Source organism: Canis aureus, chromosome 19, assembly GCF_053574225.1.
Source record: "Canis aureus isolate CA01 chromosome 19, VMU_Caureus_v.1.0, whole genome shotgun sequence".
NCBI lineage: Eukaryota > Metazoa > Chordata > Mammalia > Carnivora > Canidae > Canis > Canis aureus.
This window is the reverse complement of record NC_135629.1, coordinates 1,004,313-1,130,212: the sequence shown is the minus strand read 5'-3', so window position 1 is coordinate 1,130,212 and position 125,900 is coordinate 1,004,313. Positions and strand designations below refer to the sequence as shown.

The 125,900-nt window shown below is 41.0% G+C and overlaps 3 protein-coding genes across 17 annotated transcripts; all 3 read left to right on the top strand.

The window, feature by feature from the left end:
* Positions 1-5,010: 5,010 nt before the first annotated feature.
* On the top strand, positions 5,011-15,910 carry ZNF660 (zinc finger protein 660). The gene is made up of 2 exons (XM_077857532.1): positions 5,011-5,139; positions 10,346-15,910. The coding sequence occupies exon 2, from the start codon at positions 10,525-10,527 to the stop codon at positions 11,518-11,520; it is 996 nt and encodes a 331-aa protein (XP_077713658.1). The 5' UTR covers positions 5,011-5,139; positions 10,346-10,524; the 3' UTR covers positions 11,521-15,910.
* Positions 5,020-54,170, top strand: ZNF197 (zinc finger protein 197). 8 transcript variants are annotated; one of them, XM_077857523.1, is made up of 8 exons: positions 10,749-10,873; positions 26,335-26,430; positions 26,984-27,154; positions 33,986-34,463; positions 36,103-36,262; positions 36,621-36,730; positions 37,005-37,131; positions 48,281-54,170. In XM_077857523.1, exons 4-8 carry the CDS (start codon positions 34,065-34,067, stop codon positions 50,611-50,613), a joined length of 3,129 nt encoding a protein of 1,042 aa, XP_077713649.1. In that variant the 5' UTR covers positions 10,749-10,873; positions 26,335-26,430; positions 26,984-27,154; positions 33,986-34,064; the 3' UTR covers positions 50,614-54,170. The 8 variants fall into 8 exon arrangements, with proteins under 8 accessions (XP_077713652.1, XP_077713646.1, XP_077713650.1 ...); XM_077857524.1 differs by lacking the exon at positions 26,335-26,430 and having other exon boundaries at positions 10,744-10,873; XM_077857522.1 differs by lacking the exons at positions 10,749-10,873; positions 26,335-26,430; positions 26,984-27,154 and adding exons at positions 27,911-28,050; positions 29,065-29,146.
* A 262-nt stretch (positions 54,171-54,432) lies between these two features.
* On the top strand, positions 54,433-78,874 carry ZNF35 (zinc finger protein 35). Of its 8 annotated transcripts, none has more exons than XR_013357292.1 (6): positions 54,445-54,723; positions 56,869-57,184; positions 64,849-64,993; positions 69,784-71,033; positions 72,012-72,062; positions 73,919-78,874. XR_013357292.1 is itself a non-coding variant. In XM_077857529.1 (5 exons), the coding sequence occupies exons 2-4, from the start codon at positions 56,993-56,995 to the stop codon at positions 71,028-71,030; spliced, it is 1,584 nt and encodes a 527-aa protein (XP_077713655.1). In that variant the 5' UTR covers positions 54,445-54,723; positions 56,869-56,992; the 3' UTR covers positions 71,031-71,033; positions 72,012-78,874. The 8 variants fall into 8 exon arrangements, 4 of the variants coding, with proteins under 4 accessions (XP_077713656.1, XP_077713657.1, XP_077713655.1 ...); XR_013357291.1 differs by having other exon boundaries at positions 73,654-78,874; XM_077857529.1 differs by having other exon boundaries at positions 72,012-78,874.
* The last annotated feature ends 47,026 nt before the right edge of the window (positions 78,875-125,900 follow it).

Genomic DNA, 125,900 nt, shown 5'->3' with positions numbered 1-125,900 from the left:
CTCAGCAGTTGTAAAGCCAGGCCATGTTCCTTATATCAGTTATTTATGTCTATTATTTGCCTGGGATAATAAAGCAAAAAGTTACAACATAAATGACTACATTAGACAAGGTGAAATGTGTAGAGTGTGGACTCTGGGTATATAGTAGGGATGTTCAGCCTGCCCCAAGTCAGAGAGGATTTTGAGTATCATCAGTTCCAAGAGACAGGGATAAGTCTCCCCATTTATACCTCCCCTGGGACACATTTATATTGAGTTGCATCTTTGGACTCCAAACACACTGTCAGATGCAGGTGTCAGTCCTTCTAGCCATCAAGGTATGCTATTCTCTCTACCCTGTTAGGTGGGCCATAGGAAATTTGAAACAGGCCCAGCCCCCATGTCACCCTTCCTCCAAATCAGTGTTTTTCTGCATTTGGTTTACAGATCACAGGCACATGAGAATTATGCAGAGAAACGGGAACAAACTTTTATGATTAGTTCTGGAGAAGAAATGAGGGTTCTGAGTAGAAAACAGGGAGAGGGGAAGAGTCAAGCTTAGGCGGAAGGAGTCCCACCACATCCAGGTCTGGAGGAGAACGGAAGAGGAATACTTCCATCAACTGCTCTGTGAGGACTGTGACCACAGTGATTGAACTATAACCTCTAACCTATTCATATAGGTTGCAGAAATGCAGAACTGTTTCTCAACTTTAGGAAAAATTGCAGGGCAGGGAGTAGGGATGGAATGCTCTATCTGTGGGCATTCAGTTGGCTCCATGATTCCAGAGGTCAAGACTAGATATCTATTTCCCATCTAACAAGGCCCACACATGAAGAAGGAAGATGGAGCCTAGGAAGAAGATGGAGAACATCGGCTAATTTTCAAGGAAGCTATTCCCTGGGGCCATGCATTTGCCTCCCAAAAAAAACCAATTCAAATCTGAAAGAAAACATAGTCAATGGCCCAGAGGAACAGCCCATGATGAAGATGAGGGGGTCCTCCTGTTGAAGCTGATTCTTTTTATGTTGACTATAGAAGTAGGACTGCTAGGAGTAGACACTTAAGAATGTACCCCACTAAAGGCCTGGGGAGGCAGTGGTCCTGGGCCCTCAGCTGTAAGTCAGGAGTCTTTGACAGGGTGTGGCCCCAGAGGTGTGAACTTTAGGGGCAGTAGTGTCTCCAAACACAGTGGTGTTTATAGGGCTGACCTCAGGGTCAGAGTCTGGCTGGGGAGCCATAATTCGTGTAACATACAAAAGTATGAATTGACTGTGCTGTCTGTAAGGCTTTGTAAGTTTGGGGGGATTTAAAATGGGGATATGTGGATATTTTTTTAATTGTCAGGGTCTGTGTCCCTAACCCCTACATTGCTCAAGGATCAACTGTATATGCAGAACCGTTTCTCATCACCCCCATCATTTCTAAGGTAATTCAAGCAACAATTGTTTCTCATCTGGAATACTACAATAGCCTCAATCTCCCTGATTCTACTCTCACCCTTTAGACTGTTCTGGACAGAGCAGCCAAAACAAAATTTTTAAATGTCATGTCATCGAGTAAAGCTTTCATGTTGAGGTTTCTGTCAGAATGACCGGGGACTCTGAGCAAGAAATTCACAGAATTTGCAGAACAAGTTTCTTGGCTTCTTTTGTATCCAATAGCTAATAAAGTTTGGACATGTGATATGAAAAGAAAAAAGATGAGATCTTGTCAGTCCTCAGTTCCAAACCCGTCCTAAGTTATTCCTGACACATCCGAAGCCCCTGTGGTCTCCGAGGTCCGAAACGTGCCGCATACCCGCCTCCTGACTCAAGGACTTTGCTCCTGATGTTCCCGCTGTTGGGAATACTCTTCCCCCAGATGCCTTTGTTTGTCTTTATATCCCCTGACTTGAAAGAAAGCTTTAGGAGGCAGCGAGTTCAGGTTCTCCGCCACCTCCTGTGCGGCGTCTGAAGCGGCGACAGGTAAGCGCCCAATGCGTAGCCCTCAGGCCGGCGGTAGATGGGGACTGGTTCTGGCTTTGAGGCTGGAAGGGGCGGGAGCTGTGGAAGGAAAGACGACTTTTCCCGAGTAGGGAACCTGATTTCAGGGAGCCTCCCATGGTCGCTGCCGTGACTGGTTCCCCTCCCCACCCAACCCGGCCTCTAAGCAGGCTCCACCGTGTCTAGAGCCCTCTCGACCTCATCGGCCGAGCCCTCCGAGTCCCTCCGTCCTCCCTTCGTCCTCCCCCGTCCTCCCCCCGTCCTCCCCCCGTCCTCCCCCCGTCCTCCCCCCGTCCTCCTCCGTCCTCCCCCGTCCTCCCCCCGTCCTCCTCCGTCCTCCCCCCGTCCTCCCCCGTCCTCCTCCGTCCTCCCCCGTCCTCCCCCGTCCTCCCCCCGTCCTCCCCCGTCCTCCCCCCGTCCTCCTCCGTCCTCCCCCCGTCCTCCCCCGTCCTCCTCCGTCCTCCCCCGTCCTCCCCCCGTCCTCCTCCGTCCTCCCCCCGTCCTCCCCCGTCCTCCCCCGTCCTCCCCCGTCCTCCCCCCGTCCTCCTCCGTCCTCCCCCCGTCCTCCCCCGTCCTCCCCCGTCCTCCCCCGTCCTCCCCCCGTCCTCCTCCGTCCTCCCCCCGTCCTCCCCCGTCCTCCTCCGTCCTCCCCCGTCCTCCCCCCGTCCTCCCCCCGTCCTCCCCCCGTCCTCCCCCGTCCTCCTCCGTCCTCCCCCGTCCTCCCCCCGTCCTCCCCCGTCCTCCCCCCGTCCTCCTCCGTCCTCCCTCGTCCTCCCCCGTCCTCCCCCGTCCTCCCCCGTCCTCCCCCGTCCTCCCCCGTCCTCCCTCCGTCCTCCTCCGTCCTCCCTCGTCCTCCCTCCGTCCTCCCGGCCAGTGCTAGGGCGCGCTGTGCGGGGGGTGGGGCCGGAGCTCCCGCGGAGCTGGCCGACTCCGCCTCCGGGGCACAGAGACGCCGGGACCTCCAGACGCCTAGAAGGGCGGGCGGGGGGAGCAAGGGGGGCTCGCGCGGCGTCGGTGACGTGGTTCCGTGTGCGCCGCGTCCCGAGCTGTGGGCCGGGCGCCGCGGGCGAGCGCTGTGTGCAGCCGGTGCCGCCAGCCCTGTGCGCGGGCTCCGTGCGCGTGGTGGGAGCGGGCGGGGGCCAGCGGCCGGGACTCGGGCCTCGGCCCCCTCGGTCGGCGCTGGCCCTTTGTCTGGGCTCGGTCTCCAACCCGCCTAGCTGCCCTCACGGGGCTCACAGTGGTGGCCCCGGCCCCGGCCCCGGCCCCGGCCCCGGCCCCGGCAGGCCGCCCCAGGAACAGCAGTGCAGACCCCAGCCAGACTGGAGGATTCCGCAGCCCTAGTTCACCCCCGATGTGCACCGGATCGCCAGTGGCGCCCCTTGCGTTCCCGGTGAGGAAACAAGACTCAGAGAGGACAGAGTTGTGCAGGAGGTTACTCATCCGCCCACCAGATACTCGTTGAGCACCTACCACGAAGTGCTAGGTCCTGGGGTTACCGCTGTGTGTTTTCTGGAAGGGAAGAAGCGGAACAAGCTTGGAAAGCCAGAAGCCAAGTCTGGAAGTCTGGAGGGCTTCAAAACACAGACTTGGAGGGCGAGTCATCCTAAGAATTAGGTAATCGTTGAAAACAAACAAGAATACTTTCGTCCCTTTAAAGCCTTAGTTCTTCCTCTCTGGAGATCCTTGACTCAGCAAAGTCTCCTCTTCCTGCTGCAGACTGGCTGGAGAGCAGCGGGAATGCGTTTTGCAGTTAGAGAAGAGTATGGAGACTTTATATAGATCAAACAACAGGTAAAAAGGGGTCACTGTAGATCTTCAGCCACAGAAGCCTTGTTTCTCACCAGCCATACGACCTTTGGCAAGTAATTCAGTGTCTGGTAGCTTCATTTCCTCATCTTCAGAATGGAAATGATCATCCTTACTGCTCACGCTTCTATAGGAAGGGGAGTTACCCATGGATGGGACACTACTCTGAGTGTCCACCTGGAGTTGAGCTCTGGGAGAACTCAATCATTTCTATCTGTTTACAGCGATTCAGCACCCCATTAGGAACTTCCTCAGCAAACCCGAGAAAGAGATCAGGCAAGACTTGTGCTGGGCAGACCCTTTGGAGTGAGGCTTTCTGTGCCGGGCAGGTGAGAGACCTATAGTGTGAAATGAGTTATCTGGGGACAGGAATCCTGCCCATTAGCGGAAAGGACCATGACTGCAAGGGAGCATTTCCGGATGGCTCTTTATTGAGGAGAAGAGAAGCAGAGAACTGGGACCTTGAGGAGTAGAGTTTGGGGGTGGGAGGAACAGTAATATAGTTGAACTCAACTTTGGATGGCAGGAGACTTGGACTTGAGTCATAGCTTTCTTCTAAGTTTCAATGTCCTCATCACTACTTTTGAGAGAGGTCACTTGGAATCCGCATGATTCCTTCCAGCACTGACATTTTGGGAATCTCTGAGTAGTTAGACTAGGTCAGTCTCAGAATTGGGGTCCCTGGATAGTCCTGTTGAGACAACACTGCTGAGACTTTAAATATATACTGTCATGGTGTTCAGGCAAGATGAAGCACGAAAGAGATGAACAAGTGGAGGAGAGATGGCAGTGGTCATGTGTGGAGCGTGGAGTTCTTACCATCCCTACACCCAGATAGAATCTTGAACTTGTTTAACATTTCAAATCATAACATTTACTGAACCCTCTCTATGCTAAGTACTTTGTGGAATCCACATATGAATACTATGGGCCTTGCTCTTGGGAGCTTAGAGCTTAATGTGTACTTGGAAAGAAGAATGACACAGACATACACCCAGTTAACTTTAGTATAAGGCAACTCTAGTTCATATTACAGATTTGTTACGGTGGCTTTTTTTTTTTTTTTGAAGTACAGGAATTTCTGTATGATCAAATCTGTCTGCTTTTGTTATGATGTCAGGCTTGTTTTAGGCTTTTTGCTTCCTGGGATCAAATTATCCCCTGATTTTTTTCTCCCAGTTCTTTTATTTTTTTTTTCTTTTCAATTTTGATATTTCATTCATTAGTCTCTCTGGAATTTTTCAGGTATTCCCTCTTAGTCCTCGATCCGTTGCAGCTAATCAGTAACCAAGGACCATGTGACCACTGCTCACAGAGACTTGATCATGCAGGTGATGATGGTGAATTAGAGGAATACGACCTCCCAAGGTAAAACTACTTTCTCTCTCTTTCTGGGAATATGACCCTGCCCTTTGTGAGTTTCTCATAGCCTGCACTGAACATGGTCCTAAGATCACTCACCCATCAGTCTCAGGGATTTGTAGGTTGGAGATTTGTGGAGCCTCATTGGTTCATTTGCCAGTTGTCTGAGATTATGCTTTTATGCACAGTTGCTTGGATACCCCTGGTGTCCTTCTGGCCCTGTGGTCTCATCTGTCCCTCCTCCTAGTTCTCTAGCCAAGAGTTCGCCTCCCTGCACACATATCAGTGCCTGGGAATTCTTTCTGAGGGAATTTCCCATTCAGTCAGACAGAGGACAAGTAGTTTTTCTTTTGACCAACCTCTCCTTAGACCAGCCCTCCCTGGTCTTCTGATAAGTCTTGTTTCTTTCTCAGGTCCCCAGAACCACATTGGGCTTCCTTTTGGCACATCCTTGTGCATTTCTCTTTCTCCCTTCCTGCTTTTCTAGCCAAAATCTCTATGTCAGTGAGCTTATACATTTGCATGACTTCCTTTGTCCCCTCTGTCTTACTCTCAAATTTGCATTCTTGACATATTCTTCCTCTTCTCATCTAAAGTGTTTTCCTGTTCTTCATCTTCCTTAGTGACATGACCATTGTTGATATTCAGACCTGGATCTGGTAACTTTGAATTCTTTCTTTTAGTCATCCTCTGTATCCAGTCTGATATAAGTATATGCTTTCCTGGAAATAGCTAGATTTCATCCTTCTCTTTCCTATCATTATCCTGGACTAGGGTCTCACTATCACATTCATTTATTCATTCGTTCAACAAACATTTATTGGGCACCTAGAAAGTGGCAGACCCTCAGTAGAGGGGTCATGAATACTGCATTCCTAAAGTCTCCCCACTCATTTCCCTTCCTCCATTCTTTCTTGCAGTTCTATTCCATCTGGGCTAATCTTCCTAAAGCATTCTTTTTTAAAGAAACATGTTTAATTCAAGTATAGTTGACATACAATGTTATACCCTAAAGCGTTCTTTTCCTCATGCCATGTCTAGGAAGGATGATGTGAAATTTATTGTCCAAACTGGGATATTTTTGTGAGTTCAGGAGGCCACTGATTTATAATCATGCTAGAATAGCAGGTATAAGCCAGCTCTGTTCTGGGACATCTGAGATATATGAACGCTCTACTCCTAGGTGGCATCTCTTGATTCTGTTTTCTTCAGTTTGCAACTCGTGGGATAACCAGCTGCCTCTGTCCTGTTTTCTACTCCGTGAAGCTGAGAGAATTATTAATGTGCTGGGGTGTGGAGGGAAGTTTGAGAACTAGGGGATATGAATAGCAATGCTCAAAAAACTGTGTTATTGACAAGTGAGAGTGAGACAGGAGAACAGCAAGGTAGAAAAAAGAATGTAGACTGGGGAAAGAAAACGATGATGACGGGATCCCTGGGTGGCGCAGCGGTTTGGCGCCTGCCTTTGGCCCAGGGCGCAATCCTGGAGACCCGGGATCGAATCCCACATCAGGCTCCCGGTGCATGGAGCCTGCTTCTCCCTCTGCCTGTGTCTCTGCCTCTCTCTCTCTCTCTGATGACTATCATAAATAAATAAAAATTAAAAAAAAAAAGAAAACGATGATGGTAAATACTTATTTCCCATTGACCATTAAATTATATCCATATATGCCCCATAATTTCAGTGTTCTGACTCCTATAACTTCAGGCAACTTCTTTCATTCCTTCATTTGTTCATTCAAACAAAAATTTTTTTGATTCCTACTGAATGCCGGGACTGTGCTAGTTGCTGGGAAGACAAAGGTGAAGAAAATGGACAAAATCCCCACCATCATGAAGCTATGTGATACTGTAATCTCACACTTATTTCTGAGTACACTGGCCCTGTGCAATCTTTTTTTTTTTTTTCTGCCTTTCCACAAGCTTCTTTTGGAGGAAATAATTTCATCTTCTGGGGCTCATCCAAAGGTGTGCGTTCTTAAAGTACCTTTCCCCAAAGGGATTCAATTCAGTAAATGTCCCCTTCCCTCTTACCCTTCACCTGTTGATTGGGTACTTTATAAATCTTAATTTGGCTTCTTCATTTTTCACCATTTACTCCACTGTAAGCTCCTTAAAGGTAGATGCAATACTTCATGCTTGTATTAGTGTGCTCAGGCTGCCATAATAAAATCCCACAGACAGGCAGTGTAAACAACAGACATTTCTTTTCTCACAGTTCTGGAGCCTAGAAGTCCAAGATCAAGGTGACCACCTGATTCAGTTTCTGGTGAGGACTCTCTTCCTGGCTTATAAATGGCCACCTTCTTGTTGTGTGCTCAAATGGCTATCCTCAGTTTATTGGGAGGAGGAGAGGCAGAAATGGAAGCAAAAATGAGCTCTCAAAAAAAAAAAAAAAGGCTCTCCTATGTCTTCTTATAAGGACACACTAATCTTGTCAGGTCAAAGCTCCACCCTCATGATCTCATTTAACCTTAATTTACCTCCTTAAAGGTCACATCTTCAAATATAGTTACATTAGACATTAGAGCTTCAACACGTAAATTAGGGATGAGGGGGACACATTCAGTATATAACAATCCTTTATTTTTAGTATTTTTTAATTGAAGTTTGGTTTGCCAGCATATAGTATTTTTTTTATTTACATTCAATAATGGTATTTATTTCTTTGTGACAGAGCCATGTAAATACCTAGCTATTAATATTTTCCATGAACACCTCTTTCTTGAAAGCCACGAGACTAATCTTTTCCACAGCAGCCTTTGACAGTAGAATAGTTACTACAATAGCTAACTGGGAAGCTTCAGATCAGTCATGCCTAGAAATGAGACAAGCTGGGGCTGGCTTCAAGGCATTATCTCATTCTGAATCCTTATTATGTCTTGTTCTCATAATTATGAAGATCCATTCTCAAGTTGGGAAGTCATTTCCCAACTTTTCATAAAAAATACTATAAAAAGAATTAAAAAATAATGCAAGTTGGCAGAAGACAATTTGCTAGCAAAATGAGAGGCCTCTATAACAGTAAATATATAAACTTACCCGCCTTTTCATCCATCCATTCATTCATCCACAGTTATTTTCTACCTTTCCGCAATAATGCTTTTTAAAATTTTCCCTGTGTTAGATCCAAAACAGAGATGTGTACAGAGTAGAATGCTCAGTAACTACTACTTTAAGACATGTATGAAAAAAAGAGTTTTAGAGAAGATTGCAAATGGAAAAGAAATTCAGAAAGAACCATCAACTTTCCCGGAGAGAACATTGGAAATGGCTTCACTTTCTGTCCCACCCTGCTCTGCAGGCACCTGGCTTCTCACTGAGTTTCCTCCTTATTGATTAGGAAAGGTAACAACAGCTGGATGTGTTCAGTATCCTGGCAAGAATCCACCCTTCAACCACCATTTTCTCTGCGTTTATATCTTGAGCACAGATTTGTATATATGTGTCCCTGTATGGCATCAGTGGCACCTATATTCCTGAAATATGAATTCTAATCTCAATTGGAAGTTCTCTTCCTTTCTTGCTGATCTTGAGCACTGAACCACTGGACATGCTTCTCCTTTAGAGAGTGTGACTCAGCCTATGAAAAAGCTATGAGACCATGGAAACTGGTCAGACTTTTTTGAAAAGCAATAGGCAGCATTGCAAAACAATTTCATTCCTTCTGATCCAATAACTCCTTTGTGGAACTTTTATTCTAGGAACATATTTCAATTGGAAGAAAACTTTATCCAAAGTGACAATTGAAGTGGTTAAACCTCAGGGAGCAACAGAAATGTCTAACACTAGCAAAATTGTAGGTAAATTATAATGAATTCAACTGGTAGTATATTTTATTTTCATAAAATGATCTTATGATGATAAAAAACTAACGTGGAAAGTTACATATGAAATTTAAAGAGATAGAATGCAAAATTATATCTACTGTATATTTGTAATTGTATAACTATACATATGGACAAATTTGAAGAGGAACATGGTAAAAGGAACATTAATTATGTGTTAGTATCATGGGGTCATCTTTCTGTTTCCTTTATGATTCCAGTCCCCTCCAGATTTGAGATATCCTAGGGTTACCAGTGTGTCCAGAGTTTCATGTTAAACCCACTAGGCAGTTCATGCTCGTTCCTGTCATGGGTTTCATGTATTTGCCCCTTTTGATTGCACTGCCTCCTCCTTTCACCCTTTTGCCAATGTTAGATACTTACATTATACCATGCACAGTCTTATCAGAGTTTCCCCTGCCATGCTTTAGCTAGCCCTGTTCCCCAACTCAGACTCTCAAATTTGCAGTGGATTGAATGATAGCTTATCAGAGTGATAGCTTGGTGAGAAACAGACAGACTGAATGAGTGCATGTGGCTGGATCCAGCTACAGAGCAATCCCTACAGAGTAGGCTGTGGTGTGACTAGGCTCCAATAGGTTCTGGTACTGCAAGAATAGTGTTCCCCTTTATTAAGACAGAACTTAAAAACAGGGATGTAGCCAGGGGCCTTGTATCTGGACTTTGAACAAAAGATGAATTCTTGTACCCTAAGACCATCCCAGTTGCTGATCTATGAAATAGTTCTTGAGTATCTATTTTGTGCCAGCCATTATATCATTGGTATTAGGGGAATAGGTCAGCAAGAACTAAAAGCCAAACTGTTTTTGAAGAGCTACTGAGGGATGCCTGGGTGGCTCAGTGGTTGAGTGTTTGCCGGAGTCCCAGGATCGAGTCCTACATCAGGCTGTCTGTATGGAGCCTATTTCTACTCCCTCTTCCTATGTCTCTGCCTCTCTCTGTATGTCTCTCATGAATAAATAAATTAAATCTTTTTTTTTTTTTTTTTTTTTTTTTTTTTTAAGAGGAAGAAGAGCTACTGAACTAAGGATCTTTCAGTTCATTTTTTCTGGGAACCAGGTGGGGAGTTTGATGGCTCCAATTCTGGGAGTAGAATGTGAGACAGGAAGAAATCAGGATGGATTTTATATTATTCATTGCTTATCCTAATGCTGGATCTGTTGGGTTCCTCTCTTATGCCTTTACCTTGGTCTCGGGGTCTACCCTCATTTTTCTCATCTTGCTTTTGATCTGTTCCGCCATCTTTGAACACTTCTTCTTCCATGTGAGACCCTGTGATGTACTACATCTTGTTATCTTTGGATAATTCTCCTTCCTCCAGGAAAAAGAATAGGTAATATTGCAATTTCTGTTTCTTCTGTCAGATGGTGGAACTGGAACTGAGGAGGTATTGATTGCAAAGTATTATTCCTGAAAAATTAGAATCTTGCACTTTTCAAGAGAACTCCACAGAGGTATTTCCCAGGAAGTCAAAATTTAAAAAGCTCCTCTGAAGAGAAAGAGAAGATTCAACAGGCCACTGTGATGTTTCAAGCAAGAGAAAATGAGGAGAAAGACAAGAAATTTCAGACATAAGACAGTTAAAGACAATAAAACACTTACAGAAGTAAGTGAGCAAGAATCTGAAAAAGATGGTAGTCAGTGCTTGGATCCTATAACAAGCAGGAGAATTCAGGCTGAAAAGAAACAGTATGTATGTACTGAGTGTGGGAAAGCTTTTAGTCAGAGTGCAAACCTTACAGTGCATGAGAGAATCCACACAGGAGAGAAACCCTATAAGTGTAAGGAGTGTGGAAAAGCCTTCAGTCATAGCTCCAACCTTGTTGTTCATCGGAGAATCCACACTGGACTGAAGCCCTACACATGCAGTGAATGTGGGAAATCTTTCAGTGGTAAGTCACACCTCATTCGGCACCAGGGAATCCATAGTGGGGAAAAAACGTATGAATGTAAGGAGTGTGGGAAAGCCTTTAGTCGGAGTTCAGGTCTTATTTCACATCATAGAGTTCACACTGGGGAGAAGCCCTACACTTGTATTGAATGTGGGAAAGCCTTTAGCCGTAGTTCAAATCTTACTCAACATCAAAGAATGCACAAAGGAAAAAAAGTTTACAAATGTAAGGAGTGTGGGAAAACATGTGTTTCTAATACAAAGATTATAGACCATCAGAGAATTCACACAGGGGAGAAGCCTTACGAGTGTGATGAGTGTGGAAAAACTTTCATTTTAAGGAAGACCCTTAGTGAACATCAGAGACTTCACCGTAGAGAGAAACCTTACAAATGTAATGAATGTGGGAAAGCTTTTACTTCTAATCGAAACCTTATTGATCATCAGAGAGTTCACACTGGAGAGAAACCCTATAAATGTAACGAATGTGGAAAAACCTTCAGGCAGACTTCTCAAGTTATTCTACATTTGAGAACCCATACTAAGGAGAAACCCTATAAATGTAGTGAGTGTGGGAAAGCCTATCGTTACAGCTCGCAGCTTATTCAACACCAGAGAAAACATAATGAGGAGAAAGAAATCTCATAAATAAAATATATTGTTGGTAGTAGTCCTAATTGCTACTTTTTATAAAAGCAATTTTTCATTATTATCAACTTAATTCAGTTTTTAAGACTCCATGCAGGGAAAGTAACCAGAAACAGACAAAGATTAACAGAGGGATATTCATGCCAGCATCATATATAACAAGGAAGAGAACTAGATTTTCAATAGGACGTGGTTTAAATGAATGATAGTCTATCTACTTGATGGTTTTGCAGCCATTATATAAACATCTTTAAAGAATATTTAATGCCATGGGGGAAAAATTTGTATAAAACAGAAGATAGAGAAAAAACAAGTTCGATCCAAATATTTGAAAAGCATTTACATATAGTAGAGAAATGGTTATGAAATAATACCAAACCAAAACATTGACAGTGATTATCATTGGGTGATAGAATTATAGGCTATTTCTATTTTCTTCTTTATACTTTTCTATGCATTTTAGATTTTCTACAATGAGAACATACTACTTTTATATTCAGGAAAGAAGTATAGTATTTTTTTTATTTTTTATTTTTTATTTATTTTTTTTAGTAATAAATTTATTTTTTATTGGTGTTCAATTTGCCAACATACAGAATAACACCCAGTGCTCATCCCATCAAGTGCCCCCCTTCAGTGCCCGTCACCCATTCACCCCCACCCCCCGCCCTCCTCCCCTTCCACTACCCCTAGTTTGTTCCCAGAGTTAGGAGTCTTCATGTTCTTTCTCCCTTTCTGATATTTCCTACCCATTTCTTCTCCCTTCCCTTCTATTCCCTTTCACTATTATTTATATTCCCCAAATGAATGAGACCATATAATGTTTCTCCTTCTCCGATTGACTTACTTCATTCAGCATAATACCCTCCAGTTCCATGCACATTGAAGCAAATGGCGGTATTTGTCATTTCTAATGGCTGAGTAATATTCCATTGTATACATAAACCACGTCTTCTTTATCCATTCATCTTTCGATGAACACCAAGGCTCCTTCCACAGTTTGGCTATTGTGGACATTGCTGCTAGAAACATCGGGGTGCAGGTGTCCTGGCGTTTCATTGCATCTGTATCTTTGGGGTAAATCCCCAGCAGTGCAATTGCTGGGTCATAGGGCAGGTCTATTTTTAACTCTTTTCCAAGATCTATAAAGAACTTATTAAACTCAACACCAAAGAAACAATCCAATCATGAAATGGGCAAAAGACATGAACAGAAATCTCAGAGAGGAAGACATAGACATGGCCAGCACGCACGTGAGAAAATGCTGTGCATCACTTGCCATCAGGGAAATACAAATCAAAACCACAATGAGATACCACCTCACACCAGTGAGAATGGGGAAAATTAATAAGGCAGGAAACCACAAATGTTGGAGAGGATGCAGAGAAAAGGGAACCCTCTTACACTGTTGGTGGGAATGTGAAATGGTGCAGCCACTCTGGAAAACTGTGGAAGTTCCTCAAAGAGTTAAAAATAGTACAGTATTTTTTAAGTGCAACCAGAACATGTTCATTTTCACTTGACAGTGTTATGAAAGGCATGGAGAATATGGACCCTAAACTCATGGGATTCCACCCTAATACTGGTACTTGGTAGCAGTGGAACCATGAGCAAATCAGTTCCTTTTAGAGCCTGTTTACTGTTTGTTAAATAATAAACACTAGTCATTGGTCTTTGCAGTTTTAAAATAAGCTGGCTGTATAGTTGTCAGCTGTTAGGTTAAAAGAACAGCAAAAATTTACTACATTCTCCTCTCCACAGTTGTAGAAGGATGTACAGATAATAGAGGCTTTATTTTTTAGGTATATGTCTACAAAACCAGAAAAAAATGTCCCCTTATGAAATTGAAACAATTGCAGGTTCAAAACTGTAAAGATGCAATGAGCATAATCTAAAACTAGGGGAAGACTCTGCCTTCTCATGTTATGTATAGTTTAGTAGCTAAAGGTGCAGACTTTGGAATCAGAGATAGGTGTTCTGATCCCAGATCTACCTCTCACCAACTTGTCAAGGTTGGTCAGGAAGTGAGGAAATGCTGAGTCTTTCTCCCTTTTATCATCTATAAAAACCTTTCTTAAGAGAAGGGAGGGATGCTGTGCAGTCAGTACTACAGGTGCTTACTAGCTTTCTCTGCATGTCTTTAAGTCCAGCCCTTTGAGAAGGCCTTAAACCAGTATTTTAAACTTCTAAGTCCTTGGCTCAAAATCCACCTGGGAACACTTAGAAAGAATCTGCCCATTTTTAAATGGAGTTGCCCCTCTTTCTTTGTATATGGTGAATTCCTAAGCCTAATGTCATTTGTTTTATGCATATAAGGATTATTGTTATCCCATTCAATTCTTATAACATTTGTACAAGATAATTGTGTCTTGGGGTTAGGTGACTGGCTACTTAGTGATTGGAGTCAGGATTTGAACTCAGATCTGAGGTTTAAGTCTGTGCTTTCTTCATTATACCACAGTGCCTCTGCCCACCGTGATGGTTCTATATGTGAGCAGGAGACCAGTTGTGATTCTCCTGAGTAGACACCTCTGTGAAAGGACATTGTATCTAAATAATTATTTGATCATGGTTTCATAAGGAAGATGCTATCTGTCTTCCCTAAGTTTGATTTATGGCTTGTCCCTGCACCTTGTAATTTAGTTTTAAGGATTATATATTTCTTCCTTGCTGTTACTGGAGACAAGGAAGCAGAAGGTTGTAAAGGGTATAGTGTGAAAAGAGATTGTTTGGTTTCGTCCTATTTTTATAGGATTGGTACATGGAATTTTGTGATGTAATAGTCCATCTTTGTTTGTGTGGTTATTCAAAAGAAGGTTGCTGGATTCAGGGATAGGACTGTTATATCACTGTTGAATAGGCACTTCCCTAAGAGTCTATGTGGACACAAGGGTAGAATAACCCACATATGGCAGTGGGTTACACTACTATAACACTAAGGGTCCTTCCATCATTTTCCTCTTGTCACATGTCCTTCTAAAATTAAGGGAGGCATTTGTAATTAGCATCCCATGCCTTTTGTTATGCCAGCCATCCTCACCTGCTGATTACCTATGTAGAAACTCCATGACTGATGTCTACTGGTGGCCGAAACTAAGAAAACAGTCAGTTGGCTTCTTTATACCTGTCAGAGGTTGTATTTTGAGCATTTATTATTACTGAGCAGAGTTGTTGATGCTTCCTATATTACTGAGTAGGTATTCTCTAACCAAAACAATTTCCTATCACTGTGTCATAGTGCCTGAGATTCTTCCTTCAAATAGGCTCTCTTTTTCATCTTAAAAGACTTTTGTGATCTTCAAAAGTAAATACCTTCTGGAAGGATGCTGTGCCATTTCAAACCCAGAAATCTGAATACAGATCTTCACTTATCTTACCCCAGGCAAGGTAAGATAATAGACGCTCACCCGTTTTCTAAGCTGATACTTTTCTCAAGCTGCACAGGTAAATGCTGATAAGTGGTCCTCATACCCTTTCAGATAAATATTCCGTAGTATAATGTGAACTGATCATCCACCTTCCTCCAGGGACACTTTCAAGACTACCAGCTGTTTACTTCAGTCAGACTTGAATTATGTAGTTCTTATCATACTTTCAGGCTTTTTCATGACACACTCTGCACTCAGGATGTCTCTGTGTTTTTTCCAGTTACCTGTGCTAATGGAAACCAGTGCCTCCTCTGCGGCCACTCATTTGTTAGTTTTGGTCTCCCTCAACCCATTTACCTGAGTTTATTTCCATTTTCCCCTATTTTCCATCAAAAACCCATTGCTAGACTACTGTGTAGTGCCTATCCCTTTTTATGTTATCTACTGGCTTCTTGTGCACTTACACTTATTCATTTATGTTTTTAGTACCCTGAATATTCTTGAGGAATATGAAGAGGTGATATTTTTTAGCCACAGACATCCTGGTTGTGTAGAATTGCTCTTGTGTGGAATAGGAATATATATGTATCCTTTTAGTTGAGAAAGTGTGAAATAAAATCTCATTTTTTATAGCTTTGATTGAAGAGAAATATGAAAGACAAAGAATCTGCATAGAGAGAAGAGTTTCTCCTTAGGTTTAGAGATATAATATTTTATTGGTGGTGTGTACTGTATTAGGTCTTACTTGGAACTGAGAAGAAAATCAAACCAAAAAGGGGCTTAAATAGCTGAATAATTCTGTTGCATTTAAATCCTATAAGACTAAATTTTATTTTAGTTCGGTATCCTCAGTGACAGATTTCTTTTTTTTAATTTTTCCATTTAATATAAATAAATAAAATAGTATGCTCGTGTTGTTAGATTGTTTTCTGAAACTGATTGTCTTTAATCACCTCTGATGTTATAAAACTGTTTTTGCAGGACATAGTTATAATTCCTCCAATAAATTCTGTTGTCATTCACTTGTTATAAATACCACTGAATTTTTTTATCTTGTTTCCTTTGTTCAGAGTGGGAAGAAAACAGTTCAGTTTGCTTTTCTTTAAGCAGCTGTTTTTGGAATGATGTGATTTTGCTTGTTTCTGATTTAAACGCAACACAAAGCTTGTTCTTTTCATACTCCTACTACATAAATCAGAGCTCCCTAGCCAACAGAAAGTGTCCTATAATTTCCTTAGAGGAATTGTTTAGCCGATTATTATCCGAGTCCCTTTCTCTGGGCCCATCTGTGTTTCAAATCTTTACCATTCCGTAGACCTCAGATGGCTATATAAAACCAGCCATGTTCCCTGAAGTCTGTTTCTGCTCCAGAAAGTATGTTTGTGAGTGGTATAAAGTGGTATAAAGGAGATAGCAAAAAAAAAAAAAAAAAAAAAAAGGAGATAGCAGACTCCTTTCTGGGCATCATAGATAAGGACCTGACTAGTTCCCACTCTTCCCACTGACCATTTAAATGTACATGGTACAGTTTGACCACAGGGATTGTAGACATGCAAAAGCTATAACCAGTCTCTGAAACTAAGGCCAGTGGATTCCAAATTTGGGAACCACAGGAGGTAAAAGCACACACACAGATCAATTTCCAAGGCCCGCCAAATGTGGGCCAAGGTCCAGGAGTCTATATAAAACAACACTTTTGCAGTGGGAATTGAAAATTTTTCATTAGGAGCCTTGACTCTTTACCTCACTACTGTGATGATAGTCCATTTTTCCCTCAGAAGAACCTATAAATTACAAAATTATTAAGACATATATCAAAGTTTGTATAACCATGACAAATTAGCAACCAGTTTATGGAGTATGAAACAAAATGCTGTCACATTTGCAGTCTGTTTTACCACAAAATTGAGCAGAGATTAATGTCCTTAAAAGGCATAAAAGAACAGTAAGGCAAACTAGATAATTATAAAGCCCTTTGGCTGCAAAACAACCTAGAAATTCTGGATTAAATTTAAACATTCTTTTCAAGGGCTTTTGAGAAGGTGAAGTAAACACACAGAGCCTAAAGTAAATAGGAGGTGGAAGTCAGAAAGGTAAGTGGGTGATGATACTTTGGGTGCTGTGAGGCAGTTTGATGATATTGGTCACAAGGGACATAGATTTTACCTGCTGCAAGTGCAGAATTTGAATCTGTGGCCTTGCAAGAGGTGGAGAATTGGAAGTGAGATTTCCATAAGAATCCCAGATGTGTACTATACTCCCAGCGAAAGCATGCATTAGGAAAAGGTCAACCAGGAGCAGAGGAAAACATCAAGGAAGCTTGTGAGTTTTGTCATGGACTTTAAGTAGAAAATAAAAGCCTCTAATAATTAGTAGTCATGAGTCAATCCTCATGGTAATTTAGAGTTCAAATTTAGAAAACTCTAAACCAAGAAAGTAATATAAAAGTATGTATGCACATTTCCAAGTATTCTTGAATGGTTATTTAAAAGTTAGTGAATTTTTAAAAACTGAGTTATCTAATTAAACTGAGTTACCTAATTGTTTTAGGTTGTTTTTCAGGAAGTATGTATAGACAAAAGATAACATACAGCAAATTTATTAGAGAGTATTCTTGGATTAACACCCAAGAACACAGAACTACCAAACTAGTAGTAAGAGAAGTCCTCTGTGTTCCTTCAGACTCAATTAGACGGGTCTGTACTATCAGAAGTGCCTAGACCAGAGGAGAGAGGTCTGGGCTCATATGCCGCTTCAGCCAGTCACTCAGTACAAGCCCTGTCACACCACCGTAAAGGGAACCATGATCTTGGGTAAGGTAGGCTTCTTCAGCTGAGGATATAGTTCCTGGAGAGAAATGACAATTGAAGGCTTTCAGCCTGCCCTCCTGGGTGAAAGGATAGGGGACAATCCAGGGAAATCCAGACAGGGCAACACAATGTCCTCTGCCCTGATCATAATGCAATTATTAACTAATAATTAATTAATTAATTAAACCACATACATTTGGAAAGTAAACACATTTCTAAATAATCCATGATTTGAAGAAAACTTAATGAGAATGAGAAAATACTTAAACATGAATAAAACTGAAGGAGAGACTCCCTCTTCTGGCCATGTTAGAGTTAGAGGGACCAGAATTACATTCCTACCTGAAACTAGAATCCTAGACAAAATATATGAAACAATGATTTTGGTCCTATTGATATCAGTAACAAACATCAAGGATTTTTTATTTCTGATATAGAGAAACAAGTTAAGTGAGCCATATGTGCCCCAGTTTATTGCCTTAAGAAAGTCCCCAGGCGGGCAGCCCCGGTGGCGCAGCGGTTTAGCGCCGCCTGCAGCTTGGGGTGTGATCCTGGTAGACCCGGGATCGAGTCCCACGTCAGGCTCCCTGCATGGAGCCTGCTTCTCCCTTTGCCTGAGTCTCTGCCTCTCTCTCTGTGTCTCTCATGAATAAATAAAATAAAATTAAAAAGAAAAAAAAAGTTCCCAGGCATCCCCAGGCAGTAGCATAAGGAGAGGGAGCTGGTGGAGTCTGGTGAAATTCTTGAGTTGACGAGAGAGCTGAGAATCCAAGAAGACCAAGGCAGGTAGGGTTCACAAGATAGTACTGGAGGAGAGAGAACTATGCAGAGATATCTGGAGATCTGTGAATGGTCAGGATATTCAGCAGAGTACTGATGGGCACATTATATGAGGAAACTTATCTAAGGCCAGGGGGGTGGCGGGGGGAACATTCCAAAGGATTGGAGTGAACAGTTCCAGGCACAGAAACAAGGTAAGAAATACTGTCTTGCCATGAGTCAGACACAATTCCTTTGTGCATTGGGTAAACTACTCAGAAGGGTCTTGCCTCGGTAGTGTAGAGCAATAAACCTAGAATAAATCTGAAGAAAATTACTACAAGGTGCATCACAAATTTCTCAAAAACAGTCAAGAGAAAATTATAAAAACAGTGCAGAGGAAAAAGATAGGGATTACAACAGGTTTCTTTCTCCCTTCCCTTTTCTTTCTTTCTTTCTTTCTTTCTTTCTTTCTTTCTTTCTTTCTTTCTTTCTTTCTTTCTTTCTTTTCTTTCTTTCTTTCTTTCTTTCTTTCTTTCTTTCTTTCTCTCTTCTTTCTTTCTTTCTTTCTTTCTCTCTTCTTTCTTTCTTTCTTTCTTTCTTTCTTTCTTTCTTTCTTTCTTTCTTTCTTTCTTTCTTTCTTTCTTTCTTTCCCTCCCTCCCTTCCTTCCTTCCTTCCTTCCTTCCTTTCTTTCTTTCTTTTCTCTCTTTCTTTTTTTAAGATTTTATTTATTGGGAACCCCCAGTGGCTCAGTGGTTTAGCGCCACCTTCAGCCCAGGGCATGATCCTGGAGACCCGGGATCGAGTCCCACATCCGGCTCCCTGCATGGAGCCTGCTTCTCCCTCGGCCTCGCTCTCTCTCTCTTAAATAAATAAATAAATAAATAAATAAATAAATAAATAAATAAAATCTTTATTCATGAGAGACACAGAGAGAGAGAGAGAAGCAGAGACACCGGCAGAGGGAGAAGCCACTCTCTCAAATTGATAAATAAATAAAATCTTTATTCATGAGAGACACAGAGAGAGAGAGAAGCAGAGACACAGGCAGAGGGAGAAACAGGCTTCCTGCATAGCTTTTTAAAAAAGTTTAAGTTATCTACACCCAATTTGAGCTCAAACTCAAAATCATGAAATAAAGAGCTGGATGCATTTCTCCTTGAGCCAGCCAGGTGCCCCTGTCTTACATTTTGGACTGTTGTGTTGGGCTGTCCTGTGCATTATACGAAACTTAGCAGCACCCGTGGCTTCTACCCACTAGATGCCAGTATCACTATACCTCTGTTGTTTCAAAAATATCTAGATAATAGCCCCCAGGGGAGAACCATTACTAAGTAAGTTGAGTACCACTGCTATCAGAAAATGGTATAATGTCACTTGAAGGTAGACTGATGAAGATCCCAAAGCAATCATTAAAATAACAAAACAGGGGGATCCCTGGGTGGCTCAGCGGTTTAGTGCCTGCCTTTGGCCCAGGGCGTGATCCTGGAGATTCGGGATCGAGTCCCACGTCGGGCTCCCAGTGCATGGAGCCTGCTTTTCCCTCTGCCTCTCTCTCTCTCTCTCTCTCTCTCTCTCTCTCTCTCTGTGTGTGTGTGTGTGTGACTATCATAAATAAATAAAAATTAAAAAAAAAATAACAAAACAGGGACACCCGGGTGGCTCACTGGTTTAGCCTCTGCCTTCCATTCAGGTTGTGATCCTGGGGACCTGGGATTGAGTCCCGCATCGGGCTCCCTGCATGGAGCCTGTTTCTCCCTCTGCCCATGTCTCTGCTTCTCTCTGTAGGTCTCTCATGAGTGAATAAATAGAATCTTTAAAAAAAAGTTTTAGTTATTAATAAAAAGATAAAATTGCATAGAATTATATACCCACCAATTAGCATATCCAAAGTTGGTGAACCTGAATAAGCTCTGTGGATTGTACCATTCAATTTCCTGGTTGAATTGATAGATATTGTGCTCTAGTTATGCAAGATGTGACCATTGGACGAAGCTGGGTGAAAGATACATAGGAATTCACCGTACTTTTTAATTTCCTGTTATTTTCCCCAAAAAAAAGTTTAAAAAAGAAAAATAAATATGACTGATTGCAGCTTAATTCCATCTTATGAAAACAAAATTCCATCTTATGTATGCTATGAACATATGTGTAATTATATATTTTAAAAAGCTATTTGATAATGGAAAGTTTACAGTATCTAAAGTGCTCATACTCCTAACTCTGGGAAACGAACTAGGGGTGGTGGGAGGGGAGGTGGGCGGGGGGTGGGGGTGACTGGATGATGGGCACTGAGGGGGGCACTTGATGGGATGAGCACTGGGTGTTATTCTATATGTTGGCAAATTGAACAGCAATAAAAAATAAATTTATTAAAGAAAAAACTTAAAGGGCTCATAAAGTTATTCCAAGTAAATCCAAAAGAAGTTAATGAAGTTAGTTTTTTCCATGCTATCATACTGAGTTAATAAAATATATGTTTTATACACAAACAGGTCATTTCCTAATGAAAAGGGGTCAATTCATCAAGAGTACCTGATCTTAAACATTCATATATTTAAAAGCAGTTTTAAAATACACAGAGTAAAAACTGATAGAACTGTAAGGAGAAATAGACAAGCCCACGTACATAGCAGATTTCAATACATCTTTCTCAAATGATAGAATATATAGAAAACAAAGATACAGATCTGAGCAATACTACCAACCAACTTGACCAATAGACATTTAACACTAGCCAGCAACAACAGAACATACCACCATGGAATTCAATTAGAATTGGTAACAGAAAGATCCCTATAAATCCTCAACTATTTGAAACTAAATTACACAAATGAAATCTTGACTCCAAAGATGAAATTAAGAAATATATATAGAAAGCATTTTGAATTGACTCAGAAAAAAAAAAAAACATCAAAATTTATGGAACATTGTTAAAGCAGTAGAGGGACATTATAGCACTAAATGTGTATTAGAAAAGAGGAAAGGTTAAGCAACTAGAATAAGAGCAAATTAGAATCAAAGTAAGAAGAAATGAAATAGTAAGGTCAGAGTGGAAAACTTAAAAACAGGAAATCTATAGAGAAAATCAATGAAAGCCAAAATGATTATTTTTTAAAAATCAATAAATTTGATAAACCTCCAGCAAGATTAACTAAAGAGGAGACTCAAAGTACCTGTATCAGGATTGAAAAAGATGATATCAATTAGATGAGATTCTTACACCAATTAAAGGGATAAATTGTGTGATGGTTAACTATTTTGAACTTGTCTGGGCTAAGAGATGCCAGATAGTTAAGATATTGTTTCTGGGTATGTGTGAGGTTATTTCCAGAAGAGATTAGCATTTGAATTGGGAAACTCCTGGAGTTAGGAAGGGTTCCAATAGTTTGGTTGACTGGCTGAAACACAAACCAAAGATAGTCCCCTGTGAATGAAATGGAAATGCCCAATCTCCCTTTAATTTGGAGGAAGGAATTTAAAGGCTTAGAGAGGGATACCTGGGTGGTTCAGTGGTTGAATGTCTGCCAAAATACAAATATTGGCTCAGTTGATGATCCTAGGGTCCTGGGATTCAGTCCTGCACCGAGGTCCCGGAAGGGAGCCTGCTTCTCCCTCTGCCTCTGCCTCTTTGTGTCTCTCATGAAATAAATGAAATCTTAAAAAAAAAAAAAGGCTTAGAGAGATTGCAATGTTCAGAGTGGACTTGTCATTTAAACTGTACTCACCAACCCTGGGTGGGTCCATAAGATGAACTTCTTGTCTTTCTGCTTCTTTAAAAGACATAAAATTACATAAAATAATAATTATGATAATAATAGCACAAAGAGGGGGAAGGAAATAGAGCTATGCAGGCAGCAGTTCTGTATCTCACTGGAAGTTACTATAAATCTGAAGTAGATTCTCATAGCTTAAGATATAAAGAACAGCCACTAAGTAATAATGTAAAAATTGCAATGAAAAAAATCATTAAGGGAATTAACATACTAGAATATTCACTTAATGCAAAAGAAGGAAGATAAGAGAAACAAGACATGAGATGTATGAAAAATAAAAAGTAAAATGGAAAATATAAATCAAACTATACCAATAATAACATTACTTTTTTTAAATTTAAATTCAATTTACTTATAGTGTACTAGTAGTTTCAGGAGTAGAATACAGTGATTCATCAGTTGCATATAACACCCAGTTGCTCATGACATCAAGTGCGCTCCTTAATGCCCATCACCTAGTTACCCCATCCCTCTACCCCACTCCCTTCCAGCAACCCTCAGTTTGTTTACAGTTAAGAGGCTCTTATGGTTTGCCTCCCTCTCTGTTTTTATTTTTCCTTCCCTTCCCCTATATTCATCTGTTTTGTTTCTGATATTCCACATATGAGTGAAATCATATGGTATTTGTTTTCTGACTGACTTGTTTTGCTTAGCATAATACTCTCTAGTTCAATCCACAGTGTTGCAAATGGCAAGATTTCATTCTTTTTGATGTAATGTTCCATTGTATATATACGTAATACACTTCTTATCCATTCATCTATTGATGTACTTTTTCCATATTTTGGCTATTGTGAACGTTGCTGTTATAAACATTGGGGTGCATATGCCCCTTCAAAGCACTATTTTTGTATCCCTTGGATAAATAGAGTACACACCAATAATGACATTGACTATGAATGGGTTAAGCAATCAAATAAAAAAGGAGAGAAATTAGACTGGATAAAGAAACAATATATGTATATATTTCTATAGGAGACCCACTTTAGTTTCAAAGATACAAATAGATTAAATGTGAAAGGATAGAAAAAGATCTATCATGCAAAGAGCAATCATAAGAAAACTGGAATGGCTGTACTAATAACAGACAAAATAGACTTTGCAACAGGAAAAAGGTCATTAAAGATGAAGAGGCACATCTCATAATGATATAAAATGAGATGAGTTAATCCATCAGGAAGATAAAACAATTATATATGCATCTAATAAAAGACTGCCAAAATATATGAAGGAAAAACTGATAGGAACGAAAAAAGAAATAGACACTTTAATTAGTTGGAAACCTTATTTTCAGGAATAGATGGAACTGCAGGTATTATGCTAAGTATAAATAAATTGATCAGAAAAAGAGAATTCTATGGTTTCATTCATATGTGGACTATAAGAAATAGTGTATAATGTACAGGAACATAGGGAGGGAGGGAAAACTGAATGGGGAAAAATCAGAGAAGGAGACAAACCATGTGAGACTCTTAACTCTGGGAAACCAACTGAGGGTTGCTGAAGGGGAGCAGGTTGGGGGATGGGGTAATTGGATGATGGGCATTAAGGAGGGCACGTGATGTGATGAGCACTGGGTATTAGATGCAACTGATGAATTATTAAATACTAATACATTACTAAAACTAATGATATATTATATGTTGGCAAAATGAATTTAAATAAAAAGAAAAATCAGGGAAGATCAACAAGGAAATGGAGGACTTGAACACTTTATGCAAAGAGACTTAACATACAACTTTAGGACACTCCATCTAAGGACAGCATAATATACATTTCTCTCAAGTTCACACACAACATTCTCCAGGATAGACCATATACTAGGCCATAAAACGAATGTCAATACTTTTAAAAGGATTGAAATAATAAAGTATGTTCTCTGATCATAATGCAACTTAACTGCAACACTCTCTAAAAAACAAAACAAAACAAAAAAACCCTCAAGAATATTTATAGGAACAAAATATACCCATCCCTCAACAAAATAAAATTCAAAATATATAGCATACACTTATTACCAGGCATGCAACAAACAGGAAATACAACCTGTATTTACAGACACACAAAAATCAATCCGTCAAAACTGACCCGGAACTGATACAGGTATTAGAATCAACCATCAAGCATATTAAAAACGGTTATAACTATAAATCACATAATCAAAAATCTAGAGGAAAGATAGAACTTTCAGACATAGAGAAATTAAAAAGACCCAAACTGAACTTCTGGACATGAAAATTACAATGTCTGAGATAAAAAATACATTGGATGGAAATTTCTGCCTGATAATTTTACCACACTTATTACATTCATAGTTTCTTTTCATTGTGGATTGTCTAATGCCCACTTAAGGGGTGAGTTCTGCTTAATAGATTTGCCACATTCACCACATAGAGTTCAGAACTCCTTGATGCTCAGAAGGAATATTAGGATGTTCCCAAGGTTCTTTATATTCAGCAAATCCATATTTTTGTGTTCTTAAGATTCTTTGTCCATTACTTCCAAGAATCACTTTCCAGTCTACTTCCTTCTTAATGTGAGAGTTGGCTTCTAGTTTCTCTAGAATATCTTTATGGGCATCTAGCTGCTTCCCCCAGGAACCATCTCACAGAGTCCTCCTGATGTACCATTAGATGATTCTGATCTTTTAAAAATTTCCTTCTTTGGAGCCAACTGTGAACTCTGCATCCAGTTCTCATCTGCTGCCAAAAGGCTACTTTTTGTCCTGTGGTGGAAACAGAATCATCAAGAAACCTATACTTCTAAACAAAAACAAAAACCTTCACATTATTGGTAAGGAATGAAGTGACACATTGAGAACAAGAGGGAAAATTGGAAAGAGCTCATTTTTTTTTCTTCAGGGACAGAAAAAAATAGAAAAGGGAAAGTTGATCAATTCAGGGGAGTAGAAGAGAGATCAGGACAGACAAATGTTGAACCGTCACAGTCAAGTTAGAAGGGCAACTGAAAAGCAAGAGACAAGGTTGTGGTGTGTGATCTTACAGAAGTAAGCTCCTTAGTAAAATGATTAACTCTAAGGTCCTTTCCAACCATGACATCATATAGTACCACGGCTCTCACAGAAGATGTTGGGGAGACAAAGAGGTAGCAAGCACCTCAAGTCAAATATGGGAGATTACAGAGTAATCATGGTAATGGTTGTGAAACATGAAAATGTTGATTCCTTTCATCAAATTTTAACCAGGGCCACATACTGTTTTGCATTTTAGTATGTGAGAAGTTGAAGATATCTGAATCCTTGACTGTTAAGCCCACCTTCTCCGTAGTTGATTACTGTCCTTGTCTAGTCAATCACAGAATCTACCTTGCCTAAAGGCCTCTTCCAGAAGGCTTTCCTGATCCAGTTTTGGCTGAGGGGAAGCTGGGGTAACCATACTTTTTGTCAAGTGACCCTACTTATTCCATAATGAACCACAGGTGATAGGACCAGAGCCAGGCACTAGATCCATGTATAACTTATCTCTAGGCTAATTATCAGCTTCTGCTATGACTTGTGTGTGTGTGGCAGGGGTTGCGGGTGGGGGGGGGGGGGGAACTCTGCCCAAACAGATATTTAATGACTGAGCCAACTGGAATACCTCTCTATGGAAATTCTGAATCAGAAGTAGAACAAAAATAAGAAAGTTAAAAGTAGGAACTGAGGGCAGCCTGGGTGGCTCAGCAGTTTGGCGCCTGCCTTCAGCCCAGGGCGTGATCCTGGAGACCCCGGATCGAGTCCCATATCAAGCTCCCTGTGTGGAGCCTGTGTCTCCTTCTGCCTGTGTCTCTGCCTCTCTCTCTCTCTCTCTCTCCCCCTTTCTCTGTCTCTCATGAATAAATAAATAAAATCTTTAAAAAAAAAAGTAGGAACTGAAGATGAAATGTTGTATGGAAAGAAGCTAAGCCGTTAGGAGCCACAGCAAATAAAGTATGATTTATTTGAACAGAAACTGAAATAAAGAACTTATTTGAGGGACAGAAGATTCTTCACAGTTGAGCAGCAGTGAGAAAAGTAGAGAGAAAACCAACATATATGGAGCAACTAAGTTACATTCACAGTGGAACACTGGCCTAAAGATTCATTTATTTTTGTTGTTGAGGCTCCCAGACTGCTATTCATGGGGGTGCATTCTCCACAAGAACCTGTTTCTCACAGTGTCTTCTGACTGGTTGGGCTTGGATCCCTTCTCATAATGGTAAGAAATTTTAACCATAGACCCCTCTTTGACCAGGGATGCTTCCTTTTCCTCATTACTGTATCATTCAGGAGGATGAGATGTGTTAATAAAGCTTGCTAATATGTGTCGCTGTGTAAAGTCCTAACTTTGAAGTTAAAGAATTGGCTCCTGGATCCTCTGGAACAAAATAATTAGTCTCCAATCAGACTGATACAGGGGCGTTCACAAAATTGGGCATTGTGGAAGGACACACTCTTATTTGAATCTAGGATGTTGATTGTAAGTTTAGGTTTCTCCAAAAGCAGAGCCTAATGCCACAAGGACTTAGGGGTAGATAGGTTATTTGGGAGGTGATCCCAAGAAGCAGAAGGGAGGGAGCAGGAAGACTAAGATGGGCAACAGAGGAAAAGCTGATAAAGTGTGAGTTATTGAGTGGTTCCACTGTGAGCAACTAAGGCTCAATGTCACTTGGGGCCCCCTAAGAATCATGTAGGACAGAGCTGAGAATTTGCTGTCAAAGCACAGGAAGCTTGGGCATTTATGCACTAATTGCTATTTGTCATTCTTTTAGGGTTGCCCTTGAGGCTGTTATTCTCACCCACGTCTTCCAGGCAGTTCCTGAGACAGGGCTGGCAGAGCAAGCCCAGAGGCAAAACAGACTGAGCTGTCACAATGCACACTAGAGATGGAAGGCTGTCAGGATGGATAGAACCATTCCTCAAGAGTTGCACAAAAATCACAGGTAGGCAGAGATGACTGTGGTAGAGAGCACAGATGGCATCTTCTTCTGGTAACAAGCAAAAGCTGCTTTTAATATTTGACTCAAAGAATTTAGTGTTTAGAAATAATCCCTTCATCTGTGTAGTAACGACTTCCATTATTTTCCAGTACCCAAAAGAAAAGTATCTGCACAATGTGTTGGAATATGAAAGGCCTCAGTTACATTTTGCTCTGCTTCCCAGCCACTTTTTTTTTTTTTTTTTTTTTTTAAGATTTTATTTATTTATTCATGAGAGACAGGCAGAGGGAGATGTAGGCTCCATGCAGGGAACCGATGTGGAACTCAATCCCAGGACCCCAGGGCCAAAGGCAGGCGCTAAACCGCTGAGCCACCTAGGGATCCCATTCCCAGCCACTTCTAAGGCTAGGAAATACTAGACTGATTTCAGGACCACCGCCTTTGGGCCTCTTCAAAGCAGTGTCCTCAAGAGCCACGACCCTCTATATAGAAGTCCAGGTGGTACAGGTGAAGATAGTAGGTCCAACTCATTTAGGAGGTAATTCAGCGTCCTGAGGGCCCGGGCCATGTTAGTCACCTTTGCATCCTCCAAGTCTGGAGTGCCACAGCTCCCACCCCTTTGTTGGGAGGAGGAAAACCCCAGGGCTCAGAAGCTCGGCCACTCCCGCCTCCTCAGGCCAAAACAAGGAACCATAGAGACGAGGCTTCGCAGAGAGCAGGGGAGCGGGGCGGGGCTGGTAACCGCCGGAAGTGGCGGCGGCCGCCGGAAGTCGCGGTGCCAGCAGGTCGGCCATTGCTCGGAACCGCGCCTGCCTTCGCGTGGGGATTTTGTGTCCTCTGTCGGCGTCCCAGCGCCCGGGCGGCAGTGCCCAGAGCCAGAGGCACAGTGGGAATTCCCGGTGAGCGCGGTGGGCTCGGGTCGGGTGGGGTGGCGCGGAGGGCGGCCTGAAGCTCCCTCGGGCGGTGCTGACTCCCGGCGCGGTCCCCGCCAGCTTGGTGTTGGGTAGACGCCCTGGCCCTGACCTGGGCAGGTGCTGGCTTGGGGCAGGTAGTGAAGACGGCGCCTCAGAGCCGCGCTGTGTGTGTGTGTGCTGCTGGAGTCAGGCGTGGAGGACAGCTGCCTCAGGAGCCAGGCCTCTGCTTTTCTTCAGTCTTCTCTGAGACTTACAGCTTGAGACATTCCTAGAGCGATGACAACCAGACTCCTGGGGACTTCTTATCGTAGGGATGGAATAATTTCCATCTTTTAATTTTGCATGATATTTAAGAAGCAAACTTACATCACTCATACCACCATTACTTAAGGGAGTATTATTTTTTATTCATTTGAGAGAGACAGCACAAGCAGGGAGGCTGAGGCGGGGGGGGGGGGAGCCGACCCCCCCTGAGTAGGGCGTGGGACTTGGAGCTGGAGCCCAGCGCCTGGAGATCTGGACCTGAGCCTGAGGCCGACACTCAACCATCTGAGCCATGAGCCACCCAGGTGCCCCAAGGGAGCATATTTTAATGCTAAGTCCTGGCACCGTAAACTCAGAATGAAAGCCATTCTTTGCAAGAAAGGTTATTGCAAACCTCTGTCAGTGATTATGTACAATTACTGTATTTTTCATTTTACAATTTGCCAGATTAAATCTTTATAATGAACTAGTGTTTGGAAACTATTACTTTAGAATGGATGTTGTTTGGCCTTAAAAAGTCTTTAGGTTGGTTTGGTTGGCTCTGTATTTTGACAGTTAATGCATAATGCTGCTATAAACATCTGTGTGCAGATTTTGTATGGACATTTGTTCTTGACCTTTTAATAAATACCAAGGAGCACAATTGCTAGATTGTGTGGAAAAGAGTTGTTTGGTTTTGCAAGAAATGCCGACCTATCTTCCAAAGTTCGCTGTACCATTTTGCATTTCCACCAGTAATGAATGAGAGTTCCTGTTGCTTCACATCCTCACCAGCATTTGGAATTGTCAGTCTTCTGGATTTTGGCCATCTTAATAGGTGTGTGGCAATACCTTGTTGTTTTAACTTGCATTTCCCTGATGACGTGATGTGAACCATCTCTTCATGTTCTTGTTTAGAACCTGTACATCTTTTTTGGTAAGGTGTCTGTTTTTTTGTTTTTTAAGATTTGTATTGATTTACTTGTGAAAGACACAGGCAGAAACACAGGCAGAGGGAGAACCCGGTTCCCCACATGAAGCCTGATGCAGGACCCCAGGATCATGACCTGATCCAAAGACAGACACTCAACCACAGAGCCACCCAGGCGTCCACGGTGAGGTGTCTTAAAGTCTTTGGGCTATTTTTAAATTGAGTTGTTTTCTTATTGTTGAGTTTTAAGAGTTCTTTGCATATGAAGTACACAAAGGATAACAGTCCTTTATCAGACATGCATGTCTTTTGCAAATATTTTTCTCAGCTTGTGGCTTGCCTTCTCAAGCTCTGAACAGTGTTTTTCACACAGCAGAATTTTTAAAATTCTATCAAAGTCCATCTTACTGTTTTTTTTTCTTCATGAATTACATCTTTGTGTTGTATCTAAAAAGTTACCACCATACCCAAGATCATTTAGGTTTTCCCTTGTTATCTTTTACGAGTTTTATAGTTTTGCATTTCACATTGAGACCCATTTTGATTTAATTTTTGTGAAGGGTGGAAGGTTTGTGTCTAGTTTTTGTTTTGTTTTTTGTTATTTTGCATGTGGATGTCCAGTTATAGTGTCTTGGCACTATTTGTCAAAAAGACTCTCTTTGTTCCACTGTATTGCCTTTGCTCCTTTATCAGTAACAGTTGCTATATTTACGTGGATTTGTTTCTGGGCTCTCTATTCTGTTTCATTAATTTGTATATTATTTCACCAATACCACACTATCTTAATTACTATAGTTTTATCATAATTCTTTATGTTGTGTGGTATCAGTCCTTTTTAACTTTTTTATTCTCCAATGTCATGTTGACTATTCTGGGTCTTTTGCCTCATATAAACTTAAGAGTGAGTTTGTCGGTATCCACAAAATAACTTGATATTGTAATGGAAATTGCGTTGAACTATAAATAGGAAAGAACTGGCACTTTGGCAATATTGAATCTTTCTGTCTGTGAACATGGGATAGAAATCCTTTTTGAAAGTTCTTTCTGTAGTCCCCAGATCAATTACGAAGAATTCCTCAGGTTTTCTCAATTATTTTATTCCTATTGCTACTTAGTTTAGAACTTAATCATTTGTTTAGACCGCTGTAAAAACTTTCCTGGCCTTCCTGAGATCCAGTCTTCCCTCTCCCATCATCCCTCCCATATAGATTTTTGACCCTGTTAGTTAATACTTAATTCATGCCTAGAGTTAGAAAGGCCTTTCTAACTGTGACACAAAACCTAGAGCCATTAGAAAGAGATTGGTTGCATGGCAAGACAAATACAGATAAGATAAAATCACATGAGATACATGGCAGAGACATGACAAAAGGAAAAAATTTGCCACGTCCCATTGTAACAAAGGACTAATTTTCTTATAATGTAAAGAGTTACACATTAACAAGACCAAACATTCCAATAGAAATATGAGCAAAAGATATGAATAGTTAACAGAAAATAAAATATAAATGACTCATAAAAATACTCTCATTCACTCAAAATCCAAGTTAGATTTGGTGAAGGAGTAAGGAGAAAGGCACTCCCATACTGCTCATTCTTGGAGTGTAAATTGTAAATTCATCCAGGCCCAAAGAAGGAGTAATTAGGCAATATCAAAATTATAAAGTCATGGGGCATCTGGGTGGCTCCGTCAGCTGGGCATCTGATTTCTGCTAAAGTCATGATCTCAGGGTACTATGTTTGAGCCCCATGTCAGGTTTTCTGCTAAGTGGAGAGTCAGCTTCAGCATCTCCTCTCTGCCCCTCCCCCTGCTCATGTACACATGCTGTATCAAATCTAATACGTATATATATACACATACATATATATGTGTGTATGTATATATAAAATATTTATGTGTGTGTATATATATAATCATATAAATTTGATCCAGCAATTCTTTGAGGAACTTTTCATGTATATGCCTGCACACATGCTAATTGATGTATGCTCAAGGTTTTTCATGATAATATTGTTTTTAATAAGAAAAGATGAGATTTACCTGCCCATCTATGATGGAGTAGATAAATAAATTATACTACAGTAAAAAGGGGTTATGTGTGACAGGAAAAATCTCTAAGATACATTTTTTTTTTTTATGATTTGATTTTTAAATAATCTCTACACTCAGTATGGGGCTCAAATTCACAACTGTGACAATCAAGAGTCACATGCTGCACTGACTGACCCAGCCAGACAGCCCTAAGATAGAGTGCTGAGGAAAAAAAGAAGCAATATGGGATTCATGGTGTTCTACCATTTATGGGGGTGGAAAAGATACAAAGCAATACATATTATACTTAATTGTGTAAACATAAATAGTTGGAAAGATAGTAAGAAACTAATGGGGAGAGGGAAACTTTGCACAGTATGCATTTTATAATTTTTCTTTTTTCTTTAAAGATTTTATTTATTAGAGAGCAGGAGTTGGGGGAGGACCAGAGGGAGAGGGAGAAGCAGACTCAAGTTTGACATGGGGCTCCATCCCCGGACCCTGAGATCATGACCTGAGCTGAAGGCAGATGCTTAACCAACCGACTGAGCCACCCCGCATCCCAATTTTTTTTTTTTTGCATCCCAATTTTAAACTTCGAACTAATATTACCTGCTTAAAAACATAACAAGGACAAATATAAAATAAAATCTCTTTACTGGTTGCTTATCACAAACAGTACCTGACCACCCTCTTCCACTGCCTCTTGAGAGCTTTTAGAATTTGACTTCTGTTTATCTCTTGACTCTACTCCTATGGCCTTACCTCCAGAGTTTACTTCCTTTCTCTGGTTTACAGAGCTTTTTTCTTTCTCTTTCTCTCTTTTTTTTTCTTCCTTTTTTTTTTTTTTTAAAGCACATTTCTAATAGAGCTGTGTGTGCTGTCATTCCCATACTTTTGAAAATACAGTTCTTTCGTCCTGAAATGGCTTGCCTAATAGCCCAATGGTCTTTTTATTTTTCTTTAGAGTCTAATCCAAAATAACCTTCTATGAATTCTTACTGTGCTTGTATGACCTATTAATTTTATTTGTATATTATATTGAAATTGTGTTTACATTTCTGCCTCCTCTACTAGCTATAAACATTGCTCCGGAAAAGTCCAAGTGTTAAATTAGTGAAGGTGCTTTCATATGTCATGGACAGTGACATAACTGTTATAATCTCAAAAGGTTAAAACTATTTGTACCTTCCATGGGGCAGCCTGGGTGGCTCAGCGGTTTGGCGCCACTTTCAACCCGGACCCTGATCCCGGAGACCCGGAATCAAGTCCCATGTCGGGCTCCCTGCACAGAACCTGCTTCTCCCTCTGCCAGTGTCTCTGCCTTTCTGTCTCTCTCATGAATAAATAAATAAATAAATCTAAAAAAATAAAATAAAATAAAATAAAATAAAATAAAATAAAATAAAATAAAATAAAATAAAATAACTATTTGTACCTTCCAGCCCAACAATTTTTTTTTTTTCTGGGAATTTTTCCTGAAAAAATAAGCAGAGATGGAGATGTAACCAAAAATTCATTAGCAAAGATAGTCATTGTGGCCTAATTTATATAATAGGAGGAAATTATAAATAATTTAAATATCTAATAACAAGGGACTACCTAAGTAATGAATGGGCTCATATGCTCTTAAAATAGTGATGAAGACTATATAATATTACAGTTAAAAGACAACATGTCAAGGTACAGAGCTGTACTATTGGTTCCAATCTATCTTGTGATCCAAAATGATCAGAACATAGTACAGAACAATAGTAATGATTATTCTCTGGTTTTGTATGTTTTTCCTGATTTTATTAATTTTATGTTTTGTAATTAGAAAAATAAATATTATTCCTAAAAAAGATTTTAGAGAGCCACAAGCCTAAGTTTTATATATTAAAAGTCAAATTTATCTAATTTTTTTTAATTTTTATTTTTTATTCATGAGAGAGAGAAAGAGACAGAGACACAGGCAGAGGGAGAGAAGCAGGCTCCATGCAGAGAGCCCGACATGGGACTCAATCCCAGAACTCCGGGATCACTCCCTGTGCTGAAGCCAGCGCTAAACCACTGAGCCACCCGGGCTGCCCTAAATTTATCTAAATATTTTGATTAACATAAAGAACAATTTTCAGAGAATTCAAAGTATGTATATTCAAGCTAACTTAGTTCAACCTTTCTTTGTCAATTGAGAGGGTGTTAGGGTTTTGTCTCGTGTATCAGGATTAAGACCTTACTTGTTGACCATACAGAACATGGAAAAGAGTTATAGAAAGATAATTAACCTTTGAGTGCATATACTAAGCACTGTTCAAAGCTTGTATATAGATATCCAGTTCTTTCACAAGGCAGTAAGATAGGACTTATTATTACCCCTGTTCTGCAGGTTAAGAAACTGAGACTCAAAAGTGAAGTAACTTGTTCAGGGTTGCACAGGAGAAGCCTGGATGCCTGTTGTTAGAGTGGTAGTTAAAAGATTTATTATAATTATGTGGAGGAGACACTGTGAATAAAGACTAACGGGATTTCATGTCTGGTTACAGCAGTGATCTGGGTAACATGAGCATCTGTGTCCTTAGAGCTTTGGGCAGGGGCTTCTGTCAGAGTAGGCAATACCTAAAACCTAGAACCTTGCATTTAGGGAGGTTCTCTTCATCACTGGAAACTGACTGGGGTCTGGAAATCTTGGTTATTTATTGCTTTGGGTTAACTTTATGAATGATTTCTTGAAGTCTTCTAGATAATGTTCTCCAAGCTTTAAGGAAGAAGTCAAGCAAGGATTGAGAGGGCCTGGAGAGAAGTCTTTCTTAAATGACAGCAATGACAAGAGAAAATTGGGCCCACAGTGCTCTGAGACAAGAGGGTCTTGTTAAAGGGAAGGATGATACCTGGAAATGGGGAACCAGCTTCCAAGGAAGCAGCTCCTCTGTTTGGGAGACCTCCCACCTGCACTTTAGACAGTTACGTTATCATGAGACATCTGGACCCCAGGAAGCACTGAGCCGGCTTCGGGAGCTCTGTCGTCGTTGGCTGAGGCCAGAAGCACGTACCAAGGCCCAGATCCTGGAGCTGCTGGTCCTGGAGCAGTTCCTGAGCATCCTTCCTGGGGAGATTCGGACCTGGGTGCAGATCCATCGCCCTGGGAGCTGTGAGGAGGCCGTGGCTTTGGTAGAGGAGCTACAGAAAGACCTTGATGGACCAGCATTAAAAGTGAGAAAGGGGGAGGGGAGAGATTTGGGATGGAAGGAAGGAGAGAATTAAGGCAGGGTGAGCTGGGCTGGAGGCTGATCCTATAATTTTCATAAATAATTAGTAGCACATTAGCAACCCTAATGCTTATTACAGCAGGTTCACGAGCTATTTCAGATCATAGAATATCTGCAGAGAAATGGATTTATGATTGGTGTCTTGTTCCTAATTCAGAATTAGCAAAAAGGCATTGACTGCACTTTGTTCATCTGGTGATGCTTGCTAATGCTGAGTTTGGTTCAATAACCTAAAGAACAGGGATCCCTGGGTGGCGCAGCGGTTTGGCGCCTGCCTTTGGCCCAGGGCGCGATCCTGGAGACCCGGGATCGAATCCCACATCGGGCTCCCGGTGCATGGAGCCTGCTTCTCCCTCTGCCTGTGTCTCTGCCTCTCTCTCTCTCTCTCTCTCTCTCTGTGACTATCATGAATAAATAATAAAATAAAATCTTTAAAAAAAAAAAAAAACCTGAAGAACATAATGTTTCTAAGTGTTCCCCTAAAAAAAAAAATAAGTGTTCCCCTAAACAGGAGCATATGTATTATTTGTATAAGTCTGTTAGGAGTGACGAGGTAAGCCTTGATTATAAAAGGCAGTGAGAAAACAGGACTAAAGCTCTCTAAATCTGGCAGGACCTCCCCATGTGTGCCCCTGTTAGGGGCACACATGGGCCAAGGAATTGGGTTGAGATACTTAATTTTAGAAAGATTTTATATCCTTGACCATTAAATTGGGATCTTAATATATTTCTCAGTGTGTGTATGAGATCTCTTTCTGTCAGTTTGTAGTCCACTAGAAACGTTATATGTAAGAAGTCTGAAACAAACTTAGGAGAGGCACCAAGGATGAGCTTGTTTATTTTAATCATAAAAATGAATTTTATTTATTTATAAGAGATTTTATTTATTCATGAGATACTCAGAAAGAGAGGCAGAGACACAGGCAGAGGGAGAATCAGGCTTCCTGCAGGAAGCCCGATGTGGAACTCAATCCCAGGACCCCAGGATCATAACCTGAGCTGACAGCAGATGCTCAGCTGCTGAGCCCCCCAGGCATCCTCAAAATGAAGAATTTTAGAGCTATATAGTTCCTCACAAAGCTCTAATCCATCCTTATTTGAGAGATAGATAAATGGAGGCTGGATTGCCTTATGTCCGACATTTAGCTAGTAGCAAACATGTGTCTAGACTCTGGTATTCCTTCTGTTGAAGCAGGAAGGAATAATAAAGAGGTAGATAAGTAGAAGAGTATATTGAACCCAAGTCTGATCTAAAACCAGGTCTGAGGCTAAAATCTATACTCTTAATTATTACTGTAATTTCCCTTTCCCTCCTTAGCCCACACCCAGGTCTGGCTTCTGTTTCCATCATTTTGTTCAGTTTCAGTGGGAAAGGCCACCAGTGCCATGAATGGGCTACAGGGCCAGCTCCATTGTTGTCAAGGCAAAGCTTTATTGCTGTTTTGATGTTCCATACTTGAGGTGGGTCTCTTATCTCACAGTTCTTGATTGTGGGCAGAAAGAGGTCCATAGTTGTCAGGTGAGTCTATTTTCTGTAAGTACAAGAAGAGTCAGCTTATTTATTTTGTTTTGCTTATTCCCAGGTTCCAGTTCTTGTTCAGGACCGGGACATTCTTCAGGAGGGGATGAGCACTTCAGGAACTGCAGTTCTTCATGTACCCACTGGCAGCCACATAACAACTGAAATTTGCCAAAATCCTTTTACTGACTCACTCGTGTTCAGTCTCCAGGATGCTCAACATGGTACTTAGCGATCCTGGCTTTGGACTTTGTCAGGGTCTTTATTATGGCTCATCCTCCTACTCACAGTTAGTTTCTTCCTCTCTTCCTGTCTTGTATATGAAACCCTTATGGTACCAAATTCTTTCTGTTGTTCCCCTGTCTGTCCTTTCCTGGATTCCTGTGACCTTTTATCCATTCTTACTGCTAATCTTCTATTATTCCAGTACTGTACCTGGGGGTCACTCAGAAAAAGGTTTGTAAGTCATTTTATGGCCACCATTGTCTAGTTCTGGAAGTTCTGGGTCTTTCTGAATTCCCTGTTTGTAGAAGAAACAATACTTGGAGTAGTGGTCAGGAACAGCAGTAATTTCACATGCAGCTTTTTCTCCTTCCTCAGATTCTCCTGCCCCTGAAGCTTCTGCCCTTTCCCAGGAAGAGAACCCAAGAAATCAGTTAATGGCCCTCATGCTCCTAACAGCCCAGCCCCAGGTAAGATTTGCATTCTCTTTCATTCCTAAGGCCCTCCCTGTACTACCAGACTGTGGCTTAGGTATCCTCTGTCATCCTAGTGTTTGGGGCCCAGTTAGTTCCTGTCTCTATCACAGTCCATGCAATTGGAAGGTAGACTTTATGTGGGGTCTCCTTGATAGCCCTTGCTCACTTCATGGCCTCATAATGTGTCCTTTTGCCAGGAATGTGAAAGGAACTTTTTGCTAGGGGAGCTCCTGGACATAGATAATCTCACACATACCTATTATTTCAGGAGTTGGTGATGTTTGAGGAGGTGTCTGTATGCTTCACTTCAGAGGAATGGGAGTGTCTGGGCCCGATTCAGAGGGCCTTGTACTGGGATGTGATGTTGGAGAATTATGGAAATGTGACCTCCCTAGGTAAGGACTCTTTCTTCCCATCAATTCTTACCTTTAATTCATCAGCCTTTGTTTTCTGACTATGAAATTAGTATATACTTGTTTTGGAAAACATAGAATATTAGAAGAAAATATAACTTAAACCCACACAAGTTTTTCCTGTATGAGTTTCTTTTTGTTGGCTACATAATTGTGCCGTAATTCAGCCATTTCCTTATTCTGGATAATTTCTGTAATAATCATCTTTCTCTGTACCTAAAGTCTTTATTTCTCATTATTTTTATTAGAAGCAGAGTTACTAGGCCTAAGTGTTTGAATTGTTTTAAGAAGGTTCTTCTGTCATACTGCCAAATTGCTTTCCTTGGTGATCTCTGTCCTCATGGAGAGGTACATAAGAACACTCCTTTTCTTCTGTCTTTATTGGTACTGTGTAGTCCCATTGTTTTAAATTGCTGCTGATATGATTTTTTTAAGTTGTAATATCTTTATTTTCTGGTAGATTTTTATGACTAGTAATAAAGTCAGAACACTTAAAAGTATTTAGTAGCCATTTGTGCTTGCAACAAACATGAAAACATCTCTCATGTGGTGACAGCTGTGGAAATTATGTGAGTCTGCCCCTAAGTAGCTTATCATGGTTTGGTTGATGAGTATAGAAAGAATAAATAAGGCAGAGTAACATAATTAGTATAAGAATGTGATAAACCTTTTGAGATGGAAATGAAGAGGACAAAGCAACCAGTAGCATTCCTGACGTTAGGAAAGGCCATAAAGGAGGTATCTTTGTGTTATTAGACTTTGAAGAAAAAGGTAAGATTTTGTTTGGACAAATATACATTAAAAATTAAGGAATCAACTAATGCACTGATCTGATTTGGACTGAAATACAGATTCATAGCATCAGTTTATGTAGCTATATAGTATTCCATTGTCTATCATGCTTTACGTTGACAGCTTTATGATACTGAATTTCTTTTTGTGTGTGTGTGTGTGTGTGTGTGTGTGTGTTTTAATCTGATACTGAATTTCTATTCAAAAACATTACATGCCTTTCCATTTGTTCTGCGCTATTTTCATATTTCAGGCCTATTTTTAAATTGTCTTCATCTGGATTTTGCATATTTCAGGTTATGTTGAATCTTTGGAATTGGAATATTTTCTTTCTTTTTTTTTTAAAGATTTTATTTATTCACGAGAGACACAGGGTAGGGGGTAGGCAGAGATATGGGCAGAGGGAGAAGCAGGCTTCCTGCAGGGAGCCCGATGTGGGACTCAATCCCCAGAACTCCAGGATCATGCTCTGAGCCGAAGGCAGATGTTTAACTGCTGAGCCACCCAAGTGTCCCATGAATTGGAGTATTTTCTGAAGTTTTCTAATTGACTAGGGTGCACATATATGAAAATATTATTTTTTTGGTATGTTGCAACCTTATTATTTTATCACCTACAGTAATTTATATTGTATATTTTTATACTTAATGAGAAAATATCTCTTACTATCTCAGATGTGCTGATAATGGGCCAAACATTCTGCAGATTTTATATTTTAACACGTTACCAAACTGCTTTCTCCCAGTGATGTACCAACTAACTTACTTTCCCATAAACAGAGCAAAAGGAAGCCCATTTCCCTTATATATGCTTATGATTTGGTTAGTGTTTTAAATCTCTGCTAGGTAGGTGGCAAATACTATTATTTGTTTTTCATTTCATTGATTATTAGTGTGGTCAGAATCTTTTCACGTTTATTGGTCATTTCACTCTTACTCATATCCTTTCTGCATATTAATTTTATTTATGAGAGCTGCCAAGCCTTTGTCAAGTATTGCATATGTTTTTCCCATTTGTTTGCATTTCAATGTTATTTATGAATTGTTATTTTTAAGCCTTAGGAAATTTTTTATGTAGTATTAAACTTAGCAGTATTTTACTTTATGGTCTTTTGTGGTTCTTTTCAGTAAAATTATTTTTAATTATTCATTTATTGTTAAGATTTTATTTAGCAGGAAAGTGTCCAAGCGGCAGGGGGAGGGGCAGAGAGAGAGAATCTCTTTTTATTTTTTATTGTTTTTAAAGATTTTGATTATTTATTCATGAGAGACACAGCGAGAGAGGCAGAGACACAGGCAGAGGGAGAAGCAGGCTCCATGCAGGGAGCCTGATGCGAGACTCGATCCCAGGACCCCAGGATCACGCTCTGCGCCGAAGGCAGGTGCTTGACCACTGAGTCACCCAGGCGTCCCAAGAGAGAGGATCTCAAGCAGACTCCACAGTGAGCACAGAGCCTGGTACAGGGCTTGATCCCATGACCCTGAGATCATTACCAAGCCAAAATCTAGAGTCAGATGCTTAACCGACTGAGCCACTGAGGCACCCTAGTAAAATAATAATTATTATTATTTTAAAGATTTTATTTATTTACTCATGAGAGACAGAGAGAGAGAGAGAGAGAAAAGCAGAGACATAGGCGGAAGGAGAAGCAGGCTCCATGCAGGGAGCCTGACGTGGGACTTGATCCCAGGTCTCCAGGATCATGCCCTGGGCTGAAGGCAACACTAAACCGCTGAGCCACCCAGGCTGCCCAAGATTATTATTTTTTTTAATCACTTGTATTTTTTTCAGATATTTTCATTGTTTCAATTTTACATTGAAGCTTTAGTCCATCTAAAATTTATTTTCGGGGATCCCTGGGTGGCGCAGCGGTTTGGCGCCCGCCTTTGGCCCAGGGCGCGATCCTGGAGACCTGGGATCGAGTCCCACGTCGGGCTCCCAGTGCATGGAGCCTGCTTCTCCCTCTGCCTGTGTCTCTGCCTCTCTCTCTCTCTGTGTGACTATAATAAATAAATAAATAAATAAATAAATTTAAAAAAAATTTTAAAATAAAATAAAATAAAATTTATTTTCATATATAGAATGACATACAAATCCAGTTTGTTTATTTTTTAACCCAAGTGGCTTTTAGTAGTTGTAATGCTATTTACTTAGTAATCCATCTTTTCTAAGAATTTAGAAGTAGGTTTGATGAATAAATTAGTGAATTTTATGATAAACCCTCATCATGTATCCATATAACTCATGCTGTAAACCAGAATAAAGTCTAGATGGGTCTAAGAGTTGAACCAAAAAAAAAAAAAGGAAAAGAAGAAAATGGAATTGCTTATATAGTCTAGCTGTTTAAGGAAAGACAAGTTTGAATCAACTTTAATAAATAAGATATGCTTCAACTGCAGTGTTGTTGGGACTTTAGTAAGTTGGTACCTAGGTGCTTATGCCCTTTGACCTAGTGGTTTTCATTTGAGGAGGACACCTTAAGTAAATGTTTCAGAAAGAGGGAAGTAAATAATATGCCTAGGGATAGTACCAGAAAAACATTTATAACGGTTAAAAGTTGGGGCCGACCAAATTCCCCAAGATAAAGTACTAAGCAATCTATGGTGTTTGACCTGGAGTATACTGTCATATACTATGACACTATCAAATATGACAATTCTCTATTCTCAATTTCCATGCATTGATAAACTATTTGGAGAAAAGCAGAATTCTCAGCTGGCTTGCACACAGTGTTTCAGTGTGTAAAAGATTTATATATGTTTATTTAAGAGATTGGAATAGAATTTGAAGGAAATTCGAGAAATATTGAGTACTTCCCATAAGTTAATCTTAGTTCCTGCCTTCAAACATTCAAGTTGGAGTGGTAGACATTTATACTAATCGTTACAATACAGTGTGACAAATGATATATATAATACATGGTACACAACTGTGGGAACCCATAGGAGCTTGGGATGGTAGAAGGATTGGGAGATTGGGAGATTCGGGGCAGTGGTGGGTGACTAAGGGAAAGATTTACAGAGGGCTGACTTTCTATTTTAATAACAGTTTTATTGAGATTTAATTCATGTACTTTATAAATCACCCATTTAAAGGTTACAGTGTAGTGGTTTGTTAGTGTATACACAGAGCTCTGTGACTATCACCATGATTAATTTTAGAATAGTTCATTTCCCCCAAAAAGAAGCCTTGTACTGTATAGCAATCACATTCATTTCACCCAGCTACACCTCCAACCCAGCCCTAGGCAACCACTAATCTGCTATCTAGATCTGTATATTCTATAGACATTTTACATAAATGAAATCATACAGTATGTGGTCTTTTGTGACTGCTTTTACTTAGCACAATGTTGTCAAGGTTCATCCATGTTGTAGCATGTATTAATACTTTATTCCTTTTAATGCTGAATACTTTCTTGTGTGTATATATCACATTTTATTGATTCATCAATTGATGGACATTTAAAAATGTTTCCACCTTTGAGCTATAGAAATAACGCTGCTGTGAATAATTGTACAGAAGTTTTTGTGTGGTTTTATGGTTTCATTTCTCTTGGATATATACCAAGGAGTGGAGTAGCTGGGTCTTCTGTGAAAAGATTCACGACAGTTATGTTTTGGTTTCTAAAAGGAAATAAAACTTTATTATTATTATTATTATTGAAACAGAAAAGGAAAGGAGAGCAATAATAAGCAGTAAATGAAAACAAGACAGAATTACATCCCATTGGGTACTTAAAACATACAACCTCATTAGCTTGGGAAGCCCCATGGAGACAGCTTGGCTTCCATATTGAGAGGCTTGGGCAGAGCATCCTCCCTTCAGGTCAAACTTCCAACTGACCATCCCCATAAGGGCCATGGTTAAAGGGCAAATGATGGGATTTGATGTTATTATTTTTTTAAATGATTTTATTTATTTATTCATGAGAGACCCACATTGAGAGAGAGAGGCAGAAACACAAGCAGAGGGAGAAGCAGGCTCCTCGCAGGGAGTCCGATGTAGGACTTCATCCCGGACTCCAGGATCACACTCTGAGCCGAAGACAGGTGCTCAACTGCTGAATCACCCAGGCATCCCATGGAGTTTTATGTTAAACATTTTTTTGCTTATGTGCAGTTTGGAGTAAGCTGCATTTCTATGTTACCATCTTTTTATATTTTCAAGGAGCCTGGGCTGTGTGTCTGTCCCCTCCCAGGTTACATTCCTGGGGGCCAGCCTCCCTAGAGCAGGAGGGAATATGAAATAAGATTTATAACTTTTGGAATCCAGAAGGGCCAGTTCTGACCTAGACGCCAGATAATATATATTAAGTAACAAGGCTCCCAAGGTTATTCACACAGCATGAATCTCACAACACTCATTAGCCTGCCTGCCTATACGCAGGTCTAGATGACTGGTTATGTTGGACAAATAACAGGAACATCCATCCGTATAAAACACTGGGTAACTCTTTGTTTAATCATATAAGGAATTGGCAGACTGTTCCAAAGTTGCTGCATTATTTTGCACTCTCACCAGTAGTGTATGTATAAGGGTTCCAATTTCTCCAGCTCTTTCTTTTTTAAATATTTATTTGAGAGAGAGAGAGCACAAGAAAGAAAGAGGAGGATCAGAGGGAGAAGCAGACTTCCCATTCAGCCAGATGTGGTGCTTGAACCTGGGACTCCAGGATCATGACCTGATCCAAAAGCAGATGCTTAACGGACTGAGGCACCCAAGTACTGTCCAGTTTCTCTAGGTCTTTCCCAGCATTTATTAATACTCTTTATAGCCATCCTAGTGGGTCTAAGAAGGTATCATTGTGGTTTTCATTTGCATTTCCCTGATGGCTGAAGATGTTATGCAACTTTTCATGTGCTTATTGACTGTATATCTTTGAAGAAATGTTTTTCCAGATTCTTTGCCTATATTTTAATTGGGTTGTCTTTTTATTGTTGAGTAGTGGGAGTTGATGTATTTTAGATACAAATATGAGACTTTCATGTATTTTCTCCCATTCTGCGTGTGTCTTTTCACTCTCACAGTGAAATGCTTTGAACCACAAAACTTAATAATTTTGATTAATTTCTTTTTTATAGAAAAGTAAGATTTATTTACAAGCTTCTTTTTTAGTTATTAATTACACAATTAACACATGATTACATTCTCTGTAAAATATAAAATATTATTGGAAGATATGTCTCATTTCACTTTCCCTTGACATTTTTAGGCCTTTAAAAATTCATTTTTTGTGTGTGGATGTACATATAATTATGTATATTTTTTACATATATGATGTTATATATATTTTTGTAACTCATTTTAAGAAGAGAAAGTCACTAATATATATCATTTTTTGCCTTATGTATTTTTTGAATTTCAATTCAATCTGTTTCAAAAGTATTAATAATTTATCAGTTGTGTATAATACCTACTGCTCATCACCCAGTAACCCCAGCCCCCGCCTACCTCCCCTTCAGTAATCCTCAGTTTGTTTCCCAAAGTTAAGGGTGTCTCATGATTTCTCTCTCTGATTTCTTCCCATTTAGTTTTCTTTCCCTTCCCTTATGATCCTTTGCACTGTTTTTTATATTCTGCATATGAGTGAAATACTATATAATTGTTTTTCTCTGATTGACTTATTTTAAAAAACTATTGCCTAATTCAAGGTCATGGAGGTTTATGTCTGTTTTCTTCTAAGAGTTTTATAGTTTCAGTTCTCAGGTTAAGTATTTTGATCCATCTTGATTCATTTTTGTATGTGGTGTAAGTAAAGATTCACCTTCATTCTTTCTGTGTCTCAGCACCATTCCACTATCTCAACACAATTTTCCCTCCATTGAATTGTTTTGGTGCCCTTTTGAAAATTAATTAACCATAAATGTGAAGGCTTATTTCTGGACTCTCAATTCTGTTCCTTTGATTATATGTCTATCCTTAATGTCAGTGGCACCCTGTCATTTTTTTTTTTCACCCTGTGTTATTACTGTTGCTTTGAAGTACATTTTAAAATCAGGAAGGGTTAGGCCTGGGTGGCTCAGCAGTTGAGTGTCTGCTTTTGGCTCGAGGCGTGATCCAGGGATCCGGGATCGAGTCCCACATCGGGCTCCCTGCATGGAGCCTGCTTCTCCATCTGCCTGTGTCTCTGCCTCTCCCTTTCCATGTCTTCATGAATAAATAAATTAAAATCTTTTTAAAAAATGAAAGAAAATAAAATCAGGAAAGGTGAGCCCTTCAATTGTGTTCTTCTTTTTCAGTATGTTTTAACTATTCTAGCCTTGTTAAGTTTCCATCTCAATTTTAGGATTAGTTTGTCAATTTCTGTGGAGAAGCCAGTGAACTTATGATAGGGATTGCACTGAATTTGTAGATTAGTGTGGGGATCATTGCCATATTAACAATTTTTAAATCTTCCAGTCCATGAACCTGGGATACATTTTCTTTTATTTAGTCTTTAACTTCATTCAAAATGTTTCATCGTTTTCAGAGTATAAGTTTTGTACTTCTTTTTAACATTTATTCCCAAGTCTTTTACTCTTTTTTTATGCTGTTATTTCTTAATTTCCTTTTAGGATTTTTAGTGCTATTGTGTAGAAATGCCACTATTTTTTGTTCATTGATCTTGTGTCCTGCATCCTTGCTCTACTTACTTAATTCTAGCAGTTTTTTTAAAAATAATAAATTTATTTTTTATTGGTGTTCAATTTACCAACATACAGAATAACACCCAGTGCTCATCCCATCAAGTGCCCCCTCAGTGCCCGTCACCCATTCGCCCCCACCCCCCGCCCTCCTCCCCTCCACCACCCCTAGTTCGTTTCCCAGAGTTAGGAGTCTTTATGTTCTGTCTCCCTTTCTGATATTTCCCACACATTTCTTCTCCCTTCCCTTATATTCCCTTTCACTATTATTTATATTCCCCCAAATGAATGAGAACATACACTGTTTGTCCTTCTCCGATTGACTTACTTAACTCAGCATAATAACCTCCAGTTCCATCCACATGGAAGCAAATGGTGGGTATTTGTCGTTTCTAATGGCTGAGTAATATTCCATTGTATACATAAACCACATCTTCTTTATCCATTCATCTTTCAGTGGACACTGAGACTCCTTCCACAGTTTGGCTATTGTGGACATTGCTGCTAGAAACATCGGGGTGCAGGTATCCCGGCGTTTCATTGCATCTGAATCTTTGGGGTAAATCCCCAACAGTGCAATTGCTGGGTCGTAGGGCAGGTCTATTTTTAACTCTTTGAGGAACCTCCACACAGTTTTCCAGAGTGGCTGCACCAGTTCACATTCCCACCAACAGTGTAAGAGGGTTCCCTTTTCTCCACATCCTCTCCAGCATTTGTGGTTTCCTGCCTTGTTAATTTTCCCCATTCTCACTGGTGTGAGGTGGTATCTCATTGTGGTTTTGACTTGTATTTCCCTGATGGCAAGTGATGCAGAGCATTTTCTCATGTGCGTGTTGGCCATGTCTATGTCTTCCTCTGTGAGATTTCTGTTCATGTCTTTTGCCCATTTCATGATTGGATTGTTTGTTGCTTTGGTTTCTTTTGCCTTCGTGGATGTATCTTGCAAGGGGTTACTGTGGCCAAGTTCAAAAAGGGGCCTGTGTTCTCCTCTAGGATTTTGATGGAAAAGACCCCCTAATAGCCAGGGGAATTTTAAAAAAGAAAACCATAGCTGGGGGCATCACAATGCCAGATTTCAGATTGTACTACAAAGCTGTGGTCATCAAGACAGTTTGGTACTGGCACAAAAACAGACACACAGAACAATGGAACAGAATAGAGAATCCAGAAATGGACCCTGAACTTTATGGTCAACTAATATTCGATAAAGGAGGAAAGACTATCCACTGGAAGAAAGACAGTCTCTTCAATAGATGGTGCTGGGAAAATTGGACATCCACATTCAGAAGAATGAAACTAGACCACTCTCTTTCACCATACACAAAGATGAACTCAAAATGGATGAAAGATCTAAATGTGAGACAAGATTCCATCAAAATCCTAGAGGACAACACAGGCAACACCCTTTTTGAACTTGGCCACAGTAACCCCTTGCAAGATACATCCACGAAGGCAAAAGAAACAAAAGCAAAAATGAACTATTGGGGCTTCATTAAGATAAAAACCCTTTGCACAGCAAAGGATACAGTCAACAAAACTCAAAGACAACCTGCAGAATGGGAGAAGATATTTGCAAATGACGTATCAGATAAAGGGCTAGTTTCCAAGATCTATAAAGAACTTGTTAAACTCAACAGCAAAGAAAGAAACAATCCAATCATGAAATGGGCAAAAGACATGAACAGAAATCTCACAGAGGAAGACATAGACATGGCCAACACGCACATGAGAAAATGCTCTGCATCACTTGCCATCAGGGAAATACAAATCAAAACCACAATGAGATACCACCTCACACCAGTGAGAATGGGGAAAATTAACAAGGCAGGAAACCACAAATGTTGGAGAGGATGTGGAGAAAAGGGAACCCTCTTACACTGTTGGTGGGAATGTGAAATGGTGCAGCCACTCTGGAAAACTGTGTGGAGGTTCCTCAAAGAGTTAAAAATAGACCTGCCCTACGACCCAGCAATTGCACTGTTGGGGATTTACCCCAAGGATTCAGATGCAATGAAACACCAGGACACCTGCACCCCGATGTTTCTAGCAGCAATGTCCACAATAGCCAAACTGTGGAAGGAGCCTCGGTGTCCATCGAAAGATGAATGGATAAAGAAGAGGTGGTTTATGTATACAATGGAATATTCCTCAGCCGTTAGAAACGACAAATACCAACCATTTGCTTCAACGTGGATGGAACTGGAGGTTATTATGCTGAGTGAAGTAAGTCAATCGGAGAAGGACAAACGTTATATGATCTCATTCATTTGGGGAATATAAATAATAGTGAAAGGGAATATAAGGGAAGGGAGAAGAAATGTGTGGGAAATATCAGAAAGGGAGACAGAACATAAAGACTCCTAACTCTGGGAAATGAACTAGGGGTGGTGGAAGGGGAGGAGGGTGGGGAGTGGGGGTGAATGGGTGACGGGCACTGAGGGGGACACTTGACGGGATGAGCACTGGGTGTTATTCTGTATGTTGGTGAATTGAACACCAATAAAAAATAAATAAAAATAAATAAAAATAAAAAAATACTTTAAAAATAGTAATTTCACATTTTACAATATTTGAGAATGTTGGAGTAGAAAGGGACTAGCAATTTACTAGTGCAGCCACATCATTTTATAGATATGTTCATGTTTTTAAGATATCTGAGTTTTTCATTCTGTATTTCTTCTTATATATATTTTTTAAATTTTACTTATTTATTTTAGAGAGAGAGTAAACAGAGGGAGGGAGAGAGACAAGCAGACTCCATGCGAAGTGCAGAGCCCAACATGGGGCTCAGTCTCACAACCCTGAGATCGTGACCTGGGCTGAAATCAAGAATCCAAAAAAAAAGAATCCGATACTTGGGACACCTGGGTAGCTCAGCGCTTGAGCATCTACCTTTGGCTCAGGGCGTGATCCCGGGGTCCTGGGATCGAGTCCCACATCGCGCTCCCTGCAGGGAGCCTGCTTCTCCCTCTGCCTGTGTCTCTGACTCTCTCTCTGTGTCTCTCATGAATAAATAAATGAAATTTTAAGAAAAGAAAAAAGAATGAGATACGTAAACAACTGAGCCACCTAGGCATCCCTCTTCATTTTTATATTTAACTGAATCTAAGTCAGTCTTGATGTTTTCCATTTCTCAACTTTAAAAGGAATAGTCGTAGTTACCGATGAATTCTAAACGTTAAGTTGCTTTTTAATAGATTTTTTCCCCTATAGGTTACTTGCTTTCAAGTAATTAAATGTTTATGCCCTTGACTTTCAAAAATAAAAGATTATTTTAGGGTTCTTAGGTATATTTTCTCTCCATTAGAGTTCCCATCTTCCTAGCATGAAGAAGATAAAGAGTTCTTTATAAGCCCAGTGATTCTCTCTATTCTGTCCAACATCGTGAGCCTCATGTCTGAACCACCTACACATGATCACACGTTCTCTCTCTGGTTCTTCCTTGCATCTGTTTACTCAACATCATTTACCTTTTTACATCTTTCTATTTCTTGGAGACAAAGTGCTTAGAAGTGTCTAAGTGAGTTCTCTGTTAATATATTTACAACCTTGTCAGTGTAGTATTCTGCTTTGTACTTTGATTTAATGAAAAGTGTCTTCTTTTTGTATTCATATAAATGCAATTCATTTGAATATTTTAAAGTCATATGAAGATCTTATTCTCACTGACACAGTTACGTGGTAACATTTGCATTTTTAATTCCTTTTACCAGAATGGGAGGCCATGACTGAGAATGAGGAGGTGACACCAAAGCCAACCATTTCTCAAAGAGCTGATTCTCAGAAAGGAACATTCAAAAGACTTCAAGGAAGTGTCCCCCAGACCCTTGATTTTGAGGAAGCGTGTGAATGGCAAGTTTTGGCAAGTTATTGGGGAACTAAAACAGGGGAAAGAGATACTCTGAAGAATGTTCCTCTCTGTGAACGAGATAAGAAGAAAAGGACTCTACCAGAAAAACGAGGACAGAAGTGGAAGGAATTTGGAGAAAGCTTGACTTTAGGTTCAGCTCTTTCTGAAAGTTTAATAGCTACTGAAGGAAAGAAGTTTTATAAATGTGATATATGTTATAAACATTTCAATAAAATCTCCCATCTTATAAACCATCGGCGAATCCACACTGGTGAGAAACCTCATAAATGTAAGGAATGTGGAAAAGGCTTCATTCAGCGCTCAAGCCTTTTAATGCATTTACGAAACCATTCTGGGGAGAAACCTTATAAATGTAATGAATGTGGGAAAGCCTTCTCTCAAAGTGCTTACCTTCTGAACCATCAGAGAATTCACACTGGGGAGAAGCCTTATAAATGCAAGGAGTGTGGAAAGGGCTTCTATAGGCACTCGGGCCTTATTATACATCTAAGGCGCCATTCTGGGGAGAGACCTTATAAATGTAATGAGTGTGGGAAAGTTTTCTCTCAGAATGCTTACCTCATTGACCATCAGAGGCTCCACAAAGGGGAAGAACCTTATAAATGTAACAAGTGTCAGAAAGCTTTCATTCTGAAGAAGAGCCTCATTCTGCACCAGAGAATCCACTCTGGGGAAAAACCCTATAAATGTGATGAGTGTGGAAAAACCTTTGCTCAGACCACTTACCTTGTTGACCATCAGCGCCTCCACAGTGCAGAGAACCCATACAAATGTAAAGAATGTGGAAAAGTTTTCATTCGAAGCAAAAGCCTCCTCTTACACCAGAGAGTACACACAGAAAAGAAGACTTTTGGTTGTAAAAAATGTGGGAAGATTTTCAATTCAAAGTCAAATCTCATTGACCATAAGAGGATGCATAGCAGAGAGAAGCCGTATAAATGTACTGAATGTGGGAAAGCCTTCACTCAGAGTGCTTACCTTTTTGACCACCAGAGACTCCACAATGGAGAGAAACCTTACGAATGTAATGAATGTGGGAAAGTTTTCATTCTAAAAAAAAGCCTCATTTTACATCAGAGGTTCCATACTGGAGAGAATCTCTATGAATGTAAAGACTGTGGTAAGGTCTTTGGTTCTAACAGAAACCTCATTGACCACGAGAGACTACACAATGGGGAAAAGCCATATGAATGTCGAGAGTGTGGGAAAACTTTCATCATGAGCAAAAGTTTCATGGTTCATCAGAAACTACATACACAGGAGAAATCCTACAAATGTGAGGATTGTGGGAAGGCTTTTAGTTATAATTCAAGCCTGCTTGTACATCGGAGAATCCACACTGGAGAAAAGCCCTTTGAATGCAGTGAGTGTGGAAGAGCTTTCAGTTCTAACAGAAACCTCATTGAACATAAGAGAATCCACAGTGGTGAGAAACCCTATGAGTGTAATGAATGTGGTAAATGCTTCATTTTGAAGAAGAGCCTCATTGGACATCAGAGGATTCACACAAGGGAAAAATCTTATAAATGCAGTGACTGTGGGAAAGTCTTCAGTTACCGCTCAAACCTTATAGCCCATCAAAGAATCCACACTGGTGAAAAGCCCTATGCATGTAATGAGTGTGGGAAAGGCTTTACTTACAACAGAAACCTTATTGAACATCAAAGAATTCACAGTGGGGAAAAAACCTATGAATGTCATATATGTAGAAAAGTTCTTACCTCTAGTAGAAATCTTATGGTACATCAAAGAATCCACACTGGAGAAAAGCCTTATAAATGTAATGAGTGTGGTAAAGACTTCAGTCAGAATAAAAACCTGGTTGTGCATCAGAGAATGCACACTGGGGAAAAACCATATGAGTGTGAGAAGTGTAGAAAATCTTTTACTTCTAAGAGGAATTTAGTTGGCCACCAGAGGATCCATACAGGGGAAAAACCATATGGGTGTAATGATTGTAGTAAAGTTTTTAGGCAGAGAAAAAACCTTACTGTACATCAGAAAATTCATACAGATGGAAAACTCTGTGAATGTGAAGAGTCTGAAAAAGAATTCTCTCAGATTTCAAACCTTCATCTTCAACAGGAAGTCCGTAGTGTGGAGGAATTCTCTTGGCTCCAAAATGCCACGGAGTCCAAGACAGATTCAGAAAATCTAATGTCATTTGTAAAATGAGATAGAATCTCTGCCTATCTAAGTAACTGTTAGACAAACAGTGTATTTGGTCCTTGCAAGGAAAAAATTCATGATTCACCCTTTTGTAGACAAATGACTTGCATGTGAAAGTTAATCTAGACTTTCAAGACTACAAAAACATAAAGCAAATTCTAGGTAAATTATACTATATTCCAGACCATTTATTATGACTCTGGAAAGGGACCTTAGAGCAATTGAAGACTGAAGAAACTTATGAGATGTAATGATGTAGATGTAAATGATAGCAAAATATCTTTGTATTAAAAATGGACATTGTTTCTGAAAATGTGTATATTATACCTTTTAAAAATAGTGTCACTACTATAAAAAGTCTCTATTGACCATATGATTGAGATATGTCAGACAGGAGTTGAGGGGGCAAGAGTCTGCTGTTTGTGGACAACTTAAGACTACTAAATTGGGAGTTAGAAGACCTAGGTTTAGGGCCTAGCTCTTTCTCTTACTAGCCATGTGTTGTTAAGTCAGCTCAAGGCCTCCATTTCTCTGTCAGTCAAATGTAGACATAATGCCTACCTCAAAGGGTTTGAGGATTAAGTGAAAGGACATTTGTGAACATATTTTGTGAAATAATTTAGTTGTCAATAAAGTTGAGTGAAAGATATGGTCAGAATCTAGAACATGATGTAATGTTTGTTCAGTATGTCAATATTAGGGTTCTGGGAACCTCATAAATACTCCTTTTTATAGTAAGAGAAAGAATGGTGGATAGCTAACTTTGGATTTAATAGTCTAAGACTATTAAATATAGCTTTCAGAATTTTTATGGTATTAGTAGATAATAATATACATAGTTTGTTTTGATGGTAAAATACTGGCTTATTATGGAAAAACAATATTATGTCCAGCTGTTAACACTGATGCCAAAGAAAACTATTTTTCAACCTGAATATTTGAAACCTAGCAGATCTAGAATATCAAAATGGAAGGACAGTCCTATGTTGCTTTCCTTGTTCATAGGGAAAAAAAAATCCTTAATCCCATCCCGAGCTGTTGATCTCTGCTACTATTACTGAAAAGTTCTAATCGACATTTCACCATTACATACGAAAGCTTGGTACTCAAGAAATAACATTCTTCTCCAGTACTCAACTTACTACCTAAGTTTCACCCGGAACCAAGGTCTTAAAGCTCTGATTAAATCAATTCGGAATCCACCTCTGTGATCAGGCCCATTCCTCTGAACCAATCATTCATTCAGTCTGTGCTTTTTGTACATTTGATACTTCATTCATCCTATATTATTGAGTTGCTAATTTTATATTGTAATTCTCAAAACTCCCAATTCTGCAGCTGGATCATAAATGCCTTAGTATCAGGATTGTGTTTCTAATAGTAGTGGTGAACTGATGTGTAGATAAATGTTACTAATTCAACCCCAGAGTTCCTTGAGGGCTGGTTCCTCATTAGACTGAAAGGTACACAAGAGTGAAAATTGGAAGGGCCCAAGATTTAAAATCTTAAGACTTGAGTGTAAGTCAGCTTCTGCTACTTTGCTTGGACAGATGCCTTCATTTCTTGGAGCCTTGATTTTCTCATCTGTATAACAGGAGGGAGAATACCTTACAAAGTTGTTATGAGGTAATGAATATGGAGATGCTCTATATCTGTGCTATAGGAGAATCACTACAGATTATGTAATTACAAAGGGAAAGACGTACTTTAACAGTGGAGAGGCTGGCATTCACCTCTTAACCAGTTAAAATATAACATCACTAAGACTGAGACAGCCTACATTATGTGCCTCCTCATATGATGCAATAAGCCAAAAGTGTAACCTGAATTTTTTCAAGCTTTGTAGACCTAATTGCCAGTTTACAGGAGATACAGGAGGCAGAGGAACAAGATAAATTGACACCATGAGAAACAAGTTTAGAACATGGGATATTGTATAAGAAAACTGCACTAGATTCTTAAAAAATATGAAAAAAGGGAAGGGTGGTAATTGTTGATACTGGATGAATATTGGGAGTTCATTGTATTCATCTCTGCTTTTGTATATGTATTAAAATTTCCAGAATGAAAGGTATAAAAAGTGAATGAGGAAGGTTGTTCTTAAAAAATATTAAAGAGCCATAAGACACTAAGATCCAGAAATAGACTCACACAAGTGCTCAATTGGTTTATGGCAAAGATACAAGAGCAATTCAGTAAAAGAGGGATAGCCTTTTCAAAAAATGCTGCTGATGCAATTGGAATATCCATAGGCAAATATACATAAATATATACATATATAGTCAAGAGCTAGGACTAAGCAAGAACTCTTAAACTTATATATCAAAAGCAGCCTCCATAAAAGGAAAGATGATAAATTGAACCTTATCACAATGAAAATAACTTGCTCTGCAAAAACAAAACAAAACCAAAAAAACCTTAAAAGTAATAAGACGTTACAGACTTGGGGAAAATACTTGTAAATCATATTCCAGCAAGATTTGTATCTAGACTATATATCTCAAAACTCAACAATAATAGATTCAAGTAGAAAATGAGCAAAAGACATGTAAAGACTTTTCACTGAAATATAGATAGCAAATAAATGACAAGATGTTTACTGTCACTAACCACTAGGGTTTAAAATCACAGCACATCTATCAGAATAGCTTAAAAGAAAAAAATATTAAATCTTGGCAAGGGTGCAGAGAAACTGGATCTTATATGTTGCTGGAACTGTTAAATGGTACAGCCACTCTGGAGAAAAAGTTTGGCAGTTTCTTACAAAACCAAACACGCACCTATGTTATGACCCAGTATTTGTACTCCTGTATGTGACTGTTTATAGCACTTATAAGCGTCTGTAAGGAACCCAAATAGCCTCAACAGGTGGCCAAAATAGTTTTTTATCTATACCATGAATACTTATTACTGTGCAATAAAACGAATGACCCGTTGCTCCAATGAAAAGAAGAATTTCAAGAAAATTATGCTGATTAAAAATCCAACCTCAAAAGGTATTATGTATGATTCTATCTATATAATACTCTAAAATGACAAAACTATATAGAGATGAAAGGTTAGTGGTTGCCAGAGCTTGGGGGTGGTGGGTGGGGACAGGAGGGAGAGGGAGGGTAGCACTTATCAAGGTCTTTGTGATGTTGAACAGTTGTGTATCTTGATTGTGGTAGTGGTCACACAAATATGTGAGAAAGGTAGAAGTAGGTGTGAGTGGAAGTCTACACAAATATGCCAGTATCAATTTCCTGATTTTTATATTAAGCGATAATTATGTAGGTTGTACCCGTTGAGGGAAACTGGAGGCAGGATTATTACCTTTCCAACTTCCTGTGAATTGTTAAATTCGAAATAAAAGGTAAAATATGACCCTAAAAAAGCCATAACCAAGTGCACTGTGTGAAACTGATTTGGAAGAACAAAATTATGAAATATGTTTTAGGACAGTTGGGGAGATTTGATATTGTCGGATATTAGATGATATTATGGAATTGTTCATTTTCTTACCGATATGTAATGGTGGTATAGCGTTTGGAGAATATTTATTAAAGGATGCATTTGAAGTATTTCGCATGGTGTTTTGATGTTTACAACTTTCAAAAATATTTTAGTATATATAGAAAGATATGGCAAATGTAGCCAAGTGTTGAGTCCAGGTGGAGGAAACCGGTATTAATGGTACCATTCTGTACCGTTTGTATTTTCTTTTCTTTCTTTTTTTTTTTTTTTTAATTTTCAAAATAAAACGTTTGGGGCAAAATGATCAGGGCTTTCTACAGACAAATCCTTTCTGGCTTCAGGTTCCTGCCTACGCGCCTTGCCTAAGTACTGCCGAGCCAGGGGATGTCCCCTTCCCTGAAGCTCGGGGCCACAGTTCACCTGCACCTTCCAAAGCCCTTGGCTCCCGTCGCTGGTCTGCGGCGATTTGGGACATCCATCGAGAAGACCGCACCTCCGAGATTCCTAGAGAGGCCGGCCTGGAGACTGGAGAAGCCGGAAGCCCGGCTCTAGGCACTTCCTGTCCGGTTATTGTTCTCGCGCCGGAGGCGCGGGGCGTCGGATGCTGCTGGCCTTTTGCCGTAGTGCTCGTGGGCTCCTGGCGGGCGTCTTCGAGACACGGTCAGTGAGTCTGGCGGGGGTGGGCACAAATGTCCCGGGCGCGGGAAGGGCCATCCCAAGGGCGGGCCGCCGCGACCTCCTCGGGGGCCCTGGCCTGTTTGTCCCTAAGGCGGCTCCGCGTCCCATCACTTCAGAAGCCCAGCTGGCGCCTGCCGGGGGTCTGGCCGGGGACCTTGAACGCGGACGGGCCTGGGGCCTGGGGCCTGGGGCCTGGGGCAGGCTCGCCCGGAGTGCGGCCGCCTGGGGTCTGCAGGGGGCAGGGGCGCTGGGGGAGCCCTCTCTGGGGAGTCTGTGCTGTCTGGGTGGAGGCGCGCGTGAGGTTCCTTAGCCGCAGGCAGGTCCGGAGGGACGCAGCAGGGGACTGTTCGGGCCTTTGTACCTGGTGGAGTTCACCTCGTGGAAAGAATGGACGATGGAAAGAATAATCGCCCAGAATTGAGGATTGGTGCAGGAGTGACAGTACTGCTGCGTCAAGAAATTCAGTGTGTGCGGTAAATTGCCAATAAGTCTGACGTAGGAGAAAGCACGCGATTACTTCAATAGTAGCAAAAGGGGACTTGACAAAAATTAGCACCTTTTTCCCCCAGTAAAACGTCTGAAGGGGAATAGAAGAAATTTAATTTCCTCATAATAAACTAAACCAGTAAGATCGTTTTACTCACAAATTAAACAACAACACAAACAATCAATTAGGATGAAGGGGTACTGTTAAGTTGTTGGTGTGATCCTTTAAGAAAGCAGTTTGGAATATTTATCAACCATGAAATCCTTGAACCACTAATCAGAGCCTATATTCCGAGGGAGTAATTCAGCAGAAGAAAAAACTATTTGCACAGAAAAAAATTTAGCGTTAATTATTAAGAATATAAACTGAAAACAATCAAAATGCCTTTTACTAAAGCAATGGCTCATAAGTAGGATTAAGTTATAGTATAGGTATAATTCAGAATTCTGTGCCAGAATGAAGTAACTCTGTATATATTTATATGGAAAGATCTAAGACTATGGAATACTATGTGAAATATAGAGATTGAGGTAAGAAAGAAACAATGCAAGTTGCTGAAAAATGCACAGGTGTGATCTAATCTCTGTTTTGGGAAATAAGCGCTCTCTGTAAAGGTGTACATATCTGTATGGAAATGCAGAGAAAACACTGATGACTGGTAACAACTGTGGGGGGAATATATTTAATTCTGTGTGTTTCTGTATCACTTGGTCCTTTTTAAAAAAAAAAAAAAAAAATTTATCTATTCATGAGAGACAAAGAGAACAGAGAGAGAGGCAGAGACACAGGCAGAGAGAAAAGCAGGCTCCATGCAGGGAGCCTGATGTGGGACTTGATCCCAGGACCAGGAATCACACCCTGAGCCAAAGGTGGCGCTAAACCGCTGAGCCACCCAGGCACCCCTACTTGGTTCTTTTTGGTTAAGAATGACTGAATAGGGGAATTAATACTATAGGTTATTGTATAGCTACTAAAAATAATAAGCATGGAGAATGGCAACATAAAACATCTCTTTTTTTAATCTTAAGAGTAATACAAGGCATTTAGAATTAGTGGAAAAAGTAAGCAAACAAAAAGAATCTCAAAACTACATCACCCAAAGATGACCACCCCTAAATGTTGGTATGTAGACCCTCAGTCTTTTTCTTGAGATTCTTTAGTTTATGCTATTGTGTATCTTTGCTAATTTAAAAAAGCGCTGTGTTTTAATATTCCTTCTTAAAAAAAAAACAACCGTGATAATTATGAAATATATATCCCTATAGGTAAAAAGTTTATTAAGTCATGATTGTCACTATGGTTGAAGCTTTTCCCTTAAATTCTGTGCTGCATCTCCTTGGAGATGGAGTAGGACTGATTGTTCTTAGTCTTTTCTGTATTTTTCAAGTTTTACAATAAAAATACGTTATCCCTATAAACAAGAAAAAAACTCAATAAATATTATATAAAGCTATCTGTGATTATTATGGGAACAAATTACATGTTTGCAGTTGAACCCTCTCCATTCTATGAAGGTGCAGTAGAGCAGACTCTTGCCATAGTGGCTGCTGCTTAGGCACTGGTGAAATTGGCCAGTCGGCTTTATGGCATCCAGGCATACCTCTGCTCAATGCTAACAACGTTTTCTGGTTTTTCAGTAGACAGTCTTCATTTTGGCCCTGGGAAGAAACCTAAGAAGAAGCTTTTGAAACTTAAAAATTAGATGGGACTTGATCTCTGCTGGGCAGCCCCCAGCTATAATAATTCCCCTCCTGAGCATAGAAGATGACTGCACAACTGAGAGAGGCCATGGATTTAACTGCCTGGGGCTCAGTGACCGTGAAAAAGGAGGAGGAAGAGGAAGAAAACTTCCTGGGTCAGGCATCCAGTCAGCAAGTGCACTCTGAGAACATCAAAGTCTGGGCTCCTGGGGAAGGTCCTCAGACAGGCCTTGATATATCAGAACAGGAGGAAAAGGTAAATAATTGTCTGGGAGGAAGCGGAGAGAAGAGACCTGAAAACCTCAAGTAGTTTCAGAGGGCACTATGTCCCTCTGCTTCCACACCTGGAGTATTATTTTCTGGCAAGGGCTCTAGCCTTTGGCCTTTGGAATATAATACAAATAGTCTCTTCTGATTGATGGGACATTTAGTGCTTTCTCTAAACCAGTGGTTCTCAAACCTTGCTACCCAGAATTGATTGGGGAGATTTTTGTAAAATTGTGATGCTCATGCCATACTTTATTCCAGTTAAATGAAATCTTGTGGTGGGTCCCAGACATCTGTGTTTTTTAAAAACTTCAGGTGATTCCAGTCAGATTCTGATAGCTCTAACCTGTGCTTCTCAAATTTTAATATAATTTATATCTCACATTTTAATCACCAGGAGATCTTATAAAAATGTAGATTCTGATTCAGGAGGTCTGGGTTAAGATTCTGTACTCACAAGCTCGCAGTTGGTGATGATCTATGGGTTGCACTTCGAGGAGGGAGGATATACCCTATACTCTGGTCCTTAATGCTTTCAAAACATTTGAACCAGATGATACTGTGGTTCCCCAAAGATCATAACCTTGCTTTTGTGATCTTTAGACCTCAGAAAACTGTACCCTGGAAAATCTCCCCACATGCTCTTTTGTCATGCACCCACTGGTAAATTAGGTTTCGGTGCTATAGTGGGTAGTGAAGTGAAATCAAAGTGATAGAGAAAAAACTCGGTGCCTTGATTCTCTGCCTGACCCATGTTGGGGATCAGAGAAGCCTTTGCCTTTATTTTCTTTTTTCTTTTTTGTTTTATTTTTACTTTTTTATGTATAAATTTCTTTTTTATTGGTGTTCAATTTGCCAACATATAGAATAACACCCAGTGCTCATCCCGTCAAGTGCCCAACTCAGTGCCTGACACCCAGTCACCCCCAGCCCCTACCCTCCTCCCCTTCCACAACCCCTAGTTCGTTTCCCAGAGTTAGGAGTCTTTCATGTTCAGTCTCCCATTCTGATATTTCCCAGTTATTTTTTCTCCTTTCCCCTTTATTCCCTTTCACTATTTTTTATATTCCCCAAGTGAATGAGAACATACGCTATTTGTCCTTCTCCGATTGACTTACTTCACTCAGCATAATACCCTCCAGTTCCATCCATGTTGAAGCAAATGGTGGGTAATTGTCGTCTCTAATGGCTGAGGAATATTCCATTGTATACATAAACCACATCTTCTTTATCCATTCATCTTTCGATGGACACCGAGGCTCCTTCCACAGTTTGGCTATTGTGGACATTGCTGCTAGAAACATCGGGGTGCAGGTGTCCCGGCGTTTCATTGCATCTGTATCTTTGGGGTAAATCCCCAGCAGTGCAATTGCTGGGTCGTAGGGCAGGTCTATTTTTAACTCTGAGGAACCTCCACACAGTTTTCCAGAGTGGCTGCACCAGTTCACATTCCCACCAACAGTGTAAGAGGGTTCCCTTTTCTCCGCATCCTCTCCAACATTTGTGTTTCCTGCCTTGTTAATTGTCCCCATTCTTACTGGTGTGAGGTGGTACCTCATTGTGGTTTTGATTTTTCCCTGATGGCAAGTGATGCAGAGCATTTTCTCATGTGCATGTTGGCCATGTCTATGTCTTCCTCCGTGAGATTTCTCTTCATGTCTTTTGCCCATTTCATGATTGGATTGTTTGTTTCTTTGGTGTTGAGTTTAACAAGTTCTTTATAGATCTTGGAAACTAGCCCTTTATCTGATACGTCATTTGCAAATATCCTCTCCCATTCTGTAGTTTGTCTTTTAGATTTGTTGACTGTATCCTTTGCTGTGCAAAGGGTTTTTATCTTAATGAAGCCCCAATAGTTCATTTTTGCTTTTGTTTCTTTAGCCTTCCTGGATGAATCTTCCAAGAAGTTACTGTGGCCGAGTTCAAAAAGGGTGCTGCCTGTGTTCTCCTCTAGGATTTTGATGGAATCTTGTCTCACATTTACGTCTTTCATCCATTTTGAGTTTATCTTTGTGTATGGTGCAAGGGAGTGGTCTAGTTTCATTCTTCTGCATGTGGATGTCCAATTTTCCCAGCACCATTTATTGAAGAGACTGTCTTTCTTCCAGTGGATAGTCTTTCCTCCTTTATCGAATATTAGTTGACCATAAAGTTCAGGGTCCACTTCTGGGTTCTCTATTCTGTTCCATTGTTCTGTGTGTCTGCTTTTGTGCCAGTACCACACTGTCTTGATGACCACAGCTTTGTAGTACAACCTGAAATCTGGCAGTGTGATGCCCCCAGATATGGTTTTCTTTTTTAAAATTCCCCTGGCTATTCGGGGTCTTTTCTGATTCCACACAAATCTTAAAATAATTTGTTCTAACTCTCTGAAGAAAGTCCATGGTATTTTGATAGGGATGGCATTGAACATGTAAATTGCCCTGGGTAACATTGACATTTTCACAATATTAATTCTTCCAATCCATGAGCATGGAATATTTTTCCATCTCTTTGTGCCTTCCTCAATTTCTTTCAGAAGTGTTCTATAGTTTTTAGGGTATAGATCCTTTACCTCTTTGGTTAGGTTTATTCCTAGGTATCTTATGCTTTTGGGTGCCATTGTAAATGGGATTGACTCCTTAATTTCTCTTTCTTCAGTCTCATTGTTGCTCTATAGAAATGCCACTGAATGCTGGGCATTGATTTTGTATCCTGCCACACTGCCAAATTGCTGTATGAGTTCTATCAATATTGGGGTGCAGTCTTTTGGGTTTTCTACGTAGAGTATCATGTCATCGGTGAAGATGGAGAGTTTGACTTCTTCTTTGCCAATTTGAATGCCTTTTATTTCTTTATGTTGTCTGATTGCTGAGGCTAGGACTTCCATTACTATGTTGAATAGCAGTGGTGAGAGTGGACATCCCTGTCTTGTTCCTGATCTTAGGGGAAAGGCTCCCAGTGCTTCCCCATTGAGAATGATATTTGTAAAAAAAAAAAAAAAAAAAAGAGAATGATATTTGCTGTGGGCTTTTCGTAGATGGCTTTTAAGATGTTGAGGAATGTTCCCTCTATCCCTAAGCTCTGAAGAGTTTTGATCAGGAATGGATGCTGTATATTGTCAAATGCTTTCTCTGCGTCTATTGAAAGGATCATATGGTTCTTGTTTTTTCTCTTGCTGATATGATGAATCACACTGATTGTTTTACGAGTGTTGAACCAGCGTTGCATTCCGGGGATAAATCCTACTTGGTCATGGTGAATAATCTTCTTAATGTACTGTTGGATCCTTTTGGCTAGTATCTTGTTGAGAATTTTTGCATCCATGTTCATCAGGGATATTGGTCTAGAATTCTCCTTTTTGGTGGGGTCTTTGTCTGGTTTTGGAGTTAAGGTGATGCTGGCCTCATAGAACGAGTTTGGAAGTACTCCATCTCTTTCTATCTTTCCGAACAGCTTTAGTAGAATAGGTATGGTTTCTTCTTTAAACATTTGATAGAATTCCCCTGGGAAGCCATCTGGCCCTGGTCTTGGGAGGTTTTTGATGACTGCTTCAATTTCCTCCCTGGTTATTGGCCTGTTCAGGTTTTCTGTTTCTTCCAGTTCCAGTTTTGGTAGTTTGAGGTTTTCCAGAAATGTGTCCATTTCTTCTAGATTGCCTAATTTATTGGCGTATAGCTGTTCATAATATGTTTTTATTTATTTTTATTTTATTTTATTTTTTTAAGATTTTATTTATTTATTCATAGACACAGAGAGAGAGAGAGGCAGAGACACAGGCAAAGGGAGAAGCAGGCTCCACACAGGGAGCCTGACGTGGGACTCGATCCCGGGTCTCCAGGATCACACCCCAGGCTGCAGGCGGCGCCAAACCACTGCGCCACCGGGGCTGCCCCATAATATGTTTGTAAAATCGTTTGTATTTCCTTGGTGTTGGTAGTGACCTCTCTTTTCTCATTCATAATTTTATTAATTTGAGTCTTCTCTCTCTTCTTTTTAATAAGGCTGGATAATGGTTTATCTCTCTTATTAATTCTTTCAAAGAACCAACTCCTGGTTTTGTTAATCTGTTCCACAGTTCTTCTGGTCTCGATTTCATTGAGTTCTGCGCGAATCTTTATTAATTCTCTTCTGCTGGGTGTAGGATCTATTTGCTGTTTTTTCTCTAGCTCCTGTAGGTGTAAGGTTAGCTTTTGTATTTGAGTTCTTTCCAGTTTTTGGATGGCTGCTTGTATTGCGATGTATTTCCCCCTCAGGAGTGCTTTTGCTGTATCCCAAAGATTTTGAATGGTTGTATCTTCATTCTCATTAGTTTCCATGAATCTTTTTAATTCTTCCTTAATTTCCTGGTTGACCCTTTCATCTTTTAGCAGGATGGTCCTTAACCTCCACGTGTTTGACATCCTTCCAACCTTATTCTTGCCATTTAGTTCTAATTTCAAGGCATTATGGTCTGAGAATACGCAGGGGAGGATCCCAATCTTTTGGTATCGGTTCAGACCTATTTGTGACCCAGTATGTGGTCTATTCTGGAGAAAGTTCCATGTGCACTTGAGAAGAATGTGTATTCAGTTGCGTTTGGACGTAAATTTCTGTAGATATCTGTGAAATCCATCTAGTCCAGTGTGTCATTTAAAGCTCGTTTCTTTTTTTTTTTTTTTTTTTATGATAGGCACACAGTGAGAGAGAGAGAGGCAGAGACACAGGCAGAGGGAGAAGCAGGCTCCATGCACCGGGAGCCCGATGTGGGATTCGATCCCAGGTCTCCAGGATCGCACCCTGGGCCAAAGGCAGGCGCTAAACCGCTGCGCCACCCAGGGATCCCCAAAGCTCGTTTCTTTGGAGATGTGCTTAGAATATCTATCGAGTATAGAAAGTGCTACATTGAAGTCACCAAATATAAGTGTGTTATTATCTAAGTATGTCTTAACTTTGGTTATTAGTTGATTGATATATTTGGCAGCTCCCACATTCGGAGCATATATATTGAGGATTGTTTAGTCCTCTTCTTGGATAGATCCTTTAAGTATAATACAATGTCCCTCTTTATCTCTCACTACAGTTTTTGGGGTAAATTTTAGTTTATCTGATATAAGGATGGCTACCCCTGCTTTCTTTTGAGGACCATTTGAATGGTAAATGGTTCTCCAACCCTTTATTTTCAGGCTGTAGGTGTCCTTATGTCTAAAGTGAGTCTCTTGTAGACAGCAAATAGATAGGTCTTGTTTTTTTATCCATTCTGAAACCCTGCGCCTTTTGATAGGGTCATTAAGCCCATTCACGTTCAGAGTTACTATTGAAAGATATGAGTATAGTTTCATCATGATACCTATTCAGTCCCTGTTTTTGTGGATTGTTCCGTTGGAATTCTTCTTAAAGAGGAATTTTAAGAGTCCCCCTTAAAGTTTCTTGCAGAGCTGGTTTCATGGTCACATATTCTTTCAGTTCCTGCTTGTCTTGGAAGCTCTTTATCTCTCCTTCTATTCTGAATGAGAGCCTTGCTGGATAAAGTATTCTTGGCTACATGTTTTTCTCATTTAGGACCCTGAATATATCCTGCCAGCCCTTTCTGGCCTGCCAGGTCTCTGTGGAGACGTCTGCTGTTAATCTGATATCTCTCCCCTTATAAGTTAGGGATCTCTTGTCTCTTGCTGCTTTAAGGATCTTCTCTTTATCTTTGAAATTTGCAAGCTTCACTATTAAATGTCAAGGTGTTGAACGGTTTTTATTGATTTTTAGGGGGGGATCTCTCTATTTCCTGGATCTGAATGCCTGTTTCCATTCCCAGATTAGGAAAGTTTTCAGGTATGATTTGTTCAAATACATATTCTGGCCCTCTGTCCCTTTCGGCGCCCTCGGGAACCCCAATTAAATGTAGATTTTTCTTCCTCAGGCTGTCGCTTATTTCCCTTAATCTATTCATGATCTTTTAATTGTTTGTCTCTTTTTTCCTCAGTTTCCTCTTTGCCATCAACTTGTCTTCTATGTCACTCCCTCGTTCTTCCACCTTGTCAACCCTCATCGTTAGGACCTCTAGTTTGGATTGCATCTCATTCAATTGATTTTTAATGTCTGCCTGATTAGATCTAAATTTTGCTGTCATGAAGTCTCTTGAGTCCTTTATGATTTTTTCTAGAGCCACCAGTAGCTGTGTAATAGTGCTTCTGAATTGGCTTTCTGACATTGAATTGTAATCCAGATGTAACTGTGTGGGAGAGAGGACTGTTTCTAATTCTTTTGAGGTGAGGTTTTCCTTCTAGCCATTTTGCACAGTGCAGAGTGGCCAAAAACAAGTTGTATTGGGAAAAGGAGAAAAAGAAGAGAAAGAAGAAAAGAAAACAAAAAAAAGAGAAAAAAAAAAGAGAAGAAAAGAAAGGTCGGGGGGAAGCAAACAAATCAAAAAACAAAAAACAAGGGGGAGTATCCTCTGATTCTGTATACTGTAAATCCCTCGACTTCCCCTGGGACTTTCCAGTGCTGCTTTGTCAATAATTTGTTTTTCCCCTGTCCGTCTAGCTGGTCTTCTGGGGGAGGCACCTGCTGTGCTGATTTTGAGGTGTTAGCACTTGGGGAAGGTGCTCAGCCCCCTGCCTGGTGCAGGGCTCAGTGAAAGATGTTTAAGCTATGTATCTGGTGAGGCCACTGTGAGGCTCAGTGGGGGTTTATCCTGTGAGGCCCCAGGAGGAACAAGAACAGTGGCGGCGGCCAAGTTTGGTGCCCTGGATTCAGCTCTGGCAGTAACACTCAGTCTGCAGGGGCCTGGATCCTCCGGGGGCAGGGCCGCTGATCTGCTCCGCTTGGGGCAGGAGTGTCCCTGCTGTCCTGGGCCCTCCTGGCTTCTGCCTGTCCCGGTGCGAGTGCTGGATCTTGGGCTGTGTCCCTGGCGCCCTGTGCTCCCGGGCCTGTGCTGTTGGATTTGCCCTCCCGGCCGCCAGGCCCCTTCCGCCCCGGAGCCGCGGTCTGAGCCACTCCCAAGCTGCTCCTGGGGTCGTGCAGTCCCCTCTGTGCAGAGCCTCTGCTGGAGCGCCTCTGAGCTGCTCCTGGGTCCAGCCGGGTGTGCCCTGCAGCCCTTTAGGGAGCTGGGCCACGGGGTGTGGCATGCTTTCCCTGGGGCGCAAGTGCCTCTGTTAGTGTCCCAGGGAGCCTGAGGGCATCCTCGCCCCTCCTCAGATCCTGCTCTAACTCCCTGTGAGCACCTTTCAGTCCGGGAAGATGGGGTGAAACTCCTGCTTCTCCAGGCATGGCTTTCCTGTCCTGGGGACACTAGCCCTGGCCTTAGCGTGGCTCCTCGCAGAGCCCCTCCCCCTTGGATGCCTTTTGTTTATTTCTTTCCTCTCCCCCCTTCCCCCTCCTTCCTACCTTGATAGAAGCGTGAACTTTTCTCACTGTAGCATTCCAGCTGTTCTCTCTTTAAATCTCAGACCGAATTGGTAGATTTTCAGGATTATTTGAAGGTTATCTAGGTAATTTGTTGGGGACAGGTGACTTGGGGATCCTACTTTTCCGCCATCTTGCCCCGCCTCTCCTTTTTTTTTGTTTTTAAATGTTAAAAAATTTTTAAAAATCTTTTATGGTCTTCAGGAATAGGTCCTTACATTCTCATCTTCAAAACTAATCATACCACCTCCCCCTGACAATCCACTCATAAACTGACCTGGGCTTTGTTGTCTCTAGGGTCCAAACATGTTCTGGGACATGGCTGTCGTCCTGAAAGCAACACAGGAGGCACCTACTGACTCAACCATTGGCAGCTACTCATTACCGGGGACTTTGGCCAAGAACGAGATACTGGATACTCATGGGATCATGACCTCTCTCGGCAAGTTTCTACCCCCTGATTCAGAATCTGACCTTTGGAGTTTCCCCATATCTATTTAGAGACTGGTGGTCTGATCTCCTAACTTGAGAAACCTAGAGTATTGAGGTATCAAAACTGTCAGGGAGAGCTGGCTAGAAGAATGCCAAAAGATACCTGTGCATTTGTCACAGGAAATGGCTCATTTTATATGTAGTCTTAAGACACCAGATAGACACGGGTGAACTTTAAATTCACGTACTCTTCATATGCTTCGTGTTTATCATTGGTTGGTGAGCCTGCAAGAGAAGCCAGCTAAGGTCAGAAGGGTCAGTTTTTGTTGTGATTTTGAGGAAATGTTGTGGAGATGTTCTTTTTTTTACAGATCTTTGTGCAGATTCCAGGGGGGTTTTGAGCAGTTGTGTCAACTATACTCATGTTCAAAGCTAGGTCTTAATAGAGGGTACTAATGGCTGACTTATCACCTGGTTCTTTCTCTAGGCTGGGACTCAGGATATGTCTGACTAGCAATGGCAGAAACTTACCTATAGAGGAGTGATGTGTCACTGTGGGTCAAGGATGTGGTAGCCATGGGTCCTGTGTTGTAGAAGTAATCCCTGGGTGACTGCCAAGGCCCTTACGGCACTCGAATTCTAGAAATCTGGCTGGTACAGAGCTACACCTGAATATTTTGAATACTCTGCTCTCTAGCCCATTCCTCAGACTGACCAGGTCACTTTCTTAAACCACTATAGGATTATCTTATATATTATTCATCTTCTTGTCTCTTCTTTAATTATTCCTCAGCAGCAGCTTCTGTTGCCTATTTCCTGCTCTCTGTTCCATTCTCTCTGGTGCATTCTGTGTATTATCACTTCTTTTTCTCTTTCCTTGCTTTATCTTTCATTCACATCTTAACTCCAGCAGTAACACGTGTCCACCAGGCATGATCACTGTTTCCCTTCTTTGCTTCTTACCTCAAGACCCTTTCCCCAGCCAAGATTGACCTTTCTGTGTATTGTCAGCTGTTTGCATAGCAGCAGGTAACAGCAGGGTTATAAGTTCTACAAATTAAGAGAAATACCTGAGTGTAGTTGCTGCCCTGCCTTTGATAACTCTTTGACCTTGAACAAGTCCTTTCTCTCTCAACCTCCATTTCCTGTTCTTTCAGCAAGACTGTATTCATTCAGTGCATACAGGATCTTGTGGGGGCCCTGCTTTCTGTGTGCTGGGTAATGTGATAGGTGTTGAGGATACTGAAGAAGATACAGTCTTGCCCTTCTTTTTAGCTCTCACACAAATGAAGGAGAATAGTTTGATCTTGATGATAAAATTGTAAAATATGCATGAACATGCTTTGAAAATTCCTGGTGGTTAACATCTGAGAGAGTTTTATCTACAGCTTCCTATGTATTAATTACTGTTGAATTTATTAAAGTTTAAAACATTTAAAACTGGGATCCCTGGGTGGCGCAGCGCTTTGGCGCCTGCCTTTCGCCCAGGGCGCGATCCTGGAGACCCGGGATCGAGTCCCACGTCGGGCTCCTGGTGCATGGGGCCTGCTTCTCCCTCTGCCTATGTCTCTGCCTCTCTCTCTCTCTCATTCTGTGACTATCATAAATAAATAAAAATTAAAAAAATTTAAAAAAAAAAAAAACATTTAAAACTCAAGTTTTTAAGCATTTAAACATAACTTATTTTTATTTTACTTATACATCTAGGAGATTTTTATAAAAATGAGAATACTTGTCCTTTAATTCATGTTTAGTGAAGCCTCAGGTTTTACAGATTAATATTTTAAACTTTTTAAAACGTTTTGCTCTATCTACATATCAATTTATATAAAAATTTCCTTATTTTTATTCTCAAATATATAAAATGTATTATATTTCAAATTCAGTATATATAATTTTTAAAAATATTTCAAATACCTAAGTAGGCAGACTTAACTAATCTTACATATAAAATCTTACTAATCACACTTTTGTAAACCTAATGAATTTGTAGTGACTTACAAATTTAGTAAATCAAATTACCATTCATATCTTACAATAGAGTCTCCAGCTAAAATGGTAGACCTAGATAGCATTTTAGATCTCTTTTTTAAAAAATGAAAAAAAAGGTATTGATTTCAAAAGTTGTACTTTGCCTGTCCTCTAGTTCATCACAAGTACATTTTTAGTTAATTTCTTTAGTAGGGTTACAATAATGCTTCAAGGTCTAAAAAAGGAAAAATAACTATCTCAAGCCAAAGGTACAGGTTCTACATTATTGGTTAATTAATAATGCAAAGGGATTTGAGCTTGAGTACTCAGAACAGACTTTTCCTTTTTTTTAGATCCTGGGCATTGGCCAAGATCCTAGCTCTTCATCCCTGTAATGGAAATGTTAAATGACCAATATGTGGAGACCTTGTAGGCCACAGTTGTACCTGCTTCTGTAATAATCTTGACAGAAAACATGATGCAAATATAAGTAATTGTTTCTGTTATTGGTTCTAATTGGTTCAGTAGTTCCCACTGGTCTTCATCTTTCATGGCTTTCTAGTGTTCTAAATCTTATGGTAAAAAGGGTAGGAGTGAGGTCAGGGGATGAAAGTGAGGTCATAGATTGAAGTTTTCTTGGAATTTGTTCTTCTTGGAAAGATGCTTGGTGGGGATAGGAGGCCCCCAGTGTCAGTGATACAGAGCTAAAGGAAAGAAGTAGTAGATGGAAAAAAGCAAGGAGGGAGACATTAGAAGGGAAAGAAATTAGGTGAGATGTATGGGATAAAGAAAAGTAGAGAACATAGAAGAAAGTGCGCAAAAGAAAAGCAGAAGAGATATGAAATAATACAAGGAAAAAAATCAGAATATTCCACTCACACTGAGTTGTAATATAAAAACCAAGAGAGGAGAGATGAAGAGGCACTAGGGAAAAGAGATAGAGGGGGAAAAAGTAAAATAAGAAAGAAGATAAGAAGACAGATGGTCACTGCACTTAGGGTGGTGAGCATTGAGTAATGTATGGAATTGTTGAATTAATATGTCATACACTTGAAATTAATATAAGACTGTTAATCATACTTTAGTTAAAAAAATTTTGAAAAGACAAAAATGTTAGGGCAGTTAAGCTACAGGAAGAAAAATAGAATAGATACAAGAAAGACATCAGAAGACCTCAAAAGAGTAGGAATAGAAAGAACTGGAAAAAGACTAGCATTTCATAATTTGTTGTCACATTCAGTTCTCTGCCATATGCAGGCCTTGCATTGCCTTTTTCCAGCACTGCCTATCTTATCTGAATGATTATGATGGGAGTGTCGTGTAACTGTTGTTTTAACCAGGTAACCATACTGGGCTGTTTCCCTGCCCCCCCATCATGTTTTGTATCCTGATATCCCTGTCTCACTCATCTCCTAGGTTGGAGAGTTGCCCTGATCTATGCTGGTGGGATGTCTTACAGATGCTGGATTCTCCCCCTTGCAGTTGCTGTATGACCTGCAGCTCACAGCTTTCCTGCTCACTTCTAAGTTCACCACCAGGAGGAATATCTCCCCTTTGGAGGCTTGCCTTCACTGCTTGCCCTGGTTTCATGTGCCTTATCTGGGTAGTGTTCCTGAACTTGGTATAATTCAAATGCTGATGAAGAGTTTATGAACGCTAGGTTGTACAGGTGCACATCATTGGGTCACGGGTGATAGGAGTGGAGAGGAGACACATAAAGAGTTACTATGTTACTGACTCTAGGACCCCTTTTCTGACACTACAGTTCCAAGGCAGTTTTAAAACTTCAGGGTGTTTTGCTGTTTTCATGATACTGGCATAAGGGAACAGGCTATACAGTGTCTCAAACTTAGAAGGGTCAGCTTTCCTTGACACAAAGCAGAGCTGTTTGCTCAACACAAGTGTTGAGCTGTTTACTCTGTTCACATTCTTCCTTAGTCTCTTCTGGGGTTGCCATCTATCACCATAACAACTCCTATCCTCTAAGGATCTCCATCTTTGCTCCTGGGCCCCAACACGTGGACCCACAGTACTAGATGTGAGGCTCAAAGTCACTGCAGACTCTCCAGAGCCACTTCCTGTGCTCAGACATTACTGTAGAGTAACTTGATTAATCTTCTCCTGGTTTTATGAGATACATACTGTTATTGTCCTTATTTTGGAGATAAGGAAACTGAGGCAAAGAAGTTAAGTTAGTAGCCCAAATTCCTACAGCTATGTGGCAGAGCAGGCGTTTGAAACCAAGCCGTCTGGCTCCACAGTCATGTTGTTAAGCTATGTGCTACATAGCCTCTCAGTGTTTCAGGTGCTCTTAGCTGCTCTGGTCCTTCTGGCATCCAGTGGACCCTTTCTGTCCATGCTTATCTTTACTTGAATATCCAGCTTCCTCATACACAAAAGTCTAAGTTGCATAGATTTTCATTTCTAGGGTCAGAATGTCCTTAAGTGGTGGGTTGTAAGCAGATCTACACTAAGTAGCTAACGTAAGGAGGCAAGCCTGGGAGAGTAGTGCCCTACAACTGGTCTTAATTGTAAGATCAGTCATTACACAACCAGAGCCATCTGAAGATGGCTTTCCTGCATGAAGCAGTGTTGGATGTCCAATGGAGGTAACTGGAAGTGCTGGAAAGACCACGAATCAGTGGAGTCTGCTCTGGGTGTGGCAGAAGAACCTAGAGAAGAGAGGTGACACATGGGGGAATTCTTTTCTTTGATGAAGCCATTTTACACATACACCAAAGTCACATACATCCTGACATTTATCACTTGATCCTGTTCTTTTTCTAGGCCAGAATAAGCTGACACTTATACTTTTGTTTGTTGTTTCAGGTGCTGAAACCAAGAACCCACAGTTACTGGTTCCAAAAACTGAGATATGTGATGAAGCAGAAAAACCCTTCATAATATCAGGAAGAATCCAGAAAGTTAATCCTCAAGGACCTGAGTTAGGAGAAGCCTGTGAAAAAGGGAACATGATAAAGAGGCAAAGAATTAAGAGGGAAAAGAAAGGTTTCAGACATATGGCAGTGAAGGACTGTCATGTACCTGAAAGCTTCAAAGTAGAGGAAGATCAGAAATGTCAGCAGTCTGGGGAAAGATATAGCCTTAGTTCTAGCTCTGTTAAAAATCAGAAAAGCCAGCCTGGACAGAAACCTTTCACATGTAGTGTGTGTGGAAAAGGCTTTAGTCAGAGTGCAAACCTTGTAGTGCATCAGCGAATCCACACTGGGGAGAAACCCTTCGAATGTCATGAGTGTGGAAAGGCCTTCATTCAGAGTGCAAACCTTGTCGTACATCAGCGAATCCACACTGGACAGAAACCATATGTATGTTCAAAATGTGGGAAAGCCTTCACTCAGAGTTCAAATCTGACTGTACATCAAAAAATCCACTCCTTAGAAAAAACCTTTAAGTGCAGTGAATGTGAGAAAGCCTTCAGTTATAGCTCACAACTTGCTCGGCACCAGAAAGTCCACATTACAGAAAAATGCTATGAATGTAATGAGTGTGGGAAAACATTTACTCGGAGCTCAAACCTCATTGTCCACCAGAGGATCCACACTGGGGAGAAGCCCTTTGCCTGTAATGATTGTGGCAAAGCCTTTACCCAGAGTGCAAATCTTATTGTACATCAACGAAGCCATACTGGTGAGAAGCCATATGAGTGTAAAGAGTGTGGAAAAGCCTTTAGTTGTTTTTCACACCTTATTGTGCACCAGAGAATTCACACTGCAGAGAAACCTTATGATTGCAGTGAGTGTGGAAAAGCCTTCAGTCAGCTATCTTGCCTTATTGTGCATCAGAGGATTCACAGTGGAGATCTTCCTTATGTGTGTAATGAGTGTGGGAAGGCCTTCACATGTAGCTCGTACCTGCTTATTCATCAGAGAATTCATAATGGGGAAAAACCTTACACATGCAATGAGTGTGGCAAGGCCTTCCGGCAAAGGTCGAGCCTCACTGTGCACCAGAGAACCCACACTGGGGAGAAGCCCTATGAGTGTGCCAAGTGTGGCGCGGCTTTCATTTCTAACTCACACCTCATGCGACACCACAGAACCCATCTTGTTGAGTAACAGGTACTGGTTACTCCAGGCATTGATCGTAATCCACTAACCCCTAATTGGATATGTCTTTGCTGTTTTGTTCCTCTGTAAAAATGAGGCTGTCATGTTCTTAAAAGTAACAGTTTTCAGGAGTATATCACAGAACATAAGCATTTTGGAGACTGACTTAAAGTGAAAGCTAAGCACTTAAAGGCAGGGACTGTGTTTTTTTGAGGTGTGCCCTCAGTGGTCCTCCTGTTTGAAATGGAATGTGGCTTTTTTAGAAATTGGTTATATAAAGCTAAGTGATAAAGATCCTATTTGAGGAAAGGTGTTTTTGATTTTTTAAACCCAATTTCTTGAGCAACAGGCAGGTTTTTGGTATAGGTCTGCTTGGAATTCGGGAGCTTTGATCCTTGTATTCTAGTATTTTGGGTTAAGAAATGATAACTAGTTAAGGAAGCCACTTGGGGTAGCAAATCAACACTCACCTTTGAACTTTTTTATAAGCTTTCCATTCCTTAGGCAATCTTCTCCTAAAATGGATAGAAGTAGGAAATAGCTGTTTCCCCTGTTGTCTATACCTCATGAACCTTGGTATGGTAAAGCTCTGGGAGGGTCTGACAAACCTCTTCCATTCTGCAGTCTGAGTGGCCAAGCACTTGAGGATTGATGGTGACAAAACACTGGGGCCAGGGTGTATTCATTTGCTGACAACTCTTCATGTGACCCTAACTTCATTGCATTCCATCAGAGTGAGATGCTTCTAACAGCCCCTTCACAGAGGGGTCAAAGAATAAAGCTTGCTGAAAGGCCTGTTCACATTATCTATGCTTATTCTGCTCAGGCCCAGCCAGGGGGGGTTCACTTTGGGTGTCATTCTCACTTTTTGGCTGGTCTTTAGAAGAAATAATGGAGTCCTAATTTTGAGAGGACCAAAGAAGAAAGTAAAGGGAGGAGGGGAGGTAGAGTGGGACTCCTAAAGTCTTAATTTTTTTTTTTTTTGAGAAGTTCAACAGTATTGGAATGTGAAAACTTAGAAGGATGAAGAAACTGGCTAAGGTAAGATAACCTTTGTTACTATTGAGCCTTTATTCCTGGAAAAATAATTTATAAAACTATGCAATAGGTAGAGTTATGTAATATTGCCTTGTATTTATATAGAACTTAATTCCTTGTTTATACACCTTCAAGTATAGAATCAATCCTCAGCACTTCCCTTAAACTTTCACACAGATCCTTACCTTAATCCATAGAACACTGAAAGAGGTGTTTTCCCCATCTAGCTGAGAGTGGTCAGACAACAAAGAGCAGCCTACATTCAAATCCAGGATTTAAACTAGGTTCTCTGTTCTGCAATGCTGTGTCTAACCACCTGCAATCCAGGTCTTCCACAGAGCCTGAGAAAGGGGTGAGGAAGCTGAGATTTTAGGACGTGCCTTAGGTAGTGTGACCCACAGTAAGCATCAAATCAGACTAGGATTGGAGTCTCCTGGTTGTGGGTCTGTCTCTTCATCCCATTCAGCAAGCAAGAACATATTGTAAATGCCCTACCTGCTGACAAGCAATCTGGTACAACTCGTAGAAGTCCCATCATTGGGACTTAACTGGCTCATTTGTTTTGTATTTAACAGAGCACTTTCATGTATAGAAGGCGTAAACAAAGCTTGTTTATTTCCTCTTTCTCTTCCCCTTCAGCTATGGTCTTAAATCCAAGCATATGCACCTTCTTTTCCCAGTTTGCACTCTGAATCATACATAACTATAAGAAATTAATAGGATTCAAAAGTCAGAATCAGAAATGCTCATGTCCTCTGTGACTGTTCCTGTCCCCCAGATGAGAATGGAGAAACCCAAAGATAACACCAAGTGTTTGCTAAGATTGGGAACAAGCCTAGGTATTTACCCCTGCAGGATCAGGAAGCCCAGTAGAAGAGCAGGTTTGAAGATTTGGAGTAAATCTGACCTGGACCTATCAAGAGACCAAAAGTGTACTTTCCTTGAAAGATACAAGCCAGGACTTAGGATCCTTAGGACAGTTAAATTCTTCTGGTTTCACACTATGTTCATCCTAATTTAATGCTTTTCGTGGATGATTGAGATTTCCTGGCTAAAGATTGCTGGTCATAGGCAACTCAGAAAAGGCTGTGCAGGTGATTGTGATGTAAAGCTAGATTTGAAAATCACCCAACCTTGCAGTGAAACAGTGATTTTCACTTGGCTGCATGTTAGAACAACCTAGTGTACTTAAATTTTTTTTCCATTCCCAGGGCCAACTTTTTTGTTTTTTTTTTCCAATTCTGGAGGGAAACCCTTTGGGGTCACATTGTGTGACCAAGGTAATGGCCACTGCAGTCAAGTAAAGTCTGCAGGCCACGAATGCATGTGATCAAAGGTGGAGTAGGAAAGCCCGAGTAAAATCTGGATGTGCAGAGTACTCTGTGTGGTTTCGGCAAAACAGGATACTAACAACATTGGCTGCACTGGATGTCCTATACCTTGGTTGTAAGGATTCTGTGCCCTAATTTATTTGTATTTTAAGTGAATATACCAAACACTTTATATATATGAGCAAACCAAGTTTTACACAGCATACTTTTATATTCCTCATTCAACAAAATGACTTTACACTTCTACTGTATTTCATCTCCAGGTCTTGGTTTCCACAAATCTGCACCCAGGTTCAAGACTTCTCCAATGCTGCATAAATTATGTGAGCCTAGTGGATTACCAAACAGACCAGATCCTTAACTAACAACTCTTATTTCCAGTTAATTTCCAGACTTTAAAATAAGTTACTGCTCTCCTTTTTCTGTATGGTTTCTGATAGATGAGAAGTGACTACTACTTGGCACAGTTGGCTTAAGTTTTCATTTTCCCAAAAGTCAACCCCTTTCTCTCTTGGCTTTTATTTCTAGAAGCGGATCAGAACTCTGAAGCCCTGATTCTTAAGTTGCCAAGAGCTATCAGAGTTCTAGCTATCAAAAATCCAGGCCAACTGATGAGTACTAAGAAGACAGCCAAGAAGTCATGGCAACAGTTGTGTATTAAGGAGAACATAGTGATATGGAAGTGATGATAAAGTCTTGTACTTTGGGGGGCACAGGGGAGGAGAGACTCATTCACACACACACACAACACACACACACACCCCTACACTTACATGCCTCAGACCCATGGATCTCCAAGCTCAGGAAGAGGTGTTTGGACAAAGCTAATCTTTATGTTCTGGGTCCCTCCCTCGCCTAGATAGTTATCCTTTCATATCTGTCACTTTGCTTGCTCTTCCATCCAGTGTGCTCAATCTTTCTGGGGTCATAGTCCCTTTGAGGATCTAATGGAGGTTGTAGATACTCTTCCTGAGACCTGCAGATAGCACATTCAGTTTTTCGCTCATTTGTGGTGGTTTATAGTCTCCCTAAGGCCAGTTCTTGAATCCGCTAGGGCCTAAATGTCTAGTGACATTAAGAAATGAGGTCAGAATCTCTAGATGTTGCCCAAATACAATCTCAATCTTGCTTTTCCTGGATTCCCTCCTTAAGCAAATAGCGTTATTCAGCACCCAAACTGGAAATCCAAGAGGTTATTTCTGGCTTTCTCTGTGTCCTTCTTTCAACAGTTCTTTTCACTCTTTGTGGCAAACATGGTGCTAGTTCCTGGAGTACAAAGGCAAACAAGGCCTACCAAATCCTGGTGTCTCAGGAAAACTGTTTGAACCCCTTAACATGATTTACTAAGCTCTTCATAGTCTCTTTCCAAGCTAATCTCTTCACTTTGCATGTATTTTTACTGCAGCCTAGAGGCATGTGCTGGCTTTTCTCTGTGCCTTTGCTCACACTGTCCCTGATGCTTATTACCACCACTTCCTACTTGGCCTCTGTCTACTTTGCTGAACTTTAGATTTCTTTTAAGATTTGATTCCAGTCTCATCTTTGGGAACCCTCTGACTAATCCTTAGCAAGTATGTGTATACACACACACACACACACACAGATAGATAGATATATACTTAGAAGTATGGAAGAGCATATGGTATGTATCCACTTTATGCTTTAAAGTGAAAAAAAAAACTTGGATTCATAATTGTGTATATAGTACAGTTCTCATATAATGTTTCATATACTATGTACTGTTAAAAAGTAATAGATAAATTACCTGAAGGAAATAAAAAAATGTTATAAGTGGTTAAGTGACATGTTCACAGCCATACAGAATTGCAGAGCTTAGACTCAAACTTGGTCCTGTAGATTATAGAATTATGGGTGATTAAAAGTCATTTTTTTCTTTTTAAGTAATATTTTCTATAAGGAACAAGAACTTTATAATCAAGAAAAAATTATTATATTTACGTATTTAGTTCTATTGTATTAACTCTAAACAGTATTTTAATTCTGTGTTTTAAGATGTGGAATATACCCTGCCATTTCTTTCTCCTTCCCCTTCCACCTCTCTGCCTCTGACAATGTCAAGTCTGATTCTTGAACTCTATTCTGTAACCACAGATAGTCTTTTATGCTTTGTTTATTGATTTGCTCTAAATGTTGAAAATAAACAGCATGAATGTAATGTAAATGTTTACTGCAGATTAAGTAGCTTACTATGATTTATATATATTATTTTACTGGAGTTTTTAGTTGCCTTTCTTTTCCCCTTATACTGGTTGCTTTTAGCACACTCTGAGTGATTTTCAGATTCTTCATCTAATTAGATACTCTATTGAGTCCCCTTTTTTCTCTTTAAGAGACCTCTAGTTTCTAGCTTCCCATGCTAGTCTGCCCTTGATGTTTTCCTGCCCCTTGTTTTGTTGTTAAATGGGGCTTTGGTGTGTATTGAATTGTACATGTTGCTCTTATTTATTAACTCATTTCACTGCAGCACAACTTCCAAGTCACTGCCAAGAAAGAGTATATGGAAAACAAAAATATTGAGTGCTTATATATCAAAAAAACATCTTTCTCTGTCCTCCAGCTTGATTGTTACTCTGGCTCTGAAATTCTACATTGAAAAATTAATCCAGAATTTGTAGATGCCTGGTTCCAGTCTGATTCTTATTTGACAATCAATAAATACTGTTTGCATTACTGAGATCTTTTCCCCCACCCAGCCCCCATCCCTGAAAGCTTTTATAAAGTCTCCTCTTTATTCTTGTGCACTTAATTCTCCAGTGTACTCAGTGGAATTTTTCAATCTAGTGACTCAGGTTACTTCTATTCTTGGAAATGTTCTTGTATTATGTGATAATCTCCCCACCCCTTTTTCTCTTTTTAGTCTTTCTGGAATCTTTATCTGTCATATGTTGGACCTGTGGATTGATCCTCAGCTACTTTCTGTGTTATTACCATGTCCTTGTTTTGTGCTATTTTCTGAGAGACTTTTGTTATTTTTTAACCTGCTTAGCAAATTTCTTATTTTGCCAATATTAATTTCTAAAAAGCTTTTCCTTTTCTGTTTGTTCCCTTTTTGTAGCATACTATTCTCATTTTAGAGACACCTCTCAATTCTGAGTGTTGTAATTAGAAGAGTTTTCTTAAAGGTTTCTCTGTCAGCAGATATCTCACCCCTTCGTGTCCTTCCCCTGGGTCCTTTTTTCTCTTTGTTTACTCTCATTAGAGACTTTCCTCAAATATGTTGTGATTCTTACTGACATAAACAAATCTGTATGTGTGTATCAAAAGTCCATTTGAGACCTCTGTGTGTGGGAGTGGGGTTTGCTCAGTTAAGAGGCTTTCTTCTAGAATACTCGGAAGGAAACAAACTCTTCCCTGGAAATCTTTCAGCTCTAGAATGCTATCTTTTGTCTGGGGCTTATATGCTTTGTTAGCAGGAACACCTCTGATATTTTGTCTGGGGTTTAGATACCATAAGTGCTTCTGTAGGAGTGGGAGAGAGGAAAGTCAAGTGTTATTAAAGGCTTTTGGTTAATGCCCTTATTTTTATCCTCACTTCTCCCTTCTACCCTTAATGTACCTGGGGTTTCCAAGTCCCAAGTTGCTTTGGGATTTGGCAGGGTATGTCAGCTACCTCCTTGCATTGTATTGCCCTCAGCAAGTGTTCCAAGTTCTTACTCCCTCCATGCAGCCTTCTCCATTTTCCATCTTACAGAGATTTGTTCCCCTTATCACATCATTATTTATATATTTTAAGCCATTATAATTCATTATCATCTTACAGGAAGATAAAACATTTTTTAAAAGACTGTTGATATGCTTTTATATTGCACTACCACTTAACTAAAAATGAGTATTTTGGCAGTGATTTATATACTTGTCAGTGTTACAGTTTTACCAAAAAAAAAAAAAAATCCAAGGGAATAATTAAATTATAATATGATGGAATATTATGCAACCACTAAAGAGCATAATTTAAAGGATATTTAGTGATATAAAATGTTCCCGGTATTAAATGGAAAATGCTAAGTACAAAATTAAATGGTAGGTACAGATAGCTCAATTTTCTTAAATATACGTGCATAGAAAAGATGAAAAAAATAAGTACATAGGGTGGTTAATGGTTAAATATCACTGCTTTGTCTATATTTTCTACAATACACCTCAGTTACCTTTATGACCAGGAAGGGAAAAGCTAATAAAAACACAAGATGATGGCTCATATGGAGTGATGAGACAATTTTGGGGGGTGTGGTAGTAGGGAGCAGCAGAGTAAGGGACTGGGGAATAAAGAAACCAGTTACCAAGGACAATGGTGGATGGAATTCGTTCGGGGAATATATGTAACCTTAGTGATTGTGATGTATACCTGGGGCTCGGCTGGTGAGGGGAGAAAGAAATCTTGGAGACCATACAGATAGCTTTTGTCAGACTACAAGGGAGATTCTGACTCAGTGGCCGGGGCAAGAAGAGAATGGACAGATGGAGCGAGCAGGCCTTAGGGGCATGAAAGATTAAGCCTCAAATCCCCAAGCCAGAAATCAGCTCCACAACCTGGTGAAACATGACTTGTGACAAATGGGTCCTGCCCAGGCCTAAGAAGCCCTGGTTTCCTTGTACTGCTCTGGGTCTGACCTGTGTTCACAGTAGTCAGTACTTCTGAGGTGTTGGGTGGGGATTTGGGAGATGCAACTCAAGTCCTAGCACACTAGTAGCAAGGTTGTAACAACCCCATTTGTTAAGGGGTTCCTGTGTGGGAGACTTAATGCCAAATGTTCTTTATTTCATTTAGTCCTCACCTGAGGAAGAAAGTTCCTTTATAATCCCCATTTTCAAGGAATATCTTCACAGGATTAGAATAACTCAGGCCAAAGTTTGTGCCCCTTCCTCCCAAGCTACTTTCTCCATGTCCCTCCAGAGACCTTTCGCCTCAAAAGTTACAGAAGCAAACAATGAAGAATAAGTCTTCCTCCTAGCTCAGGGTACCCTGGTTGGGAGTACCCTGGAAATAAGTGTTGCAAATTTCTTGATCCTTCCAAGGAGAGTGTATGTATTTACAGTCTTCTGTATCCCCCTTTAAAACACACACTCAGAAACAGGACCTTAGGATATGCAATGTCTACACTTTTTTTTTTTTTCCATTTAGTGTGTCTTGGAGATGGTTCTATATTAGCCTATAAGATCTACCTCATTTTTTTTTCTTTGCCATGTGATATTGAATTCTATGGATGTACCATTATTCATGTAGCAGTATCCTGTTGGTGGGCATGTAGTTTCTTTTCTGTCTTTTGTTTTACAAACAGTGCCATGCTAAATCACCTGGTATACCATCATGTTGTGTGCAACTTTGCAGTATAAATTGATAAAGGGTAGGTACATTTGATTTTTGATAGAAATTGCAAATGCAGTTCACAGTATTTGTATGAAAATGCCCATTTCCATGAGTCTTCTATAAAACTATTATTTTCTGGTCTGATAAACGGAAAATGCTCTCATGTTTTTATTTTGTGTTCAATTCTGAGTGAAACTGGGTATCCTGTTGGGTGTTTACAAAGTCATATATTTCTTTTTCCTGTGATTTGCTTGTTCATGTCCTTTAGCAGTTTTTTGTTGGGTTGATCCTTTTAAGAATTGGTTTGGGGACACCTGGGTGGCTCAGTGGCCGAGCGTCTCCCTTTGGTTCAGGTCATGATTCCAGGGTCCTGGGATCAAGTTCCACGTTGGGCTCCCCACAGAGAGACTGCTTCTCTGTCTGCCTGTGTCTCTGCCTCTTTCTGTGTGTCTCATGAATAAATAAATCTTTAAAAAAAAGAATTGGTTTGTACAGACCATAGTAAAGGAATTATCTGCCATATGTGGTGCAAATATTCCCCAGTTTACAGTTACTCCTTTAATTTTTAATGTTCGGAAATTTTCATTTTAAAGTCAAATCCCAGACTTTCCCTCTTCAAATGATATATTCTCTCATGATTTTGCCTAGTCGTGTGATTTAGGTCCATTTGAATTCATTTTGGAGTAAGGATTGAATTGGGTCCTTGTCCTGCTTCCTGCCCCTTTTCCTCTCCCAGCAGGAGGAACCTCAAATATGAAGACACCTCTCTGATTCCTTGAGCTGCTGGGTGAAAGCCTGCAGCCAGATACTTCCTCCCTGTTTGGGGGACTGGGGTACACTCCCAACAACTCGGCCTAAGATCAGCCAAGGTCTGCACTGAGCTCATTGGTGCCACCTCCTTGTGCTCTGGTTAATGGAGGGAAAGGATCACAGGGGAGAGAGCAACAAGGGGAAGAAGTGCTGGAATGGGGAAAGCACATTCATGGGCAAGGGAGAGGGAGGACCCATCAGTACAGTGCAAGGAGGGGCATGTTGGAAGAGGAGGGGAGGTGGGGGTTGCAACCTGAGATCAGTGGGGGGACAGAGTAGTCTGCAGTTGAGGTGGGGGATAGAGTTTTGGAAATGAGACCAGAGCCAGCTGAGGGAGAATCAGCAATGGATGGGAAGAGTAGAGACATGGAGCAGGTGGTGGGTAGGGAAGGGGTCAGATGGGGTGCTGTGGGAGGTAGGAGAGTAGGGGGTTGGAAAATAAGAGGCTCAGTCCAGAGCAAGGGCAGCTTCCTTCAAGACCTGAGCCTTCCCAAACTGATTTCTCTGGCCTTCGGTTGGTGGGGCAGGAACTAGGCTGTCCTATTAGGAACAAGAAGTTTATCCTCCTAATAAGAGGACATTCTAGACTGGCAGTGCCTTTCACTTACCTGCCACCCAGGACAAATCACTAACCACTCCAAACATCAATCATCCCTTCACTATCTCCAAGCTGAGTGTGAGGCAGGAATAAATGAGGGATTTGAAAAGACACTTGACTATTAAAAGGCTCCTGATTGCACAGGTCTGCCATGTTCTGTTGGAGGACAGCATGGGCATGTATAAAAACCAACCCAGAGTAGTTAAGATGGCAGAGGAGTAGGGGCCCTAATTTTGTCTGGTCCCTGGAATTCAGGTAGATAGTTATCAAATCATTCTGAACAAAGGAGAAATCAACCACAGTTCTGAGAAAAGAATTACTGTAATTCTATAAATAGAAAATCAACCAGTTTTTGCAAGGTAGGCACAGAGAAATGAATCTGAGGCAATATGTTGGAAGATAAACTGCGGGGGGGGGGGATCAGCCTTCAGAATCAGCACTAGAAAGTGTTACAAGCAGTGGAGCACAAAATCAGGACTTTTAGAAGTCTGCCTGAAATGTGCTCAGGTGTTGAAGTGGGGAGGAATCCCATGTGGGACAGCATGGTCTCAGAGTTTCTGAGGTCACACAAAGAGTGGGAGTGCCTGAGTGCATTAGAGTCCACAAGCACGGGAACAGGGAAGCCAGCAGAATACAGTGAGTCCAAGGGCCGGCTTTCTACTTGGTATTGCCATAGACCATGAATCGTTGTGGGATCAGGCAACTGCTATCCAGAGGCCCAACAAGAGGCAGAACCACGGCGAGACCACCCTTCCTCCTCTGGGAAGAATGGTGCAGGTGCACACCCAGGAGTCCATAAAGCTTGGAGACTGGAAACGGTCACATGCTTGAGATAAAAATGCTCAGTCAGACGCTGGGTGAGCACAAAGTTCAGACAGAAACCAGGGGGATACGAGTGATTGACTGGTTCTCTGTGAAGGTCACTGAGGAGTGGGAGGCACAAACTTTCAGCTCTGGGGCTAGAGATTGAAGTGCCACCATTTTCATTCCCCTTATGGTGCTAAGAGTCTTCAGACAGCAAAACAACCACATAGTGGACTTCAGAGCCACTTATGCTGAACCCAGTCCCCTGACAACGGCCGTGCAATTCTGCCCAGGCGAAGACACATGAGAACCAGTACAACAAACTCCTCTCCCGAAAAACAGCAAGAACTTCTGACTAATACCACGTTTACCCATCAGAAAAATACAAAACTCCAGCTCTTGGGGAAAGCAGTACATAGAATTTGCGGTTTTTCCTTATGATTCTTTAGTCTTTCAGTTTTATATTTTATTGAATTTTAATTATTTTCTTATTTTATCTATTAATTTTCATCTTTATATTAACATTATATAAAAATACATTATAGGGGGATGCCTGGGTGGCTAAGCGGTTGGGCGGGTGCCTTTGGGTCAGGTCGTGATCCCGAGATCTGAGATCAAGTCCCGCATTGGGATCCTACAAAGAGTCGCCTTCTCCCCCTGCCCCTCTCTCTCTCTCTCTCTCTCTCTCTCTCTCTCTCGAATAAATAAATAAATCAGGGGCAGGGCAAGATGACAGAAGAGTAGGATCCCCAAGTTACCTGTCTCCACCAACTTAGATAACTGTCAAATCATCCTGAAAACCTATGAATTCAGCCTGAGATTTAAAGAGAGAACAGCTGGAATGTTACAGTGAGAAGAGTTCACGCTTCTATCAAGGTAGGAAGACAGAAAAAACTAAATAAAAAAGCATCCAGGGGAAGGGGCCCCAGCGAGGAGCCAGGCTAAGGCCAGGCAGCGAGAGCCTCCAGAACAAGAAAGCCCAATCCCAGAGAAGCAGGGACTTTACAATCTTCCTGGATGGAAAGGCGCTCGCAGGGAACTCGGGCAGGATCCCAGGAGGGGCAGTGGAGCCCCCAGGTTCCCGGGAGCACTAACAGAGGAAGTGCGCCCCAGGGGAAAGTGGTCCACACACCGCAGGCCAAAGGACCTGGAGCCAGCGCCCAGCAGGGCCCAGGGAGCAGCTCAGGTGGCCGCTCCACGCAGAGGGGGTTGCGGTGGCCCTGGGAGCCCAATTCCAGCAGCGCAGGCCCCGGAGCCCAGGGCAACGGGGGACACAGCCCAGGGTCCAGTGCTCCCCTTGGGAAAGGCAGAGGCTGGGAGGACACATGACAGCGAGGATGCTCCTGCTGCCAGCCAACCCCGAGCTATGCAGATCAGAGCATCCAGGCCTCTGCGGACTGAGAGACAGCAGTAGTTACTGCGAGCTGACTCAAGGCTGGAGAGCTGGCTGCCACCACTGTTGTTCCTCCTGGTGTCACCTTGTGCCTGAGACTGAGCAGGGCTGCCAGGGAGCAGGGGCCTCCCAGGATAAACATCTGCCAATGAGCCCTGCACCCAGCAGGGGCGGGGCAGCTCCCCCAAGTGCACACATCTGAGAATCAGCACAGCAGGCCCCTCCCCCAGAAGACCAGCTGAAAGGAGAGGGAAAGAGCAAGTTCTTAACCAAGCAGCACTGGAAAGCTCCAGGGGAAGTAGAGGGACTTATAGAATCAGAGGATACCCCTCCTTGTTTTTTGTTTGTTTTCCCCCTTTTTCCTTACTTTTCCAGTACAACTTGTTTTTAGCCACTCTGCACTGAGCAAAATGACTAGGAGGAAGAACTCACCACAAAAGAATTAGAAATCTTACTCTCTCCCACAGTTACAGAATTTGGATTACAATTCAATGTCAGAAAGCCAATTAAGAAGCACAATTTTAAGGCTACTGGTGGCTCTGGAGAAAGCATAAAGGAATCAAGAGACTTCATGACTGCAGAATATATATCTAATCAGGCCAAAATTAAAGATCATTAAATGAGATGCAATCCAAACTGGAGATCCTAAATGAGGGTTAATGAGGTAGAAGAACGAATGAGTGACATAGAAGACAAGTTGATGGCAAGGAAGGAAGCAGAGGAAAAAGGAGAAAAACAAAAGATCATGAGGAAAGGTAAGGGAAATAAAGGATACCCTCAGAAAGAAAATCTGTGTTTAATTGAGGTTCCAGAGGACACCGAAAGAGACAAAGGACCAGAAAACATACTTGAACAAATAATAGCTGAGAACTTCCCTAACTTGGCGGGGGGTGGTGGGAAAAGGCATTCAGACCGAGGAGATAGATCCCTCCTTAAAATCAATAAAAACCATACAACACCACGATATTTTAGAGTGACACTTGCAAATTCCAAAGATAAAGAAAATATCCTTAAAGCAGCAAGAGGGGGGGAGGAGCAAGATGGCGGAAGAGTAGGGTCTCCAAATCACCTGTCTCCACCAAACTACCTAGAAAACCTTCAAATTATCCTGAAAATCTATGAATTCGGCCTGAGATTTAAAGAGAGACCAGCTGGAATGCTACAGTGAGAAGAGTTCGCGCATCTATCAAGGTAGGAAGACGGGGAAAAAGAAATAAAGGAACAAAGGCCTCCAAGGGGGAGGGGCCCCGCGAGGAGCCGGGCTGAGGCCGGGGCGAGTGTCCCCAGGACAGGAGAGCCCCGTCCCGGAGACGCAGGAGCTGCACCGACCTTCCCGGGGGAAAGGGGCTCGCAGGGAGGTGGAGCAGGACCCAGGAGGGCGGGGATGCCCTCGGGCTCCCGGGGACAGTAACAGCAACTGCGCGCCCAGGAGAGTGCGCCGAGCTCCCTAAGGGCTGCAGCGCGCACGGCGGGACCCGGCGGGACCCGGAGCAGCTGAAGGGGCTCGGGCGGCGGCTCCGCGGAGGGGGCTGCACGGCCCCGGGAGCAGCTCGGAGGGGCTCGGGCAGAGGAAGAGGCTCCGTGCAGAGGGGGCTGCGCGGTTCCAGGAGCAGCTCGGAGGGGCTCGGGCGGCGGCTCCGCGGAGGGGGCTGCGCGGCCCGGGAGCGCGAATCCACCAGCGCAGGCTCCGGAGCACAGGGCGCCGGGACACAGCCCAGGATCCCGCCTCCCCCGGGACAGGCAGAGGCCGGGAGGGCCCAGGACAGCGAGGACGCTCCTGCCCCAGCTGAGCAGATCAGCGGCCCCGCCCCGGAGCCTCCAGGCCCTGCAGACGGAGTTCCTGCCGGAGCTGAATCCAGGTTTCCAGAGCTGCCCCGCCCCTGGGGCTGTTCCTCCTGCGGCCTCACGGGGTAAACAACCCCTACTGAGCCCTGCACCAGGCAGGGGCACAGCAGCTCCCCCAACTGCTAACACCTGAAAATCAGCACAACAGGCCCCTCCCCCAGAACACCAGCTAGACTGACAACTTCCAGGAGAAGCCAAGGGACTTAAAGTACACAGAATCAGAAGATACTCCCCGGTGGTTCTTTTTTTGTTTGTTTGTTTTTGTTTTTGTTTTTGTTTTTGTTTTGCTTTTTGATTTGTTTCCTTCCCCCACCCCCTTTTTTTCTCCTTTCTTTTTCTTTCTCTTTTTCTTCTTTTTTTTTTTCTTCGTTTTTTTTTCTTTTTCTTCCCTTTTTTTTTCTCTTTCTCTTTTCTTTCCTTCTTTCTCTCCTCTCTTTTTCTCTTTTTCCCAATACAACTTGCTTTTGGCCACTCTGCACTGAGCAAAATGACTAGAAGGAAAACCTCACCTCAAAAGAAAGAATCAGAAACAGTCCTCTCTCCCACAGAGTTACAAAATCTGGATTACAATTCAATGTCAGAAAGCCAATTCAGAAGCACTATTATACAGCTACTGGTGGCTCTAGAAAAAAGTATAAAGGACTCAAGAGACTTCATGACTGCAGAATTTAGAGCTAATCAGGCAGAAATTAAAAACCAATTGAATGAGATGCAATCCAAACTAGAAGTCCTAACGACGAGGGTTAACGAGGTGGAAGAATGAGTGAGTGACCTAGAAGACAAGTTGACAGCAAAGAGGGAAACTGAGGAAAAAAGAGACAAACAATTAAAAGACCATGAAGATAGATTAAGGGAAATAAACGACAGCCTGAGGAAGAAAAACCTACGTTTAATTGGGGTTCCCGAGGGCGCCGAAAGGGACAGAGGGCCAGAATATGTATTTGAACAAATTCTAGCTGAAAACTTTCCTAATCTGGGAAGGGAAACAGGCATTCAGATCCAGGAAATAGAGAGATCCCCCCCTAAAATCAATAAAAACCGTTCAACACCTCGACATTTAATTGTGAAGCTTGCAAATTCCAAAGATAAAGAGAAGATCCTTAAAGCAGCAAGAGACAAGAAATCCCTGACTTTTATGGGGAGGAGTATTAGGGTAACAGCAGACCTCTCCACAGAGACCTGGCAGGCCAGAAAGGGCTGGCAGGATATATTCAGGGTCCTAAAGGAGAAGAACATGCAACCAAGAATACTTTATCCAGCAAGGCTCTCATTCAAAATGGAAGGAGAGATAAAGAGCTTCCAAGACAGGCAGCAACTAAAAGAATATGTGACCTCCAAACCAGCTCTGCAAGAAATTTTAAGGGGGACTCTTAAAATTCCCCTTTAAGAAGAAGTTCAGTGGAACAGTCCACAAATACAAAGACTGAATAGATATCATGATGACACTAAACTCATATCTCTCAATAGTAACTCTGAATGTGAACGAGCTTAATGACCCCATCAAAAGGCGCAGGGTTTCAGACTGGATAAAAAAGCAGGACCCATCTATTTGCTGTCTACAAGAGACTCATTTTAGACAGAAGGACACCTACAGCCTGAAAATAAAAGGTTGGAGAACCATTTACCATTCGAATGGTCCTCAAAAGAAAGCAGGGGTAGCCATCCTTATATCAGATAAACTAAAATTTACCCCAAAGACTGTAGTGAGAGATGAAGAGGGACACTATATCATACTTAAAGGATCTATTCAACAAGAGGACTTAACAATCCTCAATATATATGCTCCAAATGTGGGAGCTGCCAAATATATAAATCAATTATCAACCAAAGTGAAGAAATACTTAGATAATAATACACTTATACTTGGTGACTTCAATCTAGCTCTTTCTATACTCGATAGGTCTTCTAAGCAAAACATCTCCAAAGAAACGAGAGCTTTAAATGATACACTGGACCAGATGGATTTCACAGATATCTACAGAACTTTACATCCAAACTCAACTGAATACACATTCTTCTCAAGCGCACATGGAACTTTCTCCAGAATAGACCACATATTGGGTCACAAATCGGGTCTGAACCGATACCAAAAGATTGGGATTGTCCCCTGCATATTCTCGGACCATAATGCCTTGAAATTAGAACTAAATCACAACAAGAAGTTTGGAAGGACCTCAAACACATGGAGGTTAAGGACCATCCTGCTAAAAGATAAAAGGGTCAACCAGGAAATTAAGGAAGAATTAAAAAGATTCATGGAAACTAATGAGAATGAAGATACAACCGTTCAAAATCTTTGGGATGCAGCACATGCAGTCCTAAGGGGGAAATACATCGCAATACAAGCATCCATTCAAAAACTGGAAAGAACTCAAATACAAAAGCTAACCTTACACATAAGGGAGCTAGAGAAAAAACAGCAAATAGATCCTACACCCAAGAGAAGAAGGGAGCTAATAAAGATTCGAGCAGAACTCAACGAAATCGAGACCAGAAGAACTGTGGAACAGATCAACAGAACCAGGAGTTGGTTCTTTGAAAGAATTAATAAGATAGATAAACCATTAGCCAGCCTTATTAAAAAGAAGAGAGAGAAGACTCAAATTAATAAAATCATGAATGAGAAAGGAGAGATCACTACCAACACCAAGGAAATACAAACGATTTTAAAAACCTATTATGAACAGCTATACGCCAATAAATTAGGCAATCTAGAAGAAATGGACGCATTCCTGGAAAGCCACAAACTACCAAAACTGGAACAGGAAGAAATAGAAAACCTGAACAGGCCAATAACTAGGGAGGAAATTGAAGCAGTCATCAAAAACCTCCCAAGACACAAAAGTCCAGGGGCAGATGGCTTCCCAGGAGAATTTTATCAAACGTTTAAAGAAGAAACCATACCTATTCTACTAAAGCTGTTCAGAAAGATAGAAAGAGATGGAGTACTTCCAAACTGGTTCTATGAAGCCAGCATCACCTTAATTCCAAAGCCAGACAAAGACCCCGCCAAAAAGGAGAATTACAGACCAATATCCCTGATGAACATGGATGCAAAAATTCTCAACAAGATACTGGCCAATAGGATCCAACAGTACATTAAGAAAATTATTCACCATGACCAAGTAGGATTTATCCCTGGGACACAAGGCTGGTTCAACACCCGTAAAACAATCAATGTGATTCATCATATCAGCAAGAGAAAAACCAAGAACCATATGATCCTCTCATTGGATGCAGAGAAAGCATTTGACAAAATACAGCATCCATTCCTGATCAAAACTCTTCAGAGTGTAGGGATAGAGGGAACATTCCTCGACATCTTAAAAGCCATCTATGAAAAGCCCACAGCAAATATCATTCTCAATGGGGAAGCACTGGGAGCCTTTCCCCTAAGATCAGGAACAAGAAAGGGATGTCCACTCTCACCACTGCTATTCAACATAGTACTGGAAGTCCTAGCCTCAGCAATCAGACAACAAAAAGACATTAAAGGCATTCAAATTGGCAAAGAAGAAGTTAAACTCTCCCTCTTCGCCGATGACATGATACTCTACATAGAAAACCCAAAAGTCTCCACCCCAAGATTGCTAGAACTCATACAGCAATTCGGTAGCGTGGCAGGATACAAAATCAATGCCCAGAAGTCAGTGGCATTTCTATACACTAACAATGAGACTGAAGAAAGAGAAATTAAGGAATCAGTCCCGTTTACAATTGCACCCAAAAGCATAAGATACCTAGGAATAAACCTAACCAAAGATGTAAAGGATCTATACCCTCAAAACTATAGAACACTTCTGAAAGAAATTGAGGAAGACACAAAGAGATGGAAAAATATTCCATGCTCATGGATTGGAAGAATTAATATTGTGAAAATGTCAATGTTACCCAGGGCAATATACACGTTTAATGCAATCCCTATCAAAATACCATGGACTTTCTTCAGAGAGTTAGAACAAATTATTTTAAGATTTGTGTGGAATCAGAATAGCCAGGGGAATTTTAAAAAAGAAAACCATATCTGGGGGCATCACAATGCCAGATTTCAGGTTGTACTACAAAGCTGTGGTCATCAAGACAGTGTGGTACTGGCACAAAAACAGACACATAGATCAGTGGAACAGAATAGAGAATCCAGAAGTGGACCCTCAACTTTATGGGCAACTAATATTCGATAAAGGAGGAAAGACTAGCCATTGGAAGAAAGACAGTCTCTTCAATAAATGGTGTTGGGAAAATTGGACATCCACATGCAGAAGAATGAAACTAGACCACTCTCTTTCACCATACACAAAGATAAACTCAAAATGGATGAAAGATCTAAATGTGAGACAACATTCCATCAAAATCCTAGAGAAGAACACAGGCAACACCCTTTTTGAACTCGGCCATAGTAACTTCTTGCAAGATACATCCACGAAGGCAAAAGAAACAAAAGCAAAAATGAACTATTGGGACTTCATCAAGATAAGAAGCTTTTGCACAGCAAAGGATACAGTCAACAAAACTCAAAGACAACCTACAGAATGGGAGAAGATATTTGCAAATGACATATCAGATAAAGGGCTAGTTTCCAAGATCTATAAAGAACTTATAAACTTATTAAACTCAACACCAAAGAAACAAACAATCCAATCATGAAATGGGCAAAAGACATGAACAGAAATCTCACAGAAGAAGACATAGACATGGCCAACATGCACATGAGAAAATGCTCTGCATCACTTGCCATCAGGGAAATACAAATCAAAACCACAATGAGATACCACCTCACACCAGTGAGAATGGGGAAAATTAACAAGGCAGGAAACAACAAATGTTGGAGAGGATGCGGAGAAAAGGGAACCCTCTTACACTGTTGGTGGGAATGTGAACTGGTGCAGCCACTCTGGAAAACTGTGTGGAGGTTCCTCAAACAGTTAAAAATATACCTGCCCTACGACCCAGCAATTGCACTGTTGGGGATTTACCCCAAAGATACAAATGCAATGAAACGCCGGGACACCTGCACCCCGATGTCTCTAGCAGCAATGGCCATGATAGCCAAACTGTGGAAGGAGCCTCGGTGTCCAACGAAAGATGAATGGATAAAGAAGATGTGGTTTATGTATACAATGGAATATTACTCAGCTATTAGAAATGACAAATACCCACCATTTGCTTCAACGTGGATGGAACTGGAGGGTATTATGCTGAGTGAAGTAAGTCAGTCGGAGAAGGACAAACATTACATGTTCTCATTCATTTGGGGAATATAAATAATAGTGAAAGGGAAAATAAGGGAAGGGAGAAGAAATGTGTGGGAAATATCAGAAAGAGAGACAGAACATAAAGACTGCTAACTCTGGGAAACGAACTAGGGGTGGTAGAAGGTGAGGAGGGCGGGGGGTGGGAGTGAATGGGTGACGGGCACTGGGTGTTATTCTGTATGTTAGTAAATTGAACACCAATAAAAAAAAAAAAAAAAAAAGCAGCAAGAGACAAGAAATCCCTAATCTTTAAGGGGAGAAGTATTGGGCTAACAACACATCTCTCCAAAGAGACCTGCCAGGCCGAATTTACTGTGGCCGAGTTCAAGGCCTGGCTGGCTATATTCAGGGTCCTAAATGAAAAGAACATGCAGCCAAGAATACTTTATCCAGCAAGACTCTCATTCAAAAGAGAGGAGAGATAAAGAGCTTCCAAGATAGGCAGAAACTGAAAGAATACGTGACTAGGATGCCACCTCAGCAAGAAATTTTAAAGGGGACTCTGTAAAAGAAAGAGGAAGTCCAATAGAACAATCCACAAAAACAGGTACTGAATAGGTATCATGATGACACTAAACTCATATCTTTCAATAGTAACTCTGAACGTGAATGGGCTTAATAACCCCATAAAAAGGTGCAGAGTTTCAGACTGGATATAAAAGCAGGACCAATCTATTTGCTGTCTACAATAGATGCATTTTAGACATAAGGACACCTACAGCCTGAAAATAAAAGATTGGAGAACCATGTACCATTCAAATGATCCTCAAAAGAGAGCAAGTGTAGTCATCCTTATATCAGATGAACTAAAGTTTATCACAAAGACTGTAGTAAGAGATGAAGAGGGACACTATATCATACTTAAAGGATCTATGCAACAAGAGGGATTAACAATCATCAATATATATGCCCCGAATGTGGGAGCTGCCAAGTGTATCAATTAATAACCAAAGTTAAGACATACTTATATAATAATACACTTATACTTGGTGACTTGGTGACATAATACACTTATACTTGTATATAATAATACACTTTCTACACTCAATAGGTCTTCTAGCACAACATCGCAAAAGAAACCAGGGCTTTAAATGATACATTGGACCAGATGCATTTCACAGAAATCTACAGAACTTTACATCCAAATGCAACTGAATACATATTCTTCTCAAGTGCACATGGAACTTTCTCCAGAATAGACCACATACTGGATCACAAATAGGTCTTAACCGATACTAAAAGATTGGGATCGTCCCCTGCATATTTTCAGGCCATAATACTTTGAAATTAGAGCTAAATCACAAGAATAAGTTTGGAAGGACGTCAAACACGTGGAGGTTAAGGAACATCATGCTAAAAGATGAAAGGGTCAACCAGGAAATTAAGGAAGAATTAAAAAGATTCATGGAAACTAATGAGAATGAAGATACAACTGTTAAAAATCTTTGGGATGCAGCAAAAGCAGACCTGAGGGGAAAATACATTGCAATGCAAGCAGCCATCCAAAAACTGGAAAGAACTCAAATACAAAAGCTAATCTTACACCTAAAGGAGCTAGAGAAAAACAGCAAATAGATCCTACACCCAGCAGAAGAGAATTAATAAAGATTCGCGCAGAACTCAATGAAATCGAGACCAGAAGAACTGTGGAACAGATCAACAAAACCAGGAATTGGTTCTTTGAAAGAATTAATAAGATAGAATCTTGTCTCACATTTAGATCTTTCATCCATTTTCAGTTTATCTTTGTGTATGATGAAAGAGAGTGGTCTAGTTTCATTCTTCTGAATGTGGATGTCCAATTTTCCCAGCACCATTTATTGAAGAGGCTGTCTTTTTTACAGTGGATAGTCTTTCCTCCTTTAGTGAATATTAGTTGACCATAAAGTTGAGGTTCCATTTCTGGATTCTCTATTCTGTTCCATTGATCTATGTGTCTGTTTTTGTGCCAGTACCACACTGTCTTGATGACCACAGCTTTGTAGTACAGCCTGAAATCTGGCATTGTGATGGCCCCAGCTATGGTTTTCTTTTTTAAAATTCCCCTGGCTATTCAGGATCTTTTCCATCAAAATCCTAGAGGAGAACACAGGCAACATCCTTTTTGAACTCGGCCACAGTAACTTCTTGCAAGATACATCCATGAAGGCAAAAGAAACCAAAGCAAAAATGAATAAGAAGCTTTTGCACAACAAAGGATACAGTCAACAAAACTAAAAGACAACCTACGGAATGGGAGAAGATATTTGCAAATGACGTATCAGATAAAGGGCTAGTTTCCAAGATCTATAAAGAACTTATTAAACTCAACACCAAAGAACTTATTAAACTCAACACCATGGGCAAAAGACATGAAGAGAAATCTCACCTAGGAAGACATAGACATGGCCAACGTGCACATGAGAAAATGCTCTGCATCACTTGCCATCAGGGAAATACAAATCAAAACCACAATGAGATACCACCTCACACCAGTGAGAATGGGGAACATTAGCAAGGCAGGAAACCACAAATGTAGGAGAGGATGCAGAGAAAAGGGAACCCTCTTACACTGTTGGTGGGAATGCAAACTGGTGCAGCCACTCTGGAAAACCGTGTGGAGGTTCCTCAAAGAGTTAAAAATAGACCTGCCATACGACCCAGCCATTGCACTGTTGGGGATTTACCCCAAAGATACAGATGCAATGAAACGCTGAGACACCTGCACCCGGATGTTTATAGCAGCAATGTCCACAATAGCCAAACTGTGGAAGGAGCCTCGGTGTCCATCGAAAGATGAATGGATAAAGAAGATGTGGTTTATGTATACAATGGAATAATACTCAGCCATTAGAAATGACAAATACCCACCATTTGCTTCAACGTGGATGGAACTGGAGGTTATTATGCTGAGGGAAGTAAGTCAATCGGACAAGGACAAACATGATATGTTCTCATTCATTTGGGGAATATAAGGGAAGGGAGAAGAAATGTGTGGGAAATATCAGAAAGGGAGACAGAACATAAAGACTCGTAACTCTGGGAAACAAATTAAGGGTGGTAGAAGGGGAGGAGGGCAGGGGGTGGGGATGAATGGGTGACAGGCACTGAGGGGGGCACTAGACGGGATGACCACTGGGTGTTATTCTGTATGTTGGCAAATTGAACACCAAGAAAAAAAATTTATTATAAAAAAGAATCCTTGTATTCCATGCTGGCAGAAGTGAGAAAAGCGTTTGGAGGTTGCAGGACTAAATGTCTGTGGTATTCGCTGCAGTATGGCGATTTCCCAGTACCAGGCGCAGTTAGAATGCATCCAGGTCATAACTCGAATAAATGAGAAGGTAGCTGAAATCGGCCTTGAAGGCCTACTTACTTCTGAGAGCTCAGACAAGATGCCGTTGCTCCCAGTTCCACAGTGCCTGTGGATTGACTTTCACGCATCCTCCTTAGATATCTGACAGAAGTGCATGAAAGGTAAATGTAAAACTGCCAGCCAGGAAGGCTTGGATCTGCACGGTCAAGACAGCTTTCAAAAGGCTCAATCCTACCGCACAAAGAAGTTAGCCAAAAACTCCCATAGGAGCGAGTCTAGTTGTAAGCTGGATGCAAGGCCTACTTACTTCTGGGGGTTCTGCTCATGACGTGTACGTCCCCCTTCCTGACTGCCTGGACAGTTAGCTTCTCAAATCCTACATCCGATTTCTGAACCAAGTTGTTTGAGAAGCAAGTGAACGTTGCAGGCATAGCAGTCTGGTATCTCCCTGTTCAATACATTGACTTCCTAGGAACATCGTCATGTAGAATGCAGCTAGATTCGAACAGACACCAATGCGAGGCTAGGGAAAAACTAGCTTCAAGTCATACTTTCTTCTGAGAGCTGAGCACATGTGTTATCCCTCGCAGGTCCACACTGCCTGTGGATTCAGTTTCTAACATCCTCATTGGAAATGCTTGTCAGTAGCTTCGTGTGAGGCAAGAGACAAGCTTCAGGCTTGGAGGGCTAGTGTCTCTGAGTTGAAGACACCATTTGCAATGGAAATTCTGACAGTAGGATGCTGTATGCTTGGAACTCCCATAGGAGCTAGTGTCCTTTGAAGCTGGCTACAAGACATCTGTACTCCAGAGAGTTGAACACAACCGGTGTCCCTGGCACCTGCTCGCTGCCTGAGGCTGTAATTGCTAACATCCCATCTTTGGGGACTGTGGGATGCTGCAAGAGAATGCAGTGGCAAGTCGCAGGCCTGGAAAGCTTGTTTCTCCGGGACGAGTAGGGCACTTCCCTAGAATCTCCGTGCCAAGATAGGGGCTAAGTTCTAACTCCAAGAAGAAAGAAGCTAGTTGAAAGCTGACATCAAGACCTGCTTACCTGTGGGAGGCGAGCTGCTTGCAGGACCCTCCTGCATCTTGACTGCTTATGGCCTTGCTTTCAACATCCTTGTGTTCCATGCCAGCAGAAGATGCGTGAAAAGCGTGTGGAGGTTGCAGGCCTAAACATCTGTGTTATTTCGATGCAGGACGGTGATTTCCCAGTACCAGCCATGATTGGAATGCATCCAGGGGCTAACTCAAATAAATGAGAAGGTAGCTGAAATCTGGCTTGAAGGCCGACTTCCTTCTGAGACTGAGCCTCTGTTGTTGATAACGCTGCTACAAACACTGGGCTGCGTGTCCCTCTTCGAATCTACTAAACTACTTTTGTATCCTCGGGGTAAATACCTAGCTGTGCAATTTTGGAATCGTAGGGTAGCTCTACTTTTAACTTCTTGAGGACCCTCCACACTGTTTTCCACAGTGGCTGCACCTGTTCTCATGCCCACCAGGAGTGTAAGGGGGCTCCCCCTTCTCCATAGCCTCACCAACACCTGTTGTTTCTTGTGTTATTAATTTTGGCCATTCTGACGGCTGTCAGGTGACATCTCATTGTGGTTTTGGTTTGCATTTCCCTGCTGATGGTGACGCTGAGTGTCTTTCCGTGTGTGTCTGGTGGCCATATGGATGTCTTGTCAGAGACAGAGTCCATTCATGTCTTCTGCCCATCTGCAGTTGGATAATTTGTGTTTAGGATGTTGAGATTTATATTTGCTTTATGTATTTTGGATACTAACTCTTTATTGGATGGGTTGTTTACAAATATCTCCTCTCATTTTGTATGTTGCCTTTGAGCTTTGGTTGTTTCCTTCACTTTGCGGAAGCTTTTCAATTTGATGAAGTCCCAATAGTATTTTTCCTTTTGTTTCCCTCGCCTCAGAGGCATATCTAGAAAGAAGATCCAATGGCCAATGTCAAAGACGTTTCTGCCTATCTTTTCTTCTTTTCCTGCTTTCAGGTCTCACATTTAAGTCTTTCGTCCATTTTGAATTTATTTTTTATATATATGGTGTAAGAAAGTGGTCCAGTTTCATTCTTCTGCAGGTGGCTGCCTGGTTTTCCCAACACCATTTGTTCTTATCCTGGGGTCAGGGTCAGGGTTTGTTGAAGAGACTGTCTTTGTGCCATTGGATATTCCTTCCTGCCTTGTTTTCGATTAATGGATCATAGAGTTACAGGTTTGTATCTTCTTTTGGCTTTCCATTCTGTTCTATTGATCTAAGCATCTCCTGTTGGGAGATTTTTGATTGCAGATTCAATTTCTCTGCTGGTTATCTGTCTGTTCAAGTTTCTTATTTCTTCCGTTTTCATTTTTGCTATGTTATATATTTCTAGGAATTGATCTATTTATTCCAGGTTCTAGGTTGCTGGCATATAATTTTTCATAATGTTCTCTTAAGAACGTTTGTATTTCTCTAGTGTTGGTTGTTATTTCTCTTTTCTCATTTGTGATTTTATTTGGGTCCTTTCTCATCTTTTTATCTTTTCTTTTTTAAAGATTTTATTTATGTATTCATGAGAGACACAGAGAGGCAGAGCTATAGGCAGAGGGAAAATGAGGCTCCATGCGGGGAGCCTGATGTGGGACTTGATCCCCCAGGACCCTGGGATCATGACCTGAGCCAAAGCAGATGCTCAACCACTGAGGCACCCAGGTGCCTTGCTGATTCAATTCCTTTGCTAGTTATGGGTCTCTTCACATTTTCTATTTCTTCCTATTTCAGTTTTGCTCGTTTGCACATTTCTAGGGATTTGTCCATTTCTTCCAGGTCTCCCAGTTTGTTAGCATATAATCTTTCATAGTATTCCCTTATAATTGTCTTATTTTTCTGGTGTTGATTGTGATCTCTTCTCTTATTTGTGATTTTATTTATTTACGTCTTTTCTCTTTTCTCGTTGATAAGGCTGGCTAGGGCTTGATCCATTTTATTAATTATTTTGAAGAACCAGCTCTTAGTTTCATTATTCCATTCTACTGTTTTGTTGTTTCTGTATTGTTTATTTCTGCTCTCGTCTTTATTTTTTCCCTTCTTCTGTAGGCTTTAGGCTTTGTTTGGTATTCCTTTTCCAGCTCCTTTAGGTGTAGGGTTAGGTTGTGTATTGGAGACTTCTTGTTTCTTGAGGTAGGCCTGTATTGCTATGTACTTCCCTCTTAGGACTGCCTTTGCTACATCCCAGAGGTTTGGAGAAACATGTTTTCATTTTCATTTGTTTTAAATTTCCTCTTTAATTTCCTGGTTGCTCCATTCATTCTCTAGTAGGATGTTCATAATCTACACGTATTTTTTGTCTGTCCACTTATTTTTGGTATGTCCAAATTTTTTCTTACTGTTGACTTCAAGTTTCATAGCATCGTGGTCCGAAAATGTACAAGGTGGGATGTCAACCTTCTTGTACCTGTTGTACCTGTTGAGGGCTGATTTGTGGCCCATGATATGATCTGTTCTGGAGAATGTCCCATGTGCACTTGAAACGAATGTGTACTCTGCTTTAGGATGAAATGTTCTGACTATATCTGTTGAGTCCGTGTGGTCCAGTGTGTCAAGGCTATTGTTCCCCTGTTGATTTTCTGCATTGATGATCAGTCCATTGGCATAAGTGGGTGTTAAAATCCCCTGTCATTGTATTATTATCAGTGAGTTCCTGTACATTTGTTGTTAATTGGTTTCTATATTTAGGTACTCCCATGTTGGCAGCATAAGTATTTAGTTGTTTTATCTTGATAGAGTCTTTTTAATTATGAAATAATGCTTTTCTTCATCTCTTCTTACAGTATTTGTTCTTTTTTGAAATTTAAATATTTTATTTATTTATTCATGGGAGATACACAGAGAAGCAGAGGCAGAAACATAGGCAGAGGGAGAGGCAGGCTCCCCAAAGGGAGGCCTATGTGGGACTCGATCCTGGGATCCCAGGATCACACCCTGAGCCAAAGGCAGATGTTCAACCACTGAGTCACCAGGTGTTCCCCAGGGTTTGGTTTCAAATCTAGTTTGTCTGATATAAGTATGGGTCCTCCAGCTTTCTTTTGATGTCCATTAGCGTGATAGATGATTTTCCATCCCCTGACTTTCAATCTGCTGGTGTCTATAGGTCTAAGGTGAGCATCTTGTAGGCAGTGTACAGATGGATCTTGTTTTTTTAATAACGATTTTATTTATGAGAGAGAGAGAGAGAGAGGCAGAAAATTAGGCAGAGAGAGAAGCAGGCTCCCCACCAGGAGCCCAATATGGGACTCTATCCCAGACTCCAGGATCACGCCCTGAGTCAAATGCAGAGGCTCAACCCCTGAGCAACCCAGGCATCCCGGATCCTGTTTTTTAAGCCACTCTGATACCCTGTATCTTTTGATTGGAGCATTTAGTCTATCAGCATTCAGAGTGCTTATTGAAAGATATGAACTAAGTGCCTTTGTGTTACCAGAAGAGTTGTTGTTTCTGGTGACGTTCTCTGGTCCTTTCTAGTCTTTGTTGCTTTTGGTCTCTTTTTTTCCCCCACTAGAAGAGTCCCTCTTAAAATTCCTTACTGGACTTGTTTAGTGGTCATGAACGCCTTTATATTTTGCCTGTCTGGGAAACTCATTATCTCTCCTTCTATCCTGAATGACACCGTTGCTGAAGAAAGAATTCATACAAATTGGGCTCCAATAAAAAGAAATTTAAAAACATAAAATAAATGTTTGCTATTATGATTGAGGAAAATGGCATTTAGGATGAAAACCAGAAGCAGAAAGAGAGGAGGACAGATTTCACCATCCGTAGCCTTCACAGGGACCTGGTGTCCTTTCCTAGGAGGGGCCCCCCCTCTGTAGGATGCTTCCTGCCCCTCTGTGCTCCTTCTTGGAACCCAGCAGGCACATCTCAGTGCCTCCAGCACCTCTGCAGTCGTGGTTTATAGAGTCTTCCATGTACCCTATTGGGGACCACAGCGTCGTGTATGTAATCATCTGGCTGCTGTTTGACAACATTGGGGGGATTCCGACTTTTGTTGGTTTTGGGGTGTGTGTGTGTCTATCACATGCAGCTATCACGTGCAGCTATCGGATCCTCTGGCTGGGTCACCCAAATGCCGAAATGGTTGGCACAACATCATTTCTGGTGCTGGCGCTGGGCGGCTCGCTGGGCTCTCCTGGCCATCCCGGTGCTCGCTCGTGCAGTGACTTTCCGCTGGAGGGTCAGCTGAGCTGGAAGGTCTGGCTCGGACACATTCCCATGTCTGGCAGTGGGTACTGCGGAGCGCCGGCTGCTTCTCTTCTCCCCGATGCCTCTCCAGCAGGGAGCCAGACCTCGGGGCCGCCCTGGGAGGAGCTCCTGAGAAGCCGGCTGCCCATGGCGGGGAGCCCTGGGGCTGCCTGTGTGTGGGTGTCAGGGTGGGGACGGGACTGGGGTTCCTCGGTCCCCTGTGCTGCCTGGCCTTCAGGCCGAGCCCCATGGTCACCCAGCCCCTACTCACTAGGGCGAGGAGGGTGCCCTCCGCACACTGGTGTGAGAGATCCAGCACCACAAGGTGTGCAGGCTGAGTCCACCTGGTGAGGGTGGCCCAGGTGCGTGAGCTGCAAGTGTGGGACCCAGGAAATTTAACAAAAATCCCCTACCCCTGGACAAGCAGAGCAGGACTGATTCCATTTTGTGCTACACCCGCCATCTCCCCCACATGACCCCCACATGATCTGCTTATTGCTTAAGGCGCTGCCCCACCCTAGTCAAGCCACTGGGCACACCCTAATCAGAAATCGGCTCATAACAATGTAACCCTGGTTTGTGCCCACCAAAACTGCACGCCCATTTTGACCAAACTAATAGGCCAGCTCAAGTGGATACTATAGGGTAAGGTATAATTCAATCGGCCACCTGCATGTGGACCGACATGACTGTACAGCTTTCTGTGTATCCCATGGGCCACTGGACCCTATAAAGCTGCTACGCCTCTTAGTCTCGGGGTCCAAGTCCCTGCTCTGCTGTGTCAGGTGCACTTGGACCCAAGCCCGAGCTTGTAAATAAACCCTCGTGTGTTAGCATCTGTGTCGGCTCCTCGGTGGTTTCTCGGATTTGCAATCTTGGGCACAACACAAGGGCCTGCTGTCCTGACATCCCTTCCAGGGTCACGCTGACCGCCCCGCAGGCCCTCTGTGCCCCAGGCACACAGGCACGGGGGTTTGGGGAGGGGAGGAAGTGCCCCGGAACCCGGCCAGCCCCGGCCCCGGACAGAGGGAGCAAAGACCTCCCAGGTCGCTGTGCACAGACCCTGGTGACCTGAGGCTCCCCGGCTGTCCCTCTGTCCCAGCCCCTCCTGGCCTGCGGGGCTCAGGCTGAGTCCCAGTAAGGTCTGTGGGGTCCTGACCCTGGCATCTGGCTGCCCCAGGAAGGCACGTGGGGAGTTCAGCTGTGTGTGCCTGGCGGCGCCCCTGCAGGGCCTGGTTCGGGCCTGGGTGGTGCCCCCTCCTCCTCTCTGGGGGTCTCTCCACGCCCCGTGCACAGAGTTCTGGGAGACACAGTAGTGGGCTGGCTGTCATTTTCACACCACAACACTTTATGGACTTTCTACAGCAAACAGGCTCAGAGCCGAGTGTGTGCGCCTTCCCCTGGGGAGTGAGACCTTTCTGTCCTTTAGGGGAGGGCAAGAATCACAAGGGGTGGGGGGGGCGGGTGCTGGAGTCCCATACCTGGGAGCATGTGTGGACTCCAGTGGGGGCGTGTGTCCTGAGGTTTCAGCCTGAGAGACAGTTCTGAGGACAGCAGAGCTGACCTGGACCTGCAGCTCACGGGCTCCTGCGCTGGGTCCCCGCAGGGCAGCTGGACCCCGGCCTTGGGTCCAAGTACACCGGACACAGAGGAGCAGGGACTTGGGCCCCGAGGTGTGTTTTAGCTTAGTTTTAAGGGCTGGTCTCTGGAACCTCTAGAAGGGCTGGAGCAATTCCTCGTGTTCTGTTTACATTTTGATATGGGGCCTTCAAGGGCATTGAGCTCTGTTGTCATTCTAATAGGGGCTTCCTGCCCTTTGCCTGGGCTCAGTTCTTATGCTAATGTGGGGCTTTCTAGGACATTAAGCTGTAAACTTTTGTTATTTTCCTGTAACTGAAGTAATATAAGTTTCAGCTCTTCTTTGCAGGGGCCTGGGATGGCTGGAGATGTGCTAACGCTGAACTTAAAGTGGGAATGGCCTTAATTGAATGGGCCTCGACGCGTCCGGTCCGTCCCATCCTATCTAGCTCCTTCCCCCTTCTCTGGAGTTCCTAAGAGAGCAATTGCAAATGACCTCAGCATGGCAGCGTGTGTTGGGGGACAGGCCCAGGGATTTGGGATCAGGAAGACCTGGATCACGGGCGTCCGGCTGTGCAGCGGGATTCCATGCTGCGGACTCTTACTCCCTAAGGCTATCTTGACAACTGACTTTGTACGTAGAAAAGCTCTCCTTTGTCCTTAAAAGATGAAGAGCGAGTCATAGCGTTTTTTCTCTGCCAATCTGATTGCTCAGATTCCAATGTGAGACGTATTTCCTGTTAATAAGGATAATTTACTATCCGTAGCGCTATGGTTAAAATATTCTGACACAAGTAATTCAGAGGAATGAGGGTTTCTCATCTCTTTCTGCACAGCTCAGTCACTCATCAGGAAATGCATCTTATGGATTTGGAAAGAACTGAGAGACATTATTACCAATGGTCCTATTATTATGTGAAGGATTCTTCCCTGAGATTCTTCCCCTGTTTCAACTGACACTGAAACACTGGGAACTCTTTGGAAGACAAATGTCAAGGAAATAAATGTTATGCATTGCTAATTTTAAATGCACTTGCAATATGGTGTCTATTATAATACAAGTATTTTTATCTGATTTTTGCTATTTATTATCCGTTCCTGCTTTTCAGGTGGAGGAGGCCTTATACGTGTTCATAAGTGTTTTTCTTTCCTTCTGATATAAAATTCTTACTTTGTTCCCATCGAAGGAACTCTTTAAGAATAAGGCAAAAATTAATTAAACTACTCTTAAAATGTCTTCACACTTGGAGCCTGATTCATTTAAGTCAATATTCAAAATAAATCTTATTTATTAGAAAAAAACACAAAGATTTATAGGGAAATTGAGAAGATAGTACAGAGAATTCTCATGCACTTGCATGCAAATTCTCCAATTATTGATATCTTATATTAGTACGGTACAAATATTAGTTAATGAATCAGTATTAAAATATTCACATTAACCAAAGACCATACTTTATTCAGATTTCCTTAGTTTTTGCTAAGTTACCATCCCTCAAATCACATTCCATTTGTCCTCATGTTTTCTTAGGCTCCTCTGGATTGTGACAGTCTTTCAGCCTTTCCTTGTTGTTGTTGAACTGGAACACTTTGAGAAGTAGAGTATTTTGTAAAATTTCCCTCAGTTGGGACATGTCTGTCGTTTATCTCATGATTGAACTGTTTTTGTGGATTATATACAGAGATATACTGCCATTTTATTATATCATATAAAGGATAGATAGTATCAACATGATTTATCAGTCTTGGTATAGATCTGATCATCTTGCTGAGGTAGTGTTGTCAGCTTTCTCCATAGTAAAGTGATTATTATTATTTCGATTCGATTCAATTCTTTTCTATTCCATTCAATTCTTTTCTATTCTATTCGATGAGATTCGATTCGATTCAATTCTTTTCTATTTGATTCAATTTGATTCGATTCTTTTCTATTCGATTTGATTCGATTCATTTCTATTCTATTCAATTCGATTCGATTTTTTCTATTCGATTCTATTCTATTCGATTTGATTCGATCGATTCTATTCTATTCTATTCGATTCGATTCGATTCGATTCGATTCTATTTGATTCAATTCGATTCGACTCGATTTTTTCTATTCTATTCTATACTATTCAATTCGATTTGTTTAGAATCTTTTCTATTCTAATTCTATTCTATTCGATTCATTCGATTTGATTCGATTTGCTTCGATTCTTTTCTATTAGATTCATTTCTTTTCTATTCGATTCGATTCTGTTCGATTCGATTTTCTCTATTCGATTCGATTAGATTTTATTCTATTCTATTCAATTCGATTCGATTCTTTTTTATTCCATTCGATTCAATTCTTTTCTTTTTTTTTGATTCAATTCTTTTTTTTAAAACATTTTTATTTATTTATGATAGTCACAGAGAGAGAGAGAGGCAGAGACACAGGCAGAGGGAGAAGCAGGCTCCACGCACCAAGAGCCCGACGGGGGATTCGATCCCGGGTCTCCAGGATCGCGCCCTGGGCCAAAGGCAGGCGCCAAACCACTGCGCCACCCAGGGATCCCTCAATTCTTTTCTATTCGATTCGATTCTTTTCTATTCGATTCGATTCTATTTGATTCGATTCGAGTCTTTTTTATTTGATTCGATTATTTTCTATTCTATTCTATTCGAGTAGATTTGATTCAATTCTTTTCTATTCTATTCTATTCTTTTCTATTCGAATCTATTTGATTCGATTCGATTCTTTTCTATTCGATTTGATTCAATTCTTTTCTATTTGATTCGATTCGATTCTTTTCTATTCTATTCGATTCGATTTGATTTGATTCGATTCTTTTCTATTCGATTCGATTCTTTTCTGTTTAATTCGATTCAATTCGATTCAATTCTTTTCTATTCTATTGTATTCGATTCGATTCGACTCGATTCTTTTCAATACGATTCGATTCGATTCGAATCTGTTCGATTCGATTCGATTCTTTTCCATTTGATTCGAATCGGTTCGATTCGATTCGATTCTTTTCTATTCGATTCGATTTGATTCGATTTGATTCTTTTTGATTCGATTCGATACCATTCAATTCATTACTTTTCAATTCAATTCGATTTGATTCCATTCTTTTCTATTCAATTCGATTCTTTTCTATTCAATTCGGTTCGATTCGATTCTTTTCTATTCTATTCTATTCTATTTGATGCAATTCGATTTTTTTCTATTCTATTCGATTCGATTCGATTCTTTTTTATTCAATTCGAATCAATTCGATTCTTTTCTATTCTATTTGATTCGATTTGAATCGATTCTATTTGATTATTTTCTATTCGATTCAATTTGATTCTTTTCGATTCGATTCGATTCATTTCTATTCGATTCGATGCGAGGCAATTCGATTGTATTCAATTCGATTCGATTCTTTCCTATTCGATTCGATTCGAATCTTTTCTCTTCTATTCAATTCGATTCAATGCCATTCTTTTCTATTCGATTCGTTTCCCTCGATTTGATTCTTTTCTATTCTATTCGATTCTATTCTATTCGATTCGATTCTTTTCGATTCGATTCCATTCAATTCGACTCTATTCTTTTCCATTCGATTTGATACGATTTGATACTTTTCGATTCGATTCCATTCTATTCGATTTTTTCAATTTGATTCGATTCCTTTCGATTCGATTAAATTCGATTCTTTTCATTTCGATTAGAATCTTTTCGATTCGATTCTTTTTTATTTGATTAGATTCGATTTGATTCTTTTCGATTTGATTCGATTCAATACGATTCTTTTCAATTCGATTTGATTCTTTTCGACTTGATTAGATTATTTTATTCGATTCGATTCAATTCTTTTCGATTTGATTTCTTATGATTCGATTCTTCTCTATTCGATTCGATTTTTTGGATTCGATTAGATTCGATTCTTTTTGATTCGAATCGAATTTTTTTGATTCTATTCGATTCGATTCTTTTTGATTCGATTTGATTCCATTCTTTTCGATTAGATTTGATTCGATTCTTTTCGTTTCGATTTGATTCGATTCGATTCTTTTCGTTTCGATTTGGTTCGATTTGATTCTTTTTGACTCGATTCTATTCGATGCGATTGGGTTCTTTTCGATAGATTCGATTCGATTCGATTCTGTCCGATTCGATTCAATTTGATTCGATTCTTTTCGATTCGATTCAATGCGTGTTGATTCTTTTCGATTCTATTCTATTCAATTCTTTTCAATTAGATTCGATTCGATTCTTTTTAATTCGATTCGACTCGATTCTATACGATTCTATTCGATTCTTTTCAATACAAATCGCTTCAATTCTTTTCGATTCATAACTTTTCGATTCAATTCGATTTGATTCTTTTCGATTCGATTCTTTTCGATTCGATTCTTTTTTATTGGTTTCAATTCTTTTCTATTCTTTTCGATTCGATTTGATTCGATGCGATTTAATTCGTTTCTTTACATTTTGATTTTATTTGATTTTTTTCGATTCGATTCGATTCTTTTCGATTCGAGTTGATTCGATTCTTTTCTATTCAATTCGATTCGATTCTTTTCGATTCGATTCGATTCGGTCTTTTTGATTCGAATCGATTCGATTCTTTTTCTTTCGATTTGATTCTTTTTGATTCCATTCTTTTCGATTAGATTCGATTGGATTCTTTTTGTTTCTATTCGATTCGATTCGATTCAATTCTTTTCGAAACGATTCGATTCTTTTCGATTCGTTTCGATTTGATTCGAATTCGATTCTTTTCGATCGATTCAATTCTGTCCGATTCGATTCAATTTGATTTGATTCTTTACAATTCAATTCGATTCGCTTCGTTTCTTTTCAATTCGATTTGATTCTATTCTTTTCAATTAGTTTCGATTCGATTCTTTTCGATTCGATTCGATTCTTTTTAATTGGATTGGATTCGATTCGATTCTATACGATTCGATTTGATTCTATTCTTTTTGATAAGAATCGCTTCAATTCTTTTCGATTCATAACTTTTCAATTCGATTCGACTCGATTCGATTCTTTTAGATATGATACGATTTGATTCTTTTCTATTCGATTCGATTTGATTTGATTCGATTCTTTTAGATTCGATACGATTCTTTTCCATTTGATTCGATTAGATTCTTTTCGATTAGAATCAATTCGATTCTTTTTGATTTGACTCGATTCGATACTTTTTGATTCGATTTGATTCTTTTCGATTCGATGATTCTTTTCAATTTGATTGGATTCAATTCTTTTCGAATCAATTCGATTCAATTCGATTCAAAACAATTTTTTTCGATTGAATTTATTTCGATTCTATTCAATTCTTTTCGATTCGATTTGAATCAATTCGATCCTTTTTGATTGGTTTTGATTCTATTCGATTCTTTTTGATTCGATTTGATTCGATGTGATTTAATTCGTTTCTTTACATTTCGATTTTATTCGATTGTTTTCTATTCAATTCGAATAGATTCTTTTCGATTCGATTTGATTCACATTGATTCTTTTCGATTCAATTCAATTCTTTTCAATTCGATTCGATTCGGTTCTTTTCGATCCGATTCGATTCGATTCTTTTCGTTTCAGTTTGATTCGATTTGATTCCATTCTTTTTGATTAGATTAGATTCGATTCTTTTCGTTTCGATTCAATTTGATTCGATTCTTTTAGAAACGTTTCGGTTTGATTCTTTTTGATTCGTTTCGATTCTTTTCAATATGATTCGATTCGATTCTTTTCGATTCGTTTTTTTTCAATTCGATTCGATTCGATACGATTCTTTTTGACTCAATTCGATTCGATGCGATTTGATTCTTTTCGTTCAATTCGATTCTTTTCGTTCGATTCGAATCTTTCCCATTCGATTCAATTTGATTCGATTCTTTTCGATTCGATTAGCTTTGATTCTTTTCGATTTGATTCGATTCTATTCTTTTCGATTCAATTCGGTTCGATCCTTTCCTTTCTAATTGATTTGATTCGATTAGATTCTTTTCTATTCAATTCGATTCGATTCGATTATTTTTTTATTAGATTAGATTCGATTCGATTCTTTCCTAGTCGATCAGATTTGATTTGATTCTTTTGGAATCGATTCGATTCCATTCAATTGTTTACTATTCGATTCGATTCAATTAGATTCTTCTCTATATGATTCGATTCTTTTCTATCCTATTCTTTTTGATTCGATTCGATTCAATTCGATTCTTTTCAATTCGATTCGATTCGATTCTTTTCTATTCGATTCGATTCAATTATTTTCGATTCGATTCATTACGATCCGATTCTTCTCGATTCGATTCGATTATTTCTCATTTGATTCTATTCGATTCTTTTCAATTTGATTTGATACGATTCGATTCTTTAGATTCGATTTAATTCGATTCTTTTCGATTCAAATCGATTCTTTTCGATTCGATTCGATTCTTTTCGATTCGATTAAATACTTTTTGATTCGATTCTTTTCGATTCGATTCAATTCGATTCTTTTCTATTCTATTCGTTTTGATTCGATTCAATTCGGTTCGATTCGATTGTTTTCAATTTGATTCGATTCTTTTCGTTTCGATTCAATACTTTTTGATTCGATTATTTTTCATTCGATTCGTTTCGATTCTTTTCTATTCCATTCGTTTTGATTCGATTCAATTCGATTCGATTCTTTACAATTCAATTCTATTTGATTCTTTTCGTTTCCATTCGATTCGATTTGATTCTTTTAGATTCGATTCGATTCTTTCCTATTTGATTTGATTCGATTCTTTTCGATTGTATTCGATTCAATTCGATTCGATTATTTTTGAATTGATTCGATTCTTTTCGATTTGATTCGATTCGATTGTTTTCCATTTGATTTGTTTCAATTCGATTCATTTCGATTCAATTCTATTCTTTTCAATTCGATATCGATTCAGTTGGATTTTTCGATTCGATTCAACTCAAGTATTTTCGATTCGATTCGATTCTTTTCTATTCGATTCGATTCGATTTGATTCTTTTCGATTTGACTCGATTATTTTATCCGATTCAATTCAATTTTTTCGACTCGATTTCTTACGATTCGATTCTTCTCGATTCGATTCGATTCTTTTCGATTTGATTCGATACGATTTTCTACTCGAATCGATTCGATTCTTTTCAATTCGATTCGGTTCGATTCTATTTGATTCTATTCGATTTTTGTCAATTCGATTCCAATGGAATCTTTTCGATTCCATTTGATACGATTCTTTTCAATTCGATTCTTTTGTTTCGATTCGATTCTTTTTGATTCGATTCGATTCGATTCTTTTCATTTCGATTCGATTCATTTCTATTTTATTCTTTTCGATTCGATTCGATTCTTTTCGATTCAATTCGATTCAATTTCTTTCGATTCGATTCTTTTTGATTCAATTCGATTCGATTCTTTTCGATTCAATTCGATTCTATTCGATTCAATTGTTTTCGATTCGATTCTTTTTGATTCGATTCGATTCTTTTCGATTCAATTCAATTGTTTTCGATTCGATTCATTTCTTTTGATTCGATTCGATTTGATTCTTTTCGATTCTATTCGATACGATTCTTTTCATTTTGATTCGAATCGATTCTCTTCGATTCTATTCGTTTTGATTCTTTTCGATTCTATTCGATTCTATTCGATTTTTTTCAATTCAATTCGTTTCGATTCTTTTCGATTCTATTTCATTTCATTCTTTTCGATTCGTTTCGATTCCATTCTTTTCGATTCCATTAAATTTGATTCGATTCTTTTCGATTCGATTAGATTCTTTTCGATTCTATTTGATTGGTTTTGATTCAATTCGATTTGATTCTTTTCGATTCCATTAAATTTGATTCGATTCTTTTCAATTCAATTCTTTTTGATTCGATTCGATTCGATTCGATTCTTTTTGATTCAATTTTATTTGATTCTTTTCGTTTTGGTTTGATTCTTATGGATTCAGTTCGATTTTTTCATTCTATTTGATTCGAATCGATTCGATTCTTTTCCATTCAAATCGATTCATTTCTATTCGATTAGTTTCGATTCGATTATTTTCGATTGGATTCGATTCGAGTCCTTTCCATTCAGTTAGATTCAATTCTTTTCGATCGATTGGATTCGATTCTTTCATTTCGATTGATTCTTTTCGATTTGATTCTTTTCAATTCGATTCTTTTCGATTCGATTCGATTCTTTTTGATTCGATTCGGTTCGATTCTGTTTGATTCGATTAGATTCTATTCGATTTTTGTCAATTTGATTCTTTTCTATTCCATTCGATTCGATTCCATTTGATTCGATTCTTTTGTTTTGATTCGATTCTTTTCGAATCAATTCGATTTGATTCTTTTCGATTCAATTAAATTTGATTCAATTGTTTTCGATTTGATTCGATTCTTTTCGATTCCATTAAATTTGATTCGGTTCTTTTCGATTCGATTCGATTCTTTTCATTCTATTTGATTTGATTCTTTTCGATTCGATTCATTTCAATTCTTTTCAATTTGATTCGATTGGATTCTTTTCAATTCGCTTCAATTCGATTCTTTTCGATTCGATTGAATTCTTTTCGATTCGATTGAATTCGACTCTTCAATTCTATTTTATTCGATTCGATTCCTTTCGATTCTTTTCTATTCAATTCGATTCTTTTCAATTCGATTTGATACGATTCTTTTCTATTCAAATCGATTCGATTCTTTTCGATTTGATTCAGTTCGATTCTATTTGATTTGATTCGTTTCTATTCGATTTTTGTCAATTCGATTCTTTTCGATTCCATTCGATTCGATTCTTTTCAATTAGATTCTTTTGTTTCAATTTGATTCATTTTGATTAGATTCTTTTTGATTCTATTCGATTCGATTCTTTTCATTTCGATTCGATTCATTTCTATTTGATTCTTTTAGATTCTATTCGATTTGATTCTTTTCGATTCAATTATTTTCGATTCGATTCTTTTTGATTCGATTCTTTTCGATTCGATTCTTTTCAATTCGATTCGATTCTTTTCCATTCGATCTGATTCGATTCGATTCGATTCTTTTTGATTTGATTCCATTCGATTCGATTGTTTTCAATTCAATTCTTTTGATTCAATTCGATTTGATTCTTTTCGATTCGATTCGATACGATTCTTTTCATTTTGATTCTTTTCGATTCTCTTTGATTCTATTCGTTTTGATTCTTTTCGATTCTATTTGATTCTATTCGATTTTTTTCGATTCGATTCGTTTTGATTCTTTTCGATTCTATTTCATTTCATTCTTTTCGATTCATTTCGATTCCATTCTTTTCGATTTGTTTCGATTCGATTCTTTTCGATTCCATTAAATTTGATTCGATTATTTTCGATTCGATTAGATTCTTTTCGATTCAATTCGATTGGTTTTGATTCAATTCAATTCGATTTGATTCTTTTCGATTCCATTAAATTTGATTCGATTCATTTCAATTTGATTCTTTTTGATTCAATTCGATTCGATTGGATTTGATTCTTTTCGATTCAATTTTATTCAATTCTTTTCTATTCAATTCGATTCGATACGATTAGATTCTTTTCAATTCGATTCGATACAATTCGATTCTTTTCGATTCGATTCGAGTTGATTTGATTCTTTTTGATTTCATTCGATTACAATATATTCAACCGATTCGATTCAATTCTTTTCGTTTCGGTTTGATTCTTTTCGATTCGTTTTTTTTCATTCAATTCGATTCGATTCAATAATCGAATCGAAAAGAATCGGGGCGACACGAAACAAAAAGAATTGAATCAAATAGAATTGAATCGAAAATAATCGAATTGAATCAATAATAATCGAATCAAAGAGAATCAATTAGAAAATAATAAAATCGAGAAAATAGAATCGAATAAAAAATAATCGAATCGAATCAAAAGTAATCAAATCGAATGGAAAAGAATTCATTATAATTGTATAGAATTGAATAGAATTGAATCGAAAATAATCGAATAGAATTGAAAATACTCGAATCGAATCGAATTGAAATGAAAATAATCGAATCGAATCGAAAATAATTGAATCAAATCGAACCGAATTGAATAGAAAATAATCGAATCGAATTGAAAATAATCGAATCAGGGATCCCTGGGTGGCGCAGCGGTTTAGCGCCTGCCTTTGGCCCAGGGCGTGATCCTGGAGACCCGGGATCGAATCCCATGTCGGGCTCCCGGTGCATGGAGCCTGCTTCTCCCTCTGCCTGTGTCTCTGCCTCTCTCTCTCTCTCTCTGTGACTATCATAAATAAATTTTTAAAAAATTTTAAAAAAAGAAAATAATCGAATCAAATTGAATCGAATCGAATTGAATCGAAAATAATCGAATCAAATCGAACCGAATTGAATCGAAAATAATTGAATCGAATCGAATACAAAACAATCGAATCGAATCGAATCGAATTGAGTTGAATCAAAAATAATCAAATTGAATTGAACCGAATTGAATCGAAAATAATCGACTCGAATAGAAAATAATCGAATCGAATTGAATCAGAAATAATCAAATTGAATCGAATGAATCGAATCGAAAATAATTAAATCGAATCGAATAAAAAAAATCGAATCAAATCGAAAAGAATGAATCGAATCGAATCGAAAATCATCGAATCGAATTGAAAATAATCGATTCGCATTGAATCGAATCGAAAATAATCAAATCGAATCAAAAAGAAGCAAATCGAATAAAAAATAATCGAATCGAATAAAAAATAATCGAATTGAATCCAAGCGAATCGAATCGAGAATAATCAAATTAAATCGAATTGAATCAAAATAATCGAATTGAATTGAAATTAATCGAATCGAATCGAATCGAAAATAATCGAATTGAATCGAATCGAATTGAAACGAATCGTTTTGAAAATAATCGATTCACATCGAATCGATCAAAAAAGGAAACGAATAGAATCATAAATAATCGAATCGAATAGAAAGGTATCGCATCCAATCGAAAATAATCGAATCCAATGTAAAATAATAGAATCGAATCTAAAATAATCGAATCGAAAATAATCGAATCGAATCAAATCGAAAATAATCGAATCGAATCGAATCAAAAGTAATCGAATTGAATCAAAAAAATTCATTACAGTCGAATCGAATCGAATTAAAACGAAAATAATCGAATAGAATCAAATTGAAAATATTCGAATCGAATCAAATCAAATCGAAAATAGTCGAATCGAATCAAATAGAAAAAAATCAAATCGAATTGAATCGAATCGAAAATAATCCAATTGAATCGAATCAAAAATAATCGAATTGAATCAAAAAGAATTCATTACAATCGAATCAAATCGATTCGAATTGAAACGAAAATAATCGAATAGAATCAAATCGAAAATAATAGAATCGAATCGAAAATAATCGAATAGATTCGAATCAAATCGAACCAAAATAATTGAAACGAAACGAATCGAATCGAAAATAATCGAATCGAATCAAATCGAAATGAATTGAAACTAATCGAATCGAATCGAATCGAAAATAATCGAATCGAATCGAATCGAACTGAAACGAAAATAATCGAATCATCAAGAATTGAATCGAATCGAATCGAATCAAAAATAATTGAATCGAATCGAATCAAAAATAATCGAATCGAATCAAATCGAAAATAATCGAATTGAAAAATAGAATCGAATCAAAAATAATAGAATCGAATCAAAAGTAATCATATCGAATCGAAAAGAATTCATTATAATCGAATTGAATCGAATTGAAAATAATCGAATCGAATCGAATAGAATCAAATCGAAAACAATAGAATCGGATCGATAATAATCGAATCAAATTGAATCGAATCGAAAATAATCGAATCGAAAAAATAGAATGGAATCCAAAATAATCGAATCGAATCGAATCAAAAGTAATCAAATCGAATCAAAAAGAATTCATATAATCGAATCAAATCGAATCGAAAATAATCGAATCGAATCGAATCAAATCGAAAAAATCAAATCGAATCGAATTGAATCGAATAGAAAATAATCCAATCGACTCAATCGAATCAAAACAATCAAATAGAATGGAATCGAAAACAATCGAGTTGAATAGAAAAGAATCAAGTCAAATCGAAAATAAACGAATCAAATCTAATCGAATCAAAAATAATTTAACCGAATCAAAAATAATCAAATCGAATCGAGAATAATCGATTCGTATCAAATCAAATCGAATCTACAATAATCGAATTGAATCTACAATAATCGAATCAAATCAAAAAAATCGAATTGAATCGAAATATTCGAATCGAATCTAAAATAATCCAATCGAATTGAATCGAAAATAATCGAATTGAATCAAATCGAGTCGAAAATAATCGAATCGAAATTAATCGAATCGAACCGAATTGAAAAGAATCGAATCGAATTGAAAAGAATCGAATCGAATCAAAACAAAAAGAATCGAATCGAATTGAATCGAAAATAATCGAAACGAATGGAAAATAATCGAATCAAATCAAAAATAATCAAATCTAAAATAATCGAATCGAATCGAAAAGAATAGAATCAAATCAAATCGATAATAATCGAATCGAATCATCGAATCGAATAGAATCGAAAATAATCGATTCGCATCAAATCGAATGGAATCGAAAATAATCTAATCAAATTGAATCGAAAATAATCGAATCTAATAGAAAATAATCGAATCGAATCTAAAATAATTGAATCGAAAAGAATCGAGTCGATTCGAAACATAGATATTGAATCGAATCGAAAAGAATCGAATCGAATTTAAAAGAATAGAATCGAATCGAAAATAATCGAATCGAATCGAATCGAATCGAATTGAAAATAATTCGCATCAAATCAAATCGGAAATAATCGAATTGAATTGAAAAGAATCGAATCGAATCGAAAATAATCTAAACTAATCCAATCGAATATAATCGAAAATAATCGAATCGAATCAAATCAAATCGAAAATAACCGAACCGAATCGAACCGAATTGAATCTAAAATAATCGAATCGATCGGACCGAATTGAATTGAAAATAATCGATTCGAATCGAACCGAATTAATTCGAAAATAATCTAATCTAATCGAATCGAAAATAATTTAATTGAATCAAATCGAAAATAATCGAATCGAATCGAATCGAAAATAATCGAACCGAATCAAATCGAATTGAATCGAAAATAATCGAATCGAATAAAAAATAATCGAATCGAATTGAAAAGAATCCAATCGAACCAAAAATAATTGAATTGGTTCGAAAATAATCGAATCCAATCCAATCCAATCAAATCAAAAATAATCAAATTGATTTGAATTGAATCGAAAAGAATCGCATCGATTCGAATTGAATCGAAAATAATCGATTCGCATTGAATCGAATCGAAAATAATCCAATCGAATTGAATCGAAAATAATCTAATTGAATCGAAAATAATCGAATCGAATCGAAAATAATCCAATGGAAAAGAATCGAATTGATTCAAATTGAAAAGAATCGAATCGAATCGAAAAGAATCGAATCGAATCAAATCGAATCGAAAATAATCGAATCAAATAGAATCGAATTGAAAATAATCGATTCGCATCGAATCGAATTGAATCGAAAATAATCGAATCGAAAGGAGTCAAAAATAATCGAATTGAATCGAAAATAATCGAATCAAATCGATTTGAATCGAAAATAATCGAATCGAACCAAAATGAATTGAATCAAATAAAAAATAATCGAATCGAATTGAATCAAAAATAATCGAATCTAATGCAATCGAATCGAATTGAAAATATTTGAATAGAATCAAATTGAATCGAAAATAATCGAATCAAACCATCGAATTGAGTCGAATAAAAAATAATCGAATCGAATTGAAAAGAATCAAATTGAATCGAATCGAATCGAATCGAATTGAAAAGAATCGAACAAATCGAAAAGAATCGAATCAAATCAGAAAGAATTGAAACGAAAAGTATTGAATACAATCGAATAGAAAAGTATTGAATCGAATCGAATTGAATCGAATCAAATCGAATCGAACATAATTGAATCGAATCGAATCGAAAAGAATCGAATCGAAACGAAAGATTTGAATCGAATTGAATCGAATTGAAAGGAATTGAATCGAATCGAAAAGAATCGAATTGAATCGAAAAGAATAGAATCGAATCGTATCGAAAAGAATCGAATCAAATTGAATGGAAAAGAATCGATTCGAATCGAAAAAATTCGAGTCGAATTGAAAAGAATCGAATCGAATCGAATCGAATCAAAAAGACTCGAATCGAATCGAATCAAAAAGAATTGAATCGAATCAAATCGAATCGAATAGAAGAGAATCTATCGAATAGAAAAGAATCGAATCGATAAGAATCGAATTGAAAAGAATTGAATCGAATCGATTCGAATCAAAAATAATTGAATCGAATTGAATCGAATTGAAAAGAATCGAATCAAATCAAATCCCTAACCCTAACCCCTAACCCCTAACCCCTAACACTAAGCCTATCGTAACCTGAACACTTAACCCTAACCCTTAACCATAACCCTAACCCTAACCGTAACCCTAACACTAACCCTAACCCTTAACCCCTAAACCTAACCCTAACCCTAACCCGAATACTAACCCTAAACTTAATCCGTACCCTAAAACTAACCTATACCCTAACCTAACAGGTACCCTAACACTAACCTGTACCCCAACCCTAACCCGTACCCGAACCTGTACCCTAACCTGTAGCCTAACCCATACCCTAACCCTAAGCCCGTACCCTAATCCTTACACTAACCCATCCCCTAAACATTACCCTAACCAGTACTCTAACACTAACCCGTACCCTAACCCGTATCCTAACCCTAAACCTAACACGTACCTAACCATAATCCTAACCCTAACCTCTAACCCTAACCCTAACCCTAAACCAAAACCTAACCCTAGCCCCTAACCCTAACCTTAACCCCTAAACCTAACCCTAAACCTAACCTGAACCCCTAACCACTAACCCTAAACCTAACCCTAACCCTTAACCCTAACCCTTAACCCTAAACCCAACCCTAACCCGAACCCTAACCCGTACCCTCACCCTAAACCATAACCTAACCTGTACCCTAACCCATACCCTAACCCGTACCCAAACCCTAATCCTATCCGGTTCTCTAACCCGAACCCTAACACTAACCCTTACACTAACCCGTAACCGTACCTGTACCCTAACCCATAAACAAACCCATACCCTACCCCTAACCTTAACCTGAACACGTACCCTAAGCCTAACCCTAACCCCAACCCTAAACCTAACCTGTTCCCTAACCCTGACCCTAAACGTATCCCATACCCTAAACCGACCCTAACCCTAACCCATAACCTAAACCTAACCCTAACCCTAACCCGTAACCTAAACCTAACACTAAACCTAACCCTAAACAGTACCCTAATCCTAAAGCTAATCCTAAACCTAACCCTACCCCTAACCCTAACCCGTAACCTAACCCTAACGCTAACCCCTAACCCCTAACCCTAACCCTAACACTAACCCTAAACTTAACCCGTACCCTAACCCTAACCCGTAGCCTAACCCGTACCTTAACCCTAAGCCCAACCCCTAACCCGTACACTAACCCGTCCCCTAACCCTAACCCTAACCAGTAGTCTAACACTAACCCGTACCCTAACCCGTATTCTAGCCTAACCCTAACACGTACCTAACCATAACCCTAACCCTAACCCCTAACCCTACCCTAACACCAAAACCTAACCCTAACCCTAAACCCTAACCCTTAACACTAACCCTAAACCAAAACTGAACCCTAACACCTAACCCTAAACTTAACCCCTACCCCTAACGCTAACCCTAACCTGAACCCCTAACCACTAACCCTAAACCTAACCCTAACCCTTAACCCTAACCCTAACCCTAATCCTAACACTAACCCAAACACTAACCCTAACCCTAGCCTTAACCCTAACACTAACCCTAACACCTAAACCCTAACCCTAGCCCTAACCGCTAACCCTAATCCTAACCCTTAACACTAACCCTTAACCCTAACCTTACCCCTAACTCCTAACCCCTAACCCTAAACCTAACCTTTTCCGTAACCCTTAAACCTAACAGTTAAACCTAACCCTAACCCTAGTCCTAACCCTAACCCCTAACCCTAACGCTAACCCTAACCCCTCACCCACACCCTAACCCTAACACTAACCCTAACCCCTAACTCTAACCCTAACCCTAAACCTAACCTGAAACCGAACCGATACACTAACCCGTACCCTAACCCTAACACTCACCCGTAACCTAAACCTAACCCTAACCTGTACCCTAACTCTAACCCATACCCTAAACCTAACCCTAACCCGTACCGGTACCCTAACCCTAACCCTACCCTTACACTAACCCTAAACTGTACCCTACCCTAACCCGTACCCTAACCCGTACCCTAACCCTAAACCATACCCTAACCCTAACCCTAACCCTAACCCGTACCCTAACCCGTACCCTAACCCTAAACCATACCCTAACCCTAACCCGTAACCTAACCCGTTACCCTAACCCAAACCCGTACCCTAACCCATACCCTAACCCTAACCGTAACCTGTAAACCCGTACTCTAACCGTAACCCATACCCTTACCCTAACACTAACCCTAAACCTAAACCTAACCCTAACCCTAACCCCTCACCCTATCCCTAACCCTAAACCTAACCCTAACCTTAACCCTAAACCTAACCCTAAACCTAACCCAAAACCTAACCCATACACTAACCCGTAACCTAACCCGTACCCTAACCCTAACCCATACCCTAACTCTATCCCGTACCCTAACCCTATCCCATACCCTAACCCTAACCCTAACCCGTACCCTAACCCTAACCTGTACCCTAACACTAACCCGTACCTTAACCCTAATCTTACCGGCACCCTAACACTAACCAGTACCCTAACCCTAACCCGTACCCAAAACCTAAACCGTACCCTAACCCTAAACCGTACCCTAACCCTAACCTGATCCTAACCCGTACCCTAACCCGTATCCTAGCCCTAACCCTAACCCGTACCCTAACCATAACCCTAACCCTAACCCTAACCCAAACCCCTATCCCTAAACCTAACCCTAACCCCTAACTCTAACCCTAACCCTAAACCTAATTTCTAACCCTAACCGTAACTGTAACCCTAACTGTAACCCCTAACCCCTAACCCTAACCCCTAACCCATAAACCCTGAACGTAACCCTAACCCTACCCCTTAACCCTACCCCTTAACCCTAACCCTAACCCAAAACCTAATTCCTAACCCTAACCCAAACCCCTAACTCCTAACCCTACACCTTAACCCTACCCTTAACCCTAACCGTGACCCAAACCCTAACCCTAACCCAAACCCTAACCATAACCCCAACCCTTAACCATAACCCTAACTCTACCCCTAACCCCTAACCCCTAACACTATCCGTAACCCTTAACCTCAACACTAAACCCTAAACCTAACCCTAACCGAACCCTAACCGTAACTTGTACCCTAACACTAACCCGTACCCTAACCCTAAACCATACCCTAACCCCAACCCTAACCCGTACACTAACCCTAACCCGTATCCTAACCCTAACCCGTACCCTAACCCTAACCTTAACAAGTAACCTAAATCTAACCCTGACCCTAACCCAAACAATACCCTAACCCTAATTCTAACCCATGCCCTAACTCTTACACTAACCCCAACCCTAACGCTAACCCGTACACTAACCCTAAATGGTACCCTAACACTAACCCTAACCCGTACCCTAATCCTAACCCTAAAACTAACCCTAACCCGTACCCTAACCCTAACCCATGCCCTAACTCTTACACTAACCCCAACCCTAACGCTAACCCGTACACTAACCCTAAATGGTACCCTAACACTAACCCTAACCCGTACCCTAATCCTAACCCTAAAACTAACCCTAACCCGTACCCTAACCCTATACCGTACCCTACCCTAACCCTAACTCGTACCCTAACACTAAAACTACCCCTAACCCTAACTCTAATCATAACCTTAACCCTATCTCTAAACCTAACCCTAACCCTAACCCTAACCTAACCCTAACCCTAACCGTATCCCTAATATGTAAACTAACCCTAACCCTAAACCATAAACTAAACCTAACCCTAACCCTAACCCTAAACAGTACCCTAACCCTAACCCTAATGTGTACCTTAATCCTAACCCTAAACCTAAACCTAACCAAGCCGTACCCTAACCCTAACCCTAACCCTAACCCAAAACCTAACCCTAACTCTTAACCCTAACCGTAACCCTAATCCTAACCCCTAACCCTAACCCCTAACCCTAACCTGAACACGAACCCCTAACCCCTAACCCTTACCCTAACCCTTAACCATAACCCTTAACCATAACCCTAACCCTAAACCTAACCCTAACACAAACCGTAACCCTAACTCCTAACCCTAACACTAACCCTAACCCGTACCCTAACCCTAAACCGTACCCTACCCTAACCCTAACCATAACCCGTACCCTCACACAAAAACTACCCCTAACCTAACCCTAACACTAATCAAAACCCTAACCCTATCTCTAAACCTAACCCTAACCCTAACCTAAGCCTAACCCTCACCCTAACCGTATTCCTAACATGTAAACTAACCCTAACCATAAACCATAAACTAAACCTAACCCTAACCCTAACCCTAAACAGTACCCTAACCCTAACCCTAATGTGTACCTTAACCCTAACCCTAACCCTAAACCTAACCAAGCCATACCCTAACCCTAACCCTAACACAAAACCTAACCCTAACTCTTAACCCTAACCATAACCCTAACCCCTAACCCCTAACTCTAACCCTAACCCCTAACCCTAACCCGAACACAAACCCCAAACCCCTAACCCTTACCCTAACCCTTAACCATAACCCTTAACCATAACCCTAACCCTAAACCTAACCCTAACACAAACCCTAACCCTAACTCCTACCCCTAACACTAACCCGTACCCTAACCCTAAACCGTACCCTACCCTAACCCTAACCATAACCCGTACCCTCACACAAAAACTACCCCTAACCTAACCCTAACACTAATCATAACCCTAACCCTATCTCTAACCCTAACCCTAACCCTAACCTAACCCTAAACCTCACCCTAACCCTATCCCTAACACGTAAACTAACCCTAACCCTAACCCGAAAACTAAACCTAACCCTAACCCTAACCCTAAACAGTACCCTAACCCTAACCTTAATGTGTACCTTAACCCTAACCCTAACCCTAAACCTATCCCTAAGCCGTACGGTAACCCTAACCCTAACCCAAACCCGTACCCTAACTCTAACACTAACTCTCCCATACCCTAACCCTAACCCGTACCCTAACCCTAAACCTTTTTTTTAATTTTTTAATTTTAATTTTTATTTATTTATGATAGTACACAGAGAGAGAGAGGCAGAGACACAGGCAGAGGGAGAAGCAGGCTCCATGCACTGGAAGCCTGACGTGGGATTCGATCCCAGGTCTCCAGGATCGCGCCCTGGGCCAAAGGCAGGCGCCAAACCGCTGCGCCACCCAGGGATCCCCTAACCCTAAACCTTATCCGTACCCTAACCTCTACCGTAACCCTAAACCTAACCCGTACCCTAAACCTAACCCTAAACCCAACCCTAAACTGAATCCTAACTCTAACCTGTACCTTAACCCTAAACCGTAACCTAACCTGTACCCTAACCTGTACCCTAACCCGTACCCAAAACCTAATCCTATCCCATTCCCTAACCCGAACCCTAACACTAACCCATACACTAACCTGTAACTGTACCCGTACCCTAACCCATAAACAAACCCATACCCTACCCCAACCCTAACCTGAACCCGTACCCGAAGCCTAACCCTAACCCCAACCCTAACTCTAACCCGTTCCCTAACCCTAACCTGTAACCTAAACCTAACACTATACCTAACCCTAAACAGTACCCTAACCCTAACCCTAAACCCTAACCCCACCCTTAACCCTAACCGAAACCTAACCCTAACCCTAACCGTAACCTACCCTAATCCTAACCCTAACCTGTAACCTAAACCTAACGCTAACCCTAACCCTAAACAGTACCCTAAACCTAACCCTAACCCGTACCCTAACCCAAACTCTAACACTAACCCTAAACCTAACCCTATCCTGTACCCTAACCCTAACCCTAAACCTAACCCTAACCCGTACCCTAAACCTAACCCAAACCCTAACCGTTACCAGTACCCTAACCCATATCTTAACCCGTACCGTAATCCATACCATTTCTCTAAACCATACCCTAACCCTAACCCTAACCCGTACCCTAACCCTAATCTGTACCCTAAACCTAAGCCTAAACCGAGCCCTAATCATAACCCTAACACTAACCCTAACTCGTAGCCTAACCCGAACCCGAACCCTAAACATCACCCGAACTCTAACTCTAACCCTAACCGTAACTCTAACCTGTAACCTAACCCTAACCCTAACCCTAATGCTAAACAATACCCTAAACCTAACCCTATCCCATACCCTAACCCTAAACCTAACCCTAAACCTAACCTTAACCCGTACCCTAATCCTAACCCGTACCCTAACGCTTACCCTAACCCTCACCCGTACCCTAACCCAAACTCTAACCCGTACCCTAACCCTAACCTTACCCCAACCCTAAACCTAAAGAAACCCAATCCCTAATCCTAACCCTAACCCTAACCTAATCCTAACCTTAACCCTTACCCTATCCCTAACCCTAACCCGTAACCTAACCCTAACCCTAACCCTAAACAGTACCCTAATTTTAAACCTAACCCATACCCTAACCCTAACCCTAACCGTAAACCTAAACCGAACCATAAGCCATACCCTAACCCTAACCCGTACCCTAACCCTAACACTAACCCGTACCCTAATCCGTAACCTAACCCGAACCCTAACCTGTAACCTAACCCTAACCCTAACCCTAACCCTAACGCTAACCTGTAGCCTACCCCTAACCCTGAACCCACCCCTAACCCTAACCTGAACCCTAACCCTAACCCTAACCCTAATCCTAACCCTAACCCTGACCCTAAGCTTAAATAGGACCCTAACCCTAACCCTAACCCGTAACCTAACCCAAACTTTACAGCATTGGAAGTCAGGTCGTTCCATGAATAAAGCTCTACTGCACCTGGAGACACAACCGTTGAAGCCTGCAGCTTGCCCCTTGCGTCCCATGAGCTTCTGACAAACATGTCTAGTGAGGATGTTCGTAACTCCATCTGCAGGCAGTGTGGAACTGGGAAGGACCGCGTGTCAGCTCATCTTTCAGAAGGAAGTTCCCCAGAGAGACAGCTTTCAACTAGGTACTTCCAAACTAGGTTTGGAAGTTAGTATGTAGCTCCCTTCTGAGGGAGGAATTACTCAGAAGTCGTTGGATTGAGCTAAGAGACACTTGCCTCTCACAAAACTTGTGTCCCGTATCGAACGACGTCCTTTCGAAGTGAAAGGTACAGGCGGTCAGCATGTGGGAGGAACAAGCCATAAGCTCATCCAAAGGAGTGTGCATCACTTGGAGACAGGTGTCCGGTAGTCGCGAAATTAACAATGCAGACACTTGGTCCTCACTCCGCTACTGTCCCGCATAGAAGGGAATGCTGTGGAAGCGATCCGCACAGGCCGTCAGATTGTGGGAGGTACAGCCCATAAGCTCAACTCTGAGAAGCGTGTATGCTTTGCAGGCAGATGTCTGCTAGCCACTCTTTTAAGGGAGTTAGAACCTAGCTACACTTTAATTGAACAAGGCTGTTGGAAATCGCTGTATTGAACTCAGTTACACGTGACTACAAGCCTGAAACGTCTACATGCTTTTCACAACCTCTTCCAGCACCTAACATAAAGATGTTAGGACCTATGTCTACAGGCACTCAGGTTGTGGGAGGGTCCCGCCCTCACCTCAACTCTCACAAGGAAGCATGTCTAGAAGCCAGCTTTCAACTAGCTGCATTCTTCTGGCCCTGAGAACACAGCAGTATTCTAACTCAGGAGGTTCCAAGAATACCACTTTACTCCACCTGGAGACACCTTCCAGGCCTGCATTATTCCACTTGCGTCTCACAAGCTTCTGACAAGTGTCTCTGGTGAAGACGTTGGAAACACATTCTGCAGTCAGTGTGGAACTGTGAGGGACTGCATGTGAGCCCAACTCTCGGATGTAAGTTGCCGTTGGATGCAGGGTTCAATTAGTTAGTATGGAAATTAGTATGTAGCACCAGTCTAAGACAGGAACTACTAGGAAATCGCGGGATTGAGCTTGGAGGCACTACTCTTGTGGGCCTCACCTAGACGAGGTGACTGGTTCCCACCTGGGACTCACCTGGACCTGATAACGTTGCTCCACACTTTGCCCTCACCTGGCCCTGATGACTCTGGGCCCCACCTAGGCCTCAATCTGGACCTGGTGACTGTGGTCCCCACCTGGGTCTCACCTGGACCTGGTGACTCTCGTTCCCACATGAACCACACTTGGACCTGGTGACTGTGGTGTCCTTCTTTTTTTTTTTTTTTTTTTGTGGTGTCCTTCTAGCCTCACATTTACCTGGTGACTCTGGTCCCCACCAGGGCCTCACCTGGAACTGGTGACTCTGGCCTGCAGGTTGGCCTCACCTGGACCTGGTGAGTGGGTTTGCCAACTGGGCCTCACCCATACCTGGTGACTCAGGTCCCCACATGGGCCTCACTTGGACCTGGTGAATCTGGTCCTTACCTGGGCCACACCTGGACATGGTGACACTGGTTCCCACCTGGGTCTCACCTGGACCTGGTGAGTCTGATCCCCACCTGGGCCTCACCTGTAACTGGTGACTCTCGTTCCCACATGGACCTCATGTGGACCTGGTGGCTGCAGTGTTTCTAGCTTCTCATGGACCTGGTGACTCTGGTCCCCACCAGGGCCTCACTGGGACCTGGTGAGTGTGGTTACCACCTGCACCTCACCTGGACCTGGTGACTCTGGTTGGCACCTGAGACTACCCTGGATCTGGTGACTGTGGTCCCTACCTGGGCCTCACTTGGACCTGGTGACTCTGATCCCCATCTGGGCCTCACCTGGCCCTGTTGACCATGGTCCTCAACTGGGCATAATTGGGACCCGGTTACTGTGTTCCACAACTGGACGTCATTTGGACAAGGTGACTCTGGTCCCCCTCTGGGTCTCACCCTGACCTGGTGACTGTGAACCCCACTTTGGCCTGACTTGGACCTGCTGACTCTGGTTGCCACCTGTGCCTCACCTCGAACTGTTGACTCTGGTATTTTCAAGGGCCTCCCCTGTACCTGGTGATCCTGGTCCCCAAATGGGCCTCACCGGGACGTGCTGACTGTTGTCACCACCTGGGACTCATCTGGACCTGGTTACTGTGTTCCACGCCTGGGCCTCACGTAGACCTGTTGCCTCTGGTCCCCACCTGGGCCTCACATGTACCTGGTAACTCTGGTCCTCACCTGGGCCTCATCTGGATCTGGTGACTCTGGTCCCCACCTGGACTTCACCTGGATCTGGTGACTCTGGTCCCCACCTGGACCTCTCCTGGACCTGGTGACTCTCTTTCCAACATGGACCTCACCTGGATCTGGTGACTCTGGTCCTCAGTTTGGCCTCACCTGGACCTGGTGATTCTAGTCCCCACTTTGACCTAACTCAGACCTGGTGAATCTTGTCCCCACCTAGGCCTCACCCAGACCTGGTGACTGTTGTCCCCAGCTATGCCTCAATTCGACCTGATGAATCTGGTCCTCACGTGGGCCTCACATGGACCTGGGACTCAGCTGGATAGAGTGGCTCTGGTTCCCACATGGGGCTCAGCTGATACTGGTGACTGTGGTCTCCTTCTATGCCTCACCAGGACCTGGTGATTCTGATCCCCATCTGGGCCTTGCATGGCCCTAGTGACTCTGGTCCTCACCTAGGCATCATTGGGACCTGGATACTCTATTCAACACGTGGGCCTTACTTTCATGGGAGACCTCTGGTCCCACTCTGGGCCTCAACTAAACTGGTTACTCTGGTTCCCACTCTGGGCCTCACCCTTACCTGGCGACTTTGGTCCTCCCCTGGGCTTCACTTGGACCTGGTGAATCTGGTCCTTAGCTGGTCCTCACCTGGACCTCGTGACTCTGGTCACCACCTGGGACTCACCTGGACTTGGTGCATCTTGTTGCCACCTGGGCCTCACCTGGACCTTGTGACTGTGGACCTCACCTGGATCTGGTGGCTCTGTTTCCCATATTGGGCTCCCGGAACTGGTTCCTGGGGTCTCCTGCTGGCCTCACCTGGAACAAAACTACCCTGATCCATATTTGGGCCTCACCTGACCTGGTGACTCTGGTCCTTAACTGGGCATCATTGGGACCTGGTTACTCTCTTCTATACCTGGGCCTCACCTGGACCTGGTGACTCTGGTCACCCTCTGGACCTCACCCTGACCTGGTGACTGTGGTCCCACCTGGGCCTCACCTGGACGAGGTGACTGGTTCCCACAGGGACCTCACCTGGACCTGATGAATCCGGTCCTCACATGGGCATCATGGGACCTGGTTACTCAGTTCCACATCGGGGCCTCACTTGGACCTAGTGACTCTCGTCCCCCTCTGGGCCTCACCCTGACGTGGTGACTTGGTCCCCACCTGGATATCACCTGGACCAGGTGACTATGGTCCCTCTCTGGGCCTCACCCGGAGCTGTGGGCTCTGGTCCTCAACTGGGCCTCAATGGGACATGGTTACTCTGTTCCCCACCTGGGACTCACCTGGACCTGATAACTTGCTCCACAATTTGGCCTCACCTGGCCCTGATGACTCTGGGTCCCCCACCTTTGCCTCAATCTGGATCTGGTGACTGTGGTCCCTACCTGGGTCTCACCTGGACATGGTGACTCTCGTTCCCACATGAACCACACCTCGACCTGGTGACTGTGGTGTCCTTCTAGCCTCACATTTACCTGGTGACTCCGGTCCCCACCAGGACCTCACCTGGATGTGGTGACTCTGGCCTGTAGGTTGGCCTCACCTGGACCTGGTGAGTGGGGTTGCCACCTGGGCCTCACCTATACCTGGTGACTCAGGGCCCCACATGGGACTCACTTGAACCTGGTGAATGTGGTCCTTACATGGTCCTCACCTGTACCAGGTGACTCTGGTCACCACCTGGGCTTCACCTGGACCTGGTGAATCTGGTCCATCTGGGCCTCAACCAGTCCTGGGGACTTTGTTCTCCACCTGGACATGATTGCTGTGGACTCCTTCTTGGCCTCACCTGGAACTGGTGACTCTGATCCTATTTGGGCCTCACCCAGATCTGGTGACTCTGGTCCTCACCTTGGCATCATTGGGACCTCGTTACTCTGTTCCATACCTGAGCCTCACCTGGACATGATGACTCTGGAACCCCTCTGGGCCTCACCCTGACCTGGTGACTCTGGTCCCCATCTGGATGTCACCTGGACCAGGTGATTCTGGTACCCCTCTAGGCGTCAACCAGAACTGGTGACTCTGTTCCTCAACTGGGCCTCACCTGGACCTAGTGAATATGCTCCCCACCTGGGCCTCATCTGGACCTGGTGACTCTGGTCCCTACCTGGGCATCATCGGGACATGGTTCCTCTATTCCCCACTGGGACTCACCTGGACCTGGTGACCTGGTGACCTGGACCTGGTCTCAGAAGCAAGTACCCTTTGGACACTGTGTTCAACTAGCTTCTCATGTATGGAACTTAGTATGTAGCACCAATCTAAGAGAGCAGTTCCTCACATATCTCTGGATTGGGCTTGGAGACACTAGTCGTGTGGGCCGGCACCTTCCACTAACCTCTGACAAAACTTCTGTCACGCATCGAGCCTAGGCCTGATAGGAGCGAATTGTACCTGCAGTCAGCATGTGGGAGGTACAAGGCATAAATTCAACTATCAGAAGTGTGTATGCTTTGCAGGCCGATGTCTGCACCTAACACAAGGATGTTAGCAGCTACATCTACAGTCAGGCAGGATGCGGGAGGGTCCTGCCCTGAGCTCAGCTCTCAAAAGGAAGCATGCCCGAAGCCAGCTTTCTCCTAGCTGCGTTGTTATGGCCGTGGGAATGTAGCACCACTGTAAGTCAGGACGTTCCATGTATACCGCTCTACTGCACCTGGAGAGACAAGCATTGAAGCCTGCAGCTAGCTCCTTGTGTCCTATGAGCTTCTGACAAACATGTCTAGTGAGGATGTTCGAAATTCCATCTGAAGGCCGTGTGGAACTGTGAGGGACTGGAGGTGAGCTCAAGTCTCAGAAGCAAGTACCCTTTGGACACTGTGTTCAACTAGCTTCTCATGTATGGAACTTAGTATGTAGCACCAATCTAAGAGAGCAGTTCCTCACATATCTCTGGATTGGGCTTGGAGACACTA

What these genes read in the sequence shown, in the direction of transcription:
- ZNF660 (XM_077857532.1), top strand. Translation starts at nt 10,525, where the DNA reads ATGAGGAGAAAGACAAGAAATTTCAGACATAAGACAGTTAAAGACAAT.
- ZNF197 (XM_077857520.1), top strand. Translation starts at nt 34,065, where the DNA reads ATGACAGCAATGACAAGAGAAAATTGGGCCCACAGTGCTCTGAGACAA. An exon ending in TCTCCAGGATGCTCAACATG is followed by an intron (nt 36,263 to 36,620) that starts GTACTTAGCGAT and finishes TTTCACATGCAG; the next exon opens with CTTTTTCTCCTTCCTCAGAT. An exon ending in TCCTAACAGCCCAGCCCCAG is followed by an intron (nt 36,731 to 37,004) that starts GTAAGATTTGCA and finishes CTATTATTTCAG; the next exon opens with GAGTTGGTGATGTTTGAGGA.
- ZNF35 (XM_077857529.1), top strand. Translation starts at nt 56,993, where the DNA reads ATGACTGCACAACTGAGAGAGGCCATGGATTTAACTGCCTGGGGCTCA. An exon ending in TATCAGAACAGGAGGAAAAG is followed by an intron (nt 57,185 to 64,848) that starts GTAAATAATTGT and finishes TGTTGTCTCTAG; the next exon opens with GGTCCAAACATGTTCTGGGA. An exon ending in TGGGATCATGACCTCTCTCG is followed by an intron (nt 64,994 to 69,783) that starts GCAAGTTTCTAC and finishes TTGTTGTTTCAG; the next exon opens with GTGCTGAAACCAAGAACCCA.